The following is a 144,179-nucleotide window of genomic DNA, read 5'->3' as shown; positions in this document are numbered from 1 at the left end:
TCCAAGTCTGGTTTTGCTTTACCTGGATGTTTATTTTTCTAATAGAATGAATTAGTTTGAAAGAAACTACCACCACACAAAATTGAGCTATCATTTTCACTATCATTAGCAGTTAACAAAGTAGTAGTATTTTAAAATTCCTGCATTTTTAACTCAATGTAATATCATGATGTTTCAGAGAGGTAGGTACTGGGATTGTGCCCATTTTACTGATGGAGAAGTAGAGAAATAGAGAGACAGATGATGTAATTTAAACAGACTGTAGGGATAAATTCAAACCTTGTCAATTTCACTCTAGTGTACAGCTCCTTAGCCACTATATTGTATAGCCTTTTCATGACCTGGCAGATGACTTTTGGCAGTCAATAGTTTGACTTTTTAAAAGTCTCACTAGCGAACATATTTATGAATGGTTTAGTTTAAGACATGGAATCTATAATAGTTGCTATTAAAGAGTATTGATTGCCTCTTGGGTGTGTCACAGCTAACTCTTATTCAGCAACTAAAGCTGGTATGCGATGCCAAGGATTAAGGACAGAATGCACGCCTGCTAGTCACTAGTGATCTCTTTATAACACTATTCTAAGGAATGTGCATCAATATTTCATAATCTATAGGCTCAATATTTGATGAGATATTTTATCTCTATTCACTAAATTAAACTTATTTTGCAATTAAATTTTTTAAATAAATGAGTTATTATTTTGAGGTTTTTACCTTTTAGGTTGAAAATGTTTCAGTAATCCTTCATTTTATGAGTAAAAATGAAGACTGTCTAATTTAAAGTGGAATGATTGGGAATACGTACACACTGAGGCACTTTTGTGCTCAATATCTCACAAATCAGTCAGTAGAATCAACTTTTAACATGGTTAAAGTTTTGACTAAACCTGCATCCTCATTATGATAAAAAATGGGTTCTGTATGAAGTGCAGTTTATGTAAAGAAATATAATCAAATTTTATTTTCCTCATAGGAATATTTTATTTTACTTTGATTTGATTTCTATTTATAATTGATTTGTATCAAATAATGCTGATTAAAATAATTATCATATTAATTAATATAAATAAAGTATCCCAATCATAAATTAATTCTATTTTCCTCTGGTAGATATTTCAAAGCATTTTGTCATCATTTGTGACAGATACACAGATGTACATACACCTTCTTAACATGTTAATTTTCATGGTGGAGCCATCAGATTAAGCTTCTTTCTACTGAATTTCTAATCTGTGGTAGGTAGCCAGATGTAACTCTTTCATTTGACTTAGTAGTGGGAGACAGATTCACCCACACTCCTTCTGCTAACATTATGGTGGTATAGTGAGAAGAGAGTTTATAAAAAGAAGCATGCATAGTATTATGATCAGATACTTGAAAATATTATTATGCCAGTGAAAAACTCAATGATGCTTCAGTGTCCTTACATTTATTTCCAAATGCAAGCACCTTTTATTCCTTCACACAAGTATCATATCACAGCTATGCTTTCACCAAATCAACAGCTGGCAAACATTTACTTCTGTGAGTAAACTCAGTAGTTCCATCTATAAAAGTTATTTCTATATCAGCTATTTGATTGTTAAAATTATTTAGCTGTTGTTGAAAGATTATGATCCGTATTCTGTTAAATAAGTTGATAAATGTAAAACATTTTGACCAGTGCCCAGAATATGGTAAGCAATATAGAAAGTGATGTGCTATATTTTTTTCTCAAATTAAAGCTTGGTTCCTTTGGCAGATTTTAAAATGAGACAATACATCTAACTTTCTAGATTTAAAATATCATACACACACTAACACATAATATTTAAAGTATATCTTTTAATTTCATCCAGCAATCCCAATGCTGGGTATATCCCCAAAGGAAAATAAATCATTATACCAAAAATATACCTGTATTTGTATGTTTATTTTAGCACTTTGCACAATAGCAAAGATATGAAATCAACCTGTATCCATTAAAGGATGATTGGATAAAGAAAATGTGGTATATTTATACAATGAAATATTACTTATATTAGTCCATTTTCACACTGCTGATAAAGACATGCCTGAGACTGGGCAATTTACAAGAGAAAGAGGTTTATTGGACTTACAGTTCCACATGGCTGAAGAGGCCTCACCATCATAGCGGAAGATGAAAGACACATCTCACATGGTGACAGATAAGAGAAGAGAGCTTGTGTAGGGAAACTCCCCTTTTTAAAACCTTCAGATCTCATGAGATTTATTAGTGATCATGAGAACAGCATGGGGAAGACCTGCCCTCATGATTCAGTTACCTCCCACCGGGTCCCTCCGACAACACATGGGAATTCAAGATGAGATTTGTATGGGGACACAGCCAAACCATAGAATTCTGCCCCGACCCCTCCCAAATTTCATGTCCTCACATGTAAAACCAATCACGCCTTCTTAAAAATCCCCCAAAGTCTTAACTCATTTCAGCATCAACTCAAAAGCCCACAGTCCAAAGTCTCATCCAAGACAAAGCAAGTCCCTTCTGCCTATGAGCCTGTAAAGTCAAAAACAAGTTAGTTACTTACTAAATACAATGTGGGTACAGGCATTGGGTAAGTACAGCTATTCCAAATGGGAGAAATTGGCCAAAACAAAGGGGCTACAGGCTCCATGCAAGTCCAAAATCCAGCAGGGAAGTCAAATCTTAAAAGCTCCATAATGATTTCTTTTGACTCCATGTCTCAATTCGAGGTCATGCCAGTGTAAGAGGTGTGTTTCCATGGTCTTGGGCCACTCCGCCCCTGTGGCTTTGCAGGGTATAGCCCCCCTCCTGGCAGCTTTCATGGGCTGACATTGAATGTCTGGCTTTCCCAGGTGCATGCTGTAAGCTCTCAGTGGATCTACCATTTTGGGGACTGGAAGATGCTGTCCCTCTTCTCACAGCTCCACTAGGTGGTGCCGCAGTAGGGACTCTCTGTGGGGGATCAGACCCCACATTTCCCTTCTGCGCTGCCCTAGTAGAGGTTCTCCATGAGGGCCCTGCCCCTGCAGAAAACTTCTACCTGGGCATGAAGGCATTTCTATAATCCTCTGAACCCTAGGCAGATGTCCCCAAACCTCAATTCTTGACTTGTGAGAAACTGCAGGTTCAACACCATGTGGAAGCTGCCAAAGCTTGGGGCTTCCATCCTCTGAAGCAACAGCCCAAACTGTACCTTGGCCTTTTTAGTCAAAGCTGGAGTGGCCGTGACACAGGGCACCAAGTCCCTAGACTGCACACAGCAGAGGGTCCCTGGGCCCAGCCCACGAAATCTTATTTTCCTCCTAAATCTCAGGGCCTGTGACCAGAGGTGCTGCTGCAAAGGTCTCTGACATGCCCTGGAGACATTTTACCCACTGTCTTGGTGATTAACATTCAGCTCCTCTTTACTTATGTAAATTTCTGCAACTGGCTTGAATTTCTCCTCAGAAAATGAGATTTTCTTTTCTATTGCATTGTCAAGCTGCAAATTTTCCAAACTTTTATACTCTGTTACCCTTTTAAAACGGAATGCTTTTAACAGCACCCAAGTCACCTCTTTAATGCTTTGCTGCTTACAAGTTTTTTCAGCCAGATACCCTAAATCATCTCTCTCCAGTTCAAAGTTCCACAGATCTCTAGGGTAGGGGCAAAATGACTCTAGTCTCTTTATTAAAACATAACAGGGGCCACCTTTGCTCCAGTTCCCAAGAAGTTCCTCATCTCCATCTGAGACCACTTCAGCCTGGATTTCGTTGTCCATATCATTATTCGCAGTTTGGTCAAAGCCATTAAACAAATCTCTAGGGAGTTCCAAACTTTCCCACATTTTCCTGACTTTTTCTCAGCCTTCCGAACTGTTCCAACCTCTGACTGTTACTCAGTTCCAAAGTTGATTCCACATTTTTGGCTGTCTTTTCAGCAAGGCCCCACTCTACTAGTACCAATTTACTGTATTAGTCTGTTTTCATGCTGCTGATAAAGACATACCTGGGACTGGGCAATTTCCTAAAGAAAGAGATTTATTGGACTTACAGTTCTCCTTGGCTGGAGAGGCCTCCCAATTATAGCTGAAGGTGAAAGGCACGTCTCACATGGTGGCAGAAAAGAGAAGAGAGCTTGTGCAGGGACACTCCCCTTTTTAAAACCATCAGATCTCATGAGACTTGTTAGTGATCTTGAGAATAGTACGGGAAATGTACTGCTCCCATGATTCAATTACCTCCTGCAGGGTGTCTCCCACAACATATGGGAATTCAAGATGCGATTCCGGTTAGGACACAGCCAAACCATGTCATTACTCAGTGATAAAACATGGAATCATGTCTTTTGTAGCAACATGGATTGGATTGGAGGCCATTATCTAAAGTGAAAGAAGTTAGAAACAGAGACAAATACCACATGCTCTGTTATAAATGGGAGCCAAATCATGTGCCCACATGAACGTAGAGTGTGGACTAATAGACATTGGAGACTCAGATGGGGAAGTGGTGCAAGAAGTCAATGATGAGAAATTACTCATACAATGTACATTGCTCAAGTGGTGAATACCCTAAAAGCCCTGATTTCACACTGTGCAATATAGCCCTGTAACAAAATTATACAAGTATTTCATAAATTTATAGAAATGAAAAAGTAACAAAAGTAATAACCATGAATGTATTTTGGATTTCAATGATTGTTTTCATTCATTTTTAAAACACTGCTTCTTAGGAAAATATTCTTACAAAGTTATTCCTTATGCCAGAAATAACTAACTCATGGGTGTCACCTTACATGAATTTCATAAAACAAAATTGTCTACTTTAAGTATAGCTACTTTTCTTACACATACGGTACACTTTGTGAGGTGTTTGCCTTGTGAATCTATGAAGTAATTCTGAAAACTTTCTATAATTAAAACTTTCTAGATGCCTACTTTAAAAAGCATACTATAAATATTTTATATAACATCTCCCCTTTTCTAGCAATGAATTTCACCCACAAAGATATGACTGGAAGTATGTACGGGTAAGCATGAGCATTGGGACTGTACACACTGTAATAGATATGTAGGGATTTGTGAATAACTATGTGGGAGCTCTGAATATAGATGAATTGAAAAAAAATCCTACTTTGTGCTAGCCAACGTGAACTATGGCCCAAGCAACTAAAACAAGGACTATATTCATATTTTTGCTGACCCCAAACTGATGTATAACAGAAAATTGCTGGTAAACATGATGTCAGCAGAGCTATCTCTAATTTTTTTCAGTTGCTTTTTGCTGAAAAAAGTTTGTTTTTTTCACATTAAAAACTTAACCCTCAAAATAGTTTTAAAAATCCAGTCCCAATAAATTTTGATTATTACCTGCTAAAGCTTATTTAACTGTTAAGATAAACAAAAAGAGAACTATAACATGGCCTTTTGTTACTCATCTTTGTTTTTAACATGGTTATCTTGCAGTCATCTGATTTTCTTTTTAAATGAAGTAAGTTTAGGATACTCTTGTTTACTGTTTATCTAGGCTATGCTTTTAAAGTAAATGACTCATTTGCCATTTGAGACCATTTTGAAGCAAGCTAGATTTCGATAATAAATAAAAAACCATTATAGCTAAATTTATTTTCATTTATTTTTTCTTTCTAAGTATGCATCATGATGCATGAACTAACCCGATTAATTATCACAGTACAGTATAGAATTTGTCCTTAATGGGTAGACTTCGATAGGCCCAGAAGTAGATTGATTCTATGATCTAAAAAAATCTATATGTGAGGAAAAAGACATGAAGGCCTGAGCGTACTCAACTCAGTCAGCTTTTCATCTTAAGTCTCTAAGGATCTACCACTAGGGATGGAATTTGTTTACCTTAGGGAAACATCCCATGAGTAAATGCTGATTATAAAGTATCATTTAATATGTTATCAATTAATTAAGAGATCTCCCCCAGAGTCCCCCGGTAACAGGCAACATAAAAAGCAATCAACGAGATGTAAACTTATTTGTAAATTGTGAACATTGACATCTGCTCTGTAAATGGGTTAAAATGAAGCAGGGAATAATGTCATTGAGTAAAAGGAGAAAGAAAATCGTGCGGATGTCAGTACTAACATTGAAAGTTAAGCCTACAGTTCAGAACGGTCCAGCTGACAACTTTCCCGCTGTGTGACACTGGTCAAGTTTCTAACCCTCTCTGAGCTCAGCTCCTCTCAGATATAAAACTCAGCTAATAAAATTATTCTCATCGTGTTGGTACAAGACATAAATGAAGAGTACTTAGATAAGTCTTAGAACAGAGTTTGTATTCAATAAATCGAAGTTGTAATTGTTATTGTAATTGTTATTAGTATAACATATTAGAGTTGGACATTTTGAAAAAATGAACATTGAACATTTTTTTTCACTGTAGCTCTAATGATAGTCACCGTTTCTGACAATGGATAAGTAATTTTAAAGATGAATTTTACAAACTGTTTTTGTCTATGGAGAGTGACTATTCTTTACTTTTGAAAAAAACTTAATATTTTACTCTCAGAGGCACTGTTGTCATAGCTTCTTAGATTTCCCTGCTTCCTCTTTTAACCTGTTTGTTCTCTAAAGTGACGGCTGTTTACAAATTCTTCAATGGCATTCATTACTATGAGGGTCAAGGCAACTCTGTTGATCACAGTGACAAGGCATCCCGGCCTCATATCTTACTTGGTTCCAGCCCGGAGACCATGCACTTCCTCTGTCTGGAAATCTCTTCTCTCCCGCAAACTTTAATCTGAAACCCTAAGGACCACTGTACATGGCTGTGTGCTTAGAGTAACTTCAATATTTTCAGATCTTCTCCCAAACTCTAGATTCTGAAAATATTATTTAAAAATATTTATTCGCTGATATTGTTGACAGGAAAGAATTAAAGCCCTCAAACTGTCTTTTCAAGATCATATATTTGATCACATATGATGCTAGGATTTTCAATTCTTCAGAGTCAAAATCCATTCCACGCCATCATTTTAGGCAAACTTTAGTTTCTTTTATGCCATATGTTAGAAAGTCAACTTTTATAATCAGTCCCCATATGCTATCAATGACTTTAACAAGTTTTATTTCAGATGTTTATTTCTAATTCTGTACACCTGATTATAATTTATATTTCTCCACTCCAGATCTAACCCAGGAAACATTTAATCAATTCCCTCCCCACATCCCAAATTTACATCAGTGCATACCACATCATGCTTCTGGAATAATCTTTCTAGCTTTCACATCTAATGTTGTCTCTCTCTTACTCTTAAAAAACTGGAAGTTTTTTCAAGATGTACAATATTAGCTTCTATCTACAGTTTTAGGTGTAACTAGATAACTTGCTGCATCTCTCCACGCTCTCTCTCACTCGCTGTGTCTCTCTCACCTGACTGCACTAAAAGGCAGGAATTGTATATTGCTCAGTTCTGAACGAACCCACCCTCCTGTAAGTACACACTCAGCCAGTCAACCTCTAGCAAAGTGGCACCTGCTGGAAATTGCTAATGGTAAATTTCATGATCACATTGCACTGTGACATAAACCATGTTGCTATAGCCAAATTCTAAGGAGAAATTTAATGTATATTTTAAAATTTTTTTGTGTGGGATGTTAGCCTTTAGAAAAAGATATGTATAATCTTAATTCTCATATAAGCTGTAATCCACACTTTTCAAATAAGCAAACTCAGAATTGTGAACAAAAGAGAAGAAACAGCCTGAACTGGAGCAATTCCTGTGTCCTTTGTCCGGGAAAACCTAGGGAATAAAGCATCAGATCAAATGCCATTTTCAGACAGCAGGTTGAGTCAGAATAAATAAATAATTTTAGGAAACTTATTTTCTGGCTTTAATATTTTTAGTAAAGCGTTAAGGTCGAGGCACCCCTCACCACTCTCCACTGCTGTCCCCACTCACCTTCAACAACAACGTTCAACATCAAAGTGATTTGCTGCTGGGCATTTTGGCATATTAATACGACATTCTAATTAGTCCAAATAAGAAGTCCTGTTGCTTTTAGAAGCTAATGATCAGAGGAAAGCCGTGATTAGTCATGTCAGGTTAAATTTCATCAGTCTCATACTTTCTTACATTACCAAATTGTCAGAAAGCGACAGTCCTTGAAAAAGATGACAGTTGTTTACCACGATTTCAGATAGAATCAAAACAAATCCAAACAGCACAAAACAGATAAAGGGAGATGAAGAAAAGGAGCAAGAGTAAAATAATGAGAAGAAAAGGATTATTTAGCTACTACTTTGTATCACGTAGTAGCAGCTTTCCATTCCAAGTAGAAGAGTCTAAGCCATCCGGAAGCGCTCTTCAGCAGCTGGTGACACTTGTCCCGTATGCTCATCCTTCGAGCCTTTTCCTGTCACTGCAGTGTAGGACGGAACTAGCCAATCACACCAAATGTGCCTTTCAGAAGGAAGTCACCATGATACAAGCAAGCATAAAATAATTAAAACGTGATGAGATTGATATAAGTAATTTTCAAATTATACTTAAAAATGGATAGCAAAGATTTTATTCAATGATACTTCTGACAAATATTTTTAAATATGAAAGTTTCATATTTTTTCCTAAGAAATAAAAAAAGTTGACATGTGTTACATGGAATGCATAATTTTATTGTGCTAACTGAATTAAGATTTGAAAATGTATTTTTATGTTTTAGCACAATATTTGGCATTCTAACGTGGTGAACAGTGAAGAAATTGATAGTGACATTCACAGAGCAGTACTTAGTTTCTTACAGATTATTTATAGAAGTCCCTGTGGTGGATGCTAAGAAAGACCCCATGTACCGCCACATAATATAAACAAAATTAATTTTTACTACCCAAAATTCCAATGGAAAAAACTTACTGAAAATAAAATACAAAACATCTCCATCTAAAGAGCAAATGACTTCCCTTTGAAAGCAGCTTCAAATCACTCCTAACTAGGTCAAAATCAGGAATCACATTACCTGGGATGCCTTGACCCAACTTCTTACAACGAAAATGTCCTCACACAGTTGCAGAATATTCCCTAGTTCAGCAAGTACTGCCAATAGTCAGCGTGCTTAACTTACGGTGGAGAATGGGAACTGTGGTGGTTCTTATAAAATAGCCTCCGCAAAGTTTTTAGAACTTTTTTCATTTTATCAATGGTCTGTGTTGCCTGCCCATGGAAATCTCAGCAGACTTGAGCTGGCTTAGAAGAAAGTGACACACACTGTCGTCTGATGCTAGGTCGTAAAAGGCCGTGCAGCTTCCACCTGGTTATCCTGGAATGTTTGCCCCCGGAATGGTTTGTCTTGGGTGTGTGCTACTGGGACCCAACTGTCAGGCTGTCGGAAGCCCAAGCCACCCACAGATAATACGTGTAGGTGTTCCTGTTTATAGTTCTACTCTTGGAATGGTTCCAACCTGGGGTCCAGACAAGTTAATGAAGACAACTCTAGACAATTCCACCTACTTAGGTCTTCCCAGCGGAGACCCCAGAGTTTGTGGGCAGATTAGCCTTCCTCTCTGTACCCCATCTACACCCTTGACCCTCAGAACCATGAGCATCCTAACATGTTTGCTATTTAATACCACAAATTTTAAGGTGGCTAATACACATGAATAGAAAACCAGGAAACAAAAAACTAACAAGGTAGTTTTATATACTAAATCTGTGTATTTAGAATCTTACACACACTTCATTTAAAATTTACCACAACCCAAGAGACAGGTATTTTTAATCTGCTTACACATGGAAAATTGAACTTCAAAGAAGTTAAGTAGCTTTCCTGAGAACATTCTACTTTTAAGTGGCAAGGTTGCAATTACTCATGTCTGAAGTCTATTTTTAAAATGTTATTGAGTTTTTCCAGTCATGTTTATAAAAACTAAAAAAAGAAACGGTCTTCCTAAGCGGTTATTTTAATGTTTCTCAAGCCAAATATTCTAGATATTGTCAAACATGATTCAAATTAGCATCCCCTCACTGCAATGAAAAAGCACTTCCGCATAACATAATCTGGAAGAAGGGCAGCTGCTAAGTTCACGTTTTAATTAGTCTGATGTCTGACTCTGTTTAGTGGATACTTACACATACTTCTGGAAAAGATGAATGCATGAATGAATGAGTTAACCAGTTCATGTTAACCTCGAGCTCTTTGAGGAATGGCCTGGCAGACTGCTTGATACTTTCAAAGAAGCATGAAGTTATCTTTCATGATCATATTTTCTTTTCTCTGCTCTATTTATTGCAAGATGAGAGTGACAGATATTTATTCCTTTCATTACTTCAAACCAGTAAAATATTTTATTTAAGTGAATACGTAATACTTTTTGATAATGCCTTAAACTAGGAAGTATAGAATGGAGATGCAGAATGAATCAGCAGTATTGAGCAATTTATTCAAAGTGAACTTGAAATTACTGCACAGCAAGAATAGGTGTCTTCCAAATCTCACAGAAGTCGTATAAGATTACAAATGGTAAGACACAGGAAACTTTTAATGTTTGCTGGTTAAAATGCTGTATGTAATAATGTCTCTTATTAATATTATCATCATCAAAATATTGCCATCTTTAAATAAGTGATATTAACATGTTTGTTGAAGCTTTTTTGTTGATGTTTCTATAATACTAAAAATCAGATAAGTAAAGACAAAAGATTGTAAGCCTCTACAAGTAGTTCAACACATCTTATACTATCATTGCAAAATTATTAGGTTAATGATGCTTTTAAGTGAAAAATAGCTTCAGGGAGTCATGGAGGCTAGAAAGGTTAGGCACTTAACTGAGAGAAACCTGCTCATTCAGCTCAGATTTATCATGACCCAATCTCATATTGATTTCATTTCATAATGGATTACTTTAGCTTTATAAGATTTCATAGGGGGAAATTTTTCTATAAAGATATGGGCAAAGCATTATTAAAAAACATTTGGACTACAGAGGAAAATTCTTAAAAGACACAATTCTGTTACAGAAATATGCAGTTAACAGATGTCTTCCGAAGACCTTTTGCTAATTACAAGTACTACTTGCAAATATAATCCATCAAACAAACAGAGATTAATACATTAATTAAGTAGCTACGGCTATTTTAAAAAAGTATTTCTGCTTTTAGTTTTTTCTTTGAAAAGTCTCTACAGTATAACTGGGGACACTAAGCAATCACTCGAACTTAGTTGAGAACAAAGCTTAGAATCCAGGAACATATTGCTGTAAGAGTGTTATTTAATAGGACCATTTTACTCATTAAATGAAGTGAGTGGATGCTTACTAAGAAATGGCTATGCTGAATTAAAATATTGCTTCATCTGGCAGGGTTGAGATTAACTTTACTAATTAAAGGGTTTGAAATTCTTGGGGCACTACCATTTAAGGCTAAACAAAGTTGAAAACCTGTTTTTCTGCTCGTCAAAGTCCTTCCTCCCTGATTCTCATCTCCTTTCTGGGGATCAGTCTTTTCTTAGCATGATTTAAAGAAGAAAATATGACCTGTCTTTAAGATAAATCTTACTCTACACACTATGACCATATCCCAACTGCCGAGGCCACAAACCTGTGAAATCACACTCATTTAATGAAGCCACATCTAGGACATTGGCACCCAGGCCTGGTGGAACTTTGCCCGCTGGGGTTCGTTTTCTTACAATCTCTCTACCTAAGAAGGAAGAGCAATGCTACATATGTTGTCTCCAGTGCTTTCTCTTCATTCCTTATTTCTAACTAATGACTCTAATTTGCAAGTGTTTGAGAACTACCCATAGTTCATCATATCTACTACCGTACGAGAACACACTTTCCCCAAAGAAGTCGCAATATCTATAGAACCATAACTCTTTTAAAACAATCGCACAGCAATTTGAATTTCCTCCACAGCTGGATTTTGGGATTAAAGTATCCACAATCAGGATATTCTAGTTTCTCTCAAGATAATGGGTCATATTTGCTTCACATATATGTAAAGAAATGATTGATTTTTGCACTTTTCACAAAATGAAGGAATGCTATTTCTTACACTTGAATTTGTGTCCACTTCTTGCTAAACTGAGATAATATATGGTTGTTAAATATTTCTTTCTGCTCCAGGTACCACTCAACATGGTTCAAAAATTTCAAGGTTGTTAGAGCCAGGACACTCTTTGCTATTTACAAAACAAATTCTGAATTCTAACGGTGAGGAGGCAAAACTGATGAGCATATTAAAAATTGAGTTCTATGTGGCAATACATTAAGTTACCAAGTACAACTCTGAACTGTAGACTTTTAAGTTACTGTTTGCATTTACAGTCTTTGCATATTTAAGGTAGAAGAAATATAAATAAAAATATTAGCTTAGATCGTTCATTCTTTACATATTTTTATTTAGACACTGTAGATAGAAAGATGAATAAGATATTCTTAAGAGTTGATGGGTGGAGAGTCGTGTAAATAAAGAAGTATATCTGAAAGATGTCTACAGAGTGGGAATGGTGGCTAATAGCAGCATTTTACTCATCAAGTACAGAGGTTATGCTGAGTGTACCCAGGTGACAGCTGATCATTTAACCTGGAATGAAAGGTTAAAGGTCATAATAAATTAATTGAGGAAATGTTTTTAAGTGAAATATAAATTTTTAAATATAACTGAGTCCTTTTACAATTATCAACAGTTTTGGTTTTCATTAAACATTAAGTGCCTCTTTGGCACACTCTTTCTTAATTCTCCACTGACTTTTCCTGTCACCCGTTACGCATTACAGTTCCCCCAACTACCTACCTTTTGTGCCCTATAAAATGAAACTCATCTTAATTTTAGCATGAATAAAACATAATAAGCAGGATGAATCAGACACCAGAAGCTCACATAATATATTCCAGGAACAAATTAAAGTGACATTTGTTTAATAAACTCCTTTAATATCCATGAACTGGCTTGTCTTCATTGAAAGTAAATATTCAAAGCCACTGTGATTGAACTAAAAAGTCAGAGTAATGCTTTCAGACTCTCCCAATTTACTCTTGATTAATGACTAAGGTATTAGGTTTCATTTCTTCTCAATTCCAATAAAAATTAACTTTTTAGTTTCTGCTAATGCCTTTTCATAAAATGTAAAATACTGATTACAAATGATTTTCTTCTGTGTTGTGTAATTTTTAAAAAATAAGATTTAATTTTCCCAGTAATAGGCACAGTTTTAAAACTTTTTTCCATATAAGTTTATCATTCAGAATTTCAGAACTTGCTATAATTGCCACAAAAAAAGTCTCGATGACACCTCCTCTGAAAACTATTTTAGGCAGAATAGATGGGCCAAACTGAGTCACAAACAGTAACTGTGTCTTGTAACTCTACGTGCTGTTACCCAGAGTTTCTGTTGTGCCACAGTAGTGTCTAGAAAAGGAGAAATTTTCCTTCCTCTCATGTTCCGTTTATTAGGAGGGCTCCATGTTGCAGATGAACTCCTAATGTTAAGTTAGTCAAATTCTTTGAATTCACTTGCTGTGAATTCATATAATATTGCTATGTCATATTTTTTTCTATTTCTACAGTACACACCCTGCCAGTAGGATGCATGGACTAGAAGGGATTGTGGTGTCAGTTGTTTTGCATATACTGAACTAAAATTTCTTCTCCATCCAGCTTTTGTGGCGGAGAATTCATTAACAAATTTATTATTTTCCAATTCCTACAGTCAATTCCCTAAGACACCTTATTGTCCTTTGCTCCTATTTGGACCTGGTCAAGTATCATAGCCTATGTCATCAGGTAAGTTATAATACCTGTAACCCATAGAGACATAACAGGTCGTGAGCCCGGTGGCCCTCTCCTCCCTATGTAAATTTGTGGGCACAAACAGAAATGTGCTTTTACTGAACACATCATAATCCTGTATGTTCTACAAATATTTTTACTTATTCAGGAAATTATTGAAGTTTTTGTGGCCTAACACAGCAGTAATTTTCATAATTATGCTATGAATACTTAGGAAATACAGATCCTATAAAGTATAGATTTTACTATAGAGCTACTTGGTCTTTCTTCCTGATGTTATTATTACAGGATCATTTCTACTTTATTTACAGGACTTTTTACTTTGTCAGAGGGTGATTTCAAGTCTCTCTATATGGTCATGCTTATTTCACTTTGTATTTCTTGAATTTGTCCAAATTTTATGTATTTCTACAGTACCTTATTCAGGACATAAAGATTTCTAGATATTATATATTTATTATGTTATATCTTTCAATATTAAGATATCCTAACTAACTCTGATACTACAATTTTAATTCCTACTTCCTTCTCCTGTTTCTTTCCCAGGTTGTATTTTTTTCTATCATCTTACTTTCTGTTTTAGGTACTCTTACTGGGTCTATAGTATACACTTTCTGTGTGTTGTGTGTGCTTTTGTGTTTTCATAACACACTTTAATGATGTTTTTCATGTTTTCCCCCAATTTTTGGTTGTAATAGGTATTTTTTCAATTTCTGATATATGAAGGTTTTTTCCCCCTATTTTTAATAGTTTCTATTTTATTTGACCCCATATTTGTCATAGTTTTATTGCTATGTCATATTTTTTGCTATTTCCCAGTAATTATAAAGGATTCTATGATTTTAAATATAACTTTAAATAGTTTTACACTTTTCAATCATATGTTTAAATGCACATTTCTCAATTTCATCATACAAATGATCATTATTTGTAAAGTGAAGAAAGCTTATACATATACCTCTTCTTTGCCCCTTAATTGGGGGTAAATATACACTGAAGTCTTGACCACAGATTATTGAGCCTGTCAACTTATATCCTGTTTTATACCTCTAAGTATAATTTTTATTTTAAAAAAGGACTTAATTCTATTTACCAATACAATATTAACATCAGTACTTTCATCCTAACACATTTGTTGTGAGTTATTTATTTTGTTCTATCAAAATAAAGTCATCTTCTAGTGGACACTTTGAGGGAGAGGGATACATGTGTAATAGACTTCCTGATTTTTATTTTTATTAGAAAATGTTTTTCCAGGATCTGGGAATATATAAATGTCAACTGCACTTGGCATAGAATATTTTGTTCTCATATTAAGACTTTGTCAACATCTTTTCATTTGTCTTTTGACATCAAGTATTCTGAAATGAAGCCTAATAAACAATTACTCTGACAAATTTTAAGAAATTTATTAAGCATCGAAGTTTAAGACAGAATCTTAAAAGCATCTAGGGAGAAGAATGAGGTCACTAACAAAGGTTTCCACATCCAACTTTTGCTTTCTCATGTCTCCAGGTGAATAGTATTTGGTCATTATCTTTGGATTTATATAAGGTTATCTTATTTCCTTGTTTCTTCTAAAGTTGTTTCTTGATTTGGTGAATATTTAGTGCTGCCACTCAGGGGAAGATAATCTGTAAATAGGAAATACCACCACATTCTCAAGAATTGTATTTTCTCCTTTAATAATGGATTGCTAGTTACAAATACAATAAAATAATCAATAATCAAAAAGAGATAACAACTTAATTAACCTAATTACAGACAAAATACTTCTGCCTGCATCAAGAGTCTTAAAAATAGTACCTCATTGGATTAAAATTCAGCTAATTTGAGCATTTTAGTTTTTTAGATGGGCCCATGGTCTAAAGATTTATCTGTGTATTACATTTATTACCTAAATATTTAATAGCAACTCCAGGAATATAACAAGGTTTTCCCATTATCGCCCCAGATTTTTATCTATCACTTTATATTGTTCTCAAATATATTTCTGAGCTAATATGGCTGGTAGAAGAAAACAGCCCCTCTGTTTGAATTATGACTTGAAGACAATTGCAACATGATTACACTGGCCTCCGTGATATATTGTCTTGTACGTCCTTTATGGATGAAGGACTTATTTTCCTAGCTGGTGGGAGAACTGTGGCAGAGAGCCCTTAGCTGTCAGCCTTCTATGGGAAATTTCTTGGTTGTAAGAGACCCGCCTCATTCCCATGGTCATGTTCCTTCACAGGGAAGCCTTTACACAGTGACTGGCTACGTGTGCGGTACAGAAGCCCACGCTCCATGTCCCAATCCAGACACCTCTGCAGAACTCTGGAAGTTTGGTGGAAGAATGTGTTGAGATTGCATCACAGCTCATCTTCCTCTGCCCAATACTGCTTCCTTTTAATCCCAAGGGTATTTCTTAATAAACTTTCAGCATATAAATTTGCATTTTAGGTTATTGGAAAACCCAAACCAACATGGGATAAGGAATAAAGAACAACCCCCTTTTGTACTAATATAGCTGGACGTATTTTTATTATATAACCTGAATATATTTTCACTTTAAGAATAAGAGTACAAGAGTAAGGGAACATGCCTGCAGTTCCCCAAGGTTTATTTGATGTTATCTTATATAAGGTTCATTATGCAGTCAGTAAGCTGTTGTACTCGATCCCGTGCCAAGTGCTGGGAATTAAGGGATGAGGACAAAGGAATAGAAACTTGGCCTATTGAGATATTATTCAAAAGGTTCCACTCAATATAAATTAGTAATCATATAAAGAGATAATATATTGATATATTATAATAAATAACATTAACAAAAATCAGACTGAGGATTTTTAAAAGAGGTTGAAGATGAAATGAGATAAGGTGGGATCAAGAAAGGCCACTTTGAGGAAATTAAGCTCAGGCCTGAATGAGGAGACGATGACAGGAGAATTCCAGGCAACCAAAAGAACACATGGCAAGGCCTTCTCACAGGAGAAAGGTTAGTGTGTATGAATAATAGAAGTCCACGGTGGCTGGAGCATAATAAGTGAGGGATGTATGACATGAGGTTATAGATACATTTAGAGTTAGGGGGTCAGAATACGGGTGTGAGCTTTCTTGCACAAGTATTGGGAAGCTTCTGGAAGATTTATCTAGGGCAGTGACCTGATGTAACTCCTTTCCTGTTTTTCTTTTTCTTCTTTTGGTGATTATTCTCTTTGCTTTCTAGAGAACAGATGGTAGAAGGCGGGAAGTGGAAATATGCAGATACATTAGGGACCCATCAAAATATTGAATTTATGGGTTTGACTGTGGTTTGACCTAGAGTGGTTATTACAGAGAACGAGTAGAATGGACGTATTAGAGATATTTCTCCAGTTTGAAATGGTTGAGCTACAGATTGGATACAGGTAGGAAGATGGTAGAGGAAGGGGTGACACCAAGTATACTTCGAGCTTGGTGTTGACAAACAGGGCACACGGGAGAGTCGTTTATGAGAAAGCTTCGGGAGAACAAGGAGACTCTGAAATTATTTGGAAAGGTCAGAGACTGTGTTCTGAATCTTGTGGTAGAAACAGGAAGGATTCCATTGTATACAGAAACAGGAAGAAGAATCCAAATGCAACTTTTTTGACCAGCTTTACAGAGTTCAGCCAAACAAGCCATACGCAGTTGAACCTCATGTTAGAGATGAGCAAACTGAACTTCAGAACCCATAAACAACCTGTCAAAATCATCTGACTAGCCAGAAGAATATTTTGCCCATTATGTGATATTTTATTTATTTAAATAGTTATAATTATTTTATATATTTTATTTTCTTGATTTTATTATCAGTCACAAATAACACTATTAAAGTTTATCTCTATTTTTTACTTTTCTTATTTTATCATAATTTCAAGTAAAAATCAATCAAAAAATTATATTGAAATGGAAATACTGAATTTTATACTAAAGACAAGGCATCCAAATGAAAATGAAATTTTCCAGGTGAAAATTTCCAAATCATAAATATGTAGGGACAAAACACTGTATTTATGAAGAAAGATACAAGATAATTCTAATTAATTGATGACTCAAAGGTTTCCAACTTTAATAGTAAATATCATCTTTGAAGTAAAGTCCATTTAAATTATTTATGCAGCCGAAGTTTTAGTAATTCTATATGTATATCATGTAAACTTTTTTGAGAAAAATTGAATTGGAAATGTTAGAGTATTGTGTGGAGAAAAAAATTGTCTCCTTATGAAGGATTACTTTAGCCACTTTGGCAGATGTCGGTAAAAGAACGTTAAATGCACATGAATTTGATTAGCAGATGTGTACTTAGAAATATCTTATCATTGAAAAGAGAATTGCATTATCACCTTTGCAGGCCCTCTTCTTTTCCTTCATATTTATGTAACTTTGCCATCTATAGAAAGATTATGGGAATTTCAAAAGTAGCTGATAGTTAAGAAACATCCCCATAACACTTTGCTGAATCCATAATAAAACATTTCCCTTCTGTCTCCAAGCCTTTTAAAATTACCTACCATAATCGGTATAGCTAGAAGAGGGTATGTTCCATGTTCAAGTTCTCCTGTTTTGTGAGGTTGAGAATTCTTTTATAGTCTTCTGAGGATGACACTGTACTGTGCTTTTAGCCTTACTGTTTTCACCTATTCTTTCCATTCCTTACCTTTGTATATTTACATTTTATATATTGAAATGTTATTTTTTCAAATACTTTATATGCAAGTTTACAAAGTACAATGACCATACGTACATTAAAATGACTTATTTATACCATATGGAAGTTTAAATATAATTTTACAATATCTAGTATTGATTGTTTAGTTTCTAATCGTTGATACTTTACATGATTTTTCCCAGCATACCTCAAAATACTCTTCAAAATTCTACTAATTAATTTCTGTAACACTTCTGAGGTGTATTAATAAGCTAGAGATGTAAATAAGATTTGCAGAGAAAATTAGGTTCCTAAGTTAGAAATTTTGTCCCACTATTGACTAGAAAGCGATTGAAATGATAAAAACAGTAGCACATGTCATAGAAGAGAACCAATAAGCCTGCTGCAGCGTGACTGCCTGTGTGACCTCAGACAAGTCACATGGGTCCGCACTTCATTCTCTTCACTCTGATAAGAAATATTTGACAAATCTCATTTTCAAAAGGCCTTTAAGGCCTTTCCACTTTTTTTTTTTTTTTTTTTTTGAGGTGGAGTTTCGCTCTTGTGACCCGGGCTGAAGTGCAACGGGTGGTCTTGGCTCATGCAACCTCCGACTCCCGGGTTCAATTGATTCTCCTGCCTCTGCCTCCTGAGTAGCTGGGATTACAGGCACACACCACAACGCCCAGCTAATTTTTTGTATTTTTAGTAGAGATGGGTTTTCACCACGTTGGCCAGGCTGGTCTCAAACTCACGACCTCAGGTGATCTGCCCGCCTCAGCCTCCCAAAGTGCTGAGATTACAGGCGTGGGCCACCGCGGCCAGTGAGGGCTATCTACTTTTAAGATTTCAGGATGTATAACCCGGGAGGTAAATGGCAGTATGTGTGTGTGTATATATACGGATATATATACATAAACACACACACATATATACACATATATATGTATATACACACATACACACATATATACATATACATACACACACATATACATATATATACGTATATACACACATACACATATATACATATACATACACACATATATACATATATATACGTATACACACACACATACATGAGACAGAGAGAGAGAGGAGATAGAGAATTTCATGTAAAAATATAAACTGTTAACATAAAATTTTGCTTCTCTGAGGAATATTTACAATTGTTCTCAATCTTCTCTGGAGAATTTAAGCATTTTTCTCAGAAGTCACCAGATAGAATGAGGGAGGGGCCGTGTGACAGGAGCCAGAGATGAAGAGAGAGCAATACAAAGTGTGCTTTGGGAAAAATCGTACAAGGCTGGGGAATACTTCTCTCCAACAAAAAGACCAAGGTCACAGCTATATCTTTTCAGAAGCCAATCTTTCTTTTAAAATGTCAATTTCCATCTATTTCTTGCTTCACAGACATCCCATTCATTGCTGGATTTAAAATAAAGCCTTTCTGTGTTCAATCTTTCTATCGAAAAAGAGAAATATGGGGGACAGTACAGTCTAAGAAGTGATTAAGAGTATCTAGTGGACTTTCCTGGACTGTAAATCTTTACACATCTCTTAGCCTAATGAGGTGATTTATTGTGCTATAATGCACAGTGAATTATACAGACGCTTCTTTTTGATCATACTGCAGAATGGAACTAAATACTAAATACCAAATAGCACTCCCATGATTCTTATAGGTGTCATTCATATGGCATATTTATGCTTTTTTATATAGCAATTCTTATTCTTAGCTCTTAAGCCATTATGGAATCTTTTTTGTCATTTTAATAATCATGTTCCACTTGAGTTATGCAAGGTAGAATTTCTAAGTAGAAAGTCTTGTTTTATTGAATGCTTTTCAGTAAACATTTTGGAAAAGATCTCCGTTTCTTGATACTACTTCTGCACACTTTCTCAACATATTACTTGGTATTGCCCTTATTAACCTGTAGTACACCGTATTCTGAAAATATTAGGCTTAAAAATCAGTCACGTATAAATAAAGCTAATGAAATAGAAAGGAAACCACATTCAGGAAATGGAAGGTAGAAGCAAATGTATTAACCATAAGTTACAAAGAGTTTGGTCTTTGGAATGAAGCAGCAAGAGTTTAAAAATCTTGTCTGTGATTCACTAGCTTTGTTACCTTGGAAAATTACTTATGATTTCTGAGTATCAGTTTAGTAGGTGATATCAACTGCAACTTCACAGAATTATACCAAGTATTAAATAAAGGACTTAGTATCTGGGAGAACATATAAAATTATTAATAGTTACATTTTTTTAATATTACCATTATTATTATCATCATACTTATAGTATTTTCTTTCACTGACAATGCACTCAGGACATAAGGAGAACTATAAAACGGTGCTTCTCTAACTTAAATGCATAGCATGAATCACCTGGAGTTTTGTCAAAATGCAAATTCTGACTCAGTAGTCCTGCAAACTAAGGAACTCTTGGTAATGCTGGTGGTGCTAGTTCACTGAAAGACCACACGTTTTGCAACAGCTATACAGAATGTCCTGTTTCTTTTTCTAATCACAAAACATGGCAAACTCTAAAATAAAGCAGAATAACAGATTTAAATATTAATACTCATGTCTTCACAATTTATAATTTCTCCCTCCCTAACAAAGGCGTAATTCTGAGTAAAAATTAGCAAAAAAATTGAAATTAATCTTCCTATGTTTATTTCTTTAACAAATTCTGGGTGATTACTACTGGTTACTTGCTGTAGGAAATAGAAAAATTGCTTTGACATAGATCCTTAAGAATTTGTCCCACTATAAGCTTATTTTTGTAGGAAGCTGAAAGATTTATATAAATAACCATAATTAAAGAGACAAACTAAGAAGTGCAATAAAAGACCTAGGCAAAGTGCTGGAGTAGTTCGGGGTAGAGTAAAATTATCCTAAAATAATACCTGTATGTAATGTTACACTATCTTCCCTAACCAGCACGTGACAAAACTGTCACAGCGAACTTTGGCGCTTTCTTATATCTTGGTTTGGTTGCCACATCCTTCTATTTTGGGAAGTTCTCGGTTTCCTCATGTAATAATAACAACACTTAAACAGTGCATACTAGATAAAAGGAACGATATTGCTTTATTTACATAGTTTAGTTAATTTAATTTGCACAATGAACTATGAAGTAATCAGCATTATTTCCTTCACTTCACATATGGGAAAATGGAGAATCAGCGACATTAAATCATCTCAAGTTTCTAAATTATCCAGTCTCACCAGGCTGTTTACCCTCTGTTTTTGTCTATGTGCTGCTATAACAAAATGCCACAGATTGGGTAATTTATAAATAACAGAAATGTATTTCTCACAGTTCTGGGGCTGAGAAGTCCAAAGTCAAGGCAGCCGAGATTTGGTGGTTGGTCAGGGCTGCTCTCTGCTCGAAGATGGCACCTTCTTGCTTTGTCTTCACTTGACAAAAGTGGGCAAAAACGGACAATGTAAGGACATGGCAGAAGAGACTGAGGAGCCAGGCATTCCTCTAAAGCCTCTTTTATAAGGTCATGTATCTCATTCGTGAGGGTGGATTCTTCTTCACTTAATCACGTAACCAAAAGCCCCATCTCTTAATACCATTATCCTGTGATTTTAGTTTCAACATACAACCTTTGGATGGACACACAGGTTCAAATCATAGCACCTTCCAAATTATAATGCCTCTCTCATGCCTGTTCTCCTTGAAGTACCCTCTAGTTTTGTTCTCTTCATTTCAGCCATCACAGTTAACCCTTCAGTTCCATTTTTTAAATTAATCTCTACATTTTTAAGATGGTTCCTTTTTTTTTTTGTATATAGCAGACTCTCAAACGTATTTGTCATATGAACTAAGTAGGTAAATATGTAAATGCCTGTTAAATTTTAGTGAATGATATAATGGCCTAAAGATTTATCTACTCTTCAGCTAAATATATTTGCTTTTAGTAGGAATCTCCTGCCATATACAAAGTCGTGACTCTAGGGGTGAACATTTTAGCCCGTGGGTAAGTGTAAAGCAGTGGTATGTTACAGTGACAGCTCACAGTCATAGCACTGGGGCACGCTCCTCTATCTGCTTCAAATTGAATCAGCAAAATATATTCGATTTTGTGAGATTTAAATGTATGCTCCTGTTATTAAAATAAAAGTATGGGAAAACTTTAAGGAGCAGATTCAATAGAAACGTTTTCCTGAGTTATCTGCCTTCTTTATTCTTATGTTATGTTTTAAGTCTATGGTCAATGTATAGAGCTATGATTTATGTGCTTTTTTCAATTCTGTTCAGAACAGACAGGTTGATTTCCTTCTTTTAGAATCTTCTTGAATTTTGTCTAATATTTTTGTTCCAATTTATTAGTAGATTATACTCCCCTAACACTGCTTTATGATTACTTATACACAAACAATATTATGATATTTACAAATTGAATTCATTTTAGGAGATGATTTTGGTCATGAACATGAGCAGGTTGTGAAGTGTTTCAGCCATCCCAGGGTATGGCTGTTAGTCCCTTGTCCAGTGTTTCAAAAAAATCTTGAATTTGTGATGATGCTGTGATGGTCCCTCAGATATTCTTACACACGTCTTTGCCCCTTGTTCCCTCTAACTTCCCTTTTCGGATAAAAAAGCAAACGCTGCCAAGCTCAAATTGAATTACATTTGGATGCAAGTGTCACTATGCGATGGTTGCCAATGAAAGTACCAAAGGAATTTTATCATGGTGAATTAAAGGCAAATAGACTCAGAGAAATGAGCATGAGCATGAAAATGGCGCATGATACACAGATCTCACTGGAAAGTCATTCAGCTCACAATATTTTCACTAGAAAAACCCATTAGCTTTAGCTAAAAATTGAAATTACTTTATAGGAAATCAGAATGAAATATGTGAAAACATTATATTCTGTGCAAGATTAACACCAAGAATGGTGTTGAAAGGCTTGTGGTCTTGCTTTTGACGATGCTAAAAGGCCAGAAACCACAAAGATGCATGTGTGCTGTCATTTGCACAGTTACTAATTTTTCTCATTATTTCCATAATGAGATGCACTGTTTCAACAGAGAAACCCTCCTGAGAGTTGCTTTTAGTGTTTTCAGGCAGGCAGCGCTTTTGCTTTCATGTTTTGGCCTTGGCCAAGGAGTTCAGACGGACTTTTCATTTATTTTCGGCAAGAATGTATTCATTTATTGCTTTAAATAATAATAAATAGATTTTAAAATACTGCACATTTCTGCACTGTAAGCTCCATGAGGTCAAGGACTATATCAAGTTTGGACATAATTGTATACCCTACATCTTGCGCAAGGTTTAGAAAAAGTGGCATGGACACCTATTTTTTGAATCAATAAATGAATACATAAAAGAAGTTAATAATGTGTTAAAATGCATAAAATTCATTGACAAAACTACTCTTATTTAGGAGCTTATTCTTTAGTTGGAGAGATAAAATATATGCACATAAAAGCTTAAGGAAAAATAATAAGTGTTTTGAAGTACTTGGTATGTGAAAAAATTAGCATAAACCTTATATCCATGATATTATTATGCCAGGATCAATAAATATTTTAAGTAGGAAGAAAAATATAATTATATATCTTTGTGTTCAATAGGAATAGTAGTATTTATAAAGTAGAAGTTTGTTACACCTTATTCATAGTCTTTTAAAGTTGTTTATAAAGAAAATCTAATCTTAATTAGTTAATTAATGGTTGATATCAATTTAGGTGCTTTAACATTGCTCACTTGTGAATAAATTCCCCTTTCTTTTGATCCCTGAATTGCCTTGTACATATGGAGAAATAAAGCTTGCCTAGAATAATTTCTTGAGTGGAGAATGAATGATCTGGATAGATTTGCTGGCAATAAATGTGTCTGTACTTATTTTATTAATTCTTTCATCTTCACGAAGACAAATATAAAAGTCATATTCTAGTATTTTATACCATGGAAAAAAATTCTTATCGTCTTCCTAAGGAAAAATACAGCATGACACAAAAGTAAAGTTAATTAAATTACTTACTTTATTAATTAACTGTCTATTATTTCTATGCGTTGAAGTAAATTTGACATTCAATGCTATTTAATTCTAAAAGCTTGAATGAGTAATGATGTTTTCATGTAAGGTTAGTTGAAATAAATTATCATTGATTTTTAAATTTAATATTAATTAGCTATTGCATATTCTTAATGGGAAACAAGTGTTTACAAGGCCTTCTTTGATTGCAAAAAGACCATGCCCATTGTAGACTTCTTAGAATACATCATATCTGCCCTCTTTTTTAGAGCGGGGAATTCAACTCATATGTGGCTGGACGTTGATTCTCAACATTTTGAACGTTATTTGCCTGTCTTAACTCATACTGGTTGATGTTTTTTTTATAAGTAATCTCCATGTTTAGCATGCACTTGAACTATTGTTACATAGGGTGCTTGACTATTTACAAGTCTCCCTAGGATTCTAGGTATTCATTAGTCTCTTGATGTGTATTTGCTGATGGTCCTATTATCTTTGTTGGTTCAATTACACAGTACCATCCAAGATGCTACAACACATTATACACAGGGTATGGGTTGTGAGGGCTACAGTTTTCAGTTAGTATTCAGGCTCAGAAACTTAGAATCTCTGCGAACTTGAACAAGTTACTTAGTCTTGTTTTAAGACCTTCTTGTTTTAAAAGTTAGTCTCAGATTCTTAAAATATACAGTAGGGATGCTAGTAGTGCTCACAGAATTGTAGTAAAGATTAGCTGGGAAAAAAGAGACTATTAAACAGAGCCTGGTGTTCAGTAAGTATCAGTTGCCTTAGATTAGGAATCTGTGTTGTCATGATTAGAAGATTGCTGGTTTATGTTACAGATCTGTAAGTATAGTCAAAATATGTCAAAATAACAACCAGACAGAATCATATACCATTCCTTGAACATTTCATCCCAGAATCTAGCCAAATTAGCATCTCCATACAGACAATACTGTTAACACAGATATGTGCTCAAACCCCTCCTTCACTTTTCTGCGCTTGTAAATTACTGGAGCTATTTAGGAAGAAGTCTGGGGTGATGGCTCGGTTAAGCTGAGTAGCCAGTTCTGTATGTGATCTAGGAGGTGTTAGTGCTAGAGGGGCGCAGACGGTCGCCTCCTCCAGCTCGTTTCTGCAGTGGCCGCACAGGGCACATCCTAGCTCTGCTCCGGGAAGTCCGGTTTCTGGCGAGGGGCTTGTGCGCACCCCTGGCCGGGAGGAGCCTGCAGCCCGCTCGTTAGCACCGCGCAGCTCGCGCCCGGAGGAGGCGGAAGGAGCCCTGCGCCACCGCCAGGAGGAGCGAGCGCGGCGGCTGCAGGCGCAGGAGGAAGAGGGAAGACAAGGAAGGACGGCTCCCGGGCGGAGTGGGCGAAATCCGGGAGCAGCCGGAGCAGCAGGTCCGGGGAGCGGTTCCGCGGCGCTGCGCCCGTTATTCGCACGGACGCTGCGGAGCTCCCGGGGCTGCCCAGTGCCCCTGCGGGGAGGCTGCCGTCTGAACCTGACTCCGGGTGAGTTCAGTTCAGCACAGAGGTGAACCCAGGGGTCTCGAACCGGAGACGTGGAACTGGCGAGGCTGCTCAGCTCCCCCAGGCGCTGCTGCCTTTACGTGTCCCACATTCACGGAAGGTTTCGGCGGTGGCTGCACAGGCTGGGGGTGGGCGGATGGGCGGTGGGTGGCTGCGATCCTCACGGCCAGCGTGGGGGCATTCGGATGGCATTAGCTGAAGTCAATGGGGTTTTAGGAAATGTCCCCAAAGGCACGCATTATATGTGTTTCTATACAAGCTTCTAAGACAGGAATTTGGTTTCCCGGATGCCCATTTTGGCCTTCTGTCCTTCCTTTTGCTTGCCTCATGCCCAATTTTCCAAGCCAAGGAAAGGATTGGAAAGGCGTGGACGGAGAAGGTCTGGGCACAGAATGGGACGGGCCAGCCTTGGTCTCTAAGTTAGGGGGTGGGGTTGGCACTCTTCCTTTCCACCTAATTTACCAGGGAAAACCCTCAGAGTAACTTGAGGTTCCTTCGATCTGTAACCTCCATAAGCTTATTAAAGGGAACTTCAGGCTCTCTAGACAGCCTGTGAAATGTGATGGCAATTTAGCTTAAAAGCCATGTTGGTTCACTTCATCTCCTCTTTATCCTTTGTTGCCAAATTGATACCTTTTTGGATTTTTTTAACATAAAGTTTAAGTGGCCGACTGACAGGAAATATTTCTTTTGAAAATTCTATGAGAAAAGTGATGAGTCAACATTGAGAGAAAGGCAACTTTATTTTCTTGGGAAGAACTTTGGGGAAAGGGATTGATAGAGAAATTCTGGGCATGAAATTATGGACATTTCCCACAGAACTTCTTTCATTTATTTATTTTTTTACATTTGCTTCTTTTTTTTTTTTTTTAATCTCGTGTGTGTGTGTGTGTGTGTGTGTGTGTGTGTGTGTGTGTGTATCAGAGAGACAAAATTCCTTGGAGGTATTATGACTTTATTAGGTTTAGAAGTTTCTTTCTTACTAATAGCACTAATTTGTGATCATCATGATTATAAGAATTAACTAAGTGTTTTGCTTCTCTGTGTTTTGGGTCTTTTTTTAAAAAAAAATTCAATACTTACTTTGCGGGCCTTACTGAATACCTGTCAATAAAATAGGTGGGCATATGGTTAGTCACATGACCTACTGTGGATTTAATAGCAGGTAAGTATACAAACGATAAGTTTAGGAAATAAATGTCAGAATCCAAATTTAGGTGTGAAATTGAAATATCTTTCAAAATTAACCAAATTCTCTGTTAGGATCCAGTGTCATTTTATGGTCAAGGGAGCTTAAAGGTTTCTCAAATTGAGATATATGTATCTACTTGGTTAATCAAAATGTAACATTTTATTTTCTTCTTTCTTTAATAACAGTTTGAATTCAACAAATAAAACTTGCGTATTTAATGTAAGGTTCTTTCACATATATTACTTCTCCAATTTTTAATAGAAATTTAAAGAGAAAAGTGATATTAATTCCACTTTGTAGATGAAGAGACTGTATCACAGAAGTGTTACTTTACCTCGATTTCTGTAATTATTATGTCATACACTTAGAAGTTGCATGTTATTATGGAATATATAAAATACATGAATGTTATAAAGAATTCAGACCTATGCTGTTTAACTTCAAGGTTAGTTCTTTACCTAAACAACTGCACATTGCACCACAATTGCACTACACTGAGACTACTGAAATAATTATATATGAACATGCTACATGAAAAAATACTGAAAACATTTATTCTTTTTTATTTTATTTCTTATTTTTCTGGTTTCTCTTTGATATAAAATATACTATAATTTTATGGAGTTATTTTCCATATTTAGATGCTCCTAATTTCCAAATAATTCCTAAACTCCTAAAAACTGTCCTGTGTCCTTCTTAATAAAAGTGGATTGACAGGGAGACTCAATTTTTTACTAAGAATATTCTTGGGATAATTTATGTCTTATAATCAAGATAAAGGCAGGCCACATTTAGTTGTATTTTTAAACCACCTAGTGTGAACTTGAAATGCAGACATAACTTGCTTTCAGGCTAAACTGCCAGGCTTCACAGTGAATAGTCTTTAAGATTCCATGGAAACATTGGCAGATATATCTAATGTATATCTGATGTAGGATTTATGAGAAAAGGAGAGGTAGAAACTGAATGCTCTTACATTTCATATGTGACCACATTCATAACACTTTATTGATAAGTCCTTTGGTGTCTGACATGGGCTGATACAAACAGGCTTCGTCAAGAGTTGAGGAAGAAAACAAAATCCCTGTAATACAGGCTTTTTGCTCCTTTTCTTTCTTAAGTGGTAATAGTTGATCCTACATAAGCTCTTAAAAAAATGAATTCCAAAGACAGTTTGTGAGTTTTTTGGAGGGAGGGTGCTGTTGTGTGTGTATGCATGCTCAACACAGGTTAGGGGTATAAGGAGAAGTTAAGCAAGAATATTGAATGCTAGCTGGGAAACTTTTTGGAGTCTCAAATACTTGGAAACAATTTTTTTACATTACATACATAAAATTCATAGTTACATTGGGGAACTAAGTATATTGTAGACAACTTTGCATCTGATTACAGGATTCCTTGTACATTTATAGCTCAGGTATTCTGGAAGGAGTCAAGATAATTAGTTTTATGGCTCTTGCCCATGTGACCTGTTCCTTTCCCGTCCTGACATTAAAAGGATGACTTAAATTTTCTGGAATGTCAAAATTCTCTTTTCCCTCAGATCCTAAAAAATAATTCAAGCAGTGTATGTGTGATACTCACTGTCATTTCAACATTTCCAAGGAAAAGAATCCTCTTGAGAATGCTAAACAATGCCCTATATTTCTTCCATTGTAATTCTTTCAGATAGAGGGTTAGCTGAGTTAGGAAGAAGGGAGAGAGGGAGATAAGGAGAGAGATGACATTTTATCCCTCAGGAAAGAACAAGACCAATTGTATTCCTAATTTAGAAATATTATCCTACAAACATTCCTGAGCGAGAGGGCTTTGCACATACATTAAAGCAGAATATCTCGTCAACTTCTAGTTGTGCCATGTAGTGAGTTGGAAATAAGATGAGCAAGCCGAGATCATTTTTGTTGGAGAACTATGAGACCATATGAAATAGGTAACAGAGTTACCCCAGCTGGGGGCTAGAGGACTTGGAAGTTTCCTCCATAAATTTGCATTGTTAGTACAGGGTTGTTCCAGTGATCAGAGTCGTTAAAGCTCTAGAGTTTCTGTATAACTGTGTATACAGGCTGAGACAGCTCTGATGGCCCAGAAAAGCCTTTGGACAGAATCACTGGACATTGTCCGACCACATGTATGAGAATAGTGAGTGCCAAGGAGTTGTGGGTAGCTCGGTGACAACTCTTGCTGAAGGAGTGTCATAAACATTCATTGCTGAAAGTGAAGTTTTTATTCACGTGTGTGATGCCTATTAGGTCATGCTTTCTTGGATATAAATTTGTAGAATATATGAATTAATTTTTGAACATCCTTTCTTAAAAGTACCATGTTCATGTAGTTGCTCATTTTAATATGAGTAGTTCAGATGGGACATAATATATTAGGGAGATGATTGAACATCCTAAGATCTAGTGTACATACCTTTGTTCATTATGAGATTCATCCCGTCTCCCTTTGCAGTGACATTAATGGCATAAGGGAGTATTAGATGAAATTTAATGCAGAAAAATATGGAGATATATGAATGGTAGATACGGCTGACAACCACCATTTTCGCTGAAGTTGTTTCAAAGCAAATAAATTTGGGATAAATTCATTTTATTTGCTCCTGAAGGGTAATTAAGAATAGGTAGGAAATGTGAAGAGGCTATAGCATTGACATTAAGAGAAGTTTTTGATTCTTAAAATAAGATATATTACACAGGAGTGAACAAACAGAAGATACTGAACAAATATTTTGTCATAAGTAAGTGAAGGATTATTCTGACTTGTTGAACTATGTTTTTAAATGTAAATTTCAACATTTAAATATTAAAACCTTAAATAATATTTAAATATTATAAAAGTTATAGAAAATTATATTTTCAATGCAAATATACACTTATAAGCTATATTGTAGATATGGGAGTAAACAATCCAATTACTGGCCGGGCGCGGTGGCTCAAGCCTGTAATCCCAGCACTTTGGGAGGCCGAGGTGGGCAGATCACGAGGTCAGGAGATCGAGACCATCCTGGCTAACACGGTGAAACCCCGTCTCTACTAAAATACAAAAAACCAGCCGGGCGTGGTGGCGGCGCCTGTGGTCCCAGCTCCTCGGGAGGCTGAGGCAGGAGAATGGCGGGAACCCGGGGGCGGAGCTTGCAGGGAGCCGAGATCACGCCTCTGCACTCCAGCCTGGGAGACACAGCGAGACTCCATCTCAAAAAAAAAAAAAAAACAAAAAAAAAACAAAAAAAAAAACAATCCAATTACTTTTTTACTGAGTGAAAATTTAGTTGTTTTTTTTTTTTTTTTTTTTTTTTTGAGACGGAGTCTGGCTCTGTGGCCCAGGCTGGAGTGGGCGGCGCCATCTTGGCTCCCTGCAAGCTCCGCCCCCGGGTTCCCGCCATTCTCCTGCCTCAGCCTCCCGAGGAGCTGGGACCACAGGCGCCGCCACCGCGCCCGGCTCATTTTTGTATTTTAGTAGAGACGGGGTTTCACCGTGTTAACCAGGATGGTCTCCATCTCCTGACCTCGTGATCCGCCCGCCTCGGCCTCCCAAAGTGCTGGGATTACAGGCGTGAGCCACCGCGCCCGGCCGAAAATTTAGTTTTTTAAAATTCTAACTGGAGCTAACAGTTCAGTGTGATATATATTTTGAGTTTCAAAATTTGCAACCAAATAGGATAAATGTGTTGAACTGTACTTTTCTTGAAGAACTGTGATAAGAATGAGCAGTGAAAAAATTATAGCATACTTACCAGGGATCAAATACTTGCTTAGGGTTTAATAAGAAAAATCTCAGCTAATGCTAGAAATTGTGTACAGGATCTATCACAGACCCATGATTAAAATGGTCTCTTGTTAGCTATATGAGCTTGAAAACAAATGGTATAGCTTCTCTTTACTTCAATTGCTTCTTTTGTAAAATGGGGAGACCAGGAGAATGTAACTCAAAATTCTTTGTTAATGATTTGCTTCTTAGAGCAGTGCCAGATCCAATTAGGATTAGATTGTTATTTTTATTATTGATATTTGCCCTAGTTCTGCCTTTTATTGACTGTGTGAAATTGGTGAAGATTCCTTTCTGAAGCCTTGTTTCTTATCTACAAACTGGGAATAGAATGCCTGCTATGAAGAGTGGTTGTTAGTACATTAAAAAGGCTAGATATTTATTTATACATAAATTTATATATACTCAGCACATGGTAGAAATTTGATAGTATTTTTTCTTGCCCTCCCATATATTACTGTGGAGATATCCCACATATTATGTCCAAGATTTTATTTTCCCCTCAAAGGCAATGTCAGTCTTGCACAAAACATTCCCATCTCCAACTTCTCTTCTAATGTTCTGCAACCATTAAAGTATAGAAAACTAGAATGAGTATTTTTATAACTTTTGCTGTACTTAAGCATGTGGAGAGAAGAGTGCTAGATCACAGGACAAATTTTGATAAGAAAAGGGAAATATTTACACTACAAACAACTTACTTCTCCCCACGCTTAACAGTTTTATGCTGTCATTCTGTCAGCACCAAGTGAGATTTTCCTATTTAAATAGTTCTCTATTTGTGGTATGATAATTCATGTATGGACTTCATGTAATTAACATAAATATAATGGAGGGTTGAGAAATGGTTTATTTTTACCAAGAGGAAAAATATGTACACCATTTTAAAAATATTGCTTTGAAAATCTTTAAAATTAACTTTGATTCAGTTGGCGGAAGGTAGCATCACAAACTCACTGCTAGTGGTATTCTTGAGAAGTAGTGTTTGAATTTTCTAGGTATTGTCCCAAGACTGGCTTAAAAGAATTTAATTTTAGATGTAAACTTTCTGCTTAACATGGAAGATTTTTCCGTGAAAATATTAGCTCTGTCAGATACACGGGTGCTTAGGGGTAGCTGCATGCAATTATGGGAAGGGTGGAATAGAAAAAATGTTTCATCTCTAGGTTACACATAATGGTGTAAGCATATTGATTGGATGATAATGATAATTACACAATAACATGATTGAAGGGGTAAGCGAGTAACATGTAACACAGTTACTAATGTCAATCCTGTGACTGAGGTTACCACTTCATTTCTCTTTTCTGGAACCCCTTAGGTTTGTTACTATTGTAGTTTATTTCCTTTGCTTATTGTAGTGGTGTGTTAGTTGTATTGCTGCTGTGCTAACAAATTACCACACGTTTAATCACTTAAAACAACGCATATTTACTGTCTTACAGTTTCAAAGGTCAGAAGTCCAAAATCACTGTAATTAGGCTAAGCCAATGTGTCTGCGGTGTTGGTTCCTTCTCCAGGTGCTGAGGGAAGAATCCATTCTCTTGCCTTTTTCTGCTCCTAGTGGCACCTGTCTTCATTGTCTTTTGACCCATTCCTCCATTTTCAAGGTGCATTGCTTTTATTTCTGTTTCTGTTTCCGCATAGCCTCTTCCTTCAACTTTGAGTCCTCCTCTCTGCTTCATCTAAGGACTCCTGTGATAACTTCGGACTCACATGGATGATCTGGGATAATCACCTTGTCTGAAGATCCTTAACTTAATCATATCTACAAGTCCCTTTGGCTATGTAAGGCAGTACATTCCCAGGGCCTGGAGATTAGGCCAAGAACATCTTTTGGGACTAGTATGCATCCTATCACAAGTGGTAATAATATATTTGTGCCTTGAGACCCTGAAATTAATGTGCCTGCTTACACTTGGAAACACAATGTATCTGTGGGGGTAACAACTTATTTTTGAACCATTAGAAAGTATTGATGGGGAAGTTTTCATCTGACAACAGACACTGATAAATTAAATACCCTTAGATTTGTCAAATCTAACTTTAGTAAAATATAAGTAAAAGCATTAGCACTGCTCGGGTCAAAAATATTGATTAAACCCATTATTTATCAAGGCCAACACCTGGATTACTTAGGTTTAAATTAGAACATTATCTTCCATAGTGCTTATTTGTGAAGCTTAGTTCTTGTTTTCAAAACCTCATCCATGTAAGAAAGCACAGAAAGATTGGTCTTTTCTTAACCTTTGCAGAACATACATTTTCAAAGGGATGTTAGACAGTAGTTCCATAGTAATTGATGCAGTTCACAAACATTCATTGTGAATATTTTATCTCATGAGTTATATCTATGATACTAATCATAAACTTCTAGAAGAAATTTAGCAATGGTCATGTCAGCCTTTCAAATCTTTCTGGAACCTGGAAGAGGACCATTGCATAAGATAGATTCATTTTCCCCTTTATTCCATTGTTGCCAGAGAGAACTTTAAATGCCCTGTTCAAATTAATTTAATGCAAATGAATTATTGCTGCCTCATAAGTAGTTTGTCCTTCATTTTTCTTAAAATTATATTGTAAATGGATGTGACATGCTTTACTAGTTGTTGTGCAGGGAGCATTGTCCTTCCTTAAAGCTCCCTCATTTGTCAAAATGAAGCCATTAAGAGTAAAGTAAATTATATTATCTGATCATAGTATTACAATTGACCTTAAAACCATAAATTTTATAATCAGTGCAAATTGCTGAATAGTGTTTGCAGTTGTAGAAATTTCAAAGGAAACCGTGATTGAGATACAAAGCTGCTATAATCATTTTAAAAATCTTTGTTTTTCTTTTACTTTGGAACAGTAGTGCAGTAAGTACAGAAACCTTCATCCAAATATTCTAAGTTTTTAAGTCTTTTTCATTTCTTTTAATATTGTAACATTTAACAATGTCAAAGAAAGTATAAATTTTCTGAAGATCAAGCTAAAAATAAGAGAGGTTGATGTAAATGAACATCAAATTAACAAGATTGATTATGAAAAGTAATTTCTGAAAAGGGCCAAAAATCCCTTTGCACATAAAGGCAAATGAATTTAGTGAAATAAGATGAAACTGGAATAAAGAACTCTACTGATGCTTAAGTAACTCTTCATGCAAATGAGTAACGTACATGCATATTTTTAGCTCCCAGTTTCAGAGAGACAGTAGTTGTACAATAAATGGTCCTTTCCTGCTATTAAGGAAGCCCCTCCTCCTCCAGTCATGCTATTCCTCAGAGCAAGCACTTCAACTGAGTTTTCAGCCATCGTAAGTTAGAAGGATGGTACGATAGACTGCGTGTACATATGGCCCTCATTAGCAGGCCAACTGTTCCTTTCACCCACCCACGTCACTGGGGACATATGGCATTACTTTGACTGTGGAAACAAGTGTGTGTGGACATATCTTGGTACGAGTATGAGACTGTTGATTGTCTTTCTCTGTCGCTCATGCAACCAACTGTCTCTCCTCGTGGGAATCATATTATCCATAACACTAGATTTGAGGATGATTAATGATGTTGCTGTTATTATTAACTGAATTTGCCTCTCCAGTTTGATCACAAAACCAGTGAATGTTTGCTTATGGAACATGTAAAGCTTATAGAAGATAGAAAGCTTACAGAAAGAAAGATGGCTTTTCTAAGCGTAAGAGTCAAGTCTTTTTCAATCAAAAACTAACTCATTCAAAAATTCAAGAATTATGTAAAACTAGAAGAGCAGAGGGTTCAGAAATGCTATTGAGATCATTTGTTATAAAATAGCCAATAGTGAAATGTTATAATGAGTCTGTTGTTGTTAGTCGTGACTATGTGGAGAAAATAATGAGAAAATATAAGATAGGCTGGAATGAAGAGAGTCATCTGATCCCAGCATAATTCATTTTAGACAGTTCACAGTATTGTAACTTTTAAAAAATATATTAATTTTTTCAATACTGTGAATTCTGAATTTGCAATATCAGACTTTTCAATACTTGCAACAAGTGTGTATTTTTCAGTGGTGGTTCCAGAACTCCCTGTCGGGCTTTCAAGCTGCATTCTGATAAGAAGACGAGACGAGAGGGCTTATGTTGAGGTGACGTTTGCACAGGACTTGGTTTAGGTAACATACATCACTGATGCACAGAGAAGAGTGGCTGGTGTTGGTGAAGATTATAGGGGAGATAATAACACTGAAAGGCACCTTTTGCTACCTTTGCTGGCCTATTTGTATATTCAGGTGTCTAGCATATTTCTTGTATAATTACATAGTAATTTCACATACTACATTAAGAAAATATGAACAATTTTTACTAAAATCATGTTTTCTAAATATTAAGTAAATAAAACCAAGATTTGGATAGGTAACATTTATAAAAACAGTATCGTTAGATAGATATAGATGATGTTTTTTCATCTGTATCTGTAGAGATGATAAATTTTCAAAACGCTTTTGAATATCATTTGTACTACAAAGTCTCATTTCAGTTTCAGTGCCATGGCACATTGATTAATCACCACTAAAGCAGTACATGAAATATTTGGCAACATAGGTATCAAGATATCTGATAATGGTGATTGATGGACAGAACACAGCCCCATTATTGTTACGCACTGGCCTTGAGAACTTTAGTTTTCATCTTCTTTCACCTTGATAGAGAACAAACTAACAGCTTTTTTCTTTCACCTTGCTGGAGAACAAACTAAAAACTTCAAATCATCTGATCCATCAAAAAATTTATTTTCTTGAAACTCACTGATTTATTTATTTATTGTTTTGGGGGAGCACTATTATTTGCCATGGTAAAATATCAAATGATCAATGTGTTATACCAACATGGCAGCTCAGATGGTAGGCCACAGAATGAAAACAAACGGGTTTACTATCAAGAATTGTACTATATTGCTTTTATTGACAGAAAAAGTGTATAGATAATTTTATTTAGAGATTTTCTGTGAATTATTTTGATAAGTGTACACATATATTTATAACAGAACTTTCTTTGTCAAGTGTGTGCCCACACACATATTCATACAAAATCAATCTTAGAGATCTTACTCAAAGATTGAATTTCTTAAAGTGATTGTTCCAAATATGTATAATTTATGGCAAAAAAATCACAAAATGGCAATAAAAGGAGGCATAAAACTGAAAATAATGGTTAAAAACACCTGTAAATGAATAATTGATTTTGATTTAAATTTTCTTTAGTTCTTAGCTTATGAAATGAATATAAATGAAAGTATTATGCAAAACACCTCTATTTGTTGTATATGCATGTACATATATGTGTTACAAATACAAAACTGATGGCATATATGTACATCATGCAAATGAGGGCATGTTTTTATATATATATATATATATGCACGCACACATATTTTATACTTTCATTTTTTTAACTTTTACTTTAAGTTCTGGGATACATGTGCTGAACATGCAGGTTTATTACATAGGTATACATGTGCCATGATAGTTGCTGCACCTATCAACCCGTCATCTAGGTTTTAAACTCTGCATGCATTAGCTATTTGTCCTAATACTCTCCCTCCCCTTTCCTCCCATCTGCCGACAGGCCCCAGTGTGTGATGTTCCTCTCCCTGTGTCCACATGTTCTCATTGTTCAGCTCCCACTTATGAGTGAGAACATGCAGTGTTTAGTTTTCTGCTCCTGTGTTAGTTTGCTGAGGATGATGGTTTCCAGCTTCATCCATCTACAAAGGACATGAACTCATCCTTTTTTATGGCTGTGTAGTATTCCATAGTGAATATGTGCCACATTTTCTTCATCCAGTCTATCATTGAGGGCATTATATTGGTTCCAAGTCTTTGCTATTGTAAATAGCACCACAATAAACATATGTGTACGTGTGTCTTTATAGTAGAATGGTTTATAATCCTTTGGTTATATACCCAGTAATGGGATTGCTGGGTCAAATGGTGTTTCTGGTTCTATATCCTTGAGGAATCACCACATTGTCTTCCACAATGGTTGAACTATTTTACACTCCCACCAACAGTGTAAAAGTGTTCCTGTTTCTCTGCATCTTCTCCAGCATCTGTTGTTTCCAGACTTTTTAATGATCACCATTCTAACTGGTGTGAGATGGTATGTCATTGTGGTTTTGATTTGCATTTCTGTAATGACCAATGATATAATGAACTTTTTTTCATATGTTTATTGGCCGCATACACGTCTTCTTTTGAGGAGTGTCAGTTCATATCCTTTGCCTACTTTTTGATGGGGTTGTTTTTTTCTTGTAAATTTGTTTGAGTTCCTTCTAGATTCTGGATATTAGACCTTTGTCAGATGGATAGACTGAAAAATTTTTCTCATATTTCGTAGGTTGCCTATTCACTCTGGTGATACTTTATTTTACTGAGCAGAAGCACTTTAGTTTAATTAGATTCCATCTATCAGTTTTGGCTATTGTTTCAAATGCTGTTGGTGTTTTAGTCATGAAGTCTTTGCCCACACCTATGTCCTGAATCATATTGCCTAGGTTTTTTTCTAGGGTTTTTATAGTTTTAGGTTTTACATTTATGTTTTTAATCCATCTTGAGTTAATTATTTTGTAAGGTGTAAGGACGGGGTCCAGTTTCTCTTTTCTGCATATGGCTCACCAGTTTTCCCAGCACCATTTATTAAATAGGGAATCCTTTCCCCATTGCTTGCTCTCGTCAGGTTTGTTGAAGATCAGATGGTTGTAAATGTGTGGTGTTGTTTCTGAGGTCTCTGTTCTGTTTCTGTCTATATATCTGTTTTTGTATTAGCACCATGCTGTTTTGGTTACTGTAGCTTTGTAGTATAGTTTGAAGTCAGGCAGCGTGATGCCTCCAGCTTTGTTCTTTTTGCTTAGGTTAGTCTTGGCTCCTCAGGCTCCTTTTTGCTTCCATATGAAATTTAATGTAGTTTTCTTCTAGTTCTGTGAAGAAAGTCAACGGTAGCTTGATGGGAATAGCATTGAATCTATAAATTACTTTGGACAATATGGCCATTTTCACAATATTGAGTCTTCCTATCCATGAGGATGGAATGTTTCTCTATATGTTTGTCTCCTGTCATTTCCTTGAGCACTGGTTTGTAGTTCTCCTTGAAGAGGTCCTTCATGTCCCTTGTACATTGTATTCCTAGGTATTTTGTTTTCTTTATAGCAATTGTGAATGGGAGTTCACTCATGATTTGACTCTCTGCTTGTCTATTATTGGTGTATAGGAATGATTGTGATTTTTGCACATTAATTTTATATCCTGAGACTTTGCTGAAGTTGCTTATCAGGTTAAGGAATTTTTGGACTGAGGTGGCGGCATTTTGTAAATATACAATCATGTCATCTGCAAACAGAGACAATCTGATTTCCTCTCTTCCTATTTGAATACCTTTTGTTTCTTTCTCTTGCTTGATTGCCCTGGCCAGAACTTCTACTATGTGAAATAAGAGTGGGGAGAGAGAGCATCCTTCTCTTGTGCCAGTTTTCAAAGGGAATGCTTCCAGCTTTCGGCCATTTAGCATGATATTAGCTATGCATTTGTCATAAATAGCTCTTATTATTTTGAGATATGTTCCATCAATACCTAGTTTATTGAGAGTTTTTAGTATGAGGGGTGTTGAATTTTATCAAAGGCCTTTTCTGCATCTATTGAGATAATCATGTGGTTTTTGTCATTGGTTCTGTTTAAGTGATGGATTACGTTTATTGATTTGCCTATGTTGAACCAGCCTTGCATGCCAGGCATGAAGCCAACTTGATCGTAGTGGATAAGCTTTTTGATGTGCTGCTGGATTCACTTGCCAGTATTTTATTCAGGATCTTCGCGTTGATGTTCATCAGTGATATTGGCCTGAAATTTTCTTTTTTTATTGTGTCTCTGCCAGGTTTTGGAATCAGAATGATGCTGGCCTCATAAAATGAGTTAGGGAGGAGTCCCTCTTTTTCTATTGTTTGGAATAGTTTCAGAAGGAATGGTACCAGCTCCTCTTTGTACCTCTGATAGAACTCGGCTGTGAATACATCTAGTCCTGGTCTTTTTTTGGTTGGTAGGCTAGTAATTACTGCCTCAATTTCAGAAATTGTTATTGGTCTATTCAGGGATTTGACTTCTTCCAGGTTTAGTCTTGGGAGGGTGTATGTGTCCAGGAATTTATCCATTTCTTCTAGATTTTCTAGTTTATTTGTGTAGAGGTGTTTACAGTATTCTCTGATAATAGTTTGTTTTTCTGTGGGATCAGTGGTGATATCCCCTTTATCGTTTTTTAATGTGTCTATTTGATTTTTCTCTCTTTTCTTCCTTATTAGTCTGGCTACTGGTCTATCTATTTTGTTAATCTTTTCAAAAAAACCCACTCCTGGATTCATTGATTTTTTTGAAGGTTTTTTCGTGTTTCTCTCCCATTCAGTTCTGCTGTGATCTTAGTTATTTCTTGTCTTATGCTAGGTTTTGAATTTGTTTGCCTTTGCTTCTTTTGATTGTGATGTTAGGGTATCTATTTTAGATCTTTCCCACTTTCTGATGTGGGCATTTAATCCTATAAATTTCCCTCTAAACACTGTTTTACCTGTGTCCCAGAGATTCTGGTATGTTGTGTCTTTGTTCTCATTGGTTTCAACAAACTTATTTATTTCTGCCTTAATTTTGCTATTTACCCAGTAGTCATTCAGAAGCAGGTTGTTCAGTTTCTATGTAGTTGTGCAGTTTTGAGTGAGTTTCTTAATTCTGAGTTCTAATTTGATTACACTGTGGTTTGAGAGATTATTATTTTCATTCTTTTGCCTTTGCTGAGGAGTGTTTTACTTCCAATTATGTGGTTGATTTTAAAATAAGTGCTATGCAGTACTGAGAATAATGTATATTCTGTTGATTTGGGGTGGAGAGTTCTGTAGATATCTATGAGGTCTGCTTGGACCAGGGCTGAGTTCAAGTCCTGAATATCCTTGTTAATTTCCTGTCTTGTTGATCTGTCTAATATTGATAGTGGGTTGTTGAAGTTTCCCACTATTATTGTGTGGGAGTCTAAGTCTCCTTGTAGGTCTCTAAGAACTTGTTTCATGAATCCTGATGCTCCTGTATTTGGTGCATATATATTTAGGATAGTTAGCTCTTCTTGTTGCATTGATCCCTTTACTACTATGTAATGCCCTTCTTTGTCTTTTTTTATCTTTGTTGGTTTAAAGTCTGTTTTATTAGAGACTAGGATTGCAACCCCTGCCTTTTTGATGTTGTTGTTTTTGTTTATTTTCCATTTGCTTGGTAGATCTTCCTCCATCCCTTTATTTTGAGCCTGTGTGTCCTTGCAAGTGAGATGGGTCTCCTGAATACAGAACACTTATGGGTATTGACTCTTTATCCAATTTGCCAGTCTATGTCTTTTAATTGGGACATTTAGCCCATATAGATTTACGGTTAATATTGTAATGTGTGAATTTGATCCTGTCATCATGATGCAGGTGGTTATTTTGCACGTTAGTTGAAGCAGTTTCTTCCTAGTTTCATTGGTTTTTATATTTTGGTGTGTTTTTGCAGTGGCTGGTACTGGTTTTTCCTTTCCATATTTAGTGTTTCCTTTAGGAGCTCTTGTAAGGCAGGTCTGGTGGTGACTAAATCTCTCAGCATCTGCTTATCTGTAAAGGATTTTATTTCTCATTCACTTATGAAGCTTAGTTTGGCTGGTTATGAAATTCCATACGTACATCATGAAAATGAGTGCATATGATATACATACATACACACACAAACACACACTGCATACTTTCATTTTTACGTCCATTACTTTTCTGATTTCATCAGCAGCCAACTAAAGATAATAGAAAAAAATTGGTACTTTGATCTTTCATGTTCTGCATCTTCCAGCTTCACACTTATAGTTTTCTATTTTTGTTATTGTGATCAGAATGAAAATATATACTATGGAATCAGAATCAGGTCAGAATCAGCAAATATACTATAATGTTTGTACATGCTTTCAATGCAGTTTGTCTTTGCAAAGGGTGTGTATGTTTCTATGGACATGTGCATGTGCACAAGTGTGTAAACAAGTGTTTTATTCATGGCGGAGAAAGGCTGGTTAAAATTATTCTGAGTGAGGTAGCACCACTGCAACAGATAATGAGGTACCTAGCTGTAAAATCATTCAACATGTTTCCAAGCATCTACTCAGTATCTGGCACAATGTTAAGTAGTAGAAATATAATTGTAAGCAAAATTCAGCTTCTACCCTTGGTGGTATATGTGTAGAACAAATTGGTAAAGCTGGAGTACATTTCAGAACCAAAAGCAGTTTCTGTATAGTTCCCACTTCATCAAGACCATGTTAGATACTACTCATACACTTAAGTCACAAGGTAGCAATTCTTCCATCCACCCTTTTACAGGGTGGTGGTGGGGAAGCAGAGCTGACTGTCATGCTTGAATTCACATAATTTCATAATTAAGTAATTTCATGTTACATAATCTCAATAAACCTAAAATCCGATATATGATAAAGATGGTCTTTCAAATCAGCGGATAAGTGATAAACAGTTCATAAAATGGTGTTCAGATAATTGGCTATATGTATTTTATAGTTGCGCAAAGCTATAGTATGTCATTCATAAATACTAATTTCAGAGTAGATGTCAAATACACTTTTTCAAAATATAAAGAAAAAATGCATAGACAAATATTACTTGCAACATTATGGTTAAAATTAAATATGCAAACATAGCCCTAACCAATGACAGAAATTTTTAAAAAAAATATTTACAGATTGGGATTTGTTAAAATATAAAGCTTTTCTATTCCAGAGGATACCATGAATAACTGTAAAAAGCAAATGTTAAATCAGCAGCAAGTATTTGCAATTCACTTGACATATTTAAAATACGAGTAGTTCCAACAAATCATAAATAAATGATTAGTAGTCCAACAAAAAAAGACAAAGTACATTGACAGGAAACTGTATGAAACTCATGAACGCTAAATGTATTAGATTCTCTATTGTTAAACAAAATGCAAAAACAATAGAGAGCATTATCTATATGGAGTTAATATTTTAACAAAATTATATTATTAATTTTACCCATGTTATAAGTAAATACATATATCCAAAAACCCTTATTTTCTCTGAAAGTTGTCACTTATGAGTCTATTTTTACAATGTTTAAAGAATAGTAATTCATTAACTTTAATAAATAGGTATTCATAGTGAGGGAAAACAGACATTTCCATAATTTTTCTTCTGTTTCTAATAGAGTAGATAATAGGAAAATAATGAAAAATGCATGTTCATATCTGGATAGTATGTATTCCATTAGTTCTTTTAAACTTTTGCATTCTCAAAACTATATTGATACCTCAAACATACCCTTTGCTGTTGAAAGCAGCCTTTTAAGTATAAAGACACACATATCCCTTTCCCTAAATCTTATATAAGACAAGGGCCTAGATGCCTATCAGAAAATATATTTCAAGAATGCTTTTTTTTAGTAGTTCCTGTGGCCTTATACAGGAAGATTTTTTTTTTTAAACATACACATAGTTTTTGATGCACATTTTTATTGGAAAGAACTTTTATTTCCTTAAATGTTTTGTTGTCTAAGTGTGATAAGTATCCTGCAGTGGAATTCAGTGGAACAGATGCTTATTGTGATATATGAGATGAACTTGCTTCCCTAAGCATGCATGGGCATGAAATGCATCTGGCTTCCGTACATAAAAGTCAATTATGTTTCCAAATGTGTTTCTGCATTTACACAGACGTTTAGGGGCAGACACCCTACTATTCCCTCAAAAGGCAGCTCTGCTTAATTATGAAGCTCAAGTTAGACTAGAAGTTGGAACGTACTAAATTCCACATTGCAGACAGAGCCTCGGCAGGTGATGTCACCACTGCATACTAAGGTGGCAAGTCCTCAGAGAAGTCACTTATCACCTTACCATGGAGAAAAATAACTGTGTGCAGAACATAAGAAGATGTTGTAGAGTACAATGAAGTGTGCAAACCTGTGTAATACATACTAGATGAAATCCAGTTCAGAGGAGGAAATAAGGGTAGGCTCAGGAAAACAAATAAATGAAGATATGCTTTAAAAAATAGGACTTAATATAAACAGTCATGAGAATAAAGACGATTGCTAAGCACATAGGAAACACAAACCAGGCTTTTAGGAAGGGGTCTGGCACATGTGTGCACTGGTAGGCGGTGTAATGTGCGGAAATCTGGCCTTTGTGGCATAGCAACTAAAGTTCCTTTTCTATTGTCCAGATTACCTTAAATATTCCTTTATAAAGTAATGTTTTTAAAAGTCCATCTACTGTGCACAATGTGTTAACATTGAGGACATGAAATTTATCTGGAATATACTAAAACTTTAATCAATCGAATAGGACCAAAGCTTTTAACATAGTTTTTTTAGATAAATCATTATAATGTATTATTTCCTTGCCATAGATAATGCATGATACATAACTTTACCTTTTTGTCCGTTACTTAGTGTGTAGGTAGAATAATGACCCCCAGTAGGATCACTTTTTGAATATGTTGTTAGGCAGCATGGGAGCATTATGGTTGCAGGTGGATTTAAGATTGCTAATCACTTGATTTTAAAATGGAGAGATTATCCTGAATTATCTAGGTGGGCCCACTGTAGTCACAAAGAAACTTAAAACAGGAAGGCCGAAAGACCAGAGTGAGTAGAAGAGCTTGGGGAAACTGAAGCAGAAGTTGAAGTGGTGTGCTTTGTAGATGGAGGCAGAGGCCAAGAGCTCGGGGATACATGTGACCTCTCAAATCTGGTGAAGGGAAGAAAATGAATTATTTCCTGGAATCTGCAGACAAAATATAGACTTAATGATAACTTGATTTTAGCACACTAAGACCCATTTTGGACTTCTGACCCCCAGAAGTATAAAGAAAAAAAATGTGTTGTTTTAAGCCTCTGAGTTTGTGTTAATTCATTATAATAGCAGTAAGAAACTAACACAGTAAGATGGCTTTTATTTTTCTCTATTTGATGTATAGAATTGAATTGGATATTCTAGGAAGTATTGGGAATTTATTTTCTTAAGATAGTTCTTCATATTAGAATAATGAGAATCACTGAGTAATTAAGTATTCTATTTTATGAAGGATGATTATATAAACAGTATGAAGGTTAAAAAACGGGAGGGGTTGGCTGGGCACAATGGTTCATTCATGTAATCCCAGCACTTTGGGAGGCCCGGCAGGCAGATTGCTTGAGCCCAGGAGTTTCAGATCAGCCTGAGCAACATGGTGAAACCCCATTTCTACAAAAAATACAAAAATTAGCCAGATATGGTGGCTAGCGCTTGTAGTCCTAGCTGCTCAGGAGGCTGCGGTGGAAGATCTGAGCCCGGGAGGTGGAGGCTGCAGTGAACTGTGATTATGCCACTGCACTCCAGTGTGGGTGACAGAATGAGTCCCTGTCTCCATTAAATAAATAAATAAATAAATAAATAAATAAATAAATAAATTTAAAAAGGGGAGGGTATCTTTTGAAGGCTACTAAAGTCATCTAAGTGTCCTCTGATTATAGGAGGCTGGGATGGTGCATGGAAGGTTGTGTCGAATAACCTGATACTCTTTCTGAAACTACAGAAGCATTAATAATTTTAGCCTGAGAGTGCTATAATCTGGGATATTTTGGTCCAGCATTCCCAGGGAGGGTTGAAGTTTTGAGAGTAGCTGGAGTTATTTGAATTGAACACCAGAATATGAGGCAAATGGATACTCAATTATAATTCAATTTCTACTCTTTATTTTAGGTAGATATTTGCCAGCCACTTATGTGTGGGACATTATGGTAAGTAATGCACCCATAGTGTAGTGGCAGAAGCAGATGAAAAGTACTACAATAGTCATATAGATGAGGTACTGGAAAGGAGCAGAGTTGAAAAATGGGGGATAGTTGACAGTTTTCCAGCGTCATAGGATTAAAACCAAATAGGATTAAAAAGATTCAATTCACTCAAGATGTCTAACTTGGTAACAGGTCAGAAAACTAAATTTGTCATATTTTCTTAAAACTAAACAAAAATGTTCCTTTTAATAAAAAACTGTAGTGCACCTTCGGATTCGATTTTTCTTTATATTCTGTAAACTGCTTACAGTAAAACAAAAAAAAATCTGACAAATATGATGGTCCTTAAATCTTGTAGGTGTATGAAGTTCATCCAAAGAATAGAGGTTTTGCTAGGAAGGCCCTAAGCAAAGAATCAAATTTCCTTTTGCAAGAAATAAAATTCTTAAAAGTTCCCTGCACCTTGCAATTAATAGCACAACGTTATTTATTTAAATTTTAACTTTAAAGTTCAGGGGTACAAGTGCAGCTTTGTCACATAGGTAAGCTTGTGTCATGGGGGTTTGTTGTACAGATTATTTCATCACACAGGTATTAAGCCTAATATCTGTTAGTTGTTTTGCCGATCCTTATAACAAATATTAGCCCCATAAAGTTTTATGGTTACTTTTTTCTTATCTTCTGATTAATGCCTTTAGATTCACAAATTGAAATTATTTTTCAGTAGTTTAATTCCCTCTAGAAGGTTTAAAAAATGTTTCCTAATTTCCTAAATCTTCTTTCTTTGTTAGTCTTCTAAAAAACTGTATTAAATATAATTCATGTGCTCAGATACACTTTCACTAAAAGCATATCTTCAACATTTGACCTGTTTAAAAGTTCTTAAGGTGTTAAGGAACATTATGTATCAGAGTTTATGGCATTTGATTAATCTGAATAAATCTTGGCAGCAAATTGAATTCAGCAAAAGTAACAGTGATAAATCAAAGATCAATATTTGAAATGTCTCCATCAAACATTTTAAAACAATTTTTAAGTTCACTAATTTGAGTCATTACACTTGGCCCTAATATAGTAGATTTTTAAATGAAGTTCTGTCAAACTTGGCAGATATCATATACCAACTTTTAATAGTCGTAACAATTCCTGTACCTCATTTGGAAAAAGATTATTTCCAGAGCATCAGTGCTTTGACCAGAAAGGCATTTATTATTCTGTAACACTTTTCGTGAGAAATTAGCATGATTTATCATTTGAGTACGCTCTCTCAGATAGGATTCTAATATTTGGGTGTGAATAAAACTTCAGGGCATTGAAAGTAGCTGGAGGATAGACAATAGGGCGATTATCCTCTCTTGTCATTCTGTATCAAGGTCCTCTTTAATTATTGGCCTGAACAGCTATCACTTTATGGTGAAAACAAACTGCTTGGATATAGCGTTAAAGGTTGAAATAATGAATTATACATAAATCTATTTAGTTCAGTTATATTCTGTTGAATTGGAAAAAATCCAATTTTTAAATTTCTCTGCATTTCTTGAAGTTAGGAATAAAATCTGGGGTGGGGTCTCCTGAAATAATGAGGTCTAGAATAATTTCTGTTGTTAAATTTACTTTTGAGCAGGATAAGTCAACTAAAATCAATATGAATGGAACCTTCAGTGTACCACTTAAGATAATTAATCTTTGAGAGGTTAGGTAAGTATTACAAGGTAATTTACCTAATTAGCAATGAAGCCAACCAATGTTTAGATTTCTTAACTTTAAGACTGTTGCTCACATAGTCGCGTAAACTATATCTTCCACATAGTCACAGGCAATCACAAGCTAACACGAGCAGGTAGCACAAAATATGTGTTCCACACAGAATGCAGAACAAAAAAAGACACTTTTACAATCCTTTTCCCTTTTCCAAATTCACATTTTAAAAGTTTCTTGTGGAATTTCCCAAATGCCAGCATGGCCACAAATAATAGAGATTGATTACTGAGACCTCTAATGAGAAACACTTAGAATTATGCTAAACAAGGAACATTCTGTACTGATTTAACAAATTCTCCTCTTTCTACTTATAGTTTCTCCAAAAATAAAAGGTAACATGTTTGTCATGTTACGAGTCTGTATAGAAAAAGTGTGATAACTGAAGAACAGACACACAGGTGTATGTGTGTCTGTGTGTTGCTGTGTATTACAGCCTTTCTTTAATGGTTTTCTCTCTCTCTCTTTTGTTTTTTTTTATTTTTATTTTTTTTTTTTTTTTTTTTTGAGACGGAGTCTAGCTCTGTTGCCCAGGCTGGAGTGCAGTGGCCAGATCTCAGCTCACTGCAAGCCCCGCCTCCCAGGTTCAGGCCATTCTCCTGCCTCAGCCTCCCGAGTAGCTGGGACTACAGGCGCCCGCCACCTCGCCCGGCTAATTTTTTTTTTTGTATTTTTAGTAGAGACGGGGTTTCACCGTGTTAGCCAGGATGGTCTCGATCTCCTGAACTCGTGATCCGCCCGTCTCGGCCTCCCAAAGTGCTGGGATTACAGGCTTGAGCCACCGCGCCCGGCCTATTTTTATTTTTTTGAGACGGAGTCTGGCTCTGTGGCCCAGGCTGGAGTGAGCGGCGCCATCTTGGCTCCCTGCAAGCTCCGCCCCCCGGGTTCCCGCCATTCTCCTGCCTCAGCCTCCCGAGGAGCTGGGACCACAGGCGCCGCCACCGCGCCCGGCTCATTTTTTTGGTATTTTCAGTAGAGACCGGGTTTCGCCGTGTTAGCCAGGATGGTCTCCATCTCCTGACCTCGTGATCCGCCCGCCTCGGCCTCCCAAAGTGCCGGGATTACAGGCCTGAGCCACCGCGCCCGGCTTCTTTTTAAGTGAGCTCTGTCCTGGGCAAACCAGCATTTCAAAGGTACAAACTGTTTTTGCAAAGAGCGGGTATATACCTATCTATAGTGCAGACATTATGTCTGCTTATTTCTCTGTAAATAGATCTCGTTTTAACAACTACTTCACCGTCACAACATTTAATTCGAGTCAGTGGACTCTTACCCAGACGCTGCCGCCGAGAGCTGAGGCTCACACGCGTGTGGTGCCCGTTTCCTGTAACAGAGTGTGTCAGTCCCGGTGCTGCCCGAGTTCCTGCCGGGTCATAGTGACGACCCAGCCAAGTCCGTCCCCAGAGTTGGACTCTTCCTCTTTTTTCTTGTACACAGGGAGCTTCTTTTCCAAGAAGACTTGTTCCGATTGCTCCCAATCTCCATAGCTGATGATTATAGAAGCATCTTTGTACTTTCAATGTACCTTCAAAAATGAGATCTGGAGCTGGATAAGACGTGTGTGTGTGTGTGTGTGTGTGTGTGTGTGTGTGTGTGTGTGTGTTTTAGTAGACAAACTGTTCATTGAATAAGAAGCCTAGTTGACAGTATAAGGAGAGATTTAGAAGAACGGAATTATTTGGTTTAAGGAATTGTGAAGAAAGGTGCTATGCCATTAAAATTTTTCTCTACTTTTGTGTTAAATCTTAATTTTTTGCAGTATTTACTAACCTGCAGGAAACTGTCAAAATTGACTGTTGCTAAGTTCCATATTGCTTTGTAATTATCTTAGAACAAAACTTGGTTGATACCAAAGTACAATTTTTCCTCTAGCTTTTATACATTGAGACAGATTTTTTTCTCACCCTCCACATACCTATGGCTGGAAGACCAGGTGGTTGTTCTTGGTTCCCATTACAACTTCCAGACTGTCAATTTCCCCCATTCTTGCAAATTATACTGTTCCTTTGAAACTCAAACCCCTTGGAAAAATCGGCCATGCCCCTTTGGTATTGCCATTATCAGCAAACCTCCTTACCTCCTTCCTGGGCACTCTTATCTTTTTATTTTCTTTTTTCTTTTTCTTTTTTTTCTTTTCTTTTTTTTTGAGATGGAGTCTTGCTTTGTCGCCCAGGCTCGAGTGTAATGGTGTGATCTTGGCTCATTGCAACTTCCTCCTCCCGGTTTCAGAGGATTCTCCTGCCTTAGTCTCCTGAGTAACTGGGATTAAAGGTGCACGTCACCACACCCAGCTATTTTTTTGTATTTTTAGTAGAGATGGGGTTTCACCATGTTGGCCAGGCTGGTCTCGAACTTCTAACCTCAGGTGATCCACCCACCTCAGCCTCCCAGAGTGTTGGGATTACAGGCATGAGCCACCACACCTGACCTCTTGTCATTTATTTAAGGCTTTAGATCTTTGCTCACTATCATCTTCAGGCAAGTTCAGCCATCATTTTAGTGGCTCAACATTCACATGAAAAGACTGTTAAAAACCTCTGTTCCCCATTTTTTGACATCTTTATTTCCATTACTTTTTTTCTTTCCCCCAGTTTATTGTCATCAAATCTGAAACATTCTCTATAAGGGTATGTACCACCAGGATCTAGATGTAAATACTCTGCCTCCTGGACATCACTCCTTGCTAGCTCATTGGCTCAGATATGTTCATTCCTACAATCCTTCATTTTTATTGAGACTCTTCTTAGGCCACAGCTATTGCTGCTCCCTCACAATCCATCAGTACTCTCTTGCCTTCAGTTTCCATGTTCAAATGCCATAGTTCATCTTTAGCACTCCCTTGCACCTACCCTGAGCTTCATTTTCCCGCTATTAATAGAACAATTTATTTGTTTGTGTTTCTCTTCCCAACTTTTAAATATTGATGTTTCTAAGGGTTCCATCCTAATTGCTCTTCTTTTCTCTCTACACACATACTGTCTCTAAGCTCTAAACACTGCTAAAGAGCTAATCATTTCCAGTTTTAGAGTTTGGCCCAGACCTTTGTTCTGGGAGTTGATGATTTACATGACAATAGCACTCGAATAACTCAGATATAACATGTCCTGGTTTCCCGTATGTCAGTAAGTGGCACTGCCAGCCATGCTAGAAGCTTATAAGTCCTTTTTGGTCCTTCCTCAATATTCTGACAATATCCAATTCAACATTCATTTAAAAAATATTTTGGTTCCAAATTATCTGTAATTTCCTCCACTTATTTTGATTTTCAATGTCCCCAGTCTAGCCAGATCCACATATTTTCTTACCTACTGTATTTTCCAAGGCTCATCCTTAGTCAACCTACTTTAATTCTTAATCTCCTACACTCTGTTAGCTACATAGAAACCAAAGTCATCTCTTAACATGTCTTTCAGTTTCCAACTCTCCCTACTTTTCTGGTGTATTTGGACTAAGACCTATGTTCCTCATCATTACTAATAAAGACCTGTACAGTTTCACATATCCTTCTCTTTCAGCCACATCTCACATTAGTCTTTCTTCCTTTTGTACTTCATCCAGATTCCTACTTTTCAGTTTTTCATTTCATCCAATTCATAGGTTTCTTCTAAATGCCAAGATCTTGCTCATATATTAGGGTCCTTGAACATAGTGGGGTTTTTTCCTAAAAGAAGAACCTTTCTGTATTGTATGAAAAGCTAGATCTTTTTATTCTCAGGTTTTAGCTTAAATATTATCACTTGAAAGAAGTAGTTAAAATCTGTATAATCCAAATTAATGTTTATTTTTTTCTTTTTCTTTTGAGACAGGGTCTTGCTCTGTCACCCAGGCTGGAGTGCAGTGGCTCAATCTTGGCTCACTGCAACCTCTGCCTCCTGGGTTCAAGCAGTTCTCCTTCCTCAGCCTCCTGAGCAGCTGGGACTACAAGCACGCGCTACTACACCTGGCTAACTTCTTAATTTTTAGTAGAGATGGGGTTTTGCCATGTTGATCAGCCTGGTCTCAAACTCCTGGCCTCAAACAATTCATCTGCCTTGGCCTCCCAGAGTGCTGGGATTATAGGCATGAGCCGACACGCCCGGCCCAAATTAAAATTTCTATATATGAAAATTGTATATATAAATCTTATATAATCCAAATTAAGATTATATCTGTTTAATGTTCCCTCCAACACCCTTGTTGTGTCTTCAGTCCCTTGCTTGACTTGGCATGTGAACACATTTTGTAATAATCTCCTCTCTGTTTAATTGGGTTTCTGTACCTGTCTTCGTCTTCAGAATTAAAACCCTAGGAGTACAGGACTGTGGCTTTCTTATTCACCACTGCAGCTTAGAAACGAATACAGCATCTGATACGTATTTGTTAAGGGAAGTGGTTAAATATAGACCACTAAGTCCAGTGAAGTCACAGTCTATTCACTTCATGTAATTTCCAAGAAACAAAGCTTTCTCCACCTATGTTAATGAATGAGATATGGGATCTAGTCTGCTGGAGATGGCTTAACTTTAAGTTCACTTGACAGAGTGTCAGTGGAAGTAGGAATGGTTTTACTCACTTAAATAATTTCATGGTGTTTAGGAGGAAAAATCACCCTGCTTGAGGGTTCTGTGGCTCCTATGGGCTCTCAAATGATTGGAAGAGTACTACCAAACCTGAGTTTTCAGGTCTCTTCATTATATTCATTTAAACTTAGATATTGGGAACCTGCTCCCAATGGTTAACGTGGGTTCTTTCCTATTTCCTATGCGTCTCTGCTGTTTTGAGAAATAAAGGGAAAGAGTACGAGAGAGAAATTTAAAGCTGGGTGTCTGGGGGAGACATCACACGTTGGCAGGTTCCGTGATGCTCCCCTAGCCGTAAAACCAGCAGGTTTTTATTAGCGATTTTCAAAAGGGGAGGGAGTGCAGGAATAAGGTGTGGGTCACAGAGATCATATACTTCACAAGGTAATAAAATATCATGAAGCAAGTGGAGGCAGGGAGAGATCATAGGACCACAGGATGGGGCGAAATTAAAATTGCTAATGAAGTTTCGGGCATGTATCATCATTGATAACATCTTATCAGGAGACAAGGTTTGAGAGCCGATAACCTGTCTGACCAAAATTTATTAGGCAGGAATTTCCTCATGCTAATAAGCCTGGGAGTGCTACAGGAGACCAGGGCTTATTTCATCCCTTCACTTAGACCATAAAAGGCGGCCGCCTTAAGGGGGCCATTCATAGACCTACCCTCAGGGCGCATTCTCTTTCTCGGGGATGTTCCTTGCTGAGAAAAAGAATTCAGAGATATTTCTCCTATTTGCATTTGAAAGAAGAGAAATATGACTCTGTTCCGCCTGGCTCACTGGTGCAGTCAGGCTCCAAGTCTTATCTCCCTTGTTCCCTGAAGATTGCTGTTGCCCTGTTCTTTTTTCAAGGTGCCCACGTTTCATATTGTTCAAACACACATGCTCTACAAACAATTTGTGCAGTTAACGCAATCATCACAGGGTCCTGAGGCCACATATATCCTCCTCAGTTTATAAAGAAGATGACAGGATTAAGAGATTAAAGTAAAGACAGGCATAGGAAATCACAAGGGTATTGATTGGGGAAGTGATAAGTGTCAATGAAATCTTCACAATTTATGTTCAGAGATTGCAGTGAAGACAGGCGTAAGAAATTATAAAAGTATTAATTTGGGGACTAATAAACGTCCATGAAAGACTCACAATTTGTGTTCTTCTGCCGCGGCTTCAGTCGGTCCCTCCATTCGGGGTCCCTGACTTCCCACAACATCTCTCCCTTTTAATATGAATATGCCATGGCGATGAAGGCTTGTTCATTCTCTCGATTTTGACACAGGATTCTTTGGTCCAGCACACTAAAAACAAGCCGATTAAACAGGGAAACACAATTCCAAAATTTACTACAGTGGAGCCCCCAGTAGACTTGATCCAAGTCATGGGGTTTAATCCGTAAAGATTTTCTGCCACCTGATCTAACGCCTCAGCTCCAGGCACAATGGATAAATGAGCTTGAGAGGCTTCAAAAATTTGTTTCTTTAATTTAGTTATGTCCAGTGATAAATTATCTTCCCTACCCAGAAGGTGTCCTTTGACCGTTTACTATGAATGATCAGTCTCGTTATAGGAATACGGGGTGATACAGAAATCAGAGGTATTCCAGTCGCACTGCATTTGCATGCGATGTTGGGGACTCACTACCCGATCTCCAAGCCAAGTAACAGACTGTCTTAAGTCATTAATTTGATTAGCCAATTTTTGATCAATGGCTTGTTGAGAATTCCACATTTGGGTGGAATTGGCTTGCCAATCATTAACAAAATGAACCATTTAAATAGATTGATGTAACACCATTCTGGCAGTGGTGGCCAGTGCAGTGACTGTAATTAGGCCCATGATCACGTGATTAAAGTGAAAACAAATCTCTTAGATCTTTTTAGAATTCACTGTAGCACTTCATTAATTAAATGTATTGAGGGGGACGATTCCCAGGGTCTGGGCAAAGTTACTGGAATCCAGATGCCTTCTCGAGCTCGAACCAACATTACACTTTTCCTCGAGTCAAAATGGGAGTTAATACAAGTGTACAAATGACAATTAATGCATTGGATGGTTTGATTGTTCATCCAAATTTTTATATTTTCCACTAACAGCATGTAAGGAGGCTTAACACAGCTCTGTATGGAAACAGTCAGGTTGGAGGTAAGTAAAGCAGAATGTCTGGATCTACACTGATACTGAGAGATGGGGGTGGTAGCGGGGACAACAGACAGAATAGTTTCCCCTTCCCATACTCACAGTCCAGACATGGCAATAGCCGATTTCCAAAGTTCTGGGTGTTCTGGGCTCAGAATGGGGAATATCATACAAGGCCTCGACGGGGTAATGCTTTTATCTTCCCATTTTAAGGGAAAGAATGAGCTGAACCTCCTATGCACAGTAGAATGATGATTCTCCTTCTCCCGATAAGAAATAAAATAAGTAGCCTACAGGCATTGCCTTCCGCCAGAGGAGCAATTGTTTTTTAAATAGCCCTTTGGTGCCCAGTCTGTTACTAAACCATATGAGTCATTTTTAAATATTACTGCATGTGAGTTAACACAATCTTCCCAAAGTAAAGTTTTAGATGGGCCCTCAAAATTTTTAGGGCATGGTTTTGCTGCAGGTTTGTATTGAAAGTATGGGGCATCTCCCATTACTCCCCCTTTCATTCGTTTTAAAGGAGAAAGGGAGAGGCCAAATGTGCCAGTTCCTCTGTAGCTGATCTCTCTGGAAGATAAGCGACCCAGACTTGAGTTTCTAGATGGATACAACCAGGTGCATGTCCGAGGCACAGAGGCGGGTGTTTATAACCCGTGATAACATTAAATGCAGTGCGTTCTTCTCCTGGTCGAGCAGGGCAATGGTCATCTGTAGCTCCAGGATCCACACACTATATCGTTAGTGTAGATTTCCGCGGGAGCGTCCATCCAGGTGAGAGGTCGAGTAAGTGGAGGGAAAGGCACATAAGCCCAATAAGAATAATTATGTGTAGCAGGTAAATCAGTGTGAGAGGAAACTGGTGAGACAGAAAGTGTAACGAGGAGAATCATTAAATAAAACCCATTGTAAGCGAGATTGAGTGCTGAAGGAGGAAGAGAAAAACAGGGATGTTATTTACAGGCTAATAGAAATGGCGAGATTTTTAGGTTTGTAAGGAGAAAAAGAAAGGTAATTAGAAGTGGAATTAGTTAGATGGGTCTCCGTTGGCATCAGAGAGGATTGAATCAGACCCATGTGCCAGCTTCTAGGGAGTTGGCACAGATCTCACCATGTCTGAGGCAGTCTCTGACACAGATCTCACCACGTCTGAGGCAGTCTCTGACACAGATCTCACCACGTCTGAGGGCAGTCTCTGGCACAGATCTCACCACGTCTGAGGCAGTCTCTGGCACAGATCTCACCACGTCTGAGGGCAGTCTCTGGCACAGATCTCACCACGTCTGAGGGCAGTCTCTGACACAGATCTCACCACGTCTGAGGGCAGTCTCTGGCACAGATCTCACCACGTCTGAGGGCAGTCTCTGACACAGATCTCACCACGTCTGAGGCAGTCTCTGGCACAGATCTCACCACGTCTGAGGGCAGTCTCTGACACAGATCTCACCACGTCTGAGGGCAGTCTCTGGCACAGATCTCACCACGTCTGAGGGCAGTCTCTGACACAGATCTCACCACGTCTGAGGCAGTCTCTGGCACAGATCTCACCACGTCTGAGGGCAGTCTCTGGCACAGATCTCACCACGTCTGAGGACAGTCTCTGACACAGATCTCACCACGTCTGAGGCAGTCTCTGACACAGATCTCATCACGTCTGAGGCAGTCTCTGGCACAGATCTCACCACGTCTGAGGCAGTCTCTGACACAGATCTCACCACGTCTGAGGCAGTCTCTGACACAGATCTCACCACGTCTGAGGCAGTCTCTGGCACAGATCTCACCACGTCTGAGGCAGTCTCTGACACAGATCTGACCACGTCTGAGGGCAGTCTCTGGCACAGATCTCACCACGTCTGAGGCAGTCTCTGGCACAGATCTCATCACGTCTGAGGACAGTCTCTGGCACAGATCTGACCACGTCTGAGGCAGTCTCTGACACAGATCTGACCACGTCTGAGGCAGTCTCTGGCACAGATCTCACCACGTCTGAGGCAGTCTCTGGCACAGATCTCACCATGTCTAGGGCAGTCTCTGACACAGATCTCACCACGTCTGAGGCAGTCTCTGGCACAGATCTGACCACGTCTGAGGCAGTCTCTGGCACAGATCTGACCACGTCTGAGGGCAGTCTCTGGCACAGATCTCACCACGTCTGAGGCAGTCTCTGGCACAGATCTCACCACGTCTGAGGCAGTCTCTGGCACAGATCTCATCACGTCTGAGGACAGTCTCTGGCACAGATCTCACCACGTCTGAGGGCAGTCTCTGGCACAGATCTCACCACGTCTGAGGGCAGTCTCTGGCATAGATCTCACCACGTCTGAGGCAGTCTCTGACACAGATCTCACCACGTCTGAGGCAGTCTCTGACACAGATCTCACCACGTCTGAGGCAGTCTCTGGCACAGATCTCACCACGTCTGAGGACAGTCTCTGGCACAGATCTCACCACGTCTGAGGCAGTCTCTGACACAGATCTCACCACGTCTGAGGCAGTCTCTGACACAGATCTGACCACGTCTGAGGCAGTCTCTGACACAGATCTCACCACGTCTGAGGGCAGTCTCTGGCACAGATCTCACCACGTCTGAGGGCAGTCTCTGGCACAGATCTCACCACGTCTGAGGCAGTCTCTGACACAGATCTCATCACGTCTGAGGACAGTCTCTGACACAGATCTGACCACGTCTGAGGGCAGTCTCTGGCACAGATCTCACCACGTCTGAGGCAGTCTCTGGCACAGATCTGACCACGTCTGAGGCAGTCTCTGGCACAGATCTGACCACGTCTGAGGCAGTCTGTGGCACAGATCTCACCACGTCTGAGGCAGTCTCTGGCACAGATCTCACCACGTCTGAGGGCAGTCTCTGGCACAGATCTCACCACGTCTGAGGCAGTCTCTGACACAGATCTCACCACGTCTGAGGCAGTCTCTGGCACAGATCTCACCACGTCTGAGGCAGTCTCTGACACAGATCTCACCACGTCTGAGGGCAGTCTCTGGCACAGATCTCACCACGTCTGAGGCAGTCTCTGACACAGATCTCACCACGTCTGAGGGCAGTCTCTGGCACAGATCTCACCACGTCTGAGGCAGTCTCTGGCACAGATCTCACCACGTCTGAGGCAGTCTCTGGCACAGATCTCACCACGTCTGAGGCAGTCTCTGGCACAGATCTGACCACGTCTGAGGCAGTCTCTGGCACAGATCTCACCACGTCTGAGGGCAGTCTCTGGCACAGATCTCACCACGTCTGAGGCAGTCTCTGACACAGATCTCACCACGTCTGAGGCAGTCTCTGACACAGATCTCACCACGTCTGAGGCAGTCTCTGGCACAGATCTCACCACGTCTGAGGGCAGTCTCTGGCACAGATCTCACCACGTCTGAGGACAGTCTCTGGCACAGATCTCACCACGTCTGAGGGCAGTCTCTGGCACAGATCTCACCACGTCTGAGGGCAGTCTCTGACACAGATCTGACCACGTCTGAGGCAGTCTCTGACACAGATCTCACCACGTCTGAGGCAGTCTCTGACACAGACGTCTTCCTCTGTGGTTTTCTTTGGATGATCTCCTGGTGAAACACAAGCATATCCTCTTTCCCACATTAAGTAGAATCAGAGATAATATTTAAAGGTTTGGGGAAATCCTGTAAGGCAGTAATCACAGCAATTAGCTCTGTTTTGGAGCAGAAGTAGAAGAGGTAGAAATAAGCTTGTCTGTAGGACCTGCATAGCCAGCATTTCCATTGCTGGAGCCATCGGTGAAAAATGTAACAGCCTCAGGAATGGGCTGATCTTTGGTTAATCGAGGGACCACCCAAGACGACATTTTTATAAAATCAAACAATTTGTTTTTTGGATAATGATTGTCAGTAACACCAATAAAATCAACCAAGTGAATTTGCCACAGTACTGAATGTTGAAAGGCAGCTTGAACTTCGAGCTGATTTAAAGGAATTACAACAAGCTGCAGGCTTCTGATTATTGATAGATGGTGCAGTAAAAGCAAATTTTTCATAATCTGATTTATGTAAAGCAATATGAAAAAAGAGTCTTTAAGATAAAAAGCTATGAGAGGCCAATTTTTAGGTATTAAAGCAGGGGCAGGCATGCCAGGTTGGACGGCTCCTATAGGTTTAATTACACCGTTAATGGCCCTTAAATCGGTTACCATCCGCCACTTGCCTGATTTCTTTTTTACTAGAAATACGGGAGAATTCCAGGGGGAAAGAGAGGGTTCCACATTTTAAAGTTGTAACTGTTCAGAAACCAATTGAGTTAAAGCCTCCAGTTTTTCTTTAGAAAGCGGCCACTGCTGAACCCAGACAGGTGTGTCAGATCTCCATTGTAAAGGGAGAGGATCAGGAGGCATGGCAGCGGCCGCACTAAAAAGGATAACCCAAACCTGCCCTGTTTTCTTTTATAGTAACTAGAAGGGGCTTAGTAATCACTTCATGCTTTGGACCGAGACCAGGCCCGGAAACAAACCCCATGTTTTCCATCATACGCTGACTGGGAGCACCATAAGAGTTATGTGGAATATAAATTTCAGCCTAAGGATCTACTAGGCCCTCAAAACTTTTTTCCTTGAATGTATACGGTGCAGGTGGCCCACTTGTTTAGAAATCACATTAATCCAAGAAGCGACCTTTTCACCTCCAGGGCCCATCCCAGGGCCACGTGTCTTATCTCCTTTGTTTAAAATGATTTTAGGTAGTAAAAGCAATTGAGCTTGTTTAACAGTAGTAAAAGAAACAGGAGCTTGGCCTGGGGCACGTAAGTATCAGAGAAACTGTGGGAACCTGTGAGCTAAGCCTGAGTAACTAGAATGCCGTTAGTCCGATTTAGCTGAGCTTGCAAACGAGCCTCTTCTGACCATCAGGTACGAAATTGTAAATGCTGAGATGGGGTCAGAGCAGCTTTTGCAAAAAGGCCTCAGTCTAAATGAAGCAAAGTGACCTCAGTACAAAAAGTTTGTAATAACATTTTAACGTAAGGAGAAGTAGGGCCATACTAAGTACAAGCATCCTTAAATTCTTTTTAAAAAGTAAGATTGAGTGGCGCATACCGACGCAGACTGGTTGAGGGTGTGAGAAAGGAGAATTGAAGGAGTAGAAGAAGCACAAGTATACTGGTGATTACTGGCGTTCGTGTGTGGAGAAGGATACAGAGAAGCAGGCTGAGTGGACGGCAGTGTGACCAGTTGAGGAACCGAAATGACGGGAGGATGAGGGGCTGAAGTGGAAGGAGGAGGGCTTGCAGCATTACAGGTAAATTTTAGTTTGGTCCCGGAGCCATTAGGTGACACCCAGAGGCAAATGCTGCAAAGCTTTGAAGAGGGAAAAATTAACATATCTATGGTCCTGGACTGTGTGAGTCGCAGCAGCAGGAGTTTCAAGTACTGGCTCTTCTCTTCGTGAAAAAAAGTAAGATAAGTAGGGGGTAACGTTAAGTCAAATTTACCAGAGTTAGACATTGAATTTTCAGTGTCATTAGGTGGGGGAGGAGCAGCTGAATGGAGAGGCTGATCAGATAACGAAGGCCTTGCGGGAGAGAAAAGTTGAGGAGGTATTAGGACGGCACGCACCAAGGCCCAAGCATCCCAAACAGTGACAGGAACATAATTCCCTGTTGAGACCAGTTCCCGTAATGTTGCAACAAGATCCCATACATTTACATATACAGTTCCTTTTTCAGGAAACCAAGGACAGTATTTTTCCACCGCCCTGAATAGAGTGACCATGCTCTACAAACAATTTGTGCAGTTAATGCAATCATCACAGGGTCCTGAGGCGACATATATTCTCCTCAGTTTACAAAGAAGATGACGGGATTAAGAGATTAAAGACAGGCATAGGAAGTCACAAGGGTATTGACTGGGGAAGTGATAAGTGTCCATGAAATCTTCAGAATTTATGTTCAGAGATTGCAGTAAAGACAGGCATAAGAAATTATAAAAGAATTAATTTGGGGACTAATAAATGCCCATGAAATCTTCACAATTTATGTTCTTCTGTCACGGCTTCAGCCGGTCCCCTGTTCAGGGTCCCTGACTTCCTGTAACACTTAGACATAGATGATTTGTCATTAAGTTGTTTTTCACTGAAAAGTCAGTCTGAATATAGAGCCTTGTTTCATTCAGATCAGAAAAACTGGGTTACTCTGAAATCTGTTTATCTATAATTTTTAAGTAAGTACAATTTTATAAACCAGTTATTCCTAACTTGAGAGGCCTGGAGGATTTACTGCAATGTGTATTTCAGGGCCACATCTGCAGAAGTTTTGATACAACATTTCCTTACTAATACCCGTGACAGTACGTTTTAGAGGCATCCTGTGTTTTCAGAAGCAGAACGTTTATGCACTACACTTTGGGAAAGATGTGCATGTTATGTTACCATTTAAAGATGTCTGGTTCTTGTGGGGCAAATTGGCAAATGATTTCTCTGAACTAACAGCATTGTGGAATTTTACTACTTTAGGGTTTTCAGGAATCTTAGAGCTGTTTTCATTTGAACCTTGAAGACATTAATTTGTCACAGAAATTAAATGGGGTCAAAATTTATATTTCCAACCCATGTCTGTGCTCTTCATTCTAAAGCATGATGGCCTAGAGTCATATTTTAGCCTCTAAGTTTTATCTTATTAAAAAAATAAAATAAATTGTAAATACATACATGTATTATATCTATATATACAATTTATATACATTACAATATTGATTTGAATTACACAGGACTTTGGACATCACTATTAAAGCCCAGGTACAGTTCAGACTGAGATAAGCCCTACCTGTGAGAATTTACTAAGGTCAAAAAGACTCCTTTTAATAGTGACTCAGTGGCACCTAGTCTAAGGACAAAGGCTCCAGTATATATCTTAATCTAAGTTATTACTGAATGTAAGTCATGTGATGGCTTCTAATGAAAATTTTCCATTGAAAAAAATCAATGTTAATAACTGGAACTCGAGAGCTGTAATGGGCTCTGCTGTGTTTTTCTGGCTTAGATTGTGTGCTGTAATATGCTAAGAACAGGAATTGATGACCTGTGAGCTGTGGTCACTTCCTGATCTCATTTGATTCTTTGGTCTTTAGTTTTAAAAGGGTGATCAGAGAGGTTGCTTTAGAATGGAGAAGTTGAACAAAAGGACCATCAACCTGCAGGCTCACTGGCACAGCCCAAGTTTCGCTGGACAAGCATTTCAGTAAAGAGGACTATTGCCAACAGCAACACTTGCAAGAAGCTTTGTTCCAGAGAGGAATTTTTTTTTAAAGAAGCTGCTAGAAAAACTGACACTAGAAGCTAACTAGAGTCACTCTTTCTAGATAACGATGAAATAGCAAGTCTGAAGGCATTACTTACCTAGATATAGAAATGGACTTTATTTAAGAACCAACTTTATACATACATAATATACCTAGGCTTGTTGGTCAAATTGGCTGGCTGGGGAAGAATAAAACTAGAAGATCCACATGAGGAGTGGAACCATTCCGGGAGGGCAGACAGATTTCTGATGCTGGCCACAGATCGAACCCAGAGATGCTCTGTAATTGAAGTGGTTCTAATACCTGGAAGCTTCGATTTGCTCTTATAATGTGTTCTAAAGCCACTGAATTCAGGACTGTGCTTCCTAGTTGGTACCTGTAGATGTAATGCATCTCTCAAACTGTGGTGGTATTTCTCTAGGCTCTGTCGGACAGAACAACTATCTGGAGATAGGCTGTGGAGCCTCTGGACTCCACAACACATTTCACAGCACTGTTTACTCCAAAACGCTTGCCTAATCAAACTAATGTAGCTGTTGGGTAAGACAAGAAGTAATACGTGAACATTCTTTTTTTTTTTTTTTTTTAATTTATTTATTATTATTATACTTTAAGTTGTAGGGTACATGTGCATAACGTGCAGGTTTGTTACATATGTATACTTGTGCCATGTTGCTGTGCTGCACCCATCAACTCGTCATTTACATCAGGTATAACTCCCAATGCAATCCCTCCCCCCTGCCCCCTCCCCATGATAGGCCCCGGTGTGTGATGTTCCCCTTCCCGAGTCCAAGTGATCTCATTGTTCAGTTCCCACCTATGAGTGAGAACATGCGGTGTTTGGTTTTCTGTTCTTGTGATAGTTTGCTAAGAATGATGGTTTCCAGCTGCATCCATGTCCCTACAAAGGACACAAACTCATCCTTTTTGATGGCTGCATAGTATTCCATGGTGTATATGTGCCACATTTTCTTAATCCAATCTGTCACTGATGGACATTTGGGTTGATTCCAAGTCTTTGCTATTGTGAATAGTGCTGCAATAAACATACGTGTGCATGTGTCTTTATAGCAGCATAATTTATAATCCTTTGGGTATATCTCCAGTAATGGGATGGCTGGGTCATATGGTACATCTAGTTCTAGATCCTTGAGGAATCGCCATACTGTTTTCCATAATGGTTCAACTAGTTTACAATCCCACCAACAGTGTAAAAGTGTTCCTATTTCTCCACATCCTCTCCAACACCTGTTGTTTCCTGACTTTTTAATGATCGCCATTCTAACTGGTGTGAGATGGTATCTCATTGTGGTTTTGATTTGCATTTCTCTGATGGCCAGTGATGATGAGCATTTTTTCATGTGTCTGTTGGCTGTATGAATGTCTTCTTTTGAGAAATGTCTGTTCATATCCTTTGCCCACTTTTTGATGGGGTTGTTTGTTTTTTTCTTGTAAATTTGTTTGAGTTCTTTGTAGGTTCTGGATATTAGCCCTTTGTCAGATGAGTAGATTGCAAAAATTTTCTCCCATTCTGTAGGTTGCCTGTTCACTCTGATGGTAGTTTCTTTTGCTGTGCAGAAGCTCTTTAGTTTAATTAGATCCCATTTGTCAATTTTGGCTTTTGCTGCCGTTGCTTTTGGTGTTTTAGACATGAAGTCTTCGCCCATGCCTATGTCCTGAATGGTACTACCTAGGTTTTCCTCTAGGATTTTTATGGTATTAGGTCTAACATTTAAGTCTCTAATCCATCTTGAATTAATTTTCGTATAAGGAGTAAGGAAAGGATCCAGTTTCAGCTTTCTACTTATGGCTAGCCAATTTTCCCAGCACCATTTATTAAATAGGGAATCCTTTCCCTATTTCTTGTTTCTCTCAGGTTTGTCAAAGATCAGATGGCTGTAGATGTGTGGTATTATCTCTGAGGACTCTGTTCTGTTCCATTGGTCTATATCTCTGTTTTGGTACCAGTACCATGCTGTTTTGGTTACTGTAGCCTTGTAGTATAGTTTGAAGTCAGGTAGCGTGATGCCTCTAGCTTTACGTGAACATTCTTAAAGTCTGTTCTCTTTTGCCTTGTGACCTTAAACATTTGAAAGAGCAAGATGAACACTATTGAATGGAAGTCTGTTTCCATAGTCATAGCCAATCTGAAAGCCTAAGTTTTATCTCGCTGTTTGCTGCATAGCCAATCTATTTTATGGGCAGAAGAGCACAATGGGCTCAACTATCCAGGCTTTAGGAGTTATTTTAATCTTTAAAGAGCAATAGATACAAGTGAAAGTACATACATAAAGTAGGTATTTAGTATTTAATTTTTATTCTCATATGCATGAAAAGGGTGTTCCAAAACAAGATTAGAGAAGTCCATGGCATGTCTTTGTGGTTAATGTTACTTTATTTATTGGTTCATCTACCGTGCTTCTTATAAGTTACTTGTTTTTTCTTTCATGGAAAAATTGTTTTAAATGAATTGATTTTACTTTTCATCAGCACAATTGTTGACTAATACCAAAGTTAGTTAGGAGGTTATGGTTTTTATATTTATAGAATGGCAGGGACAGCATTTAGATAATACATCATAGTAACTTGGCATTTATGAAATATTAGTTTTCCATAAACGTCAACTCAGAGAGGAAGGTTACATTTTTTTAAATTATAATAATATTTTGAAAGCCATCTGTCCTTTAAAATGCTGCTAAAATATATGTTGGCACTGGTGTTTTATATGCCAATACTTCCTGAAGAGTGTTTTGAGATTTTTTTCAAATACTGCCTCAGTTCTAGATAAAATAGTAAAAATTATGCCTTTACAATGACTACTGAATGTAGATGAGAAGAAGTTAAGGAAATATTACATAAAAATAAATTTGCAAAAGTAATTTACTGAAGGATTATTTATAATTTGATGGGTGGATCTGGATATTTTGATACTAAGTAAAAATATTTCCACTATAATTATAAGGGAACAAAGCTCTGCAAGTAGTAGTTAAAAGAATGTGTTATAGGCCGAGCACGGTGGCTCATGCCTACAATGTTAGCACTTTGGGAGGCTGAGGCGGGCGGATCACCTGAGGTCAGGAGTTCAAGACCAGCATGGCCACCATGGTGAAACACTGTCTACTAAAAATACAAAAATTAGCCAGGCATAGTGGTGCGTGCCTGTAATCTCAGTTACTTGGGAGGCTGAGGCAGGAGAATTGCTTGAACCCAGGAAGCGGAAGTTGCAGTGAGCAGAGATTGCACCACTGCACTCTAGACTAGGTGACAGAGAAAGACTGTCTCAAAACAAAGCAAAATAAAAAGAATGTGTGTACACACACACTACGTGCACATCCACATGTATCACTAACGTTGGTTTTTGGCAACAACTTCCCATCTTACACACTGTCCACTAATCAGTTAATCCGGCACCACTGTTGTTCTTTTGTAACATTCGTCATTTTTTCTTCGATGTAAAATTATTAATAATTCAAATGTGTGTTGGTGTGGCGGTTGAGATTTGCCCTGGATACCCCAATTCATTCACAAAACATTCCAAGTTTTGAGTTAAGTGGTACTCTAATTATATCAGTCATTTAAACCTCAAAAGAGATTCATTATGTACACAAAATTAATGTGTAATTAAATTTATGAGTAAAATTAATTGAAGAAATCAGAAACACAAGGTGGCTCACACCTATAATCTCATTGTTTTCGGAAGTCTAGGTGGGAGGATCCCTTGACCTTAGGAGTTTGAGACCAGCCAGGCAACACAGTGGGATCCCATCTCTATAAAAAATTAGCCCGGTGTGGTGGTGTGTGCCTGTAGTCCAAGCTACTTGAGAGGCCGAGGCAAAAGTATCGCTTGGGTCTAAGAGTTGGAGTCTGCAGTGAGCTGTGATCACGCCACTGCACTCCAGCCAGAGCGACAGAGGGAGACTTTAAACATACATAAATAAATAAATAATCACAAAACACTCAAAATTCCAAATCCAGATACATAAACCACAGGAATACTTATGTAAACACATGTTATACGTATATATAGGTATGATAAAATACACTTCTGTGTTCAACTTGGGAAAGGTTGATGATTTTAGAAACAAGCTAGTAATTCTATTGCCTTATGCTCTAATGATTTCAATTTGAAGATGTTTATTTGGGATCAAATACATGAGGCTCCGTACACAAGACGTCTTTTTTTTCCCTCTTCTCAGCATCATTTTTTGGCTGATTATTGGACTACAATTGGGAGATCTAGAACTAAATTCCTGCTTAGTGTTTACTTGTTCAGAGCATAGGCTTTGAAATCATCCTGTTTTGCCTCAGTCTCCACAACAGTACCTACTAACCTCACAACTAGGGGATCCTGTAGCATTTCTCTAAGCCTTGTTTTTCTTAGCTGTGAAGTGGTAAATTTTGAAAGTGCTTTGTTCATAGGATTTCTGTGAAAACTATATTGGGTAAAGAATGTAAGGCATTTAGCATAGTAAAATAACTTGGATTACAGTAACTTTTCATGGAGTGTTTATTAGTACTTAACCTGTCATTGTCATCAAAATTCTGTTTTTACATATTAACTCAGAAATGTCATTGTAACCTTCTCAACTCATTTGGTCATTTAAAATGGGGAGGTTGAGTTAGGTGTTTCTTAAATTTCTCTTTAGCTCCGATACTATGAGTCTGAAATTAAGTAATGCAAAGTCGGTAATTAAATCCTCCCCTTTTCTGATGTAGGAGAAAGGGAGAAAGAAAACTTGTGGCTGGCTGGATTCCCTTGCAAATTTATTAGAATTGTAATTATGTCGCATTTTGAATAAAGGGTTCATTCTGGAAATCATTAAGTTTACTTTTCTTAACTCCATATGTTGTCAACTGTGGAAAAATTGGGATTTAGGAGTAACCTCTGATTTAAAATTCCACCTGCTAACCATTTAAATTATAGTCTTGTAATTTCCTAACTTTGGTCTTGAAGGTGTTTATCATTCTTATGCATTATTATACTGTGTTATCTATTTATGCAACATAAAATGTATAGTTTTAACTATTGTACATGTTTACATATGGAAGGTATAGTTTTAGACTTATCGTTATTTAATTTGCTAGTTTTGCTTCACTATTTATTTTTGACACTTATCCATATTAGTACATGCAACTCAAGTTTATTCTTTTGAGCTATTGTGTATCATTCAGATGTATGAATAAATAAATGCTTTGGTGGACATTTAAGTATTTTCATGTATCAATATGAAAAGCAGTTTCAAAATGAACATTCAAATATACATTGTCATATATATGTATAATATTTGAATATATGAAAGTTCCTGTGGGTTATGTATCTGAAATCAAAATTACAAGTGTTTTGTAACTTCTATAATTAATTTTACTCTCAATTTTAAGTAAACAAGATTAGTTTTTGCACATGATGAATCTCTTTATTCAGTTAAAATTACCGACATAATTAGAATACCACTTAACCCTTGAGATTATTTTCAAGGGTATTTATGCTAAACTTACATAAATGTGTTGAAAAGTCCTTTTGTATATATGTAGAGACTACATGGTATATTACATTCATTAATTTGCCTAAGTATTAAGTTATACTTAAGTAGTGTCCATACACAATTTTTTTGCTTGGCTGAACTCCAATGTATATATTGGGAGCACTTTTTAACTTTCATGGGTTACATGGCCTGTTTTGGAAAATGATATTAAAAATGTAATTCAGATGAATGCTTAGAATAAAGGTTAAAGATGAATGAGCTTTCATATTAATCATCAATATGACAATCCAAAGGGAAGCAAATGTACCTCCTTGTTAGCAAGATAATTCGGAAATGCACAATGCATATTAGATACGGGATTTGAGCTGTAATGTATTTCTCTAAGAATGTAATTTATTGTACTTTCACATCCACCCGCTCAATACGCAGAGTTGAAGATGCAATGGCCAGAAGACATGAAAGTGTCACGAGAAGGATGTGGACATGGGCTCCGGGGCTGTTGATGGCGACTGTGGTCTTTTGGGGTCATCAGGGGAATGGACAAGGCCAAGGTAAGTGCAAGGATGTTCTAATTCTTTGAGAGCTGGATGCGAATTTCACTGTATGATGAAATTATGTGAATCTTTGGTTTGACGTTTAAGCAATTTGCTGTAATCTTCCCGCAGGTGTTTGTTACAAGGTATTGTAATGCCTCTGCACCAGTTAAACTGAACTAGAATTAGGTGTGAGTAAATGCATCCAATTTGAAGCCACCGTTCTGAAACTGGCTTTTCTCGGTTGTAATTGATGCTATATATATGTGTGTGATATATTATGAGGCTATATATATGTGTGTGTGTGTTTTGGGTGGGTGGGTATGAGTATGAGTTTGTGTGTGTGGTATTTTACAAGAACACGTAGCATATAAAGATTTTGTGATTTGGAAGACAAGTTTTCGATGTTTGTTCCTTTTCTTTAGGGTTTTTATGTTTTACATTGTAAAATTTCAAGAACCTTTTCTTAAAGGATGTGACGTTCTTTAGAAATTAAATGAAAAATGTGATGTTTCTCATTCTTCTGCCAAGTGTATTTAGAGGAAGTTAATGATAGAGTGGAACTGCAAGGTTGTGGCATCCTGAAATGTCTCTTGGAGAGCGGAAAAGGGCCATAGATTTTGAAATAAGGCTTTCAATAGTGATTTGATCAATAGCTGCATGGAGTGGTTTGTGCCAAATCTAGTATTTGTTCATGTATTTTGTGGTAACTATTGTATTGTTTTTGGAGGTGTGTTGCCTGCTCAGATACAAATTTCAATTCCATATTTTATGTGATAAAATGTCCCTGACACCCCTGAAATTTTCTTTTCCTTTTGGGGCAAGTATATTTGGCATTTTTTTCTGCATTTTCAAGGCTTGAAATGAAATCTCTGAGCAGGAAGTTCAGAGTTTATTTCAAGGGATAGGTATATTACTCCAGATAAAATTGAGTGTGTGCAGTGGTATCATATAATTGTGATGAAGTTGAGCTTTGCTAGTTCAAAGTATCTAAGAAAGTTTAACACTTTTTAAAAGATCCTTCAAAAAGAGCAGTTTTCTTGCCATATGTAATATTGTTCAATAAATTTTTGAAATTAAATAGTTACTTTTCAAAACCACAAATACGTGTGTGCCTTTGTATATGAATAGTTGTATATACATGTAAGCAGAAAATACATTTTGTTAATTAAGATCAGCTTTGATTTTAATTTTTCTTTCATGCCATTCAGAATTTATATTAGCATCCAATAGAATTCTCATTTTTCTTTTTTGTGATAAAACTAATGTAAAATATATTTAATACACATAGTAGTTTCTTCACCAAACGTCTAAACCAAGAATATGTAGACAGTAGCTACGTTGGATTTCTGTGGTTAGAAGAGTTGTTTATTTCTCTGGCAATATGTAGAGTTACTAAAATGCAGCATGACAACTGTTCTCTGTAATAGTGATCCTACATGACACGTCGTATTACACAGGGCTGCTGAAACCTTCCTCTGACCATCATTTCCAGTAATTGGCTTGTTTTAGATGAGGAATAGGTTATTAGATATTTAAAATATTTGAGAAAAATAGGTTTCTTCTCTCTTATTTACCCGAACACTTTTATTTCCTCAATATTGATTGATCAAATATTCTATCCTTCATTGGGGACCATCATTTATTAAAAAAAATGGCCTGAAATCAATTCCAAGCCTAGCTGTAGTGAAGCTTCTAGTGGTAAATGCAAGTTAAGTAATTTGTTTTCTTTCTAAAGGATAAATTAAAATAGACTATGATTCAAAAAACAAAACAACTTAATAGAAAACATAATGGAATGCTTTGATACTATGATTCAGGGAACTTTGCTTCCCTTGTGGTAGCTAGAATGAGTGAAGGAGATTGCTTAGGTGTAATGAGCAAATCTTATAATTGCAAGTATAACCCAAGCTGCATATCGTCATTTAGATCAATAAGCCTCATTAAATATTAAATATTACCTTTTAACTTTTATGCAATTAAGCAGATTTTAAAAATAAAAGTTTTAAAAAATTAAAGTTTTTATTACTAAGTATTTTTAAATGCAAATCTCATAGCTCCTTATTATTGTCAAGAAAAGAATACATTAAAATTTATAAATAAGGTTTTCTCTCTATGAAGTTTAAAATCTTGCATTAAATATTGGTTATTGGGACTCACAATGTCCAAGATTATGATTAAGTATCAATGAAGTGTGACTCTTGCAGCAAACATGCATGCAAATGTTATAAGATTATTTTCACATGATTTCACATAATTTCTTAAGCATAATGGTATAAGTAAATTATATTTTCTACACAAGCTCTTCATATTTATGAATAGACTGTGTTCTAAATGTTTAAGTCACTGGGAAATCCTAATGTTCCTTCTTAGAGAAACCACGTGAGAAATTGTAGCTAAGTTAAAAAAATGGAAGAAACAAAAATCGATTTAACAAGGACTGTAGATTAATATCATAGTATTATCTCAACTGTGTGCAACCACTGCTTATAAACAATGATATAAGAAATGCCGTCTGAAGTCCGAATTCTAAATAAGAATGTAGGGCTATTATCCCTCTGGGGCCCTTAGGGTCAAAATAAGAGAAAAGGGATGAATGGTGGGTTGGAAGTAAGTTAATGATCCTTGTCAATGTTTTGTATCTGTCAAGAAAAGCATCTGCTTGAGGACATCCATTTTCCCACTTCTGAGTTACAGAATAATAGGTACTTATCCTGAATGTAACATTCCCTGATGTGGACTGTGTCTGTGTCTATCCTGCTTCGGTGGTTTGTGCATGAGAAAGTGCTTAATATCTGAAAATGAAGCCAATCCTTAAAGAAAGATATATATGAATTTTAAAAGGAAATATACCTACAGTGGAAATAAATAACATAAATATCTAGCTGTATTTTGTCTTTTTGGTAACTATTACAATATACACCTTTTCAAACAACTAAGTTCAGCACTGACTTTGGGAGACTAGATGAAACTGAACTGACATATAATAAGCATGGGTGTAATTAATAGCACAGCGGGAAAAACCATGGGAGTGTTTCCTGAGAGAGAGGGACTATACGGAGGCACCAGAAAACCCAGTGCATTTCAGGATTCTTGGGATTGCCAGCAGCAGTTATTATATTCAGAACCTAGAACTAATTTCTAACTCAGCAATCCGTAATTCTGGCTGAAGTACAGTGGTGCAGTCATAGCTCATCGCGACCCCAAACTCCCAGGTTCATACGGTCCTCTCCTCTCAGCCTCCGGGTGGCTGTGACCACAGGTGTGCACTACCGTGACCAGCTAGTTTACTTTATATTTTATTTTCATTTCATTTGTAAAAACTGGGTCTTGCTATGTTGCCCAGGCTGGTCACGGACTCCTATCCTCAAGCAATCCTCTAACCTAGGCCTCCCAAAATACTGAGATTACAGGCATGAGCCATTGCGTCTGGCCCCAAAATATTTCTGTCTTAATGGCTTTAACAAAGAAGTGCTATTTTGGGGATGTATACAATGGTGTGCTGTTTTGGAAGGACACAAAAATACTTATAAGAAGAATGGAATGAATATGTCAGTATGTTTTCAAAAGCAAGTTAGCCCAAGTTTTTAAACACGCATAATTTTAGAGTTTTTGTAACTAACTTAGGGTTTAAGTGTGGCAAAAATTTTAAACATTATCATGAATACACAGAAAATTTTAATCAATGTGGTTTCCACGATGAATTTACATGCTTAAATTCCTAATTTCAATCTGCTGCTAGATATGAGAAAGTTTGAAATTTTGAAGAAGCAAGCGACACTTACAAATGTAGCAAACTTAAATCTTGAGGACAATTTAATTTAACTTCCATCTTCATGACCAGATTTTGGGTCAGCAAGTGGCCCAAAGTCTTATTGGGAATGCTTTAAGCATTCAAAAAATAAAATCTGATAATATCTGGCAATTCCAATTTTCAGTTTTATTGATCTTCACCGTGAAATACTTAAGGGGCAAAATTTTGGAAAAGCAGATCACTTTGTTGTCCTATTTAGCGAGTTCTCAATATGCCATCTTGGAGTCATTACAAGTAATGATACTAAGATAATATCTTGTATTTTGTATTTCATTGTTACACATCCAGTTTTTCTCTAGAGATATCAGAGAAAACCCATTCAAGAAAGGAAGGTTAGATAAACAGCCTTCTCTCTCTGTCTTTGCCTCCATTCGGTCCCTTACAATCATTTCCCAGTGCATTTCAAAGTGACTTTTATTGTTCCCTTCATTTTCTCTTTCATTCCAGAAATTTAAGTGATTGTGTAATTCTTCTGACAGCTGAAGGTAGTATGCGACTTTGAATTACAGCTACAGCTTTTCAATTAGAAAATCTCAGATCATGTGATCTATGAGTTTTAATATCTTAGGATCACTACCAGTAAGGAATAATCACTTTGAAAAACCTTAATGCTACCTAGAGTTTGTGTTTTGTGAGGTTGTTTGGTAAACTATTTTCATTTGATAATTGAATATTGCATCAAGAGAGGTGAGCTCAGACATTTGGCAATGAATATTGAGTATTCCAAGAGGCATGACCTGAAAATATCATCAAGCTAAGTGGGAGTGAAATTGAACTCTGCTGTATAATAGAAGTCAGTGTTTTTTACATTCTTTATGACATGCAAATATTTTTATATTGTGGTAGATAATCATTTGTATGGAAAAATTTAACTGAATTTAATTTATCGTATGGCAGAATTATGTTACATAGGTCATTTTAGTTTTTGATTTAAATGTCTTAAAATTATAAATGCAAATATTCAACACATAAAACCCACATGAATATACGCTCCCAAACATTTGAAATCCTAAGTCATTTCTAACAGCTTTTTCCTACAAAAGAAGCCAGCTATTCTTAGAGATTACATGCATTCCCACAGCTTGAGAGGTTCATGTAAACAGAGGAAGTATTACAGCAGTTTAAGAATACCAGTGGATTTACGTTAAAGACAATAACACTTTTGAATTACTTGTCTTCAAAATTTGATTTCTTGAGAAAATTATCTGTATCGATTAATCATGCATTTCAGATAATTTCCAGACATCTGAGTATTGTTTTCTTAAAAGTAGTCAGCAAGCCTTTTAATGCAGTCTGCATGGGAGATAGCAAGAGACGTGTGTATTGTATGTCTGCTAGTAGAGATTTGTTTTTGAGTGCTTCCTTAAAAAAATATTTTTTCTGCAGAAAGTGATTTCTTTTTTATAGTTTAGATTAGATGATTTTACATGTTTTTATGTTTTAACCTGTCTTTCTGATCATCAGGGTCATTGCCATAGAAAAAATGCAAGTTATAGCATATTTCATTTTTATAAGGAAAGAAGTGGATAATTTAGACTTTTTTGTTTTACTAAATTGAATTACATCACTCAATATTTGGATGGCATTAATTCACAATAGTAACAAAAAAATCTTACTATTCATCATAAATAATAAAGTATTATTTCTTTCACATTTGTTTAACTTAATTTGTTCTTTAAGGTACATCTCCTAATGAAGGTTTCCCCATCCTCTGAAGCTGAATTTATCTAGGAAAAAATATTTTAAACACCATCCCAAGTGATATAACTATTTGTATTGAGCTTTGATGTTCTAGTTGAACATATTTGAAGACTGTATAAACCCTCAATTTAGAATTAAGATTTCATTTGGAGATTTTGGTTGCACTTGAAATTTGTTGTGGAATTGACCGTAAAGAACAGGTAAATTTACTAGATACCATTGTCTGTGTCACAGTTTAGTCTTATCTCTGCCTATATGTCAAGAGGAATAGAAATAATTAGTATAAACAGGAAAGAAGAAGTAAAGTGGTAGGATCAGGTGTGAGAAATATATAAGCTAAGATATTCTTTTTTTTTTTTTTTGAGACAGAGTCTTGCTGTGTTGCCCAGGCTGGAGTGCAGTGGCACAGTCTTGGCTCACTGCAGCCTCCACCTCCCGGGCTCAATGATTCTCCTGCCTCAGCCTCTCAAGTAGTCAGGATTACAGGTATCCATCACCACACCCGGCTAATTTTTGGATTCCTAGTGGAGACTAGGTTTTACCATGTTGGCCAGGCTAGTCTCAAACTCTTGACTTCAGGGGATCAGCCTCCCAAAGGGCTGGGATTTCACGTGTGAGCCACCATGCCCAGCCTAAGCTAAGATATTCTACAAGCTAATAATAGTAAAATACAATGTAAATTGCTTGAAATTAATCTGTATATGAAATTTTTTCTAGGGCTTTCCTGCCAAAACAGTAGGAATAGAATGGCAGAAGGAAGGAGGTTCCTTCTACAAGCAGGCACACATCCTGTTTCACTTCATCCTGTGATCTGTCTCATAACCATCTCCTAGTGTGAAGTGCTGAAACTGCTTTAAGAATAACTTAATTCCTTTATGTACAAACTAAGGTACGAGAGCCTGAACCTTGGAAACCAGGAGATTCCAAATTGCCTTGTGTGTGACTGGGTGCCACAGATGTTGGCAGAAATTACTGCTTATTCTTAATTCTTATTGTTCCTTTCTAACACTTCAACTTATAATGCCAATATCGACCTCAGCCTAAAGACAAGCTCTAGAATCACTTGTGTTACTTATTGCACTTCTTTTAAAAAACTCATGAATTACACATGAATTTCAAAGTTGCCAACTGAGATTCCAAGAGACTTAAAAAAAAAAAAAAACCTGGCACCTTTCCATGATAAACGCTGTACACAGTGTTCACAGTGTTTGTCTTTAAGGGACATGCCTCATCCATCGCAACTTTTCTTCCGTAAATCATCATATCTTGCCTAAAAGTGTTTTCTCAAAAGTTAGGAAGCACTAAGATTTACAGATTGTCATATCACACCTTAATCTACTTATCAACTTTAGCATTATCAAAGCATGAACTGTTTTGGGTTTTCATAGTTAATTATGTTTGTCATAATAGTTGGGATGCAATTGTTTTTCTCATGATTATTTTGTACTTGTTTTTCTTATGGTAACTTCCGATGCTTGTTTCTAACACCTTCCTCTCTTTTCTCCATCTGGTTATCCTCTTACTTTCTGTCCTTTAACTCAGATATCACCTACACTGTGTGTCTTTCTGGATTGCTTCTCATTTAACTGTTGCTTCCATAGTTTACATACCTCCTCCTATACCACACTATTGATATTTCTCAAATTGCACTATAATGCTGGTTTGTGTCTTTATTTATTTATAAACTCCTTGATAATTCGGACTATACATTTCTATATTCAAAAAATACTTATGAGGTGTTTACTTTGGGTCAGGAATTACTGAGTGAAGGAGATTGGCCAAAACTCTGCCATCATGAAGCTCTCATTCTAACATAGGGAGACAGATAACAGACAATGAGCTGCATAAATATGCAAAGTGTCATAAGTTAGATGTTGAAAAGTATCCCTGGATGGGGATCAGATAATTTTGATAGGGTAATTTTTAATTGGATAGTCAGGAAAGGCCACACAGAGAAGATGGCAATTGGAAGAACAAGATAGTGAGAGCTGCTGTGTCTGGAGCAAAGCACACAATTTGGAGTAATAGAAGATTCCAGAAGTAACAGAATAGAGGAGAAGAAGTGGGAATTGTGTAGAGTCTTACTTGCTGTTGTAATGACCTTGGCTGAGGTTTGAAGTGAAGTGGAAAGTTGATAGGGACCTTAGTTTTCTTTTTAATAATTCATTATGAATTTTGAATGGTCACTATTAAAGACTCAATAATTTTGCTTTATTACTCTTGCAATTGACTACAAACTAGTGTATTAAAGAAATGTTAAATTCTAATTTAAACAGATTGAAATAGGTTTTTATCTTTTTATATTTCTCATTAGTGAATATCTCATTTTTAATTAATTTGAAAGCATTCTAGAATAGTGAGCCAATGCAATTCAGCATAACGCATAACTCATTCTTCATCAGATTTAGGTATTTAACTGAAGATGCGAATTAGAAAGGTCACTTGTTCTGTTGGATGATGTTGATAAAGCTACTTTCAAATGACTGTCACATTAATCGATATCATACTAAGTTGTGTTTCTGGAATCCAAATTTAGGCAGTGGTAATGTGTCAGTATCTCTAAGTGGATACCTTTTATCTCTACGGTCAAGGATACTTGAAAGTGGGAAAACATATTGGCTTCAAGTGTTGGAACTAGGACTTACCGGAAATAGTTTGGTTTGTTTTGTTTCCTGGCGGAATTGTCTTCTTGGAAAGACTGTGTTTCCTTCTACCGGGAAAAAAATTGATCCTTTGCTGCTTTACTTTAATGCTTTGCTTTTGTCAAAATAGTGTTTTCTTAGGAAAATTAACCTATCATAATATAATGAAAAGAGAAATACCGAAGACACAAAGTGATGTACGTGTTGATATTGAGTAGAGAGCATCAAGGGACATGAGAAGAGACGGAAGCAAAGAGAGAGAGAAGAGAAATATATAGTATAACAAAAATTAGTAAAAAGGATTAGCATATACATGTAGTCAATAAGTCAATAAATGGCTATTTATAGAAAGCCTACCAGGCACTAGGGAATATAGCAGTGAAGAAGGCAAAGACACAATTGGCTATACTGTAGTGCGGAGGGAAACAGGAAGAAGATATGCGAATACCTACACAAAGCAATGGTGTGAAGGGCTGCAAGGTGCACTACTATGAAGAAGATCACAGGTGATAATGTGGCTGAGTGAAGCTGGCAGGTAGGAAGGCACTGATCTGGCTCTAGGTGTTTCAGAGAGTTTTTCTCTCTGAGGAGGTAATATTTCATTTGAGAGTTGAGTGAAGACTGAACAGTCTTCTACTATTTATAGTAGATAGGGAGGTACTTTGAAGATCTGGGGTTCTCTGAACAGAAAGAAGGGCAGATACAAAGATTCTGTAATTTAAAAGAGAGCTTGGTAGTTTCTTGCAAAGAAAACAAGGCCGGTTTGGCTGGAATGTCCATGAAGGAAGAGCGTGGAGAGATATTACATGAGTGCTCTCAGGGACCAGATTTAGATCTTATATCAAAGTGTGAGTATAAATTAACTACATTGAAAAGTGTATGATGGATATGTGATATGATGAACTTAGCTCTTAGGAGGGTGTACTTTTGTGGAAGAGTACAGTAGTGAAGGAAGGGGGTTCATTTAGCTGACTATTGCACCTGTCCAAATGAAGGATGATGGTGGTTGGGATTATGATTGTAGCAATAAAGTTGGAGAAAATCAGTTGAGATTGGAAATTGATTTGAAGATGATTGAATTTACTGAGCAAGAATTATACCAAGGTATTTGGATTTAGGGACATGGGGGATTATGGTCACTTTCAGTGATATGGCAAAGTCTTGATGACATGAGGCAGTTTGCAAGTAACAGAGGTGTGGGTAGGTGCATATGTGTGATTGATTTCACATTTTTTTAAATCTTAAATTGAGACGCTAGTTAGAATCCAAGTGGAGATATCAAGTAAGCACTGACGAGTTGACTTGGCTAGAGATGTGAGTTAGATAATCATAGCCTATAGATCATGCCTGAGATCATGAATCTAGTTGAGGGGTTGGCAAACTATCATAGCCCATGAGCCAGATCTGGTCTGCTGCCTGTTTTTGTATGGCTCATGAGTTATAAATATGTGTTACATTTATAAGTCTAAAATGTAAAATATAGGGAAATTTTTCAGCAAGGAAAGTTCCATAAATTTGCCTCTTGGGAACACAAAGCCTGCAATATTTACTGTCTGGCTCTTTGTCAAAAATTTTGCTGACTCCTGATCTAGATGAAACCCTATGGGGAGAGAGTGTTGATAGAAAAGAGAAGCATCATATTGGAAGTTAAAATCATGTCAACTGAAGTGTATAGGGTAGAGAATTTAAGCCTGAGTATAACAGTAAGGATTAAAATAACAATAAATTCATTATCAGCATGATCAATAAAACCTTTGTGGGCAAAAAGGAACTATCTTCATCAGACCATTCACTCACTCATACAAAGATCTTAGGCAGGAAATATAACTTGTTTGAGGATCTGAGATAAGGCTAATGTAGTTTGGACAAAGAAAGCCAATGGGAGGATGACATTACGTCTGCCCAAAGATTTAGGGAAGAGCCAAATACTTCAGGCTTTTTAAAGTGATCTTCAGATAAAGAGGAAGTCATCAAGGCGTTCTGAAGTTGGAAGATCCAGTCACATCTGATGGGAAAAAAATCAGTCTGGCTGTATGTGCATCTTGGATGTAAGGAAGCCAGCATGGATGTGAAGTTAACATTGTCCACTGCAAATAACAAAATGAAGGCCCAGGTAGTCTTGGGAAGGGCAGATTTGGTACAAAATCCTTATTGAAATGGGCTTAAGCATTAAGGGGAATAAGGATCTAGCTGTTGTATTTAGTGGAATTTCATCAGTCTTTTTGTTGTGTATGATATATAGATGGTCAAAATAAGGAACTTCTACATTTTTGGTTTTTGTTTTATTTTCATTGAGATTTGAATTAAAAATAAGAAACTTTTATTTTCAAAATTGGAGACTGTGTTTAAAAAGTATAGAGTAGGGCTAGAAAAAACCATAAAACTCTCCTAATGAGGAGAATGCTCATCATGACTCTAATAATGCTCATCATGACTCTAATAATAATAAAATACTTCTCTGATAAATTTGTTTTTTTTTACTGCTTCATTATTTAGGTATGTGTGGGAAGTTGTACCCTAGCCACATGCCAGTTCACCCGGTGAACTTGTTCTTCAATGTGGCCCAAATATTTGCTTCTATCTTTAGCCTTCCATGGTTTCTCATATGGACTGTTGGCTCTTCCTACTTGAGCCTTCTGGTGGTACCATGTGAGCGACATGCTACTCCATGGCAATGGGCACCACGCTGTAGGGGAATTGTCATACCTGTCAGTCACTGTGAGTGACATGCTACTCCATGACAACAGGCACCACGCTGTAGGGGAATTGTTATACCTGTCAATCACTGTGAGCGACATGCTACTCCATGACAACAGGCACCACGCTGTAGGGGAGTTGTCATACCTGTCAATCACTGTGAGTGACATGCTACTCCATGACAACAGGCACCACGCTGTAGGGGAGTTGTCATACCTGTCAATCACTACCTCTAGAATGTGGCCTTTCATGAGTCCTGAGGTTTCATACTGTTTCTCTGAGCTTAACAATATTTATACTGAAAAAATAAACACGTTCTTCTATCTTTAACATTTTATATCTTATAATTTGAATATCCCCTTTTCATTATACTACTTAGCTGCTAAGTTATGTTATAAAAACAAGTTTTAATTATCTGTAAACACCTTCAAATCTAATCCAGTGAAGACTAATGTCTGGTTAACATCTGCTAGGACATTTATTTCCATACAGTATTTATAGCACATTTGTGTTATTGAAATGATTACTGTTTAGTTTGAAATAGTGCACCCTGAGGATTGGAACGATAAATGTGTAACTTTTAAACAAAGATAATATTTTTAGATTTTTGTATTTAAAATACTGGTTATCAAAAGAAAAAACCAGATGTTATTTGTTTATGTTTCTGCTTGAGGTACTGAATCTATTTCAAGTCATATTTCTCAGTATTGATATACTTAATTTTGCTGAAATAATAGCACACTATCTTTAGCTAGTTTTTTTCTCAGTATGTCTACTTGTCGCTCACCATTTCTGCCTAATCTCACATCTCATTCTTTATTTATTTTTCTTTGGTCTACTTTTACTTTGGGGATTCTTTCAACTTAGTTTTCTTGTTTCCTAATAATTACCATTCTTCTGGGATATACACAGATATACTTTTCCATTTCATTTGTGAACTTATCTCAGAGGCATTTTGTGTGTGCCTTTTGCCCATAGCTTCTCAGAAGTCCCTTTGGAGGTTACTGATTTAACATGTCACCTACTGTGAAGTTTGCTTGGCATGGTGGCAGCTGACTTTTGTCTTTACATGGATTGAAATGTTTTCTCAACATGGACTGGTAGGATTTTTTTTCCTTAAACATTACGTTGCCTTGTAAACAAAAGCAAACCAAAAACTCAAAACTAACGTTCAGTATTGGTGCCCCTGGAAATAGCTGCCTTCTCACTAAGGTAGATTTTGTCATCCAACTTTGTGTGTTGTTGAACACATGTGGTACTGTATGAACAGTCACTCACTAGACTAGAAAACATTGCTGTGACCAGTTACCAGAAAAATAAATTCAGATTGCTCTTTACATTCCACAGATGACCCTTCTGAAAGCTATTTGAATTCATTATAAGTTATAGTTCTGTTAGTATTACTTTAATTCATTTGTAGTCTGAACTTTATGTGCAATGCATTTTTTGTCGTGTTTAATCATTTTTGTATGCTAAATCATTTGCAAACAAATGGCTTAAAACTGAAAGTACATTAAGTGTCATCTGGGAATCTGTGTCAGTGGTTTTATCACTACATATGCGTGTGTGTGGTTTGTGAGTGTGCATATCACCTACTTTCATCACATTTATTTGACAAAATTGATATACAATCTCTAAATCATTGTGTCTCTAACTTCAGTGTTATCCCACAAATACAAATTTTTATCCTAAAATTGGTAGTACCCTTTGTAAAACTAGAAGCTCTCATTTGTGCAAAGGAGGAAAAATAAAACAAGAAACAAATTCAATAAAAAAATTAAAGGTCAGATTTCTTTTATAGCTGCTGAGTTCCTTCCTTTCTTTCCATCCTCCCCACATTCCCAAATCTCAACAAAGTTAAAAAATTAAAATACACATAATGAGATCATATGTTCACCTTGTTAAGGAACTGAAGTATTACATATACAAGATTATACCTTAATAAGGAGAGGGAGAAATATGAAGATGTAAATAGAATATGAAAATGTATTATAATGTGGTTCTATTCTAAAGTGTTTTCTATGTAGGCTAAGAGTATATTGCCAGGAAATTTTAAGAAACCCACTCCATTGTATAGAAGAGAATATGTGTGGATCTCTTAATTCTGAAATGTTTAGAACTGAGTACAGCAGGTCTTCGAATGATGACGTTTCATTCAATGTCGTTTCATTATAACGTTGATGAGAAAAAACAAATTGATTCCAGTTGGAGTTCACTCTCTGTGCAGAGCTTATGTATTCTCTTCATGTCTGCATGGATGTTCTCTGGATGCTCAAGTTTCCTCTCACTTCCCAAGGCTGTGCACGTGAGGTTCACTGACATGCCTATGTGGTCCCAGTCTGCGTAACTGTGGGTATGTGTGACTGCGCCTGCAATGCGATGGCGTCCTGCTCAGGGCTGGTTCCCACATTGCGTCCTGAGCTGACGGGATAGGCTGTGGTCAACTGCAACCCTAAAGTGAAATAAGTAGGCAAATAATGATTTTACTAGTTTTTATTAATCTTAAATGTATGAATAGGTCAAATTTATTTCAGTATTTAATATTAGAAATGTTTTGATCTTTATCTACAAGTTCGTTGATGTTTTTGTTACCAAAAGCCAGAGAAGCTTAACTCTTTTTTGTATCAACCTGTGATAAAATGGGTTTCGCTTACTATAGTTTTGCACCAATTAACCATCCCCAATTTATCCCCCATATGCGTGTATCAAAACATCAAATGTGGCCATAAATATATATGCCTATTACCAGTTTTCAAGAACCTATCGATGATGTTAAGTGAAGACTTATTGTAGTCCTTTTTTGGCATAACAAAAATGTGTGTGTGTTGTTAGAGATTGAAAAACTTTCTGCAAATAACTAGACAGTAAATATTTTAGGCTTTGCTGGCCATATGTAGTCTCTGTCTCTCCTTCATCTACTCATTTTTCTTCTCCCTCTCCTTCTCCTTCTTTAAATGCTTTAAAAATGCCAAAACATTTTTTAGCTCTCAGCCATATGAAACAAGCCATTGAGTAAATTTGACTTGTAGACCCACAATATGTGAACTCCTTTACATCATCAGAAGGCTATATATATATATGTGTGTGTGTGTGTGTGTGTGTATATATATAAATGGAATGCTATTTATGAGGAATTAATGGTGCTGCCAGCGGAGGGAAATTAGCCTAAGTTAAGTTTGGGCTTTGGAATTCAGGGGACTGCCATGCACAAAAATGCTCTGCTTTTAAAACAAGTTACTAACGATCCATTTCTGATATCGGAAATATATGAACACTACCAATTGAAGGGGCATTATTCATTACTTTAGTGCTGCTACTCAAGTGTGGTAGAAAAAGAACCCAGAAAATTTCCCTTTCCATTTGAACATTCATGCAATGAAAATTTCCAAATCTTTTTTTGAACAATTTTTTTTCTGATAGTTCTCTTGTGTACTTTATAAGTACATTTTGCTGCTTATTCTCAGTAACTGTACTGAAGCAATCTCTGTTTTCCTTTATCAATCAAAATAAAATAAGAAATTTAGCTTAATACTAATACTAAGCTGAAGTGCAAGATTATGAAAAAGACAAAAGAAGCAGGATAAATTGACCTTTTGATAACTGCAAAGGACAGCAGATCAAAGACTGGACTTTAATGTCTTACATTTTCAGAATCTGTCACAGTAAGTCCACTGGGTCCAGAAATAGGTTTTAATCCTAAATTGAAACGACTCAGAATGCTGTTGTAACATTGAGTTTGGTGGAAAAAGTGAAGTTAATGTTTTTCTCAATATTTTTTTAAAATCAAACTATGATTGATTTAATTATAAAATGGACTGATTCTAAAGAGCTCATTCCGACTTTGGAGGTGAAAATTCTGACTTTGGAGGTGAAAATGCTTTTACTCCAATCATTAAAATCAATTTCTCTAGATATCTGATTTTATTCTGCTTTATAACATAAAGAATGAAACTATATTTATTAATGAAATGTAATCTAGCAAAGTGGCATAAGCATAATTATCAGTCAGTTACTAAAATTGTGTGCTTTTTTTCCATTGCATGAAAACCCTGCCTTGTTTTAATTTTTATAATTGACTTTTTAAAAGCAATTTTAGGTTTGCAGAAAGAAGTGAATAAGCATTCACATGTCATCCTCAGCTTCTACCCTAATTTCCCTGATTTTTAACATCTTGCAATAGTGTGGTACATTTGTTAGAGCTGATGAGTCAATATTAGTACATTATTATTGACTAAAGTCTATAGTTTATATTAGAGCTTACTCCTGTCTTATGAATTCTATAGGTTTTGTCAAATGTGTAATGACAAATAATCCTCACTACATTGTCATACAGAATAATGGATTCACGTTCCTAAAATTCTTCCTTGCTCCACCTATTCATCGCTTCCTCTCTCTCCTCCAAATCCCTCATAACCACTGATCTTTTTACTGTCTCCATAGTTTTGTTTTTCCCAGAAGGTTATGTAGTTAGAATCATCCAGTATGTAGACTTTTCAGACTGGCTTCTTTCACTTGGCAATATGCATTTAAAGGTTCCTGTGTGTCTTCTGTGGCTTGACAGAGTAATATTCCATTGCCTGGATATACCACAATTTATTTTTCCATTCACTTCCTGAAGGACATTTTGATTTTAGTGATCATGAATAAGGCTGCTATAACATTCATGGAAAGAAGGTTTTTGTGTGGATGTAAGTTTTCAACTCCTTTACGTAAATGCCAGGGAATGTAATTGCTGGGTTATGTGGTAAGGGTATGTTTAGTTTTGTAAGAAACTGCCAAACTGATGCCCAAAGTAGCTGTACTACTCTGCATTCTCACCAGCAACGAATAAAAGTTCCTGTTTCTCTTCACACTTGCCAGCATTTGGTATTATAAGACTTTTGGATATTTTCCATTTTAATAGTCATGTAATAACATCTCACTGTTGCTGTGACTTTCTGTTCCCTAATGATATATGACTAGTAACTTTTCAATATTCATATTTGACAGTTATATTTAGACCTTTGGCCTATTTTTCAAATGAGTTGTTTTCTTTCTTATTCTTGAGTTCTTTGTATACTTTAAATACCACTAATTTATCTGATATGTGTTTTGAAAAGATTTTCTCCCAACCTGTGGCTTTTCGTTTCATTCTAAGCACAGTTTGTTAACAAAAGTCTTTAATTTTAATGATGCTCAATTTCTCAATTTTCTCTTTGTCTAAGCCAATAAATCAGAAAGCTTTTTATCATTTCATATGACTTGATATTCAGGCAAGGTCTATATAAGCCCCTTTCAAGCAGTCATAAAGTTTAGAAGCTCTCACCTCACAAACAATAACAACAACACAGAAACACAAACGACAGCTTTTGATGTTGTCTCGGTAATTTCTCAATTCAAGAACAGATTACCGAGCTTTACAAGCAATACATATAGATGTCAATTTCACAATAAAATACCTTATGATATTTGTCAAATCACCTTAGTTTTGGTCTACTTATTGCTATTAGACTAAAATGTAATTTGTCAGACGTGAGAAATCTTTTTGTAGTATTTTTTATGCAACTAAGTATTTATTTTAGCTTTTTTAGTTCTTCCCTTGCTGTTTCTCCAGTATGGTCATTCCAGTTGTCTATATAGATGTATTAATACCAGGTACATAATAAATACAGTTATCTCCCACGTGTACCCCAACCCCCTTCCCTGTTCATGCAGTCAACATAAAGGAAGCAGGTCAAAAGGAAAGCATGTATCCTGTGACATGCTAGGTTGTAAGGAAAGGTACAAAATTAATTTACCATGTCTGAATTTTCTTCTTCTCTGTCTTTGTTCCATGTAATGCATGTACGTTTCTTATTCCTCAGGCCTCTCCAGTCCTACCACTCTCAAGGATACTTGATACAGCTGTAAGGGTGTGTCTTTATCAGGTCTCTCTGGGTTACCCCAGGCCAGGAGTGGGAAATAGAGGAAGTGAATGTCTGTGTCTTTATTATGTATCACACCGAACAGAAACCTAAAGAAGCCTGTGCAGCGAATGGCTCTCCTCTTTCTCCAAAAACCACCTACCCCTTCAACTCCCACTGCTTGAGGGAAAATCTTGTATTAGTCTCCCCATTTTCTCCTCACACTTGCTTTAGCAAAGCAGTTCCTAAACCTCTGTTAATGTATGTCCCCACCCCTAAGTCACAATACTGTCTTATGTCACATCACAGAAAAGAAGTTCAAAACAAAACAAAATGAAACAAAGCCACAGTGTTATAAGAAAAATAGGTAAATTTTACAAAAGTTGTGTACTGTATCTCTGCTTTGAATTTCATCATTTGCCAAAGATAGTAAAACTCTTGGAAAACTATAAAACAGGAACTTACCTAATATGTTTTACCCAATATTTTTCAAACATTTTTGGAAGGATACTTATTAACATGTTGCACAGGTAATGTTCCATGAAAAATTTAGCATAGGACCAATCAGGTATTATGCAATAATGCAGATATATGAAAAATTAATATAATAAAATAAATGAGTTTTCAAAAGGTATTGATCATAGATCCACATTTTTTTTTGGTTCAGGTGAGGCAATTAGAATGTCAAAAAATTAAAGAAGCATAAAACAACCATCTAGTGAGAGGGACGAATGCTACTGGCTGGAAAGTTATTAGAAGATAAATTAGTATATTGACCTTTTTGCCCTCTATGTAGTTTTTTTGTTTCGTTCTGTTTTGTTTGTTTGTTTTTTGCTAGTACCAATAGAAACAAGTTCATTTTATGGTTTGTGTCACTGGAAATGTATAACTTAGTGGTAGCTATATAGCAAACTTCAATATGTATAACAAGAGATTAGATGTAGGTTTAACATCATTATTTAATTTATTTGCTTGAATACCAGTAAGGAATTTCCACTTCAGCTCTTGTTTTCAAGACAAGTGTTTAATCAAATCCAGAATTCATTTTGCAAGAGGGCTTTGCGTAGAATATAAATTTCTTTGCAAGAAAAATCATTTGTACATTTGGGTTTGAGAGCAGTTTAATGTCGATACAACTTCTTTCCAGGCTTTCGTTTCCTACTTTTTGTGCGGGAATAATCTCATGACGTGATTGTGAAAGTCTTAAAAGATAGTGTTTGCAAAGATACTCTGTGCATTCAAAGTATGCTCTATAAACTTCATTGCTGTTCACATTTTGGGTTTATGAGGCTTCCATTTGCTGGCAATTCAAATGTGACTCTGAGTTAGATGCTGTGGTGCGGGAGATGATGTTTATAGGAGTTTAAAGCACAGATAGACAACTAGATTGTCCTACCTACCCAGACTGTGCTTCTCACGTTCACTGTGCCCTTTCTTAACCTTTGAAAACGCTTTTATTTATCTATAAAATGGGCTATAACTTCATACAGTTGTTTTATGAAAGGTTAATGCACAGAAAAAGACTTGTGCTAGGTATATGGTTTCTTCTCAATTAAATGGAAGCCTTTGCTTGTATTTGTCAATAGAATTCATCATACTTTAATCTCACATATTCAGTGCTTTACATCATTGTTGGCACATGATACGTATTCAACCAGTATTAATGTTTAGACTGCACAAGGGTTAATTATGTCAAATTTCTCTCTCTACAGGAAAGAATATAGTCCAAGGTACCTTGTTTAGCTGAGGCAAAGTTTGCATTTATTAAAAATGTAAATGTTATCTTGAAATGATGCTTGGTCGCACAGAACTATGGGTTCCTATCTCTAAATCATTGTGATCAGTAGTGAAACTATGTACTCTGTGTCCGTCCTACTACCTACACTGCTGGAATCTGGAGCGTGACTTTTGAGTCTTTCTGTAATGCCTTACCTCTCGTCAAAATTCACAAGACCTGCTCTCTGGATTGTGAGACTTATGCATCACCAATAAAAAGGTGCTGTCCTAATGGCATTCCAAAGCCATTTGAAATGAGTTGCTTTAGTTTCCAGTGAGTCATTTTTTATGTTGATTATCATTACTATACCATTACCTTTTACTTTGGAAATGTCAAAATCCATTGGCATGTTCCTTGGAATATAAAGATCATACAGGGTCATTGAGATGAGTCTGGAAATATCAATCACTGGAGATCTTCTAGTGGGATAATGTTGTTGTTACAATTGCTGGTATTCTGTTCTTCATGTTTCCTTCAGTAGAATGTAAAGCGAACAATATACAAGCGTCATACAGGCAAGGATTCTTTTGCTTGTTCAATGAACACTGCCTTCACACAGTAGTCAGTTAACATTCACTGCTACAATGCATGTTGGATGGCAGCTCTTTTATTTGCCATTAGCATTAGCCTACTTTATAGCAGTTGGACAAAAAAGTTGGACAAAGTGTGTTGATCTTTTCTGAAAAGATAAATATGTCTTTCATTGTTGCTTTTTCTGTGGGCAAGTTGATAGACATTGTACTCCTGATGTATTTTAGGGCATACAATTGAAGTTATTAGATACTTAATGTTTATTTAATTATAATATGAAGGTTTGAGTTTCTGTTTCATTATTAAATAATTTATTTTATGGTAGTGTTGCTTAACTTAGTGTGTAAGGCCTACAAATAAACATAATATCTTACAAACTACCTTAAAATAAATCTAACGTTTTTTACTGAAATATTTTTAAACATATTGAGGTTGGAATTCCAGGTAATTGTACACACACACACAAACACACATGCACATACATTAGGTTTTCATTCGGTTTACTTGTTCCTATTATTGAAATTCCTATGCTAATAACCATATCAATTTATGAAACTCATTTTGAGAAAAAAGGCCTAAAATATAACTCATTTTAAAAATGATTTTATCTTAATTTATAATGTAGTACTTTAATAAAATATGGTAGAGCAATTTTGTATGAATATTTATGCTAAGCTTCCTACATAAGTTCCTGCATATAGTCTAGTTTTTAATAGGTTTTTTTTAACTTCAGTATCGACTTTAAAGTCAATGACATTTAGTGTTTTTTACTTTACAGTTCTAAGTTACTTATGCGTAAAAGTCATCTGACTTTTAAGTTAATGTCCAACTTGATTGTTTTCTCTCTGTATCTTATTGATGTGTTTTTGAAAGTAGATAGATTTTGAAAAGCATTACTAAGAGGGATTTTTTTTTTCATCTTTGGAAAGTAACTTGGGATACATGGTTGTCTTTCGTCTTTGTCCTCCTCCCTACCCACAACTCCCCATTCCAGATCATTAGCTAAACTTGTGTGCTGAGGTTAATATTCTGTTTTACCTTTCTTGTCAAATTGCTAGATACAACTTAGTTCAGTTATATACTGTACAAACAGAATCTCATCTTAACTTTTTTTTTTTTTTTTTTTATTGAGACGGAGTCTGGCTTTGTGGCCCAGGCTGGAGTGAGCGGCGCCATCTTGGCTCCCTGCAAGCTCCGCCCCCCGGGTTCCCGCCATTCTCCTGCCTCAGCCTCCCGAGGAGCTGGGACCACAGGCGCCGCCACCGCGCCCGGCTCATTTTTGTGTTTTTAGTAGAGACGGGGTTTCACCGTGTTAGCCAGGATGGTCTCCATCTCCTGACCTTGGGATCCGCCCGCCTCGGCCTCCCAAAGTGCTGGGATCACAGGCTTGAGCCACCGCGCCCGGCCTTATCTTAACTTTTTAATCTCCGTCTAACAGATGTGTTCACCTCATATTTGTTGTCGTTTAGAAGAGGACTTCCTATTAGAAATACAAGACTTTTACTTCATGTGGAATCTTCAATATAAGAAAGCAGAAAAACATGTTGTATCAATGGTTTGCATGTGTCATGCTGATACTTGAGGGCAACTGATATTAGAAAAAGTGACGCTATATTTCTGAACATAAACCTTGTTTCATCGTAGAATTTAGTGTTGAACCTATTTTGTACCTCATTGCTATAAACCTTATGTATCTAATGAGTTGTTGATATGATATGATTAACTGCCTTGGCCAAACTCAAGATCTTACTCACGCATACAATATGCCCAGAAAACTTATTTTTATTTTTTCGATCACTCCTTTAGTCCTTCATTTATTTCACAAACATTCATTGACACTTACATGGAAGCACTCTTATCAGAATAGAATATACCCTGTTAAATCAGACATGATACTTGCTTTTGTGAAGCTTATGCTTTAGTGGAGAAACAGAAAGTCAAGCAAAAACTCAAACTATACAATTTTAAATTGGGTATGTGCTAATGAAGGAAAATGTGGCACTGTAAGAAAAAATAATAGGGAGTTAAAGGATAAATAGGAGTTTGCTGGATGAAATTTATGAAGGGCTGAGGATTTCAAACTAAAGAAACTAATGCAGGGGAGTGCAGCTTTGGAGTCAAGAGTGAAGTTCTAGGACATAGCGAGGAAATGGTGGGAAAGGGGGTCAAAGTAGCTAGGATTTTATATATGACCAATGGGAAAATATTGAATAATCCTAAGCAGGAAGACAATGATGGATGTTCATCTTCATTACAAATTCTTGTATCTTTAGTAGACCTGTTTTCAGGCAAAGCTGCCTAAGAGAATAGTAACAAAGAGAAAAAGCAATAGTCTCAAATTATCTCTAATTCACCTGATGACTTTAAGTTAAATGGCCTCAACATTTTGTAATGCTTTTCCTTCTTACAAAATAAGGAGTTTGGATGAGGTGAGATATCAAATTTTGTTTAGCTTCATTTTCCTGTAATTTGATGGCTGTCAAGACATGCTTTGCTTTGTTCTATTTGTAAGCCAGAGTAACTTTAAGGCAGTCTGTTAACTAGGAGAACTACTTCTTTACTTTTAAACTTCAAAATTATGATGACCAAAGTATTTTAAAGAGCATTTAGAAAGTAGACAAATGAAAAAAATTTTAACATTTTGAAATGCCTCTTTCATTTCTTTTTGAAACCTAGGTTTTTGGTAGTAGTGGTGATATTTATTTTTGCAAAAGTAACCATTCTATGTAATTTCGTAGCATTTTGGGTTGATGACCACCATAAGTCTAGTATTCCCATATGTTTTAAAATTTATCTTTACAATTAATATATTTTCACTGAATTATTAAATTATAAATTAAACTATAATTTCTAATACACATTCAATGAGATATTATTAGGCATTACCTGAAAAGGATTCCTGGAGAACTAAAGAATTTCCGGTTAAAAAAAGGTTGAGCAGGTTTCCCTAGTGTAGTATTCTCAGTCTCTAGGATGGAGCTACAGCATAAAATATCTTCCAAATTTACTTCACACATTAACCCTTAGATTTCATGAATTGCTTTTATATATATATATATATATTTTTGTAGTGCACAGTTAGTTTCTTTGCTCTTCAGTATTACACTTGCTTATGTGTCTAAAACCAAGTTTAATTTTGGTAATTCTTAATTTTATATTTGCATTTTGAAGTGTGTTTAAATATAATATTAAGTTTGCTAAAAAGCTATGTTTCTATTTCTACCTACAAATTCAGTGTCCCATCAATAGAAAAAAAAATCTCAGTAATATTTTAAAGTTGCTTACTTTAGTCTTTGTCATTAAAGAATAAAATTTACCTGGCCCCAGAAGCTACCTATGGAGGAAATATAAATATTATTATTACCTACTAATGTTAATATACAAAATAGTCAATTATGTGTACAGCAGTTAAGTATATATAAAAGTGAAATATTTATAAATGATACAGGACTCATGTGTTTGTATGCCTGCTGTGCAATCACAGACTGATAAATTAGTAAAGCAGAGTTTGCAGTAGAGAAAGAGTTTAGTGATTGGAGGGCAGCTGAGTGAGGACATACGAGCACCCTCAAGTCTGTCTTTCCAGAGCGTACTTGGCTGGGGTGACGGGAATGTAGAGGACCAGGGGCTGGAAAATTGGGTTCATTGACTGCTTTGGGTAAGGGGGATTAAATTACTAGGATGTAGAAACTTCATTCTTTGGTGAGTCAGCTTCTCCTGGAGTCCTTCAGAGCAGCTGATGTCAGTAACTTCACTGGTACGTAGGATCTGAAAGAATACCTCAAAGAGAAAACGTAACATTTCACAATGCTCGAGTTGTTATCTATGAGTAGTTAAGTTTAACTATAACCTTGTGACAGGATATAAATGATTGTGGGACCATACCTAGTAAGCAATTATGAGGAAGCAGGACAGACAGCAAGTTAACTTAATGTTTAAGGCTGGATGTGCTGGAAGCTTGGTTTATTTTTATTTCATCCCCCTCCCTTCTTTCCCAGATAATTTTATAAAGATTATAGGGGTGGTTTCATTTTTCATTTCCAATATTTTATCGGTTAATAAAAGCTCAAATTTTCTAGACATTTTTGTTGATTAAGCTAATAAGGTGGCATTTACCAATGGATCTTAAAATATGATATGCTAAATGAATTTCTATTTTCAAAAAGAATTGTGCATGATCAATAAATCACTAAAACATTAAGACAGTAAGCAAGTAAACTATATTTTTAAATTTACTAGTGGTGCAATCTTGTGCAAGTCACCTGGCACTTTATGCCTTAATTTCTAAAAGAAAAAAGAGAACTTCCTAAGTTACAGAATTGGGTTCAAATATAAATTAGAAATATAAATATGAAGATATTGGAAATATTAGAAATATGATTATGAAGGTAACTGCCAAAGTGTTAGTGACTAACATACACTTAACTATCATTGACAAAATTTTAAAGTATTCTTTTCATTTTTGAAATAATGGAGATATAGTAGAGAAGATTTTGTTAATTTGAGGTGTTTTAAGTCTTTATTCAGTAAGTTCTTTGTAAAAATTTACAGGAAGAACTGAAGGGACATAAAAGGTTCATAATAAACACAGCAGATGATTTCTGACCCTTGAATCCAGAAACTGGACCCTAGTCTATTTTGCTCTCCTATTTCTAGCAAACTACCTAGACAAAGTTGGAGAATGACATTTTTTTTTATTTATCTCAGCTTCAAAAATTTCAAAATGTAGTTTTTCATTAGTAGTAGTATTTCAAGGTAGAACATGTTATATATTCAATATTACACTAAGTGATTTACTTTTATATAAGTTATTCCATTTAACCTTCAGAATACTGTGTGGAATATTTATATTATTTTTACAGATTAAGAGATTGGTTAGCAGAGGTTGAGTAACTTGCCCAACTCTGATACATTGCTAAGGAGTGATTGACCTATAATTGAGTTAGGCTTCATCGAACTACTATGCTCCACTGTAAATACATGAGATTACAGGTCAAAGTTTGAGAATTACTTCTAAGTAATAAATACCTCACTCAATTTCAATATTGATTTCTGGTAAAATTCTTTATAAAGGGTTTAGCATTCTTTGTACTGTTTGGGGTTGGGTCAGGGAGAAGACAATGAAAAGAGAACAGAGCATATAAGAAACATTTTGCACATCTGACTTCCAAACTGATCCTCTACATAGATTTTTTATGCTCTCTCATCAAACTGAAACTTTTTGATGGATATAGAAACAAAAAATATTGTATTAAAAATATTGAGAAAGTTAGATTGGGGAGAAAGAAAAAATTTTTTCAAGAGAATCAAACTATATTATTTAAGGTATATTTCTGTGTGAATCTTGACAGTAATGAAAGAAATATGTCAGCAAAATATTAGAAGTAATTTAATATTTCATTGTCACAAAAACAATAATGATTAATATGTAGCAATCACTAATCTAGGGTGCTGTTGCTCTGACTTATATTCATTTCCCAAATATTCCAATGACCTTATATTAATAAAAGAAAACATTAAAGTAGTATATTAATATTTTGCAAGCACTTACTATGTGTAGTTTGAAATTTTGTGGTGATCTGCTGAGTGACTTTGAGTTTCAAAATTAGAGAAGTTTCTAATAATTCTGGATTAAACAAAATGTGACAGGAGTTAATCTTGAAAGCAAAAGAAAAATAACTCATCTATGCAAGAAAACAACTTTGTGATTAACACCTGACTTTTCATCAGAAACAATGATAGTCAGAACACAATGGGTAGCACATCCAAAGTGCTGAAAGAATAAGTGTTTTGTTCTGTTTACTTTGTAGTATCTATATGTAAAGGGAAAAAAAACTTTAAGAGGAATTAGACATAGTCAATGGAAAGAATATGACCAAGAATGTATTCTAGATCTGGCTTGATTAGATGTAACATGTTTAACTTTGGATAATTCATGAATCCTTTGCAAATCTTTGTTTCTTTGCCTCCAAAATAACTGGGCTGGAGTCAACATTAAAAAGCTTGAACTCCAAATATTGTGTGTATCTGTTATTTCAAGTTAGTATATTTTATGTTTCCTTCTTGATGGAAGCTTGTCTTATTTTGTTCTCTACAGTCTGTATTTTTTTCTTTTCATAATTCTGTAGCAATTGTGTTCCAGATATAAAAACAATTCTTTTGTGCTGTGTGAAAATATGTATTCTTTTATTAAATCTGCCAGACAAATGTGTTATTTCAAGTGGGAGACTATGATTTTTCTCTATAGATGATGGGCAGCATTTTGTTGTTGTTGTTGTTGCTGTTTGTTTGTCTAACTTTACTAGTAGGTAGATTATTTGAATGTCTGATCTCATTAACCATCACTCCTTCTAATCTGTCTCCTTTTCCTTCTGAACCCATCTCCTTTCCTTCACGTCTTTCACCTGAGTGACGCTAGAACCCCTTCCGGTCTCTCACCTGAGTGACGTTAGAAACCCTTCAGGTCTCTCACCTGAGTGACGCTAGAACCCCTTCCGGTCTCTCACCTGAGTGACGTTAGAAACCCTTCAGGTCTCTCACCTGAGTGACGCTAGAAACCCTTCCGGTCTCTCACCTGAGTGACGTTAGAAACCCTTCAGGTCTCTCACCTGAGTGATGCTAGAAACCCTTCCGGTCTCTCACCCGAGTGACGCTAGAAACCCTTCAGGTCTCTCACCCGAGTGACGTTAGAAATCCTTCGGGTCTGTCACCCGAGTGACGCTAGAAACCCTTCAGGTCTTTTACCTGAGTGACGTTAGAAATCCTCAATGAAATTGGTATTGTGCCCAGCTAAATCCATCTGATTTTTACTTTTAAGAATGGCAAGTTGATATAACATTTCATTATACTATATAAAAGAGAAAAATCAGAACAACACGTAATTGACAGTTTTCTGAGTTTCTTTTAGTCTTAAGTTTTGAAATTGTTTTTATCTAGTTTTATTTATTTATCTATTTATTTATTTTTTACAGACAGGCTCACTCTCACCCAGGGTGGAGTGCAGTGGTGCAATTATGACTCACTGTAGTCTTGATCTCCTGGGCTCAAGCAAACCTCCCAACTCAGCTCCCAAGTAGCTAGAACTCCAGGTGTGTGCCACCACACCCAGCTTTATTTTTTATTAAAGAAAAAATAATTGTAGACATTAGCTTTCATTATGTTGCTCTGGCTGGTCTTGAACTTCCAGCCTCACGTGATCCTCCCACTTTTGCCTCCCAAAGTGCTGGGATTAAAAGTGTGAAACACCTCACCCAGGCTTGAAACTATTTTTTTTTAATTGTCATTATAATACTTGATAAAATAAAATAAAATAAAACAAACATCTGAAAATGATGCTAACGTATTTGGGTGCTGGCTTTAAAAAGTCCGTAATGTGCTTTACCAATTATATTAGTTTTCTAGGGTGGCACTTAAACATGGGTACACACACACAGACTGGGTGGCTTAAACAACAGATATTTATTTTCTCGTAGTTCTGGAGGCTGTAAATCCAAGGTCAAAGTGCTCCCCTGAGGACCATGATGGAACGATTTGTTTTAGGCCTCTCTTCTTGGCTTGTGGATGTGCCTTCTCACAGCTCTGTCTTTACACAGTTGTACTTCTGTGCAAGAGTGTGTATCAAACAGAAGTAGCATTTTAACATATAAGAGATGTAGCTGAGCTCTAAATATAGGAGACAGTATGATGATTTTTTACATTTCAAATTCTCTGCCTGCATAAGAATATTTTTGCAGAATGTGTAAAACAATCTAATGAATTGATTGGAAGGTGCAGGAACAAGAAATATGGTTGTGGTTTTTACATAAAGCTTTTATATCGTTCCTTTAAACATATAATTATCTCATTTACCTGTTAAGCCAGTGGATATATTTTGTTTTATTATTTTTGATCTTCTGATTTTTCTGATTATGGTTCACAAAAAAACTATAAGATGAAGTACCATCCTGTACTTTATCTTCATGCAACAGTTTTTTTCTGCTAAATTAATATTTTGTATATTTTTATTTTGTATATATTTGGTATAATTCTGTTAATATTTTATATATTTTGTATATTTGTATATGAGACACAGATGCTTTAGACAACATGAAAATATCTTCAAACATCCCTATTTTACCAAGGAAGAAAGATAACCAAAACACATGATTTAGTAGATTTGAGAATTAACTGGTAAGTTACCCAAGTTTCAATTTCCCAGAACTCTAATATATATCCCTGCATTCTTATCATGAAACATAGAGAAAGCACCATTTTGTTGCATATTGTTACATTTATTTATATTATAAACATAATCTCAAAGTTTATATTTTGCCACCATTTATGCATGAACTTTTCATGACAAATATTCCTAAATATTCCCATTGGAAGTATATGTTTCCCAGAATAGTAATTTCAGGAAGTCGTGCTATTATCTGTCAATTTGTTTATTTATTTATTTATTTATTTATTTTTTCTGTTTATTTTTAAGGCTAAGCGCGAGTGGAAAAGAAAAAAGAAATCTGTAACTGGTTGTGATTAATTAGTTTTGAACACCACTACATTTGAACTAGCCTGACAATTTTTCATCTACACTTACCTCATGAGCACTCCCTAATTCTTGATTATCTTAAACAGTTGAAATTTCACCCAAGCTTTAAACTAGTTAGAAATTTATTTTTCCAAAATTCAAACTCCATACCGTTAAGGTCATACCTTTTTGAAATGTAGTAATATTTTCACTACTGTTTAAACGCAAACATTTCTAACTCTGTGTTGCAGATATGGATATGAGGAGGCTACTGCTACAAGTTTATATATGCTGGCTATTTTGCATTTCAGTGACTGATGACTGTTTCTTTAGGAATGGATGTGTTTCTCTTGTTCTATAGTCACCATTCATTGAAGTGTTAAATACGCAATCAATATTGTATATGAGCTATTCAGATGTGTGTGATGTACACCTACACAGGGATCTTTGTGCTTTGTGGTTAGTATAACTGTGCATACCCATCTTGTTTGTGAGTCTTTTGGTGATTCCAAACTAAGCTAATCATCCTGTACTTTATCTTCATGCAACAGTTTTTTTTTCTGCTAAATTAATATTTTGCATATTTTTATTTAGTATATATTTGGTATAATTCTGTCAATATTTTATATATTTTATATATTTGCATATGAGATGCAGATGCTTTAGACATCATGAAAATATCTTAGAACATCCCTCTTTTACCAAGGAAGAAAGATAACCAAAGCACATGTTTAATAGATTTGAGAATTAACTGGGAAGTTATACACGTTTCAGTTTCCCAGAACTCTAATATATATCCCTGCATTCTTATCATGAAATATACAGTAACAAGGAATGAAATTAATATATTAAAGTATCTTAATCTATCCAATTAAATGGTATTTTGAAAAGGACTTTAGTGCTCTATCTTTTGACATTGAAATAAAGTGAGTTTATCTTGACATTCCATAAGATAATGAAGAGTTGGTAATTATATCCTTACATTTTATTGCTCTTTAAATTGCAGAATCTTCATTATTTCTGCAAGAGATCACAAGCATGTTCATCGTGACTATTTTACAAAAAGGCTTTATTAATACATCTATAGAAGAAGCCAAATCATTCATTCCATGACTAGGCAATTAAGTAATCCTATCAAGATAAAGTAGTAATGGCTAAAATTGGTTGGGTAAAACCATAAGACATAATGTCAGCAAGGTGAAATAACTTCTCTTTAGCACTTTGCCTAAATAATGTTGTTTTTTTTTTTAAAGAGACATATGCAAAATGAACATGAATGTGTCATGAATTAATTTGTGTATGGTTTCCCTATAAAATAGTCACAGTAGCAACCAAAATTATGATACATTAAAAGTTGTAAAACTCAATGTTTTTAGATAAACAACTTTCTTAATGCTGTTTTCCATTTGATGCTGGCCTAATTTTCTGGACTTCCACACAGACTTTATAATTAGTTGGATATAGTGGTTGTATGATTAATAAATATAGACTGTGGTGCTGCCATGTTTGCCTTTGAATCAGGCCTCAACCACCGCATATGGCATGAGTGAGGTCAGGCCAGAACCTGGGTTTTCTCACACAGAAAAATAGTCATAGAAACATCAATCTCATAATGTTGTGTGTTGGTTAAATAAGAAAATTACGTAAAATTGTCAAAGCACAATAGCTACACATAACAGGCATTCAAGTATGAGTGCCTATATTCTGATCTCTGCTGCCCTCACTTTTCTATTCCCCCAAATGATAACAGAAGTTATATTTGAAATCACTATTCCACTCTGTAATTTCTGTTGTGGAAAAATAGAGAAATCTCTATTTTCTTATGTAGTGACTTTTATCTGTGTATCTTCTTGAGTCTCTTGACTTACATAATTTTCATGTATACAATTAGTTTGACCTCCAGTCTCTACAGATAGTTTATCAACACACTGCTACACATAGACTCGAGTCTTTGATTTCCAAAATGTGTGTGTGCATGTGTATTTATTAATATATTTATTTTCTGCCTGTTGAATTGATGGGAGAAAAGTGAAGAAATCATAAATAAAATTTTTACTCCAAGATAATGTGCTGATTTTTCTTTTAAGGAGTGTACCAATATAACTGTTTAAACTTGGAACTATTAAGCTATCTTTTTTTCTCTTTTTTGTAAGTATCTCAAACTGAAATGACTGTCAGCAGGATGAGGCACATGCCAGTATATACTGCCAATTTGAGATAGTTCCTATCCCAGGACTTTTTTTAGAATTGTCTATGTGCCAGTCTTGAGAAAATTTCAGTTACTTGCAGAGTTTTCCTTTGTGCAGAAGTGAACTCAGTTCAGATATTTTGACTTCACTACTAAAAGTGTATGTCAATTTTTATAACTGGAGGCAACTGACTCAACTTTTAAAATAATTCTAGGTGTCTCTAGGATTACTATATATTAACACGAAAAGGGTTATAACCACATACTACAATAACTACAATAATTATTAACCCTATTAATTTGTTCTGATGGCAAAAAGGTACCCAGGTAGAAATAATACTGTTACAAGGCATGGAGTAATCTTGCATTTTTCATTATAATTTCATATATAATTTCATTTTTCATATATAACTTCATTTTTAATGCATAGCTACCATGCAGAGATTTTCAGAAATCACCTTATCAAGTTGCCCATTTCTAAGAGTGTATGGAAGCAGATATTACTAAAAATGGTAATTAGGATGCCATGATTGCCTTGAAGTAATGTTGACTTGAAGTGTCTTCAGTGGCCAGAAGCTTTCCTGGCATACAGCAAATGCTCAATGAGAGAGTGAACAATTTAAAAAACGTAAAGGCCACACGACAAGTATAATCTTGAAAAATAACCTCAAATATAAACTTCATGTGATAATTCATTTTTAAAATTTACAATAGTTTATTTTTGTTTCATTATTTTCAAAAATGGTTGTGATCAAGGTGATACATGCACACGTGATCAGAGAGGCAGTTAATTAGGACAATAGTTGCCTGAATCAAGATCTGTTGTTCTATTTGTTTTGTATGTGGCAACAATAATATATTTAAACCAAAGTATTTGATGGTTTGGCTGTCAACACTATGAATATTATTACTGTCCCCTCAGGCTTTACTGATGAGTTTACATTTATCAGGTTGTCTCCTTCCTCTACTTACCTTCCATCACTGCCGCTCTAATAGTATTGAAGTAATTGTAAATCTCTCCCACTGGATTACTTTTTCAAGTTTTGAAATTTTTAATGTATAAATCGTTAAGTTTTGATAACCTACATTTTAGTTTATTTACTTTATTTTCATGGTACATATTTAAGGCATACACATATGCTATGAAATTATTCCTACAATCAAGCCAATTAACATATCCATCAGTTTCCATAGTTATCTTTTTTATGTGATTGGCAAGAGCACCTGAAACATACACTTTTAGAAAATTTTCAGTATAGAATACAATATTATTAACTATTGGTATCATACTATATGTTAGATACAACTTACTCATCCTACATGACTGCCGATTTGTACTCTTTGATCTGTTTTTTTTCATTTCCTCTTAATCCTTATCCCTGATGACCACCATTCTACTGTGTCTATATACTTGGCTTATTTTTAGATAGCACATATAAGTGAGGTCATGAAATATTTTTCTTTCCATGTCTGGTTTATTTCACTTAGCATAATGCCATCCAGGTTCATCCATATCATCAAAAATGGCAATTTTAATCTTTTTTTAAGATTGAATAATATATGTCTATAATATTTATATTACAATACAGTTTATATTATAAGATTATAATATATATAATATATTATAACTATATATCACAATTGCTTTATCCAATTGTTTACATAGCTTGGCTATTGTGAATTATACTGCAATAAACATGAGAATATAGATATATCTTTCATATACTGATTTCAGTTCCTATACCCAGCAGGGGGATTGTGGAGTCATACAATAGCTCTATTGTAAATGTTTGAGGAACCTTCATACCATTTCCCAAAATGGCTGTATCAGTTTACACTCCCACCAACAGTGAACATGAGTTTCCTTTTTCCACATCCTATCACACTTATCTCTTTTTTTATATAATAACCATGCTAACAGTTGTGAAGTGATATAGTTGTTTCAATTAACTTTTCTCGGATTAATGATGTTGAACACCTTTTCACATACTTATTGCCCTTCCTATGTCTTTTTAAAATAATGTCTATTCAGATACTTTGGCCAATCAGAGTGTCAATCAGAGTGCTTTTTGATATTGAGTTGTGTGAGATTTTTATTTCACATATCAACCCCTCTCTGATACATGGTTTGTAAATCTTCTCTCCCATTCTGCAGGCTGCCTTTTCATTTTGTTGAGTGTTTGCTGTGCAGAAGTTTTTCAGCTTGTTTATTTTTGCTATTGTCACCTGAGCTTTTGGTGTGATGGCCAAAAAACCATTGTCAAGGCCAGTATCAAGGAGTTGTTTTCTCAGTGTTTTCTTCTGGGAGTTTTATAGTTTCAGGCCTTACACATAGGCCTTTAATCCACCTTGAATTGGTTTTGTGTACAGTCTAAGATAAGCATCCAGTTTTATTCTTTTATATAAAGATAACCAGACTCTCACTCTTGCTTCTTCATAGGAACCATTCTTTGCCCCAGTTTTGGCCAAGTATCTTCTACCCCTCCTTCAAGTCTAAGTGCAACAAAAAATGCACCTTTCTCAGGAAAGACATTTATTGTTCACTCATAATTCTATCTTTAATAGACATATCCAATAGACTATACAGTTCACAAGATTACAAACAAGGTTTATGTTTCTTCATAAGGAGTAAGCACATTTTTGAAACACAGGGTAATTCTTGACAATAAAACCTGCAACTCATTATGATTTTTAAGTTGTGTGAGATGTGGATACCCAGCATTTTCATGATGAGGCTGTGCTTTCTTACATTTTCAGTGATGAAGAAGAATGCCAACAGAGGGTTAATTCCAGACAAAATGAAATGTTCCAAACAGTATATATTGTTATTTGAATCATCTGTGGGGGAAGGAAAGTTAATTTTCCAAAGGACATTCCTCCTAAATTCTGTCTTAAAGTTGTTTGTAAGTAGAAGATTGAGTTTATATTACATTACAAGACTATAATGTCGTTATTAAATTCACTGTGCAATCTTTAATCAAATAAGTAAATGCATTATTTATTTCCAAGTTTGAAGCACACATTCTCTTCAGCTGAAATGCCAATTCTGGAGGAAAACGTATCTAATAATACATGAAACTGAAGGCCATTTTTACTTTTTATTATTCTTGTAGCATTTAAAGACTAAAAGTCTGTCTTATATCTAGTTGCATGTTTTCAGGAAATATGCTTTCTGAAACTATTCTCATGAATATGAAATTAATCTCAATAAATAATTTATTTTTGAACTCTTATTTCATGCTAATTACATATCTTTGGCCAAAACATTTTTAATCCTCTTCTTTGTTCTTTGAGACATTTTGACAATAAATTCAAAACTTTTAATGGAGAATATTTAAAAGGTCTTCTTAAAATAAAAAAAAAATTTACTTTTTTTCTTCATCAAAGTTATGTTATGTATCCCTATATTTCTAATGTTTAGGACATAAACAATTAGATGTGATTATGACCACTAAATAAGTACAATATACATTTTTAGATTTCAGGCTTTAAAAGTAAAACACTTGTTACAATTTTCTGGTTAAATCATGTTCTTTGTACCATGAAAGAAGAGAATAAAAATAATCATGTTGTATATCAAAATATAACACTGAGGTGTCATCTCTCTCAGAGATCTCTGAACACAATCGTAAAACCTGAACATGTTTCTTTTAAGTAATATTTGAGTGATGAAGGCATCCAAAACTTGGAACAAAATAAGATTAAGGCAGAATAATAGCTTAAAAATTAGGTCCAAATTCTAGTTCACTTGCTTGTGGCAAAACTTTGGTCAAGTAATTAGCCTCTGATTTCTCATTTTCTTCATCTATAAAGATGGAACAATTCAATTCATCCTACTTTGTCAAACTCTGTGAGAAAGCTGCATAACTTTGAAATTTTGTGGTAGCGTAGAATTTTTTAACCATCTAGATTATTGAAAATTCATTTAAAAATTAGCTATTTTTTGAAGTACAAATTCTAATAAATTCTATAACTTTGAAAAAATTTTTCAAGTTTGGAAAACTTCAGACTACATGGCTAAATCAGAGGGCAATACAACATGTATACACAAATATATATCAAATTTTTTCTTGTAATGTTTTAGAGATTCTTAAGTTTTACAGAAGCTTATTCACAAAAGGGATTGCTACAAATTCAAAAATATATCCTTCACCCTGTTCCATTAATTGGAAAACATTATATAATCAAAGAGTCCTCCCTGTCTAAAGTACATAATAATATATAGCATCTTGAAATAAGTATTTCTGTTATTTTTATTGCTTATGTTGTGAAATCAAAGCTTATTGCAAAGTAAATCAAATAAATTATTCTATTCCATGCTTAGAAAAGTGAGATTTCAGACCCAATTTTAGATAATTCACCATCTTCATGGAAATGGAAAATGTTGCTAAGTCAGTTATTTGTTCTTCTTTTCCCTTCTCCTGTGGGTCCAATAAATGATTATTGAACAAATACTTATCAAAAAACTATTTTGAGCAATATAATTTAGAAGCAATATTATTAAGACACAAGCATTTTTAAGAGAGTTATGAAATATGCATAGAAATGATCAATAAAATAAAATGTGTGAAATACCACAAAATGGTATACTTTATTGTTATGGGAGTACAAAGTTAAGAAAGTATTCTAAGGTGAATGTGAAGTTCTGGAAAGTACTCTTTGGCCGTTGACCAGGACCTCGTTTCAATGAAGGAAGCAAGAAGGGAGTGGTGGGGCAGGGACACTGGACATCATGTTGAACAAATAGTAAAGACCAAATTCTGAAAAATGGATGGTCTCTTGAGAGAAAAATTATGTTTTTTGCTACCAGCTTGAATTACTACTCTTATATAAGCAACTTCTAAATAAATGAAACCAAATTTGATGATGTTAGGGATTGCCTGGACAGAGACTTGGATTTTGGAGAAATTCAGGGCATAATTTTCCTGAATTCAAATCATGTAGATCATTGATTCTCAAAGAGTGATCTGTGAACCAACAACATCAGTGTTACATTGAGACATAAATTCTTGGACCCCCAGATCTATTGAGTCAGAAACTCAGGAGATCTCAGCAATCTCTTTTGCAACATGTCCTCTGGGTGACTCCATCGCAGAGTGGAGATTGAAAACCATGCTGTGGACAAACAACCTAAATACCTCCAAGGCAGTCTGGCAGTAACTGTGGTAGCCCACTAAGTGTGGCTCCTACGGGAGCATCCCTTGTTCACCCTATCTATTAAAGTCTAGTGACAGATGAAAATATAACAAATGATAGCGTACAATTTTTTATCTAAGCCATAATCCGTTAAATTCAGTCTTTTAACTATAAGATACTTCACTCAAATTTAAGCTATTCTAAATAACATTTTTCTGAATTAAGAAGACATAGGGTCAAGTGACCAGGCAATCAATTACTAATTAGTGGTTAGTTAACAAGAAATAAATAAAGCTATTATCAGAATGCCATTTACATAGGCAAAGCATAGTCAGGTAGGTAGATCATATTAGAAAGATTATAAGATGAATAAGTACCAATCTATTCTGTAACACTAGAAATTATAAAAATGAAAAAATAATCATCAAATGAACAAATATTGTAAGAGTCCTTCACATTAGTTTATCTTCATTATTGGAAGAGTGCTTTAGTACAAACTTTCCAGGCTCGGTTTGGCGGTATTGATCAAGAATTTAAAAAATGTGGCCATTGACACAATAATATGGTTAAAAATTCATCGTAAGGGAATAGAAATCTAAGCCAAGAACTAAAGAACCAGGAACTAAAAAGGCAAGGAATAGTGATGGAAGGAGCAAGATGGAGAGAGGTGAGACCTTGCACTAAAAATAAAAATTAAAACAACAACAAAAAGTGCAGATAGAATCTATTACCTGAGTATGAACAGAAAGGAAAAGCAACAGTCATCATTTTGTCTGGAATAATAGAATGTTTGAAAAAACAAGAGAGTAAGAAAAGGAAACTAATTTTGTAGAAAGAATGTTGTTTGTTTTTGGATTACTGAAATGACAGCAGGCCTTGGAAATGAAAGCAGCTAAGTAGCAGAGGGAATTGGCGATATGAAGTCTTAGATGGAGTGGCTTCTGATTCATCAAATAAAAATCATAGTTGAGATTTCAGAGGTAGAAGAAAAGAGAAGATTTAAAGGCAGAAGATTAAAATTAATTACCCAGGGTTAGAAAAAAATCGTAAAAAAAGCCAGTAAAGATGGTAGGATAGGGCTCATGAGTAGTTAAGGTAGGGATGAAGGTGGGGAGGAGAAAAACCATGGCGATGTGGTTATATAACATGAGAATAATATAGAAGGAAGGGGTAATTATTTTAAAGAAGAAAGTGAAGGAAAAGAGCAATATGTGGTGGTGGGGACCAAATACTGCAAACAGCTCATAGTTTGCTGAAACTGAAGGGCCATTGGGATTGAACACTCTCAGGCCATTATGATTGCTAAATATAGTGCATTTGATGAATACAAAATGTAGAGGGTGAAAGAAGCAAAGTATAAAAATATTTAAACACAAGAAAGAATAGGTTCAGGCATTTGGTAATGTAAAATATAGTAGGCAAAAAGTGTATAGCAGTGCATAGAAGCAGAGATAAGTTCAGATAAGTTTTAATTTTTTGTTCAGAGGAACTCAGTTACAAAAGAAATTACGTTTGCTGTTGCAGTTATTATCAGCATAATAGGAAATATTATGCACCCCGTATTTTCAAAGATAGGTGCATTTGAACAGTTGAGAGTAGTTATACTTCAAAGTAGCTATCATGGGGATGTTTTGGGGGTTAAAATCCATTAATTAAATAAAATTTATCAAAAATTTGTCAAAGTACTGTTGGCATCAACAGACAATTTAACTTTATGAATTATGGCTTGTCTTGTAAGTCTGTGTACTACTTCGAATGTAAATTTGGCTGAACAATGTTTCACATTTTACTGTCAGCAGTTATTCTCTAATGTTAGGTAAACATTTATAATGTTATCAATTATTTGAGTTTAATTTTACAAGAGATTTATTGAAAAGTTTAGTGTGTTGTAAATTTCCATATTGTACAACAAGAAGCAGTTTTGAGAGGCTAAAATATGTAGATACATTTACTTTCAGAACTTTTTAGACTTAAGTCACATTATATTTATTCAATGGTAATAGGAAAATTGTTTGTTGATCCCATGTAAAACATACAGAGATGTTTGTTTATACAGATAGCATTTTTGATAAATTGATGAGCTTTATTTTATTTTTGTGGGGCTATAACATATTTTTAACCTGTCCTCAAAATATAAATAATAAGTAAAATTAACTATAATAATCTTTTTCATAATGGCTGAAAAAATTGAATTATTTTTAAGATTCATAATGTATGCTTAAAATTTGGAAGAAGATACATACTTTGGGATTAGAATTATCTAGATATAAAATAGTTGACAGATATCTAGACAATTATTACTGTCATAGATTGGTTTATTTTCTAGTTGGGTACAATACATGAATATTGGCAAATTGGGTAAATAAGGTCTGCCATAGATAAAAAATTTAAACATATTTGTACCAATTTAATAGTTTGTTGGCCTCTTTATAGGTATTTTTGCAAGGCCAAATCCTTTATCAAATTATTTATGTAAAAATGAATACTTTTTATAAATAACAAAGAAATTCAAATATTTGAAGAGCAAGTTCATCTACCCTTTATTTATATGTACTAATATACTTCAGTAGTCTCTGTTTAGATCATTTTAAAATGATTTTTATTAGCATTTCTCAAGTTTTCAGACAACTCTTTGTTTGCCATTATTTGTCTATCACTAGTTACCAATGTTTATTTTTTCAAGTAATATGATCCTTAATATCAACAATTATGACATTCAATCAACAATGTGGTTGATAGAAACCTTAAGAAAATTACCTGCTCTGATTACTTCTCAGTAAATAGAAGATGCTAACATGACTATATAGAAATAGTGTGTGAGAATTAAATCAAAGATTATGTGTGAATCTGTGATGTATAATTTATTAGCATAAAATAACTAAACAGCAAAATCCCATCTGGCCATAAATGGGAGAGACACTCACTAATGGAAGACAGGAAGTAGTGTTAATCTGATTTCTACATGACCAGCGAGGCTTTTTATCCATTGAGTGTAAGTGGGAGGCTGTTCAATTCCCATCTAAAGGCTTTGGGGCCATAGAACTCTAGTCACTGCCATGCAATTCTGAAAATCATTCAAGAGCAGCTCTCAGTGTACATCAAGCAGAAGCCCCATTGCCAGGTAATGGAGTCTTTAGTTTGTGCCTATGAACCTTCATGAGAGAGGAGGTAATAGTCGCAATATCCACGCAAATGGGAACAGCACAAGTCCCATTGCCAGGTCATGGAGTCTTTAGTTTGTGCCTGTGAACCTTCATTAGAGAGGAGGTAATAGTCGCAATATCCACGCAAATGGGAACAGCAGGAGCACACGTTATAAAACGTAATTTAAAAAAACTCTACCAAAAATTTACATGTGATTATGCGTATACTATGACCCAGAAACTCAATAGAAATGTGTACATGTGTTTAAAAAACTGTACTGAAATGTTTGTGTTAGTAGTATTCAAAATAGCCACACATTGGAAATCACTCAAATGCCCAGAAAATGTAGAAGAGATAAATTAATTTTTGCACATTCATGCAATGTAATAATATTAAGCAATAAGATTGAACTACACCCATGGGCTGTAGTTAAATGACTCTCCAAAATCAATGTTGTGTAAAGAAATCTAGATACAAAAGATACATACTGTATCATTCCACTTATAAAAAGTAGAAAGGAGGGAAAGTTTTTGTGACCCCTGGAGTGGAAGAGAGGAACTTCAAAGACACTAGCAATAGTTCTTATCTGATTTGACTATTGGCTATGTGGATATTAACATATAATACATTCCCCAAAGTATTACATGTTAATAAAAATTTAAACATGAATTTTTAGTTGTCACAAAGAAAGAACGGGTATTTTCAATAATTCATATTAAAAACCCAAATCTAAGGAAGTTTCCACTGTGACACAGCATTATAAGACAGGGAGTGTGTAATATATGGAAGAGGAATTAGAAAAAAAAAGAAGACTCGGAGGAAATAAAAGGGAGAGAAATCCACTTATGAATGGCACAAACACATGTTTCCTTGCTACACATCTGTGGCAAGTGTTACTCCATACCATAGAATGGAATAATTAAAGACTCATTATCTGTATGGTGTGTTTTATTTTTAGCTAGTTGCCTCTAAAGTTATGTTATCTATCAAGGAAATTTCTTAGTGTTTGCTTCCTGTTATGTAGCTTAGGTATTCTCAATTATCCCTCCCTTCTTTATAATGTGTTGTGTTGAATCACTCTTTCATATAATATCAAAGAATTGCAAAATAATATTTTTGTGCATAGATTATATGATGTGTTTAAAAAGCAACCATTTCAGAAAAACATGCTAATTAACAGCAGATCAAACACTTAATGAAAGGAATTCTTGCCTGGCCTTACTCTGTCTCACAAATGTGCCTGGCAACATAATAGACACTTGATAGGTTCTGATACAACTAGAGCACAGATCAGAAGAAAGATCCAAACATATGCCAAACACATAGCTAAAAAGTAAATTCGAAGAAAACATTCATGGTCTGTGCTTGGTAGGATGGATTTTCTCAAACTATTAATACTTGTCGGAAATATTTAACTTAAAGGTCAAATAGTTACTTGTAGACATAAAAAAGTTGCATCTCCATATTTGGTTTTCAGTTGATTCAATGGAGAATCGTTTTCAAATCCATAAAGTTGAAAACTCTAGGCCGAGGCAGGCGGATCACAAGGTCAGGAGATCGAGACCCTCCTGGCTAACACGGTGAAACCCCGTCTCTACTAAAAATACAAAAAACGAGCCGGGCGAGGTGGCGGCGCCTGTGGTCCCAGCTCCTCGGGAGGCTGAGGCAGGAGAATGGCGGGAACCCGGGGGAGGAGCTTGCAGTGAGCCAAGATGGCGCCGCTCACTCCAGCCTGGGCCACAGAGCGAGACTCAGGCCGGGTGCAGTGGATCATGGCTCACGCCTGTAATCCCAGCACATGGGGAGCCCGAGGCAGGTGGATCACAGGGTCAAGAAATCTAGAGTATTCTGGCCAACATGGTGAAACCCCGTCTCTACTGAAAATACAAAAATTACCTCCGCGTGGTGGCGGCGCCTGTGGTCCCAGCTCCTCGGGAGGCTGAGGCAGGAGAATGGCGGGAACCCGGGGGGCGGAGCTTGCAGGGAGCTAAGATGGCGCCGCTCACTCCAGCCTGGGCCACAGAGCGAGGCTCTGTCTCAAAAAAAAAAAAAAAAAAAAAAGCTTAAAAATGTTTTTCTGCAAGCAACTCTTTATCCATGCCGTATTTTATACTAGTTAGAACCATTTTTTGGGTTTACTTAAAATATAAGGATATGAATTTAGCTAAAGAAATGAGTAGAGGTATGTTGCAATTGAACTAGGAAGAACAAATGTTCATAATAAGGAAATTTGAAAAGAGTGAACAGCCACATTGATATATACACGTCAGCATATACTTTTTACTCTTTTCAAAGATCTAGAAAAGGTAGAGTGACAAAGATGAATTGCATTATACATCATTTTCTGCTATTGATTATTTTCACTATTTACAACTTGTGGTATTTTCGGTAAAAAATGAGACATTCTTGTATGATGCATGAACAACTTTGAAAACAATGAGTAAATTATTATGCTTTAACATTTTCTCGTTGAACTTGTCAATTTAGAGACACTATCCTAAAACAAACTCTATGGAAAGATGATTATAATGTAAAGGAAGTTAAATTAGCAAGAAGTAATACAATGTTAGTTAAAATATGTTCCAGTTTTTCAAAATAGTGATTTATTACACATAAAAAGTTTGTAATGCTATATCTGAAAGAATCAGCAATAGTAGTTTTCTGTAGATACTAAATTTTACCATCATAAATGTGGTGTAGAGAATTGTAGTTCAGAGTAATACTTGAATTGGAATCATGGTGCCTCCACTTAAAAACTGGTTGGCTTTTGTTAAACATTTCACTTCTTTGTTTTTCTGTTTTTTCATAAGTCTAATGAATATAATAATGGGATCTCCTTTTGCAGGGTTTTGTAGAGCAGTCAATAATTTTGAAAAAGTACTTATAATGCCAAAATTATTCAATAAGGTTTAGCTATTATTTTACTAATATTTTATATTAGCTAGTATTTCAAACTTCAAGATCTTTCATTTCATTTTTAATTTAATATGCAATTGATGGTGTTCAACAAAATTTTACCTATGTTTTACCAAAACAAAAGATTTTCTAAATGCTTCACAATTTTAAAATAAAGCAAAATATTAAAAAAATTGATTAAATGAAGTGAAACAAAAAATAAAAAAGCTGTCTGAAAATTTTTAAATTACTGTAGCTCTATATATTTAATATGAAGTATTTGGTATTCAGCTTATTAATTGAGTTCAATCTTTAAGAGTTAATAATTGATCTGAACTCTCAACAGTAGTAAAACTGCACTGTTGTGATAAAGACACATGCAAGTTCCATGAAACTTTTACTAACATCAAGTGAATAACTTTACAGAATAATAGACACAGTTATTTGTACCAGCAATCTCTTTAAAGTGAGGTTTTGCTACAAAATTATGACATTTTATTGGCAAGCTCACATCTTGTTACTGAGTATCACTGGAAAGGAGCAAAGTACATGTAGGATGAAGCATGAATAACTGCTTGTGCATTTTTGCTTTCTCACTGGCTCCTCTCCCTCCACCATGAGATCATACCTGGGTTAGTATACTAAAGAATGAGAAATTAGAACAAAGTGAATACTCTCAGCTGAGGGCAAACTATGTCAACCAGTGTCTACTTGACCCACCAGCTGAAAACAGATGCATATGGAAGATCAACTGCTCCCAGCTCAGATAGGCAGAACCACTTAACTAATCTGTAGACATTAGAAAAATAATAAATGATTGTTTTAAGCCATTAAATTTGGAGGTGGTATGTTATAAAAAGTTTTTACAGTGATAACTAACAGATAGTCTATTATACCAGGATGGCATGATAAAGAAATGTGGGACTGGCGAGGGATAAAGGGATGAGTGAGCCTTATATTTTTAAAGTAAGGGAATATACACACATATATAGAGAGAGATAATAATAGACTTGCTTATTTAATTGTATACTAATTAAATCATCCCAGACAGGCAGGGGAAGTGCTGCCCAATTCCTTGAATAAGCAGGAGGGAATAGGATCCGAGTGGACAGTGTTGAAACCCACAGACTGGATAAGTTTATCTAGTAAGTGATTACATTGGAAAAGTGGTTCTGAGGACAGGTTTTTTTCACACTCTAACCTACTGGGAGCTCATGCAAATTCTCTTCTGGCACATAATTGGTAGAGTTGTTAATGGAGATTTAGGACATAACATGCATGAAAATGCCTTGCCTACTGGGTCTCCAAAATACGCTGGGTGCCTTCTGTGTTTCCTGTGTCCCTTCAATATCTATATAAAGTTCTTAAGAGCCTTAGCATTCTGGAATTCAGATAATGACCATTAAAACACATCTTTTTTTTCTTCTAAGCCCTGAAAGTTACACATTATTTTAGTTAAATTCTTAATTTCTTCCACAGTATAAATTTTATAGAGATAATGTTGATATCCTTTAATCCAATATTTAGGAAGTATGCCATCTAATTTTATGTAAGTTGCTTAGTTTATTTTTTCACACTTTTCTCGAGAAATTCCACTTCCTAAAAATACCCATGGGAGCCTTGGATAAGGATAAAAATGCTAAATTATATGCATAATACAAAATTAAAAATCAGTAAGTGACATTTTTCAAGTTATATAACTTGTCTTACGTTTGTAGTAGGTATTTTTTGCGTTACTATTAGCTGGATGAATAGTAATACCAGTTGACGTCCTCACTTTCCAAATTTCCAAATGATCTAGGACAAAGTGTTTTGCCATCTTGGGCTTCAGATTTCATAAAGAAAGTGTTCACATTTCTCTTATTAAATGAATTCTCTGAACTCCTGAGATGTATAAACTTTATGAGTATGTGGAACATGAGCCTCTCTGTCTGCCTTCTGCTTTCAGAACGATGTCAGTGCTTGAAAACGGAAAACACGTAAGCATCTTTGGGGTTCCTGATCCAACAATTACTTATTCCATTAATCTTCTGTAGAAGCATTTCTGAGGATGTTTGGATTTGACTTTCAGTCTGAGCCAAATGTATATGGCTTTTTTTTTCTGCTTAGTATTCATTGTCACACTTATTCTTGAAATTATAGAAAACTGTTGTGAAACAAACAAAAGGGGGTAAGTTACTTCAGATCTTTTCATCCATCAGCACCCATGACTGTGGAAGATGCAGTACTTTATTTTCACATGAAGTATGTTGAGTTTCTGTAGTCAAAGTATACAAAGCTGGGCTGCACTTAATTCTTGATATAACTTACATAAAGTGTGTAACCAGTGATAATTTAGAAGACTCGAAGCATTGCCATTCACTTAAATCTGAAGAGGATCTGACTGAACACAGATATCTCTGACAAGAAGTCTGAGTGTCATATAGATGTCTATATTGGCTTTCTCCTTGATTCTCTGCCAATAACTTCTCCCACCACTTCTCTCCCTATTTTCTGAAGAATACACTGTTAAGTGCAGGAACAAACGTTGTTAATAAAATAGGGAATAATAAACATGTATTATAAGATACACATTGATGTTAAAAATATATTAAATTAATATTTACACTTCTGTGTAGAAAAGATTTTTGCGACTATTTTTACCATGTGAAGTATTCAAATAAAGTATTTTGTGTAATAGAAACAAGATGGTTAATACTTTTGATATAATAACAGTACAACTAGCTCAAATTAGCCAAGCATTTTTATTTTAATATCAGAAATGAATGAACAGATTATATTTGCCACAATGTAGCATCATTTTCTGTATTATTCAAGATCAGCGAAGACAAGGGCCCATGTGTTTTCTCAGCAACGTTGCAGAGCATTAGCGCCTCACAGTGGTGAAGAAAGTGGGCAAAATAGTTACAAAACCTTATGTTTTATTCCTTGTTCTGCCATTTAATTGCTGGAACTAATTATTTAACTATTCAGTTTCCCAAGTTTTCCATTTGTACAAAGGAATTGTCTATGTCCTGTATCCTATATCTACATCATAGGGTTGTTGTGAAGAATAAAGTATGACGTACATATATCTTGAAAGACAGTGTTAATTAGATAGTCTGTTTTAAATGTTAGTTTTTGACTATTATTCACAAAAAAGAATTGATGTAACTCTATGTTGAATGCCTAATATGTGTGAGAGATGTGGCTTTCAGTTTATATGAATGTTTTATTATTAAATATTAATATTTGTATTGATATTACACAAGTACTGTAACTATAATATAAAATATATTTAAGTTGTTTTTTATTTTTATTATTTTTAAATGTTTTGTGAGTACACAGTAGGTGTGTATATTTATGGGGTACACGAGATATTTTGATACAAGCATGCAATGTGAAATAAGCACATCATGGAGAATGGGGTGTCCATTCCCTCACGCATTTATCCTTTGAGTTACAAACAATCCAGTTACTCTCTTTAAGTGAATTTAAAACATACAATTAAGTTATTATTGACTATAGCCCCTCTACTGTGCTATCACGTAGTAGGTCTCAGTCATTCTATCTTTTGTAACTATTAACAATCTCCACCCTCCACCCCCTCCCCAAAACCCACTACCCTTCCCAGCCTGTGGTAACCACCCTTCTACTTTCTGTGTCCATGAATTCAACCGTTTTGATTTTTAGATCCCACAAATAATTGAGAACATGTGATGTTTGTCTTTCTGTGCGTGGCTTATTTCAAGTAACATAATGATCTCCAGTTCCATCCATATTGTTGCAAATGACTGGATCTCATTCTTTTTGATGGCTGCATCGTACTCCATTGTGTGTGTGAACCACATTTGCTTTACCCATTCTTCTGTTGATGGACACTTAGCTTTCTTCCAAATCTTAGCTATTGTAAACAGTGCTGTAATAAACAAAGGAGTGCACGTATCTTTTTGATTTATTGATTTTTTTTTTCTCTTTGGTATATACTCAGCAGTGGGATTGCTGGATCATGTGGTAGCTCAATTTTTATTCCTTTGAGGAACTGCCAAACTGTTCTCCATAGCGGTTGTACAAATTTACATTCCCACCAACAGTGTGCAAATGTTCCCTTTTTCCACATCCTTTTCAGCGTTTGTTATTGCCTGTCTTTTGGATAAAAGCCATTTTAATTGGGCTGAGAGAATATCTATTGTAGTTTTGGTTTGCATTTCTTTGATGATCAGTGATGTTGAACATCTTTTCATAGGCTTGTTTGCTATTCTTGTGTGTTCTTTTAATAATATTTTTAAATTTTTAAAGCCCAAATTTTTCAGTAGAAGAAAATGAGTCCCGGGATTCTGTCTTACATTTGTGATTTCTATCACACCTTATGTTTTACCTAATAAATCACTGCTCTTGTCTTCTTCCTAGGATGAATGCAAAAGTTTGGTAACACTTTTGCCACTTGACTGTGGAAGTCATCTGCTAGTCACCCTTCAACCTTGCCAGCAAATCCAATCAGCTTAAGAGCATTTTAATGTACCTATGCAAGTCTTCAGAATTTAAGATTAGGAAAGAAAGCAGGTCTTGTGACCTTCATAAGTGGTATTGAATGGTTACTCTGGAAATGATAAAATTAGCTTAATTTAAGCTGCAATTTGAGGGAAATGTTTTCCAATTTTAAATCAGATACTCTACTCGCACCCACAATGTGAGGAAGATTATATGCTGTGCATTTCTAATGCAATAGCAATGCAGTTGAGTCATACAAAATCATTTTGTCATCAGTAATCAGGAAAAGGTTGCCCTAGATGTTTTAGATCCCAATTTTAATTTAACAAGAAAGCTTAAGTGTATAGTAGGATAGAGTATGTTTGACTCAGCTCTTTTTCCTTAGAAAAAAAGTACAGTATTTTACTTCATTCTGACCTTGAGTCAAAAGCGTTAGAAGTATGTGAAGAATCTGAGTCTGAGTGGATTGAGGGTAAGCTGAAATGAAAAAGAAGGAAGAACTGCTTTTAACATAACCAGATGGCAATTTTTACTAGTTGGCAGTGTACGGAAAAGCACATTTTCTGAAAGGGAAGTATACATTACAGACTGGCACAATGAAATGTGTAAAACCATCCCCAAAATAGATTTAAAATATTCTTTAGTTTTGAAGTAAAGTTATGATAAACTTGTGTGGTGTATGTTTCTCTTTAAGGTAAAGATAGTAACAGAGACTAACTGTACAATTAGAAGTCCTGTTGAAATTAGAATTGATTTGATGATTTCTAACATTTGATATTATGTTCTAAAAAATTGAATTGTGCCTCTTACATTGCCAGTTTCAGGATAAATAATAAACTGTATATAATAATTTAATATTAACTGTTTCCTTGTTCTACTGAGATCCTGACCAGTCTCACTAACCCACATCCTAGATTTCCTAACTAAATTTTTGATATCAACTCCAGTCGTCAGAGGGTAGACATTTTGAAGTCTGCTAGCTTCAATAGCTTCTTTCATTCCTTTATGCACATCAATAGAGTTGGCTTGGCATTACCTGAAAACTATTAAAACTCACTTGTCAAAAGTCTGGAAAACACAGACATTTAATTACTTGTTAATAATTAGTTTCATTTGTCTTATTTTTGGCATGACTAAGCTGATTAGACACAATCAGTCTATCTGATCCTTTGCTCACTAATTCGGTTTATCTTATATGCTCTTTTAGAAATAATAGCAATCTTTAAACCTTTCTAGTAGGGGGATACCTAAATATTTCCATCTGGAAATGATTGAAACATCATTACAACACACCACGACAACTGAAAGTTGGAACACTCCCACATTTTCATAAAGGCTACTGTAAAAATTTAATATTATTGAACAGGTCCAATATGTTATTCAAAGATGTGCAGTTAGAAGAAGAATAGAGTAAATGGTGGAGCAGCCACATGTGTACTAATTAAAAACTCATTGCTTTAAAGGAGTTGTTAGACTCATTACTAAGTTGATTTAGCTTTCACTTTAGTTTTTGAAATAACCAGTATGATAAGAGTAAAATGCCCGTGATGGTAGTTTATTTCTCTTTTTTTAACTGTGAAAAACACAGAGTAATATTTATTCTTTGTTTGAGTTTTCAGAGGCAAGCTTGGAAAATGACTCTAACACAGATTAGGATCTCTGGTTAAACCGGTATTTAGCATTTGATAAAAAGAACTGAGAGCATTTGAATACTCAGTACTATGAGATAAGCATAAATATTTAAAATAAATTTGTAGCATAAATTAAAATTTTTATACTGTAGTCATTAACTGGAATGGACACAAATAGCCCAAAAGGATAATAACAATAAAAATTTAAAATAGCCAGTATTTTTCTGCATGCTATGTACATGCATACATCTATAAGTACATGTATTTGCACACTTAATTCTTGACAGAAATTTATGAGGAATGGAGAAGTTAATGCTGATGGTTAATCACACAACTGGTAAGTGATAGAAGACCTGAAAATCCAAACCAGAAAATCTGGCTTAGGGGTCTATTTCTGATCATTACATAATTCTGCCATTCTTAGAAAATTAAAAGAATTTGGTTTCAATTTAATAGTAGCATATTTTGTATAATGTATTGGTTTATTTTACAAGCATGATATGGACTTGGAACATAAGGGTAATAATCTTTTATTTAAATGGACATCAATTCTACCAAAGCTTTCTAATCCCTATTAGTATCTGCATGTTCCCTTGGAGATCTTTATTCTAATCATGTAAAATAAACACACATATGTCATTTTTATTTAGATTTATATAAATAGAATAATGTTGTGTATACTCTTCTAAACATTGTTATTCTTGATATAATAATGAATGCCCGTTCTTATGCATTGTATCTTGGCAGTAAATTCTATCAAACTCTTACTGCTCCACCCAACAAACTTTCCTACTTATTTTATTATCATGGTTCTCACCTGCTTCAGACTTTGGCCAGCATCCATAAGTGAAGACAGAGATGGTAACTTTGCAAAATAAAATACACTTAATGTGAAATTTATTATCTTAATTATTTTAAAGTAGACCATGCATCACTTAAAAGATAGTGATACCTTCTGTCCATAGGTTACAAACCTGTAAACCTATGTTACTGTACTGAATATTACAGACAGTTGTAAGGCAATGTTAAATATCCGTGTATCTAAACACAGAAAAGGCCATGCCTTGATGCACTGTGCTACGACGTGATAGCTTCCACTTCACTAGACAATAGGAATTTTTCAGCTGCATAACAGTCTTATGGCAACAATGACCTGTTAGTGGACTGTTGTTGACAGAAACATCATTACATGGTGTATGACTAGATATAGGCCAGTGATACTAAGTACATTTACATTGTTGTGCAATAATCATCACCATCCATCTCCAGAGCTCTTTAGTCTTGTGAAACTGAAGCTTTCGACCCATTAAACAATATATATCTCTAGAAACTACCATTCTTTTTGTCTATGATTTTGACTATTCTAAGAACCTCCTATAAATGAAATCATACAGCATTTGTCTTTTGCTATTGGCTTATTTAATTTAGCATAATGTCATCAATTTCATCCTATTGTAGAATATGTCAGCACTGTATTCATTTTTAAGGCTGAATAATATTCTTTTGTTTGTGTACACCATTTTGCTTATCCATTCATCCATTGACAGACACTTGGAATGCTTCCATGTTTTAGCTATTGTGAATAATATTGCTGTGAACGTGTGTGTGCACATATCTCTTCAAGGCCTTGCTTTAAATACTCTTGGGTATATACCTGGATTGGGGTGGCCGGATTCTGTGTACTTATATTTTTAATCTTTTAAAGAACTGACATACTGTTTTCTACAGTGGCTGTATCCTCACCAACAGTGCACAAGGGTTACAATTGTCCACATTCTTGCCAACGGTTGTTATTTTCTGTTGTTTTTTTAATAGTAACTGTCATAATGAGGATAATGTGTTCTGTCGCTGCAGTTTTGATTTGCATTTCTCTAATGATTAATGATGTTGAGGCTCCTTTGATGTGCTTATTGACCATTTCTATTAATTCTTTGGGAAAAATGTCTTTGGAGAAAAGTTCTTTGCCCATTTTTGAATCGAGTTATTTGTTTTATTTTGTCGATGAGTTTTAAAAATTCCCTGTCTATTCTAGATCTCAATCCCTTGTCAAATATGGTTTGCAATTTTTTTTTTATCCTCTGGGTTGCCATTTTATTCTGATAGTATTTTTCGAATGCAGTTTTTAAAAACCTTTATCAAGTACAATTTTTCAATGTTTTTTTTTGTTGCCTGTGCCTTTGGTGTCATGTCTCGGAAATCATTGCCAACGCTAACGTTGTGAAGCTTTTGTGTGTTCTATTATTTCTTCTCAGAGTTTTATAGTCTTTTTTGTATTACATTTAGTTCTTTGATTACTTTTGAGTCAATTTTTCTGCATAGTGTTATACAAGGGTCCAACTTCATTATTTTACATGTGGTTTTTCAGTTGTCCCACCATCATCCTACCATCTTTTTTTTTTTCTTTTAAGATTGTTCTTTCCCACATTGAATGGTCTTGGACCCATTGTCAAAAATCATTTCAGCATATATGTGAAGATTTATTTCTGGGATCTTAATCTTACTGCATTGGCCTTTAAGTCTGTCTTTATGCCTGTGGCACCCTGTTTTGATTACTGAAGCTTTGTAATAAATTTTGAAACCAGGAAGTGTGAGTTCTCCAGTTTTTTTCTTCTTTTCAACAGTGTTTTGGCTATTTGATGTCCCTCGATTTTTCCATATGCAATTTAGAATAGATTATTTCTTTCTACAAATATTGTTAAAGTTTTTGAAAGGCATAGCATTTAATGTTAAAATTACTTTGGATAGTATTAACATCTTGAAAATATTAAGTCTTCCAACACATGGACATGGAATATCTTTCCATTCATTTATGTCTTCCATGGTTTTCATTTTACAAGCTTTTCATATCCCTGGCGAAGTTAATTACTAAGTAGTTCATTCTTTTTGATGCTATAATCAATGGAATTATTTTGTTAATTTTCTTTTCTGATTGTTCATTGTTAGTAAGTAAAAATGAAACTAATGTTTATGTGTTGCTTTTGTATCCTACTGCTTTCCTAAATTTGTTTATTAGTGTTAACTGTGTGTGTGTGTGTGTGTGTGTGTGTGTGTGTGTGATCTTTAGAGTTTTCCACATAAAGTATCATGCTGTGTACAAACAGAGATAATTGTACTTCTTCCTTTCCAATTTGCATGCCTTTTATGTCTTTTCCTTGCCTGATTTCACTGGTTAGGACTTTCAGTATTTTGTTGAATACAAGTGGCAATATACGCCTCGTTGTCTTGTTCCTGATCTTAGGGGTAAAACTTGCAGTCTTTTATCAGTGAGTTTGATGTTGGCTATTGAATATTTATATATGGATTTTATTATGCTAAGGTAGTTTTCTTCTGTTCCTAGTTTGTTAAGTGTTTTTGTTATGAAAGATGTTGAATTTTACCAAATATTTATTCTACATACATTGAGACTATTATGCTTATTTTTTCCCTTCTGTTAATATGGGGTATTACATTGATTAATTTTCACTTGTTGAACGATGCTTAGATTGCAGGAATAAATTCCACTTGGTCATTCTAATATGCTGCTGAATTTGGTTTGCTAGTATTTTGTGGAGGATTTTTGCATTGATGTTCATAAGGGATATCGGTCTGTCGTTTTTTTTGTTTTTTGCAATGTCTGTGTCTGGTTTTGGTAGTAGAGTAATGCTGGCCTCATATGAAGTATTCCCCCTCTTTAAGTTGTTGGAAATATTTATGTAGGACTGGCGTTAACATAGTTCTTTAAATGTTTAGTATAATTCAGCAGTGAAGCTGTCAGGTCCAGGAATTTTCTTTGTTGCTAGATTTTTGATTGCAGATCCATAAACCTAACTAATTATAGATCTATTCAGATTTTCTATTTTTTCATGATTTAGTCTTGGTGTGTTGCATATTTCTAGGAATTTGTCGATTTCATCTGGCTCCTTCAATTTTTGACATCTAATTGTTCATAGTACCCTTATAATACTTTTCATTTATGCAGAGTAAGTAAAAATGTCCTCACTTTCATTTGTGATTTTGGTGATTTGAGCCTTCGCTTTTTTTTTTTAAGTTAATCTGGCTAAAGGTTTTTCACATTGATTTTTTTTGAAGAATCAACTTTTGGTTTCATTGATTTTTCTCTACTTTTTAAATTCTCTACATCTGCTGCCTTTGAGTTTTCTTTGTTCTTCTTTTTCTAGTTCCATAAGTTGTACAAATGGGTTGTTGATTTAAGGTCTGCATTCTGTTGAAATGTAAGCCTTTATAACCATAACTTTTCTCCTTAGTACTTATATTACTATGTCCCATAATTTTTGTTTGGTTTTGGTTTTATTCATCTCTAAGTATTTTCTAATTTCTTTTTGTGATTTCTTTAATGATCCCTTAGTTGTTTAGAGAATGTTTTTATTTTTCAAAATTGAAATTTTCCAGTTCTCCCTCTGTTACTGATTTCAAACTTCATCCTGTGGTGGTTAGAGATTATATTTTGTATGATGTTTATATTTTTAAATCTGATGATATATAATTTATGTTGGTTCTATTTTAACTTGAATATTATAAAACTTATTGCTATTAATATAAGTTTAAAATCTTATATTGGATTTTTTATAAATCAAATGTGTAAGACTGCTTTTCTTGGATTTGTTTTATAAAGGTATTTCACATTAACATATGTGTTAATTTTAAAAATGTGTTTTTGCTACTTTTATTTTTCCATGAAGTATTACATTATTAAATTATCCTTTTTTTTTTTTTTCCTTTTTGAGACAGAGTCTTGCTCTGCTGACCAGGCTGGAGTGCAATGGCACTATCTGGCTCACTGCAACGTCCACCTCCCAGGTTCAAGCGATTCTCCTGCCTCAGCCTCCTAAGTAGCTGGGACTCAGGAGCACACCACCATGCCTGGCTAATTTTTGTATGTTTACTGGAGACAAGGTTTCACTATGTTGGCCAGGCTGGTCTCAAACTCCTGACCTCATGATCCACCTGCCTCAGCCTCCCAAAGTACTGGGATTATGGATGTGAGCCACTGTGCCTGGCCAAAAATTCTTAAAGGGGTTCTATATTTTAGGAGCATTTCAAATTGGTTAAACCAACAAAGTGATCTTGCTTCTCAAACACAACTCAAAAATGACTGTTTCTCAATAATACCTGTTGGATATTACATTACTTTATAATTTAAAACAAGAAAAAAATAGAAATAAATAACTTCTTAGGAGTTGCAGGTTTTAAAAGAACAAGTTAAAGAAAGTATGAAGATTACCAGAAAAAGATTTGTTTCTCACGTTTGTCTGTTCCCACTTCAGTTTTGCTGGAACCATGTTAATGTAAGAATGATATCAATACAAAATAAAAATTGAAGCTGACCTACAAAATTCATAGAGATGTCAGAGGGGCTGCGGATAGAGAAACAGATGAACTGATGAGAAGTTGTAGAAGTATGTGCCAAGGATGCGTAACACACATTCCGAGATTGGTGGGGGTTTTGCATGTCAGCAATTGCAGGCCCATTTTTGGCAATGTTTCCACCACACTGTTACTGATCACAGCTAGGAATTTCCTTTTAACTGGCATTTTTTTTCTTGAAATAAATAATTGATTTCTCAAGGTATAAAAAATCTCTCAATTGTATTCGTTACAGAATTTCTAAACTTTAACTTTTCTAAACACGATTGTTAAAATCCTTTTAAAAGTTAAATTAAGCTTATAAAGTATGTTTCTAGAAACATACTTAACATTCTCAAGGCATAAAGCATGTCTCAACTGTATTTATTACAGAATTTCTAAACTTTAACTTTCCTAAAAACTATCATTAAAATCCTCTTAAAAATTAAACAAGCTTATAAAGTATTTTTTAATACTTTGACTTATCTCTCGAGCACCTAATTTCCTGAAAACTTCACTTAAGGGCTAACAGGATTATAAGGGTTAGACTTCGTACAGGAAGTCATTTGTTTTGGGTCACCCTATCTTTGAGTTTCGTCCACACATTTTTTTGGGGGACAGACTCTGGAACAATAAAGGGGAAACTTAGGGATGACTAGGCTTTTGTGAAAGACCTTTATAGACTTGGCCTCTAAAAGTGGCTTATTTTTTACTCCAGGATAGATTGAGATGGGGTGCATTAATGCTCAGTTTAATTTTGCCTAGGGTTCAATAACTAAATGGTGATTTTTTTCTCATAATTTACTGAAAGACTCACCTTTTGTAATCCATTGCTAAAATGGAAATAAGTAATTTAATTGTGAGCTTAAAGAATAACACTGGGCTAGAATTACTACCATTGGAAGGTAAGGTAAGAGTTGTATTTATGCTTTAAACTAAAAAAATATATATATTCATCTTTTTGTTCTTTGTCTAGCCCTTGTCTTTTTCATGAAATGTTTAATTTTTTGTGTTAACTTTATTGACCTAAGGCATACCCAGATAGCTGGTAAGACATTATTTATGAGTGTGTCTGCGAGGGTCTTTCCATAAGAGATTAGTATTTGAATCAGTAAACTGAGTAAAGAAGATCTACCCTCATAAATGTGAACAGGCATCATCTAATCCACTGAGGTCCTAAATAGAACAAAAAGGTAGACTAAGTGTGAATTTGCTCTAACTGGGACATTCATCCATGATGACTTTAAACATTGGCACTGCTGGTTCTTTGACCTTCAAACTGAGCCTGAATTATAAAACCTGCTTTCCTGGTTTCTAGCTTTCAGACATCAGATGGTGGAACTGGTTGGTCTCCCTAGCCTTATGAGCCAAGTCCCATAATAAATCTCCTCATCTATGTGTGTGTGTATGTATGTATCTATTTATTATTGGTCAATTTCTCTAAAGAATGCTAACTAGTACAGTGATTATAATAAGAAAAAGGTACAAGATGACCGTTGATATGGTTTGGCTGTGTCCCCACCCAAATGTCTTCTTGAATTGTAACTCCTACGGTTCGCATGTGTTGTGGGAGGAATCCAGTGTGAGGTAATTGAATTACGGGGTCAGGGCTTTCCCATACTGTTCTTGTGATAGTGAATAAGTGTCACGAGATCTGATGGTTATAAAACACGTGTTCCCCGCACAAGCTCTCTCTTTGCCTGTCGCCATCCATGTCAGAAGTGATCTCCTCCTTGCCTTGCACCATGATTGTGAGGCCTTCCCCTTACATGTGGAACAGTAAGTCTATTAAAATTTTTTTCTTCCCAGTCTCAGGTATGTCTTTATGAGCAGCATGAAAGCAGACTAATACAGTAAATTGGTACCAGTAGAGTGGAGTGTTGTTGAAACGATACCCAAAAATGTGGAATCCACTTTGGAATTGGGTAACAAGCAGAGGTTGGAACATTTGAGAGGGCTCAAAAGGCAGGACAATGTGGGTAAGTTTGGAACTTCCTAGAGACTTGTTGAATGACTTTGACTAAAATGCTGGTAATGATACGGACATTAAAATCCAGGCAGGGGTGGTCTCAGATGGAGAAAAGTAACTAGACTCGTTGGGAACAAGGTTACTCTTGTGACATTTTGCCCCTGCCCAAGAGATTTGTGGAACTTTGGACTTCAGAGAAATGACTTAGAGTATCTGGCAGAAGAAATTTCTAAGTGGCAAAGCATTCAAGAAGGGACAGGTGTTGTTAAAGGAAGTCAGTTTTAAAAGAGAAACAGAGCATAAAAGTTTGGAAAATTTGCAACCTGTCAATGAGATAGAAAGGAAAAATCCAATTTTCTGAGGAGAAATTCAAGCCAGCTGCTTAAATATGCATCAGAAACCAGGAGCTGAATGTTAATCACCAAGACAATGGGGAATATGTCTCTAGGGCATATGAAAGACCTTTATGATAGCCCTTCCCATCAGAGGCCCAGAGGTTTAGGAGAAAAAAAATAGTTTCATGGGTGGAGCCCAGGGTCCCTCTCCTGTGTACAGACTAGGGACTTGGTGCCCTGTATCTCAGTTGCATCAGCCGTGACTAACAGAGGCCAAGGTATAGCTCGGCCTGTTACTTCCAAGTGTGGAACCCCCAAGCCTTGGCATCTTCCACATGATATTGAGCCTACAGGTGCACAGAAGTCAAGAGTTGAGGTGTAGGAACCTCCGTCTAGGTTTCAGAGGATGTGTGGAACCATCTGTATGCCCAGGCAGAAGTTTGCTGCATGGGTGGGGCCCTCAGGGAGAATCTCTGCTAGGAAAGTGCAGAAGGGAAATGTGGAGTTGGAGCCCCCACAGAGAGTCCCTACTGGGACACCACCTAGTGGAGCTGTGAGAAGAGGGCCACCATCCTCCAGAACTCAGAATGGTAGATCCATTGAAAGCTTGCACCATGCACCTGGAAAAGCCACAGGCACTCAATGCCAGCCTGTGAATACAGCCAGGTGATGGACTAAACCCTGCAAAGCCACAGGGTCAGAGCTGCCCAAGACCATGTTGATCCACCTCTTCCATCAGCATGGCATGGATGTGAGACATGAAGTCAAAGGAGATCAGTTTGGAGCTTTAAGTTTTAACTGCCCCGCTGGATTTTGGACTTGCATGGGGCCTGCAGCCCCTTTGTTTTGGCCAATTTCTCCCATTTGAAACAGTTGTATTTACACAATACCTGTACCCCATTGTATCTAGGAAGTAACTAGCTTGATTTTGATTTTACATCCTCATAGGCAAAAGTGACCTGCCTTGTCTCAGATGAAACTTTGGACTGTGGACTTTTGGGTTAATGCTGAAATGACTTAAGACTTTGGGGGACTGTTGAGAAGGCATGATGGGTTTTGAAATGTGAGGACATGAGATTTGGGAGGGTCCAGGGGTGGAATTATATAGTTTTGCTGTGATTCCACCCAAATTTCATCTCAAATTGGAATGTTCATAATTCCTATGTGTCATGGGAGGGACCCAGTGGGAAGTAATTGAATCATGGGGGTGGATCTTTCTTGTGCTGTTCTCATAATAGTGAATAAGTCTTATGAGATCTGATGGTTTTGAAAAGAGGAGTTCCCCTGCAAAAGCCCTTTCTCTCTTTTTGCCTGCTGCCATGCATGTAAGATATGACTTACTTCTGCTTTCCTTCTGCCATGAATGTGAGGCCTCCCCAGCCATGTGGACCTGTAAGTCCATTAAACCTCTTTTTCTTCCCAGTCTTAGGTATGTCTTTATTAGAAGCAAAAAAAATGGACTGAAACAGCAGTTAATTAATTTCTAGGACTAGTCCCTTAGCTATCTAAGCCCCTTTCCATTTTTTTAACTCTGCAATTTTAGGTGGAAACTGTACCAGCTTGCTTGTTAACTATACCCTTTCACTTCCTGTAGAGTTTCTTGTCATTAAGCAGTGGTGGTAGGCAGAGGAGGTGTGGCAATGCAGATTTCTGACCTCTTTACTTAATACATTGAATCATGTCATGACAATGAGAAGAAATGACTGGTGGTTATGACATCCAAAAACACACAGACTTCCAGAGGTCTGTTGATTTACCAGCTATTCTCTTTCTCATATGTTCTTGCTCTTGTTCCCAAACTACTCCCAGATTCAACCCCTCCACCAAGGTTACATTAGGGAGCGTGTATGCTGTTTTGTTTATTAATACTATTTACTTTATTTAAAGGTTGCTTTTTTCATTCTATTCCCTTTAACACACAGGGTCAGCTGTGGGAATAGCTAGAGCCCCCTTTTTTTTTTTAATAAAAAAGTATTAGGAATATAAAGAAAGGGACAGCCAACAACAAAACCAATGCAGGAACCTTCTAAGTATAGGGCTCTGTGGGCCTGTACAGGTTACATGTTCATAAAGGTGATCCAATTAACATTAGGGGTCCACGCCAAAATTAATCTGGAGTGTCATCAGAGCAGCTTCCTGAGATGGGCTTTTTGCTTCATTTATTCAAACTCCACCTTTGAAGGTGCCTTATTTCATCCTTGTAGTTTCAAAATTGTCATCACTCTGCAGACTTTTTCAACACTTAAACAAATAAATTGATATGGTTTCACTGTGGCCCCACCCAAATGTCAACTTGAATTTTAATTCCCATAATCCCATGTCATGGGAGGGCCCCAGTGGGAGGTAATTGAATCAGGAGGGTGGTTTTCCACCACGCTGTTCTCATGATAGTGAGTGAGTTCTCACAAGATCTGATGGTTTTATAAGCATTTGGCATTTCCCCTGCTGGCACTCATTTTCTCTCTTCACCCTTTGAAGAGGTGGCTTCCATTATGACTGTAAGTTTCCTGAGGTTTCCCCAGCCATGTAAAACTGTGAGTTAATGACACATCTTTTCTTTACAAATTACCCAGTGTCAGGTATTTCCTTATAGCAATGTAAAAATGGACTGATACAGTAAATTGGCAGCAGGAGTCGGGTACTGCTATAAGGATACCTGAAAATGTGGAAGCAGTTTTGGAACTGAGTAATGGGCAGATGTTGGTACAGTTTGGAGTGCTCAGAAGACAGGAAGATATGGGATAGCTTGGAACTCCCTAGAGACTTGTTGAATGGCTTTGTCCAAACTCTTGATAGCAATATGGACCATGAAGTCTAGGCTGAAGTGGTACCAGATGGAGATGGGGAGCTCGTTGGGAATCGGAAAGCTTTAGCAGAGAGACTGGCAGCATTTTGCCCCTGCCCTAGAGATCTATGGAACTTTGAACTAGAGAGAGATGATTTCAGGTATCTGGCAGAAGAAATATCTAAGCAACACAGCATTCAAGAGGTGAGAGCATAAACGTTTGGAAAATTTGCAGCCTGAAAATGCGATAGACAAGAAAAAAACATTTTCTGGGGAAAATTAAAGCCAGCTGCAGAAATTTGCATAAGTAATGAGGACCCAAATGCTAATCACCAAGACAATGGGGAAAATGTCTCCAAGGTATGTTAGAGGTTTTCACAGCAGCCCCTCCCATCTCAGGCCTAGAAGTCTAGAAGGAAAAAATGGTTTCCAGGTCCAGGAACTTGGCTGCTGTGTGCAGTCTCAGGGCTTGGTGCTCTGCATCCCAGCTGTAGCTAAAATGGGCCAATGTAAAGCTCAGGCCATTGCTTCAGAAGGTGCAAGTCTCAAGCCTGGGCAACTCACATGTGATGTTGGGCCCATGGGTACACGGAAGTCAAAAATTGAGGTTTGGGAACCTCTGCCTAGATTTCAGAAGATGTATGGAAACACCAGGATGTCTAGGTAGAAGTCTGCTGCAGGGGTAGAGCTCTCCTGGAGAACTTCTGCTAGGGAAGTGTAGAAGGGAAATGTGGGGTTGGAGCCCCCACAGAGAGTCCCTACTGGGGCACCGCCTAATGGAGTGGTGAGAAGAGGTCTACAATCCTCCAGACCCCAGAATGATAGATCCACCAATAGCTTTCACTGTTCATCGGGAAAAGCTGCAGACACTGAAAGCCAGCAGTTGGGAGAGGGGTTGTAACCTGCAAAGCCTCACGGGCAGAGTTGCCAAGGCTATGGAAGCCCACTTCTTGCATCAGTGCGACCTGAATGTGAGACAGGAAGTTGAAGGAGATTATTCTGAAGCTTTAAGATTTAATTAGTGCCCCACTGGATTTTGGACTTGCATGGGCCTGTATCCCTTTTGTTTGGCCAATTTCTCCCTTTTGGAATGGGTGCATTTACCCAATGTTTATAGCCACTTTGTATCATGGAAGCAACTAACTTGATTTGATATTACAGGCTTCTAGGTGGAAGGGAATTGCCTTGTCTCAGGTAAGACTTTGGACTTGGACTTTTGGGTTAGTTCTGGAATGAGTTACGACTTTGGGGGACTGTTGGGAAGGCATGATTTGTTTTGAAATGTGAGTACATCTAGGGGTTGCAATACTAGTCTCTGCTAAAACAGACTTTAAACCATCAAAGATCAAAAGAGACAAAGAAGGCCATTACATAATGGTAAAGGGATCAATTCAACAGGAAGAGCTAACTATTCTAAATATATATGCACCCAATACAGGAGCACCCAGATTCATAAAGCAAGTCCTTAGAGACTTACAAAGAGACTTAGACTCCCATACAATAATAATGGGAGACTTCAACACTCCACTGTCAACATTAGACAGATCAACGAGACAGAAAGTTAACAAGGATATCCAGGAATTGAACTCATCTCTGCAGCAAACAGACCTAATAGACATCTATAGAACTCTCCACCCCAAATCAACAGAATATACATTCTTCTCAGCACCACATCGCACTTACTCCAAAATTGACCACATAATTGGAAGTAAAGCACTCCTCAGCAAATGTACAAGAACAGAAATTATAACAAACTGTCTCTCAGACCACAGTGCAATCAAACTAGAACTCAGGACTAAGAAACTCAATCAAAACCGCTCAACTACATGGAAACTGAACAACCTGCTCCTGAATGACTACTGGGTACATAACGAAATGAAGGCAGAAATAAAGAAGTTCTTGGAAACCAATGAGAACAAAGATACAACATACCAGAATCTCTGGGACACATTTAAAGCAGTGTGTAGAGGGAAATTTATAGCACTAAATGCCCACAAGAGAAAGCAGGAAAGATCTAAAATTGACACTCTAACATCGCAATTAAAAGAACTAGAGAAGCAAGAGCAAACGCATTCAAAAGCTAGCAGAAGGCAAGAAATAACTAAGATCAGAGCAGAACTGAAGGAGATAGAGACACAAAAAACCCTCCAAAAAATCAATGAATCCAGGAGTTGGTTTTTTGAAAAGATCAACAAAATTCACAGACCGCTAGCAAGACTAATAAAGAAGAAAAGACAGAAGAATCAAATTGACGCAATAAAAAATGATAAAGGGGATATCACCACCGACCCCACAGAAATACAAACTACCATCAGAGAATACTATAAACACCTCTATGCAAATAAACTGGAAAATCTAGAAGAAATGGATAATTTCCTGGACACTTACACTCTTCCAAGACTAAACCAGGAAGAAGTTGAATCCCTGAATAGACCAATAGCAGGCTCTGAAATTGAGGCAATAATTAATAGCCTACCAACCAAAAAAAGTCCAGGACCAGATGGATTCACAGCTGAATTCTACCAGAGGTACAAGGAGGAGCTGGTACCATTCCTTCTGAAACTATTCCAATCAATAGAAAAAGAGGGAATCCTCCCTAACTCATTTTATGAAGCCCACATCATCCTGATACCAAAGCCTGGCAGAGACACAACAAAAAAAGAGAATTTTAGACCAATATCCCTGATGAACATCGATACAAAAATCCTCAATAAAATACTGGCAAACCGGATTCAGCAACACATCAAAAAGCTTATCCACCATGATCAAGTGGGCTTCATCCCTGGGATGCAAGGCTGGTTCAACATTCGCAAATCAATAAACATAATCCAGCATATAAACAGAACCAAAGACAAGAACCACATGATTATCTCAATAGATGCAGAAAAGGCTTTTGACAAAATTCAACAGCCCTTCATGCTAAAAACGCTCAATAAATTCGGTATTGATGGAACGTACCTCAAAATAATAAGAGCTATTTATGACAAACCCAGAGCCAATATCATACTGAATGGGCAAAAACTGGAAAAATTCCCTTTGAAAACTGGCACAAGACAGGGATGCCCTCTCTTACCACTCCTATTCAACATAGTGTTGGAAGTTCTGGCTAGGGCAATTAGGCAAGAGAAAGAAATCAAGGGTATTCAGTTAGGAAAAGAAGAAGTCAAATTGTCCCTGTTTGCAGATGATATGATTGTATATTTAGAAAACCCCATAGTCTCAGCCCAAAATCTCCTTAAGCTGATAAGCAACTTCAGCAAAGTCTCAGGATACAAAATTAATGTGCAAAAATCACAAGCATTCTTATACACCAGTAACAGACAAACAGAGAGCCAAATCATGAATGAACTTCCATTCACAATTGCTTCAAAGAGAATAAAATACCTAGGAATCTAACTTACAAGGGATGTAAAGGACCTCTTCAAGGAGAACTACATACCACTGCTCAGTGAAATAAAAGGGGACACAAAGAAATGGAAGAACATACCATGCTCATGGATAGGAAGAATCAATATTGTGAAAATGGCCATACTGCCCAAGGTAATTTATAGATTCAATGCCATCCCCATCAAGCTACCAATGAGTTTCTTCACAGAATTGGAAAAAACTACTTTAAAGTTCATATGGAACCAAAAAAGAGCCCGCATCTCCAAGACAATCCTAAGTCAAAAGAACAAAGCTGGAGGCATCACGCTACCTGACTTCAACAGAGTGTACCTGACAGAACAGAGTCCTCAGAAATAATACCACACATCTACAGCCATCTGATCTTTGACAAACCTGAGAGAAACAAGAAATGGGGAAAAGATTCCCTATTTAATAAATGGTGTTGGGAAAATTGGCTAGCCATAAGTAGAAAGCTGAAACTGGATCCTTTCCTTACTCCTTATATGAAAATTAATTCAAGATGAATTAGAGACTTAAATGTTAGACCTAATACCATAAAAATCCTAGAGGAAAACCTAGGTAGTACCATTCAGGACATAGGCATTGGCAAAGACTTCATGTCTAAAACACCAAAAGCAACGGCAGCAAAAGCCAAAATTGACAAATGGGATCTAATTAAACTAAAGAGCTTCTGCACAGCAAAAGAAACTACCATCAGAGTGAACAGGCAACCTACAGAATGGGAGAAAATTTTTGCAGTCTACCTATCTGACAAAGGGCTAATATCCAGAACCTACAAAGAACTCAAACAAATTTACAAGAAAAAAACAAACAACCCCATCAAAAAGTAGGCAAAGGATATGAACAGACATTTCTCAAAAGAAGACATTCATACAGCCAACAGGCACATGAAAAAATGCTCATCATCACTGGCCATCAGAGAAATGCAAATCAAAACCACAATGAGATACCATCTCACACCAGTTAGAATGGCGATCATTAAAAAGTCAGGAAACAACAGGTGTTGGAGAGGATGTGGAGAAATAGGAATGCTTTTACACTGTTGGTGGGATTGTAAACTAGTTGAACCATTATGGAAAACAGTATGGCGATTCCTCAAGGATCTAGAACTAGATGTACCATATGACCCAGCCATCCCATTACTGGGTATATACCCAAAGGATTATAAATCATGCTGCTATAAAGACACATGCACACGTATGTTTATTGCAGCACTATTCACAATAGCAAAGACTTGGAATCAACCCAAATGTCCATCAGTGACAGACTGGATTAAGAAAATGTGGCACATATACACCATGGAATACTATGCAGCCATCAAAAAGGATGAGTTTGTGTCCTTTGTAAGGACATGGATGCAGCTGGAAACTATCATTCTCAGCAAACTATCACAAGAACAGAAAACCAAACACCGCATGTTCTCACTCATAGGTGGGAACTGAACAATGAGATCACTTGGACTCGGGAAGGGGAACATCACACACCGGGGCCTATCATGGGGAGGGGGGAGGGGGGAGGGATTGCATTGGGAGTTATACCTGATGTAAATGACGAGTTGATGGGTGCTGACGAGTTGATGGTTGTAGCACACCAACATGGCACAAGTATACATATGTAACAAACCTGCACATTATGCACGTGTACCCTAGAACTCAAAGTATAATAATAAAAAATAAAAAATAAAAAAAAAGAAATGTGAGTACATCTGATTTTGGAGAAGACAGAATTATATGGTTTTCTGGCCACCCAAATCTCATCTTGAATTTTAATTCTTATAATCTCTACATGTCACGGGAGGAACCTAGTGGGAGGTAATTGAATAATGTGGGTGGTTTCCCCCATGCTGTTCTCATGACAGTGAGTAAGTTCTCATGAGCTCTCATGGTTTCATAAGCATCTGGCATTTCCCCTCCTGGCACTCACTCTCCTGCTGCCCTGTGAAGAGGTGACTTCCTCCATGATTGTAAGATTCCTGAGGACTCCCCAGCCATGTGGAACTGTGAGTCCATTGAACCTCTTTCATTTGTAAATTACCCAGGCTCAGCTAGCTCCTTGTAGCAATGTGAGAATTAGCTAGTAATAGACCTTAGTGACTAAGACATCCTCATAAATCCATAATTTAGGACTTTCTGTATCTACATCATAAGATCCATAAGATTTAAAAGTATTTATAATTATTTGATTATCTTTATTGTCTAATATTGTATACTGTACAAATATTTCTTAATAATTTACCTTTCCTTCCTAAAGTAATGAATATCTATTCTGATATATGTAAATCATCACTACTCACTATGCTGTATGATCCTTGACAAATTTTCTGATTTCCTTGTCTTATTAAGTAATAGCTACATTCTTTTAGGATACTATTTCTTGATCAACACCCCCCCCTCAGGCTCTATTTAAAAATTATATAAGTAAGACTACTAAATCAATTTATGATCTGATGTCATTTCTTTATCTGTCTATTATTTGCCACTGTAACTCAATTGTTCAAAGGTTCAATGTAGGAATCATATAATTCAACCTGATTAATATAAGTATTTGCTGTAAATGACATTGGAAAGGTATATATCCATTATAGCTCATTTTAGCACAAGTGTTAATATTTCTGTTGCAGGATTCACTCAATTATATCCTCATTAAATGTTGGTACAGTTTGAAGATATCAAATCAAATGGTATAAAATCAGCAATGCTGGGCAGCTAGCTACATTTATGAATTTCCTTTTTGCTAATTGAAGTTACTTATATTTGTTAAAATCTGGGAAGCTCTTAAAAATATAATTATGCCTTTAAATATATCTCTGCAAAAAAAACTTTTGGAAATAATTTATTTGGTGTCTCTGAGAACTGTGAAGTCTTAAGTCTGAATGGAATTAAAGGCATTTGTATTGTTCGTCCATTCTTTTAAGTGGTATCTTTTCACTTAGTTTATTCAGTGACTAGGGTATGAACATTTTTGTAATTGGTATTCACTTCTATAACTGTGAACTCTCCCCAGTGACCACTGTCTGTAATGGTATTAAGTGCCACCTGTTCAAGCTATTTATATGTTGTAAATTAGTCCCTAGTACCCTCTGTTTCCAAAGTCTTATGACATCTAAGACGAAATGATAATAAATAATTTCATTAATTTATAAAACTCTGAAGATAGGAGAAAGATCTCTAAACTAATTCTTTAGATTATATTTATCAAGAACCAGACAGATTCTAATCATTCTATATCTACATAAAATATATTGAATTAGATTTCTAACCTTTACAATACATGCTGTATTTTCTATAAAAAGCCAGCACTTCTTAATGAGAACTTGTGTGTTTATTTAGCTCCTGGAAAATTTTAGCTCTAATCTCCCCTATTTCATGCTATTTATGTTTTAAACCTTCTTTCTGAGTGTGTTTTGTTAATTTGGATTTTATTGCCCTAAAGCAATTTTTTATTATAATAAACATAAATTACATCACCATAACTCATATGAAGTTTTCTTCCCTCCCCCAGAAAGTTGTGACCCATCAGGTTTTAATAGATTGTAGTTTTTGTAGAACTCCTCTACCAACAATTTCATAGCTACTTACTTTTTAAATGCACACTTACTGTGCTAATGGTTGGAGAATAAGAGGTCAAGATGGTGGCTTTTACAAGGAACACATATTTCTGAGCATATGGCCTGCAAAGTTAAGATAAATTTTAAGAGAGAGAAAATATCCTAAGTATTTATATATTTAATTATGTTATATTTGAAATCACATATTTAGAAAATAAAAGTAGATGTTTTCAAACAATGTCAGTTTCTATCAGCATACAGCAGGCATATCCCTCTCCATGCACAGATGCACAGAAAAAAGAGAAAAATTAAGTACTAAATTCTAGTGGCTATAATAGGATGATGTAAGTTTCAATATGTGTGAAGGAAAACATAAACTAAAATAATTAGTAAGGACTGTGATGTTCAATAAGGCAAGTAATGAATTCTCTCTTAGTCTTATTTTCTTCATTTGTGAAATTGTTAAATATTTTGCACGACTTCTTCATATTCAGAATTTAATTGTGGTTGGCTTAGAACTGTTTCTCTTTCAACATTGTCTTCATTTCTCCACACTTTTACTAGACCTTAGTCGTGATTGTTAATATGTGCTCAAATATCATATACACACAAGTTTCCTTGGAGATGGTAGAGTGCAGTGAATAGTCAACCAGGTTCTGGGTTTAAATCCTACATCCTTTGCTTTCTAGCTGTGTGCTTTGGGTCAGGCTAGTTACTATCTGAGCCTCATTTTCCTCATCTGATGGTTTTAAAGACAAAATAATATATAAGAGAAAAGTTTAAATAATATGTGAAAATATTCCAGCCTCTGACACATCGAAATTCTCAAGAAATATTTACTGTTCTCAGAACGATATTCTACTCTATTCACAATAACAATTGTTAAAATTTTTATGACTGTTCTAAGCTAGAATCTCTACAAGTCCAAGGGTTAATCAAGAAACATTAAATGTTCCTCCAAATAATTATTTCTATTTAATATACTTTAATTTTAGAACAGTTTTAGGTTCACAGCAAAACTGAGCATTGAAGTGTAAAAGCTTTAAGATAATTTTTTGCCCTTTCAGTATTTTATTTAGACCTGATTAATTATAAAATTATTTTTCCTTAGCCATAGGAGTTCAATATTACATTATAAAGATGTTTCAACTGGAAAGCATTTTTAAACTTTATCCTAAAGAATTTCATGTGTGTGGCATGTGCATGAATTCCTTCTTGCTCAGTTACTTTTATTATTTTATTCTATTTTAATTTGTTCAAATTAAAATCAATGTCTCATTCTCTGCAGTTAATCACTAAATTTATGTTTTGATGTAAGAAAGGTAAATAATCCTCAGAACATTATATTTTTGAATTTTTCTTTTGAGATAATAAAGAGATCTTAAAAAACTGATGAGAACATATTAAGGCCACACCACACAGAAAGTTTGGGACAGAAAGACCTTAAACTCATCATCTTGATACTCTAGTCATTTTAATTGTTATTAAATGATACCGCAAATTATTTTTCAATGTGCTTGCTAGTTGGATCTGAGTACTTTCTTAAATGGACATTGTCAATTCTTTAATAAAAGAAATATTTATAAGCATGTATGTTTATACCCAAATATTTGGGCATTTTGTATAATTCTTTATCATTTGCACACAGAAAAAGACGTTTAATGAACTCCCAGTTCCACATGGCTCGGATAGCCTCACAGTCACGGCAGAAGATGAAAGGCATGTTTTGGGACAGAAAGACCTTAAAATTCATCATCTTGATACACTAGTCATAATCTATATATTTTGCACGATACAATTGTACAAAATATTAACAATTTGACAAATGAAGATGAGGCTAAGAGAGAATTCATGGTTCCTTGAAGAAAGAGGTTTCTTTCTTGAGGTTGGTATACTTAAGTTCTTCAAGCACATGGAACCCATAAAAATTGTTCTAAAAATAGTATTCTTCTAGAGTTCTTCATAGTTTCATTGTTTCAAACAACATCATTGTGCTATCTATATTTCCAGTAACCATACGATGAGTCGGCTTCATCTAGCAAACCGAATTAAATTAAAATATTCCACCATGATTGTGGGATTGTGGGCTTAATTTTCTTTTTTTTTTTTTTTTGGCGGGAGTCTCGCTCTGTGGCCCAGGCTGGAGTGAGAGGCGCCATCTTGGCTCCCTGCAGGCTCCGCCCCCCGGGTTCCCGCCATTCTCCTGCCTCAGCCTCCGGAGGAGCTGGGACCACAGGCGCCGCCACCACGCCCGGCTCATTTGTTGTATTTTTAGTAGAGACGGGGTGTCACCATGTTAGCCAGGATGGTCTCCATCTCCTGACCTCGTGATCTGCCCGCCTCGGCCTCCCAAAGTTATTTTTTTTAATATAATTCAGATTTTACTCTAGTATATTTAATGAGATATTAATATCACTATACAATCTTAATTTTGTCATGATATATCATTTTATGTCCCTCAGCATTTAAAAATCTTTTGTCATTATAGCTTGCACTTGCTATCTTTTAATAGTGAACTTAATCTATTCATACTAAGTATGATTTTCACACATATGGATCTATTTCTACACCTTTAAGAAAATTTCACTTTATTTTTTCTTCTTTACTTTTTTCATTTGTTTTCTGCTTTTCATTGACTTGATTGCATACCTTTTGCGGGGTATGTTGTTTGTTTGTATATTTGTTTTTCCATTTAATCTGTCTCCCTTTTCATTGCTCTTTGTTTAGTTATTCTTAATTGTTGAACAAAGTACATTAGCACTAACAAAACACAACATTGCATTAGCAAAGTATAACTTGAATTAATAATGTCCTTCCACCTGAACAATTTAAGAGCTATAGAAAATTTTAGATATGATCACCTCTTCCAGTTTTTATTATTGCTATTTGTAAATATAATTGTACATTGTTTTTTAAATTCCAAGATAAATATTCATTATCCTTAATGTTATTATTGTTGTTACTTTGGTTATTGATTATTTAGATACAACGACATGCTTTCAAGTTTCTGTATAACTCAATGTCACTTAGATCTCACTCTTTTCTTCTGAAAAGAATTTTCTTCTCATTGAATCATATCTTTTGGTATTCTTCAGTATGCACTAAGTGTAAACTCAATCATTTCTTTGAGAGTGTGTGTGTGTGTGTGTGTGTGTGTGTCTGTGGCAGGGTCTCAGGCTGTCACCCAGGCTGCAGTGCAGTGGTGCAATCATGGCTTACTGCAGCCTTGACTTTCTGGGCTCAAGCAGTTCTCCCACCTCAGCCTCCTGGGTAACTGGGACTACAGGCACTTGCCACCATGCCCACACCTGGCTAATTGTTTGTATTTTTAGTAGAAACGAAGTTTCACTGTGTTGTCCAGGCTGATTTTGAACTCTTGAGCTCAAGCAATCTGCTCTCCCTAGCCTTCAACGTGCTGAGATTACAGGCATGAACTACCATGCCTGTCCTGAAAATTATTTTATTTTATGTATCTTACTCTTAATGATTTAGAAAGGTTTAAAATCATAGATTGATGGAAATTTTCTCTTAGCACTATTGTCTTTTATAATTTGAAGATACTTTCATTTTAAGTTATGAGTGGAAAACAGAAATTACCTAAAAGGGCACAATTACTAGACTGACAGTGTTATGGGTTGAATTGTGTCCCTCCAGCAAATAATGAGGTGCTAATTCCCATAGCTGTGAATGTGACCTTGTATGGAAATACAGCCTTTGCAGATGACCAAGTCAGGATGAGGTCATTGGGTTGGGCCTTAATCCAATATGATTCTCTCCTTATGAAAAGGAGAAATGTGGACACAGGGACAGATAGGCATAGAGAGAAGATGACGTGAGGACACAGGAAGAATGCCGTCAATAAGCCAAGTGATATGGTTTGGCTGTGTCCCCACCCAAATCTCATCTTGAATTGTAGCTCCCATAATTCCCATGTGTTATGGGAGGGACCTGGTGAGAGATAATTGAATCATGGGGGCGGTTTCTCCCATACTGTTCTTGTGGTAGTGAGTAAGTCTTACAAGATCTGTTGGTTTTATAGGGGGTCTCCCCTTTTGCTTGGTTCTCATTCTCTCTTGCCTGTTGCCATGTGAAATGAGCCTTTCGTCTTCTGCCATGACTGTGAGGCCTTCCCAGCACGTGGGACTGTGAGTTCATTAAACCTCTTTTTCTGTAGAAATTACTCAGTTTCAGGTATGTCTTTATGAGCAGCAGGAGAACAGACTAAAACACCAAGAAACACTCAAAGCTTCAAGACATTAGGAGAGAGACTTCCCTGGAATAGATTTTTCCTTGTGGCTCTCAGAAGGAGCCACCTTTTCAACATCATGATTTTAGACTTCTACCCTCCAGAACTCTGAGACAGTGCATTTCTGATTAAACCACCCAGCGTGCAGTGTTTCGTTAGGGCAGTCCCAGGAAAATACTACAGATACAAATGGTGAACAGAAACAAGAGCCAGGAAAAAACAGAACCTTCGACTCTCTATACAGTACTCTATCCTTTCTTTCTGGAGGTTTTTAGAAGGCATTTCAAGGATTCAGCAGGGGGTTTGTAGACCACTGCTAGGCCCACTATGTCCCATTCCTGTCAGATACTTGCAGGAACTGCAGTGTTGACTAGGCTACACTTTTTCTGTTGACTGCTTCTCATGATGCACACTTGACCCTATGCCTCTCTTAATCCTGGCAGCTCCCCATACTCTGCCTAAATACATACCAGTGGACATTACTACCAACGTGTCAAAGTCCTCAATATCTCATATTCCATGCAAAAGTACATAGACGGGCTCTTTCTATTTATACTGTCGTAGATTATACCAGCGAGTATCCAAGTGATGTCAGCAGGGCCCCAATGTATTTTAGAAATTTTAATAAAAATTCCTTTTTACAAAATCAGATTTTACTATAAAGTCAGGCTTACAATCCCTGTGTTCTTTTTTTTGAGGATATGTTTTTCCAAAACAATCCTCAGCCATCCACATAAAAACAGTTTCAGATAATACCAATTGGGAATTTTTATAACTGGTAGAAATAGGTTAAAATTGGACTTTCAAAAAATACAGTTGGCCTTTCATGTGTATGAGCTCCACATTTGCAGATTCAACCAACTATGGATGGAAAATATAGTATTCCCAGATTGCACAGCCCAAGGTTAGTTTTCCTAGGTTATACAGGGCCAATGTTGGAATTTTAGCATTTCTGGATTTTGGCATCCATCAGGGTTTTGGAACTAATCCCCCATGGAGAACGTGGAACCACTGTATATACCAATGGCAAATAAGCACTGAAAATTTGCTTGGCATCATTAGTCATTAGGAAAATGCAAGTAAAACTGCAATGAGATGCCCTATGGAGCCACTAGGACGGCTGTAATCAGGTCACAGAAGACAGAGTGCTGGTGAGGATGTGAAAACTTCAATGGTATGGTTGCTTTGGAAAACAATAGCAAAGTTTTTTTTTTAAATTTAAATATACATTTATCATATGACTCAACTATCAATTCCTAAATGTTTACCCCAGAGAAATAAAAGCATGTTCACACAGATAGTCATTTGCCAATGTTTATAGCAACTTTATTCTCATGGCCTTAAACTAGAAATAACCCAGGAGCCCATGTGTTAGTAAAAGTATAATCAAATGGAACACTAGTTTGCAATAAAAAAGGATACAATGTAGACATATGTAACAGCATGAATAAATCTCCAAAGCATTAAGTAAACTCAATAAAAACAATCAAGGCTACATAGTGTATGATTCAATTTTTATGACACTATTTAATAGCCAAAACTATAGCCACCCAAATCTGATTGGGGTAGAGAGGGGCTAGGTGCCAAGTTGGGGTGAGGATTGATTACAAAGGGGCACTAGGTAACATCGTACTTTAGGTTGCTGTAACAGAACATCATAGACTGGGTAGTTTATAAACAACCAAAATTTATTTTTCACAGTTTTGGAGACTAGAAGTTCAAATTCAAGTTACTGACAGATTCACTCACTTCCCGATTCAGAGGTGGCTGTCATTTTTTTTGTCTCCTCACATTGTAGAAGGACGGAATATCTCCGGGGTCTCTTATTAAAAGCCCTAACTCCATTGATGAAGGCTCTGTTCTTACGACCGAATCACTTTCCAAAGGCTCTAACTCCAAATACCATTATATTGGGTATTAGATTTCAACATTTTCAGGAGAATATAAAAATTGAATCTGTAGAAAAAGGAAATTTTTAGGATGAAATATCTCCATTGAAGTGGTTGTTACACTACTGTAAACATTTGTCAAAATTCATCAAATTGAACACGTAAAAAAGAAAATACTGTTATATATCGTCACTGTTTGGATGTGTGCCTCCAAAAACATGTGTTGAAACATAATCCAACAAAACGCTGTTGGGAGGTGGGGCCCAGTGGAGGTGTTTAGGTCATAAGGGCTGAAGCCTTGTGAACAGAGTCATGCTGATTTAAAAGAACCTAAGGCTGGGAGTTCAATCTCTTGCTGTCTCACCTTCCACCATGAGATGACACAGAAAGAAGGCCCTCACCAGACGCTTGCCTTTCCATCTTGGATTTTCCGGTTTCCAGAACCATGAAGGATCTCTACAAGTTGCCCAGTCTCTGATATTCCATGATAGCAGCACGGACTGAATGGAAATATATATGTATTGCATTTCAATAAATATTAGTAAGAAATTAAACATTCACCACAAACAGGGATCTTTGAATGAGCACTGGGTCCCTCTGAGCAAGGACGTGGACTTGTGTCGTGGAGGAGAAAGAACTGGATCAGAGCCTTGAGAGCAGAAAGCATCAAATATTCTACAGCTTGAGCCTGCCGTGATGGTAGCAGTAGCAACGGAAGATTCCTGTGGTTTTGTTATCTTAGGTGGTGAATTGGACTCCACTAATGGAGGGGCTTAAGGTGTGAGCAGCCATTTGTTTTATATAAACAGTTGTATAAAATGAATGTGCCAATAAACCGTAACAAAATACACTGGGAGAGCTTAAAACCTAATATACCTTTTAGGGAGTCTATTATGGATAGACTTGACCTACAGAATCTAGTCACACTTTTGATAAGCCAGTAATTTGCTCTGTATATAGATACCCCTAATTCAGGCTTCAGGGGCTAATAAGTGTTTCCAGAACTGCAACCAAATGATCAATATGTGACAATGTGGCACACACTACAAGATTCCGTATTTTGAATGTTGAATATGTGTAGATATAGAACTACTAACAGCTAATCAGTGATTCAGTGATGACTATTTCGTTTCTATTTTCTTTATATGTATTGTAATTTCTCAGTGGCATTCAGGAAACCCTGGAAACCACATTGGAAGTGGAATTATTTGAGTTGGACATCTGTAGATACTTGTTCATTAAAAAATTCTCCAAATATGTCTTTAAAACTTAATAAAATGTCAACTTAGAAACTTAATGTGCCTGGGGCTTAGTCCAGAGGACAGTGGTGTCAGGTAAGCTCAAACAGGAAGATAATGGAAGGGGATTTGAACTTTATAATTATGATAAGGACTCCTGGTCAGTTTCAGAAAGACAATGACAGGACCAGAGTATACATTACCGCCTGCTGTGTATATGAAGCACCAGTGGTTATACCTGGTTCTTTGTCTCCAAATCAGAGCACAGGCTCGACGTGAACGGTCCTCCTGATGAAGGAGGCTTGTCCGCTCAGTTGGAGGCATGATTTCCCTGCATATCGCTGCCGACTTCCTGTCACTGTCCCAGAGCTTTCGAATAAGCATTCATGACCTTCAAACAGCCTGATTTCCCCAGAGTCGTTGAACACAGCTAGTTGGCTCTACTAGGCTGAAAGCCATATGGCATCAATTGTAAATGTTTTGCTACCATTTCTAAACATAACCACCTGCCTGATTTACTGTTTGCTGGATGCTCACCGTGAATGTGAATATGTTCACCTAATTTTTTTCTTTAAATTAAGAAATGTAGTTTAAAATTATGATGAATTTTATCCTATCAAGATGTTGAAGGGGGATGCTGAAGAAGATGCACATTGTCAGTTTTGTATAAATCCACTTGTTGGAGAAAAGTGTTGAAATGAAATGAGCAAAACCATCATATAAGTATAAGCATGGAGATTGTTGAAATTATAGTTTTATGAAATTTGCAACATGAAGTACAAGGTAAATAAATATCTCATTTTGAACTCACATATTTAGTACAAAATATTGCCCCAAGTCCTAGTGCTTGGGGATATTTAGGAAAGAGAAGACCCCCAGAGCTACAAATCATTATGTAACCAGATAGCTTAACTTCAAAATGAATTTTATTTTACTTTGTTAATCTTGGGTTTCAAGATACAACCTTGAGGCAAACTGCAGAAGCCTTTCCCTTAGCCATAAAATAGACTCCGTATCCTTCCCTTTCCTACCATGTATACTCCCTTCACATTTATCTAATTGTATGCTGTCATCTATGTGCCTTCTTAGAAGTTTCAGTGGCTAATCGTGAGCCTGACAAAGGAAGCTTGGAGACTCAGTGGCAAAATTCCCGAGATCACTTCAAGGTGGCTGGCTATTCAACAACCCTGCCGTCGTGGGGATGACAGCAGCCCGTGGACTGAGACCCACAATAGCCGCCAGAGCAAGACACACAGACATTGTACTCTGCACAATTCTTGCATGCTTTCCTTATCCGTTTTTCCACTTTTAAACCCCTACCTTCACCCGCAAAATTGAAGTGGTTGATTTGGATGGGAATCTGGCCACATCCCCTTTACCAGTTTTGGTTCGTAAAACCACTTTCTTTCTAGCAGACCTCACTCTTATGGACTGGACTCTGCAAGTGGTAAGCATTCAGATCTGTATTCAGTTACAACTAGGTGATCTCTCTGCAATGGATACAGAAAAGATAGGTTCAAGGGGAAACATAAGGGAAGAGGGAGGGGGAACTTACATATTGGGGATAAGTGAATTGGGGATAATTAAAAGCAAATGTAGGGAAAATTCTAAAGGGAAACTGATAACAGTGTATATGGAGACATTGTGCTCCTCAATCGAGATTTTAAGGGTACAGTATTGTTTCCAGTCATCTCCCTTTCAGCAGTATAGTCCAGTAACTCGATGCAATCACATTACCAGTTCTCTTCTGAGGAAGCAGTTTTAGACAGATTCAAAGCCCAGTTGTTCAATTTAGCCACGATTCTTTGATTTCTATTTTAGCTAATTAGTAGCAATACAAACTCTTGCCAAACAAGGAATGTGAATTCTTGAAGATTAAATTTTATTTTATCTCTATCTAAAGGTAGGAAACCAATCTTTTGGGAGGCACAGATTAGGATGACAGCCAACATTCATTTATTCATTCTAAAATAAAGCCTTTATGTGTAATGAATTATTTGTCATAATTCTAGAAAGTGGCGTGTTCCAGCAATTATAATTATAAATTATATTATTTTTGCAGAGTAGAATAGTAAGCCATATCATTAAGATCAAAATGATATTTAAAGGAAAACTATAACTATGTCTTTAGTATATTAAAATTAGATAAGATTTTATACATCTGTCCCTGCAAAATAAAACACTTTTTGTATGTTTTCTTTGGCTTATGCACAGCTAAATTTGATGAGATAAAATATACAAATATTTGACTGGGTCAATTTCCTTTACGAGTTGTATTTTAATTAATTCAATAAGCATGTATTGATGACCTACTGTATGCAATACATTTGGCTTTTAGTATGTTTGATTTTGCTCTGTCATCATGGATCATGATGTTTGTGACTGGGGGTGTGATTTACTAAATGTTTGGAAGCTTTTTTTTCTCCATTAGCCAAAGAAAGAAGTAGATAAATAAAAGCTTAAAGCTTTTTAAAAAAATCCACGTGGTGTTATTTTGAGAGGTATAGAATTTGTCTAAGCTCCAGTTCCTCCCATTGGAAGAATGCATATTTAAATGAAGTAACATGTATAAAGGCAATTGGTGGCTGGGCACAGTGGCTTATGCATGTAATCCCAGCACTCTGGGAGGCCCAGGTGGGACGATTACTTTAGCCCAGGAGTTCAAGATCAGCCTGGGCAACAAGGAAAGACCCAGTTTCTACAAAATATTTTAAAAATTAGCTGGGTGCAGTGGCACATGCCTGTAGTCCCAGCTACTTGGGAGGCTGTGGCAGGAGGATTGCTTAGGCCTGGGAGGTAGAGGATGCAGTGACTGTGATCGCGCTACTGCACTCCAGTCTGAACGACAGACTGAGACCCTGTCTCTGAAAAGAAAGAAAGAAATAAAGACGCACGTACACACATACATAAAAAATAAAGGCAAAGAGTAGGCCCTCAATAACTTGAGCTAATATCAATCTGTATTTCCATAAATTGGTGTCATTCTATGTATTCGTAGCCTCCAAACCTGTTGTAGTCCAGTCTTTGGCTCCTTTTCCTGTGGCCTTAAAAATTTATATTAGATAAGGATAAGAATCACACTATATACTTATCCTTAACTGTTTTACAGTTATTTTCAGATTTACGTTTTCTGTGGTTACCAAATTACAAATGACTACGTATAAAAACATACCTTTCTGGGAAGTTGCGTTTCTCAAAGTTCAGAGGAACTCATATGCACTTACATGTAAAAATTATATAAAATATGCACATGTTAACTTGTCATATATACTTAAAAGATACCTAACAAAATTGGGAGTTCACAAGGGTGTTACACACATATTTGAAGTTGCAAATAGAAAAAAACAGATATCCAGAAATCAGGCTGAGTTTATACTCTAGAAATATTTGCAATTCCTCAGTAATAAAGTGACAGAATTTGTGACTCTTAAATTAAAAATTATGCATAACTGTATTTTATACTCTTTTAGCCATCAACAACTTATATTAACAACTAAATTAAGTTATACATCAGGCCAGAAAGGATAGCAAATTTCTTATGTTCTGGTATGGGAAGAAGAAAGGCATTTTTAGTGTAAAATTTAGTATGCAACACAAAATGGCCAGATGGTACACACAATCCGTTTGTTGCAAGGCTTCTAGTTCTTTCTGTGCATTGGAAGAAAACCAGGTGACAAGTTAGGCAGCAGTTTTTGTGTAGGACATTTCCGAGTTGCATATAATCAGAGAATAAAGATCTAGAAGATAACTTTCAACTAAAACAAGCCATTCTTAGTCAAAGTCACAAGCATTCACTCTTAATAATCACAAATGCTTTCTGTTCTCAAGCTTAAAAATCTGTTCTCTATTTTCTTCGGACTCTTTCAGTGTTTCAAATTTTTTGCACACATAATCTTATATTTTCCTCTTCACAGAATGGGATTGGCAGAAAAAATGAGAGAGCTTTTTGCAGTTGGTGATTTTTTCCAAGTTCACAGAGCTAGTAAATACACCATGTGATTCACATAAAACATGAGAATAGCCAATATGGGGTACCTAGAAATGAGCAGCATTGCAATTATAATACAAATAAAAATTATACCCATTTTACTAGTTTGAATGATTACCACAGTAAACATGGATTCATATGTTAGGCTGTGATGGAACCAAAAGAAGACATTTACGTGATTCTTTTTTAATGGGATGCATCTGCTTGGGACAGGCTGTGCTTTTTAGAGGAACAACTTTATCCTTCAGTAAAAACTTCTGGAGAAGTGTGATATCAAAGCTCAATTAAACTTGATATTTAAAGCCTTTACACTAAAATAATGAATCTATTCATGAACAATACAAGAACGAGATTTGGCATGAAATCTATGTCAGTATATCTCATATGAGTGCCTAGCTAGGATGCTAATTCACAAGGAAAAGATTTGTCATTCTCCAATGTCAGACAGTTATTTGAAGCCTGTTTGCTTTTTTTGGTAAAGATACTTTAAATAAGCAGCCTGGGGAAAGAGTTATGGATATCTACTGTCATGAAGAGGAAGACTGCTCACTGAATATAACTGAATGGATTTTTTTTATGAGTATTGGTATTATTTCAATTTTCAAGAAAAAAATAACAAACTGATATATGCGAAATCTTCATGCTGTGGGCCATATTGAAAGAGAGTAAATAATGGAAATTAAATGCCAAGATATTGGTGGGGACCCATCTGCCCCACTAGGATCTCGATGTTACTGAGTCCTCTTAGGCATTTCAAATATGTGCCGGAAGACAGGGCTTCTCAGACCATGATTTTTCTACTCCTAAAAATAATTTACCAGGAAAAACAGACACATGAAGACTAAATGCTTCAAGAGGGAACCCATATAATGGGTTAAATGAGGCATAGGATAGAAGTGTGTGAGGCACTTTGTATTAGAGCTCATTTAAAATACCATCAGTTACAGGAGGTTTCAGAAAAAAAGAAAACAGCCTGTGTTCTGCAGAAACAACTGTATGCAACGTGTTGTACAATGGCTGTGAGGAGTTAAGGAAAGAATGCCTTTTCTTCTGGTTGTCATCTTCCTTCTGGCTCCTAGCTAACTGCAACAATTCATTTTATAATCCTGCTGATGGCACCTTCCATGGCAACAGGTGCTTACTCATTTTGACAAATGTCACTTTATTAACAATTATGATGTCTGCAAAGAGGACTAACAATCCCTGTAGTTATGCAAAAGTCAGGCAGTACCCGCTGGGGATGGGAGCCTACCAACTTTGTGACAGCTCTCTACTAAGGCCAGTGGAGTATATATTGAATATATAGGTTGTTCAAGGATTGGTCCTGCTTTATGCTTGAGTCTTACTTTATTTTCAGTGTGTCCTGATTTGTTAAACTAGTTTTATGATGAGCATACCTAAAGATCATCTGTCTCTTGTACAAGAAATGGCCATGTTATAGTTATAAACTTGGCAATGTATAAATAAACTTTGAAATGTAGGCAAATATGAGATAATATCTCAACATCAACTCAGCCACTTCACACTTACTGAGATATTGTTTTCGAAGGCTATGCGCCAAACACTTTATCATATTTTTATATCTTGCATGTAGTAGATAATTTATATACATACCAATCACACGCACACACACACACACACACACACACTGTCATAGCAATCTAATTAGAAATGAAAGTTTCTAAATTTCAAATAATATGGAGCAAAACTATATAATATTGTCTTACTTAAAAGCTTTACAAACTTTTAAAAAAGATGATTCACAGGATTATGGAGGATATTGATGTAATTGAATAAAACTATAAGGCCCTGAATACTTCTCAACTCTTCCGTTTTTATAGAAACTAAGAAGCAATTTAAGGATTTCTTTTTTAATGTGAAGAAAAATGTTTTGTCAGATTTTCTGATAAATGCCATTTAAATAATTAATTTGCCAACATTTAGGGAAACTGAGTGTACCCCTTCTCTAAAAAGCTTGTGAT

General features: G+C 36.1%; 1 long non-coding RNA gene across 2 annotated transcripts; it reads left to right on the top strand.

The window, feature by feature from the left end:
* The first annotated feature begins 25,663 nt into the window (after positions 1-25,663).
* Positions 25,664-140,687, top strand: LOC135969441 (uncharacterized). Of its 2 annotated transcripts, none has more exons than XR_010584701.2 (3): positions 25,664-25,902; positions 66,332-66,453; positions 139,299-140,687. It is a non-coding gene; the product is annotated as an uncharacterized lncRNA (long non-coding RNA). The 2 variants fall into 2 exon arrangements; XR_010584700.1 differs by lacking the exon at positions 139,299-140,687 and adding an exon at positions 118,178-119,025.
* Positions 140,688-144,179: the final 3,492 nt, after the last annotated feature.

This window comes from Macaca fascicularis, chromosome 2 (genome assembly GCF_037993035.2).
Source record: "Macaca fascicularis isolate 582-1 chromosome 2, T2T-MFA8v1.1".
NCBI lineage: Eukaryota > Metazoa > Chordata > Mammalia > Primates > Cercopithecidae > Macaca > Macaca fascicularis.
Note: the sequence above shows the minus strand (reverse complement) of the source record. Positions and strands in the feature narration are given on the sequence as shown.